Genomic DNA, 144,179 nt, shown 5'->3' on the forward strand with positions numbered 1-144,179 from the left:
AGTATGGTGCTGTGAGTGCTAGTGGCAAGGGGACAGCCCCCGCCAGGGAGAGACCCCTTGCTTTCGGCCGTGCTGCCTGCCCCCAGCGTGGGAGCCGAGCCTGTGTGCCCTGGGAGCCCATTGCTGCCTGGGCCTGGGGCTGCAAGGGGCTGGCTCCCCACCCAGGCATGCTTTTCAAAGCTGCTAATCTGCACGCTTTCCAGTAAAGAGGGCAAAACTCAGTGACTGTGTCAGTCAAAAAGCCAGAGATGGCTAAATAATTTTTACTGAAAGAGTATCCTTTTATTCCTCATCAAAATGTTTCGCAGCATTTCCCACTTCACTGATGTTTTCTGATGGGAGAAAGGTTGGGATGTGTTGTTTGGGGAGTGCTAAAACATGTAATTGAGGATGGTATGTATATATAATGTTCTAATTGACAAGAATTGAAATAAGATGCTGGTATTAAAGCAAAGGGTTGCAGCACTGTCAAGATGAAATATGGCAGTTCCAAATCAATACGCTCATTTCTTTTTTCCCCCTCACAGGAAATTTTGAATTTTTTGTCTTGCCAGGAGAGTGCTTTTTTTAATGCCAAAATGTTGCTTGGAACAGTAATTCATGCTCTTTAGCTCTTCCCTTTCCCTGGCGTTTAGCATCCTTAATTGTAACAAAAGGAAGTAATTAACCCTCTTCACTTGAGCATTGGGAACAAAGGAACGGCCATAAACTGGATCGTGGCTGAGCCTGACCAAATGAGCATTTTCATTTTGGCTAGGGCTAAAACCTGGGAGGGATGATGCAGACTCTTTGCTGTGAGCTAGCTAACACTCAGGAAAGAAACAGCACCAGCCGTCGTGACATAACAGGTCACTTCTCAGATAAAGACTGATGGAAAACTCAACTGAGCTGGTTTTGAATTCCGTAAGTAGCCCTGAGAGCCGGGCACCCCAGAGCCATAGGTTGCTTGTAATAGCAGAGAAGATCTCATTACCCACGCTGTCTGTGTGCACATTCTCTCTCTCCCCCAGATATAGATGTACTGTAACATGCACTCTTGTCTGTCTTATTCAATTAGGAGAAGGTCATAATGGCTTGCTTACTGTATTTAGAATATTTAAGTCAGTAGATGTAAATATATAGCATAGCAGAAAGTTAATGATTTCAGAGAGCACGCTTTATAAATGAACTCCTCAACCCATGAAGTGCCTATATTTTGGAAAATGCACTGTTGACACCCATTTTTTTCTGGATGCAGTTCTAATAGCAGCTTGGATATATCCACCAGGATAATGTTTCTTAGGTGTTTCCTTTTAGAATACAATCTATCCACAAGATATTATAAATGGCTTTAAATGTCAATTTGAAGTGTAACGTTCCTTTTGCTATCATTTAGACATAATATTTTCAAATTATGCACTTCCCATTTTTACTTAGGAAAGGTGAAGTACTCTCCTGTCCAGCATATGGAGTTGGCGGTCAACACAAATGTCAGTACCTCTGTGATAATTTGGTAACATTTTTAAGAGTTTGTTGCACAACATGCTGAAAACATTTGAAAATCTGGCCCAAGTTTGGCATGAAAACTTTGAAAAATTGCTGAGACTTTGGTGAGAATAAAAGGAATGATGAGTCTATTTTTTGACACATTAATTTTAGATCTTGCTGAGAATATTTGCTAACATGCCATAGCAAAGAACTGCAGCCTTTGTTGATGAACATACTGCAGCTTTTAAAACTTAAATATTGTGCCGTTAACTCATCTTTACTTTCCCCACTGAAGTTATAGTGGACCATTATGGAAATTGATAGCACCACCTATTGATGCTAGTAGAAAACCGCAGCTCATCATAATATTTTGCATAATTTCAAAAAGTGAGAAAAAATGTAAATATATAATCTCTGCTCTTTTAGTATTGCAACAGCCAATTGTACAAGTGGTCCGCTTCCATTATTCAGATAACTAGTAAATGTTGTTTAGAAACGCTATTCAACAAACTTCAGAGAAAGTTTCTGGCAACTTTGTTGAGAGCAGGTGTAAGCTCCTGTGTTTGTGCAAGACCTGTTCATTGTGTGGTGCATGAATAGATGGTCCAGTGGAAATGCTGGTAATGAGGCAACAGCAAATGCATCATGAAAATATAGGAAATCTAAATGGTTCATGGGAATATTTTCTTGCAAAAAGTGCTTTGGAAATATGCACTCCCTCTTGAGCAGTATGCAATTGCAGCAGCGCAAGCCCCAGCCCTGTCAGGGGCCACGTGTGACAGGCACTTGGATAGGTACAGGACCTGCTGAAATCAATTGGTCTCGTTGCAGGTGCAGATCACATTGCAAGACTAGGGCACTGGATGTCAGATTTATGGGCCTATTACTTTGAACCTCAATTTTGTATCCTTTTTCTGCTAGCCTTTAGCAAAACTATTTTAGTTGTTTCCCAAACCCCCTTTTCTTGTACAATATGAGAAGACTTGGTAAAAAATACCTCTTAGCATTTCAACAATTTTTAACCTTAATCTCACATAACACACATGATTTTAACTCCTTGCTGCCTGCTGCTGTATTTGGGGTGCTACAGCCCAAATCTGGGAGTGAGAAGAGAGAAATACAGGTGCTTACACATCACGTCTGGTACCGCTAGAGCCCTGTCAATAGTCAAAATACTTTGTGGAAGGATGGATCTGTGCTCACAATTGATTTCTTAAGGCCAAATCTCAATCTAATTTAGCTGTTCGTTATCTCACAAGATGTACCCCTTACGCTGCTTCTAACAGGCACAGCTGAGGGTGGTGGGTAGAAGGTAAGCTGATGCAGAGACTGTTTGTGCCCAAGATCTAGAGGAAACCTGTCTCCTCTGCCCCATCCTAACCATGGTCTTGTGCTGTATGTTTGGGTTAAGATCTAATTCATTGCTCTGTCCCTTATTTTAATTTTCAGGTATAGAGCTGCTTTTGGACAGTTTTCTGCAGTGTAGTTGACAAGCAGGTTTTTGTGTGTGTTGTTTACACAACATGAGCATTCCCCACAATGCTGATTTGCACCAAGTAGTACCTCAAGCTAATAAAATGTTAGTGAGATAACCTTGTTGGTAACTGAGACTAATCTTGCATTTTGCTTGACAAAATACATACCTGTGACATCTGACAGACCTTTACATTATCCTTGTTTGTCATTCAGATGAGATTTTCTTCTGTACTAAGCTCAAAATCTAAGCAGGTATGCTGTGGTTAATACTTGTTATTAATGGTGGTTAATAACCACCATTAATTGTGGTTAATACTTGTTATAATAGAATGTCCTGTTCTATTATATAAAGTCATGAAACATCTGATTTAATAGATGCTACTTTTTTGTAGCATGTTGTGCACAGTGTAGTTCCCTACAGCTTCTATGCACAGTATATTACCGTAAGCTTAAAGTTAAAAAAATGCATGAATTAAGTAATTCTAGGGCCTGAGACACCACCGAGTCAGGCTGACAATGGCATCCTGTTTCAGAAGATGCTTTGTCTTCTCCTCAGGGCTGTGCAAAATAATAAATATATCAAAAGAAAAGGCAAATGAAAACATCAGGAAAACAAGACCATCCCAAAAGCAAGGCACCTAAACTGGAGAAGTAGAACATTGGTTTTCTATCTTTTTATGGCCTTTTCATGTTTCCTTTTTCAGAAGCCAGGCCTAATATGAGATGATTTTTAAACTGATGTTATAATACTAACTCAGCAACATGTTTCAGCCCATCTGGCTTTGCCTAACAGAAGAGTGGAGTGGCAGGATGCCTGTGCTGACTTCTTCCCTTTATCTTTTGGTCTAGACTTTTTATTTTGTTATTATTATTAGATGTTGAGCAAGCCTGTCATGTGAAAGGCTGGATCATGAAGATATCCTGCCATCCACTGTCTGACAACTCACTCAAATTCTTGAAGAAAAATAAATATTTTATTTTCTTGCCTAGGTCTGGAAATGTTCATGAATACAAATAACAATGCAAATGGCACAGGGACAGTGGTATTAGGCATCGAAATGCCCATTGTGTATTTTTTAGAAATACATTTATTATGCTAGAAATGCATGATGACTGAGAGAGAGTCCCTGTTGGTCAATGGTAGCTACAGTTGATGGATACAGATTATTGAATTTTATTTTAATAACAGGTAGTGACAAAGTGGCTCAGTGCCTAACAATGCATACAAATATCTGCTATATAAACACATGCAAATATATTTTTGTAATAGTCAATAAAATCCTATTGCTTCTCATAGGTTACAAGAAGAAGCTGGTGTACAAATCCATATGCACATAAAAGTATATAAAATCAGGAGAACTGAGCAGATGCATCATTCAAAATGTGTTTCTTCACAAATTCAAGGTGGTCAGCATGTGCCAGTGCAGATCTCTGGGCCAGGCAAGTTGAGTGGGCGAATGCAATGGCTTATTGCAGACGTTGCACCTGGGGGTTTGCCACTGGCTGGGAAGGCAGTTTTAATTGTACCAAACCCCAGTGCCTCAGTGGGACGTTACCGTGATCATCGGCATTGACTTCTGCTGCCCTGCATCCTCATTGCTGCTGTGGCTGAGGACAGCCTGCTGGGTCTGTTTCTGGGGCCAGATCCTGCCAGCATGACCTGCTGTCTGCTCTGGTGCCTCTAGACTGTGCAGCTGCTCAGCACATCTGGCCAGGCATGTGCTACTTACCAGCCTAAGAGAAGAGAGGGTGCAGTTGCCAGAAATGCTTGCTAAGGGTAGCCTGTATGCTCAAATGCAATAAGCCATAGGGTCCTGGTAACAAAATGGCAAATTTTGACTGATTTTAGGCAACAGGAAACAGAACATAGCACTTCTGAAGGGCACTAGGGGAAGGAGTGAGCCCCCTGTGAAGCCACCCTGGGCTGCGTTACTGAGTCAGCATGTGGGGCTGGAGCTGTGCTGCTCACCAGCTCAGCCAAGGGGACTGGCAGGGGGGGTGTCTTTGCTGTCTCTAAAGTTTTCTGCAATCTCACTTTTCAAAACCAGCAGAACAGAAGTGAAGGGCTTGCGGGAGGAGGATTTGCAAGGTATGGAAACACCGTGCTGATGATTTGACAATAAATGTTCTGCAATTACAGCTTCTCCCGCTCCTCTGACCTTCTGGCCCTGCAGTGCTCATTACAAACAAGGTCTGAGCTGCTCTGAGTTTGAAGGACTGAGTTTGACTCAGTCTTTGTGCTCTGGTAAACTCCCACTGCCTTCAGGACAAGTTTGATTTAATATAAGGAATAAAATCCTTGGGGCTTGGCCTTAGGAGAGTAGTAAATGCAATCAGCTTCTTTGGTCTGACAGAATGAATAAACAGAGGCTCCAGGGCACTCCTCGGCATCAGCAGAGATGGCAGAGATTACGAGGGAAGATCTGGATCACATTACTGATTCCCAATTCATGGTAACCACTTCCAAAAGAGATGTGGACATCACCCTGGGCAGCCCAGCAAAGGGGTCCCCTCTATGCCTTGCAGTGGTTGAAAATCAAATGGAAGGTATCAGTTGGGAGAGTGAAATAACAGTGAGAATATTAGAATGATGTTATGATAAAAACCTTTCTTTGTGTTCAGTTCTCATTACTCTGACTCAAAAAGGAAATAGCAGGAATAACAGAGCTTGTATTGGGATGATGGAAATTTGTGGAGATGTAAAAAGACTTCTGTATGAAGAGAGAGTGAAAAGATTTGTACGATTTAATTTAGATGAAGACAAACAAGAAGGGACATGACAAAGGCACAGTGGATAACATGCTATTGAGAAATTAAATCCAGAACCACTTTGCCTCATCTCCTGACATCTGAATAAAAGCACAATCAATTAAATGGATAAAATGCACATTTCAGCCTAAAAAAGGAGATATTTGAACTCATCTTAAAAGGCTTACTGCAATGAGATGCAGTCCAAGCCAAGTAGCTGGTCAATCTTGAAAAAAGAGTTAGACATTTACATAGTCTTTTCTGAGTTATCTTAGATAAAGTGTACATGGCTTTAGGGGAACTAAGCTCTCAGGCTTCAGGGTCTAAGAAAACGAATAATCAAGAGGGTCCAGAAAATCATCTCTCCTATATACATTTATTCTATTTGCCTGTCATGGGCTTCTTGCATTTCCTCTAAAATCCCCGAAGCTTTGGTAGGAACCCCACTCTGCTGCCTTGGATGGACCATTATTTTGGCCTGGTGTGGCAGCTATGTTCTAAAAATTTGGCTTATGATGTAAATGGTCTTACTTTTCTGTGTTGCATAACCCAAACCAACTATACATGTGATATCTAAGTTTGATCCAAAGAGATACCAACAGAGTATTGCATTATTCCTGGTGAGCTGAGATTAGTTGTGCTGTCCCATCTCTATACCACCCCTGACCATACTTCACTGCAGGTTACTTTTCAGGAGAATAGCAGATCTCTGAAATTTGTAACTGCCTTGGGATTTGCACGAACAAATGCAAATGACAAGCAGGCTGGAGGAAGGGACACTCACCAAGTCCTTTCTGTTTTTAGTACCTTGTAACTCAAGAATTTATGTGGCCTGGCACTGTCCCTTGAGTGAACTGAAATGAATGGTTTAAGCTTGCATGTTCAATTTTGTAATTACTATAGGTTAAGAGCAGGTAGAAGTAATGCTGCTCAGCTAATGAGCAGTAACTAGTTTAGTCATGGAAATTCACTCTCCACGACTGTCTCTATACACCCACACTCTGTCTTACCAGGGCTTTGCATATGGGTAAAACTTAAACTAAATTAAGTAAGGGCGTGAAAGGAAATTTTTCTTTATAATGTCTTCCACTTAGTTGGCGCTAATACACACTACCTCTTCTTTCTTTCAGTATGAAGTAAGGCAATAGAATAGATCTGAATTTGATCACTTAGACATAACTGAAGTGAATAGCAAATTAATCTGGAGAGATTTTAGTTAAGATGATCAGGCTCTGAGGGATAAGTCTTTGGGAAAGAGCCAAAATATGAAGAAAGAGATGATTATATGTCACTCTGAAAGCTGCGCAAAAGAAGTATGCCCAGGTGCTTACTTGCTTCTTTTCCTTTTGCAGGGAGGAGTCAGGATTGCCTGCTAACTCATTTCAGGTGCAACTAGTGGGGTCTGTGCTAATTTAAGGGTAAGGAGCTTAAATGCTCCTCTTCCCCTTCTCTTCCCGTCTTCCCCTCCCGTCTTCCCCCTCCCTTCTCCTCTCCGAACAATTACAGATTGTGGTATCTCTCCCTGAACTTACTGTCTTATGGGTCACACAAATACCTGGTGAGCAGAGGGTTAGCACTTTACTGCCTGAACTGTGGTAAGCACTGAAGTTTATCTTTTCGCTTCTCTTTAGTTGAATTATATGAGCACTACTTCCCAGGAGCTGCACTGCATATTATGTGGTTACATGGTAAACGTGTTAGTTTTTTTTTTTTAAGTTACCTGTGGAGAAAAGAGCGACAAGGAAGGAATTCCTGAAAGGAGTTATCAATATAAAGAGAGATTTGTCAGAACTTACTGAAAAACATAATTTATTGTGTTGCAGTGCATGAAAGGGGGTAACTTTATTGAAATTGTATTAATGGGAATACAGATTTTTTTGTCCCTATGATAAAGAAGAGGACTGGTAGCCCCCCTGTGCTTGTAGGACAGCTCGGGCTGTGGGTGAGCTGGCAGCAGTCTCCAGGGCTCTGTGGAGCAGGGGATTTTGGCATCGCTGTGATTCAGAGGCTTGGCTTGGCTTTCCCCAGGCCTTCTGTTTAACAGATGACAGGTTTGCCCTTTATGTACTCCAGCTGCAGCGTCCTGAGTGAAAAACAAAATCCACAGCAATACCTGAAGTTTTTCAAGTGGACCTTCCCTTGTTTTTGCCCAAGATTCCCCGTGTGAATATGTCATTGCTTTGTGTGCTGCAGCTGGAGGGTCTTGGGGTCTCCATCAGGTTGCTTGAGACCATCTAATTGAATTCAACTGGGGTGATGCTCCAGACAATTTTCAAAAAAAGCCCAAACCTAATGTATTTGTTTTTCTTAAGCATTCGTTGCTTTTGTTTGGGACCACGTTCTCAGCAGGGTTGCAGATGAAGATCACATTTGGAAATGGCTTGGTGCTGGCTTTTTTGCAAGCTGGTGTTGCAGCTGAAGCTGGGACCTCCTGAAACTTGGATCCTACAACCGGCAGTATTTATTGCTGGTATTCTATGTCATAGAATCATTTAGGTTGGAAAAGACCTCTGAGATGATGAAGTCCAACTGTTAACCCAGGACTGCCAAGTCTACCACTAAACCACGTTGCTAAGCTCTGTGTCTATGCATTTTTTAAACACCTCCAAGGATGGTGATTCTACCACCTCCCTGAGCAGCCTGTTCCAATGCTTAGTCACCCTTTCAGTGAAGAAATTTTTCCTAATACCAATCTCAACCTCCCCTGGCATAACTTGAGGCTATTTCCTCTTGTCCTGTTGCTTGTTATCTGGGAGAAGAGACCAACCCCCACCTGCCTACAAGCTCCTTGCAGGTAGTTGTAGAGAGCAATAAGATGCTCCCTGAGTCTCTTTCTCTCCAGGTTAAACAACCCCAGTTCCCTCAGCTGCTCCATGTAGGACTTGTTTTCCAGACCCTTCACCAGCTTCATTGCCCTTCTTTGGATATGTCTGTAGTGAATTGGGAATGCGATGACAGAAATAAAGGCAATTGATAACAGTTTGGGCTTTTACGAATAAGGATGCTACATTAGAGTGGCAGTAGACTTGGTAAGTGTCAAGTCTTAGGCTGCACCTGCAATATTGCATGAAATCGTGGAAAAAGCGTAATTACAAACATATTGACAAACTGTTGAGAAGGTGAGAAGAGCAACAAAGCAATCAGAGCAGAAGGGGCCAAATGATGAGGAAAGATTAAAAAAAAAGCTAAGTGCCATATCTATGACGCTGCTAGAAGATGATTGATGGGAAACACAGGGAAGTTTGAAGGGAGCCTGAACTAAAAAAAAAAAAAAAGAGGAAAAAAAAAGAAGAGAGAATAGTTAGGACAGTACAGAAAGGTATAACTAAGAGTGATGGGGTGAAATTAAGCAAGAGAAAATTTAAGCTGAATCTTAGGAAAAAATCATTACTGAAATATATTAGGCTGCTGAGTGATTGTCCGTGGGGAGCAGTGCAAACTGCTGCTTGTAGATTGTTTAGTCTGGGCAAAATGTTTTCAGGCATGCAGCTGGGGAAGCTCCAGAAGCAGGAGACTGAAGTATACACCTTTATCAGTGGTTTCACTCTTTCATGTGTATTGTTTAAAGACATAATTTGCTTAAACCTAGAGCATCAAAGCGGCTTTGACCACTCAACCCTGTTGAAATCGGTGGCAATGAGATGTGTAAACACTAATAGCGATTTTGGTCTGAAGGGCTCAATCCCCGTTAGGAGTGAGGACCGGAACAGTAACGTGCCTTATACCTAAATGTTAGTGCACCACCACAGCCAGCCCTGAGCAGGCTGTAGGAGCCCCGCGCAGGATGCGGGGCATGCTGTTCTGTGATGTGCTGCTGCAATGGTACCCGCTGAGGCATCTCCACAGCTCAGTTGACTGGGCACCTAGTCCCAGTGGGGCTGACTTGCTTCCCAGCCTCTCCAGCCCTGGGGATGTGTGTCTTTTGCTTTGGATGCAGAATAACTTTCCAGGAAACAGCTGCTGCTGTTCTTGAGCCAGGCAGAAGGAAAACCTTCCTCCTCAGGTGTGCCTGAGCATGGTGGTGGTGTCCCCTCTTGTGACAGCTCGGCGTCCATTGTGCTTACTTGACATGTGAGAACCTGTCTCCCTAAAAATCTTTCTGGAGGAGGGCTTCAGAGTGACATCTTGTTCCCAGGAACGTTCCTAACTGAAGGAGGAGTTTTAATGCAGGAACTTTACACTCACTAGTAGAAACTCCTCAAGTTTGTAGAGAACTTAAATTTCTTGGGCTGGAGAGTGGCAAGAATAAACTCAAATAGTTTACAGGCCAGACACCCACTGGGAGCAGTGAAACCTGAGTCTCAATCCCTGCTTTGGTGTCTTCCTTGAGAAGTAATGCTACTGCCTCCTCACTTTCTATTTTGTGTGTGACTTACATCTTCTGGTTTTGCTGTGAGCTCAGGGTATAAACAGAGGAAAAACTTGTCTGTGGATCCCAATAAGCAATAGGCAGAGACAGACTATAGGCTTCCCAGCTGGTCAAGGTTGCAGGACCTGCCTGGAAACAGACTTTTTAGGGATATCTCAAAAATCAATGCTGAAAAATAGAAGGCATCAATGGATCTTGGGTGTGGGTGGCTTTGGAGATAGCTGGCGGCTTGATGGGGGTCTGAGGACGTCAACTTTCAATAAAGGTGTGTTAAGCAAGTACTTGAGTAAGAACACAAAATCACTGGGGTCTGAGTGGCCAGAAGTCCTGCTGGTGATGAGATGGTGTACTTCTTTCTCACGTGGGGCTTCTGCAGCACTTGCCTTGGATTTGTGAGGGGAAAAAAATAGAAAATAAGCCTTGAAGGAAACAAGCCTGATCATTTACCTCTCTTTCCTCTGTTAGTGATTTTGCTCCATAGTGCTTCCTACTGTTTTAGGGCTTGGGTTCTGTTTTACAACCATTTGAAATAGTTTTGAGGTATTTTTTTTCCTCTATTGCTGCCCTTTGCCTTTTATTCTATATATTCACTACTCCCTATCTAAAGAAATTCTGCCTAAATTCCTTGAGGGTCTGACCCTTCCCTTAGCTTTAGTTTATGCTCCTTTGTTCTTGTGTTTGACATAAACTCAAACAGCCTTGTAAAATCTTATTTCTGTTCCCTTCAGAATTGTGTATTCCTCTATGAAATATTTTCCCCACCCTCCTCTACCCTGCCTCTTCCTAGAAAAATGCTTCTATTTTAGTAACTATTGTGCAATTAATTGTTAGTTCTGGATTTCTTTTGTCACTTGCTCCATTACATACTATTGTTCTACACTGAGTTTTAGTTATAAAATAAGCTTTACTTATTTTTTGGATATTCAGCACTCCATCTTACTTCCTTTACTTTCTCCTAATTTTTCTCTTCAGCAGCGTGGTACAGGGCTCAACAAACCGTTGGCTGTTTACATCATGTTCTCTTTTCAGAAAGGTGTATTTTGATCTAGGTTTGCTGCTGCTTACAATGGCAGATATAGTCTCTCTTCCCTGAAAGCTTTGTGTGCTTAATTCATCAAAATGAGCTGAGTTACAAAACTCGTAAGTGGAAATGGAAAATTCACTTTTGTGAAGTCTATTTGACTATATGTTCCTTTTTGGCAAGTTGTAATTTTGAGCCTGTACACTAGACTAGTACAGAAAACCATCCTATTGCCTATAGTATGATACAAATTATTTTAAAACCAGATCTTTATTGTGAACAGTGCTAAATCGACACACTGTTGAATCCAGACAAACATGTTGCCACAGACAGCTTAAAATGAAGAGGAATTTGGCAAGAAGAAAGTTCGTTAAAGAAGGGAATGAAAATTCACAGTGAAACGTGCTTGCTAGTCATGCAGGGGGGCTGAAGGCTTCTGGAAACACAGGTCTCAAACAGCTCATGCTGCTTTTTAGAACACAGTTTTCCAGTTTCTTTTCCCTGGAGTGTGCCATTAGCTTCAGTCTTCCATTAACTTCCTTGGTAACTTCTTATAAGAACTCTCTAGAGATGCGCATGTCTCTGGAGGACCAAATATCAGCTTGATGAAATGGAACAAATGAGTGATTTTACTGGGAAGCAATTTTGCTGTTTGTGTTTTTTATTTTGACTTCAATCAGGGAATAGAAAATCTGCTATCTTAAGTTTTATGAAATATGGAATAGGTATTAATCTGAACACCTCATGTTTAGTTTACATGCTGCACTGGCCAGGAACTGAAAGAAACAAAATACAAGCTCTACCAGCTTTAGCATTTGTAATAGGTATTATTCGTGAGTGAGATGGGATCCTTTATTCTGCAGTTCTGACTGTGAACCTTACACGCTTCCTGGGGTTTGAGCTGTCTACAGAAGTTTCTCAAAATGAAATGCAGAATTCAACACAGGCTTTTTTCCCAGACATGGATATTTATAGGATTAAACTTCACAAATAACATAGCCCATATCTTAAATGATTCCTTCCCCTTATCCAAAGGAAGTACAACTGGAGAGAGAGCAAACCCACTTATCTTTCAAGTAGTATTATCCTTACTAATAATTATTAGTATTATTGTACAGCATTTCCTAGGAAACATTGTCCACTTAGATTCCTACAGTATTTAGTAATGAGTAAAAAAAAAAATACTTTTTTGTTACTGCTAAAATGTATCACAGCTTTTTGTATCTTGAACAAGCTTATGGTTCCTGTTGGTATTGCTCAAACATAGTTTTCTGAAAAGAATGATGCTTTATAGTGATTTGGCTTCAGGACAGCTTTGCTTGAGCCAGCTCTGTGGTAGTTCCCTTCATGCATTTCAGAGCAAAGCTGCATGCTCTGTTTTTAGTGTGGAAATGTGTGTGTGGAGTGGAAGAGTGCATGTTTGGTCTTTGTGGTCAGTGCAGGGAGTCTTGGTCCTCCAGCTAGCTGGTGTGGGAGCTGGTTTGTTTTATTGCTCAAGGCTGGGGCTCTCCCTGTGGCATTTCACGTGGAGCACACTCTGGTGCAACGCCTACCCCACAGAATTCACGGAGCCAGTCTCTCCAGCGCACCCCTGCCCCAAGCCACGCTCCTGTTCCCCTACAGCCAATGATCCCGTGTGCTTCCATGCAGTGAACACGGCAACGTGGTCACTTTTCGTGTGCTGTGATGCTCCTGCTCATCACCTGCTTCATTTGGGGCTGCTGGTTGGGAGTTGGTGGCACACCCCAAAACACACACATATATGTAAATATATACACATATATGTAAATATATACACATACATACAAAAACATACATATGTGTATACGCATATACACATACATATATTTAATTTCCTCTATAAGGTAGCCACACTACTCCTAGCAGAAGGGACCTGGCCCATTCAGAAGTGCTTAGGACCTCTAGGCACAGAGGTGGTGTGTGTCTGGATGGGACTGACACTCAGCCGGGGACAGTTTGCAGCAGTGTATTGTATTCTTTTTCGACATTTATTGTATGGCAGTTACCAACCACAACTCAGAAATACAGGTTATTTAAGAAGAGATTGTTCATCTTTTTCTTGAAATACTGACTCATCAAACTGATCCCCAGGTTTGGGTGAGATCCCAGCCAAGCCTCTCACTCACTCCAGATCCCAAGTTAAATGAAGCCAGATGGTTAAATACTGTTAAAGCCGTTTTGCTTCCAGACTTTTGTTTTTATGGTATGCTGTCATGTTATAAGGATACGTCAGGGAGTCAGGCAGCACAGGGCCTGACAAAGAAGCAGTGAAGGACTGTTCTGGGTGGAGAGAACAAAAGCTGGCACAGATTGTGTTCATACCCTCTATCAGTGAACTTGCCTCTTCTTTACCTGGGTTGTTTTACATCGCAGCACAAGAGAAAATGAACATGGCAATGATCAAAGATTTCCTTTAGCAAAGCCTTTCCAAACCAGTTGATTCCCAAATTGTTGGGCTGGGGATGATGGTGGTCTTATTCTGGAGCATAGGCCACTCTCCTCCCTTTACCTCTCAATGTTAGAAAAATGGATACAAGCAGACTTTACAATTAGTAGGATAAAAGGAAAACTAATAACGTTAGTAGTTAAGTGTAATATGTTGTATTTCATATGAAAGCAGCTTTCATGAGCAAGAAACTTTTTCTCCATATCCTACTTTTCATATATATATTTTTAAGAGAATCATTAGGCAAAAGATTTATTTATTTATTTATTTATTTATTCTTTCAGCTAGCCAGTACAGAGACAAAAAGTAGTTTGACATTCAGTAGAAACTGTTTGGTTTAGGAAGAAAAGGTAAAGTCCCCTGTCTCCAAACCCCTGTTTCCACATAAAATTGTCTATGTGTAAGCCATCCATGGAAGACAAGGAGATTTCTCTTTACAAAGATCAGGGAGATCATTTCTGTCACAGTGTAATTTTTTAGGAAAGAGTGTATTTATTCTCTTTCACTTCACATACACAAATCAGAAACATACTATCTAGGCTCAAACTGTGGAAAGTTTCCCATAAAGATAGTTGCAGTGATGAACAGACCAAGTTAGTAGGCTCTTGCTTTGCTATTTGAAAATCATCCAGTACACTGAGATTTCCAACAAAACTGATTACCTAAGCCATTATGAGTGTACATTACCAGCTTCATGCTGGATAACTGCAGCAAATATCCTCCTTTTGATGGGATGGCAGACATCTCCTTGCTGCATGGTACAAAACCTGCTGTTGCTTTTATTGTTTGATGAAAGTAAAATTTAGCCTTGGGGTAAGGAGTTAAAATGACCATAGGGACTGGCCACCAGCGTGCTATCAAAGTGGTACAGGAAAGATAGACTTAGCACGTGTTTCCAACATCCTCTAGCCTGTTTCAGCACTTTAAAGAAAACAGATGCAAATATGATGGCTTTCATATAGGGCTTTGCTTTTGTATTGCAGATGGAAATTGCGTTTTTATAGTGCATGCACCACATTAGTCCTCTGTGTTCCACAATAATAATTTTGGTCTTTATCACTGTGCAGCTATCACATAGTCTAGGCGCTTAGCTGAGCTCTTGCAGTAGCTTAACTTTTTTTATTGACAATCAGAAAACAAATCTTGGTGTCGTGGCAGGAGCTGATCTCAGTTTTGCAGTTTATTGGGCAATATTCAAGTTGTTTGTACAGCTCCATGGATATTCTGGATACTTTACAGACAAATATAAATCCAGTCTCTGCCCAAAGGAATTTACTCTCAAAATGCAAGGTGGCACAGGAGCAGAAAAGAAAGCAGAAGATGGCTGGGATGAGGACTGGGAGTAAATCATCAACTTGTAGAGCAACATTAGCGTCAGCATTGTGAATACCAAAGTCACCAAAAAAGCTGCTTTTTCTGTAGATGGTGTTTTTCTTTTCCCATTAAATATTCAGTTTTACAGTGATGTTAATGTGTAACCGCTATGAGACCATGTAGGTAGCAGTTGCTGGAGGTCTAAAGTCGCAGGTCAGTGTACTAATCACAGCGTGCCGCTCCAGCCAAACAGCCATGGGGTACCAAGCACAAGGCAGCAGCATTACCCTGAGCATACTGCTACCACATTGCTTCCACGCAGGAGCGCTCATTTTAGGATGCGATGCCAAGTCTTCCAGACGACACACTGTACAAAATAGTTTTCTCTTTGTCACTGAACAGTTTTAAGGACACAGTCTAGCACAGTAGGGCTATAGTCTTGTTTGTTCTTTGCAGACACTACATGGCTCTCTAAAAGCCTTAGAGATCATCACTCCCTCGTTACAGTAGCAGGTATGCACCTTGTAATCTTACTGTACTAATTGTTGAGAAAATGTGCTTGGTAGTCTACACTGGCAGAATCCCAATTGCCAAGGTAATTAATAGTGTTACAGACTTCAAGGCCATAATGCTCATCAGTTATTAATTAGCAATTCATTTTGCTGAATAAATAATACTTATGATTGATGATGGAACTTGTAATTGGGCACTAGCAGTGTTCCTCAAGGGAACAGCTTCTCTGCAAGTATTAACTATGACAGTAGCAGCTCAGAAACCCAAGATCATTTAAGAAAATCTACTCTAAACAACTGTGATACAATCAAGGCATTTACATTCAGTGTTGGAAAAGTAGAGCTTAAACATCAGAGTCTTGCCTATGGCAACCAAATGCTACTTTTTGTCTATTTTGCTTTGCTTGAAGCATTACCTCCTTATAAGGAAACATCCTATATAATTTTGTGGCATGCATTACATTGTCTTTATGAGCTTTCATATGCATTCTTCACAAATTCAGAAGATAGTATAATAAAGGAAGTACTTTCACAAGCACAATAACCAATTTAAAAGGAATTTGCTCAGCTTAAATCTATTTCAGATTAATAGATTGTGGAAAATCAATTTTATTTTATATTAGTTGGCACTGCCTTTTGGCATAAATAAAATTGAGCTTAGCTCTCCACCCCCAGAACGGAAGGAGAAGCTGGTAAATAAAGCAAATAAGCTGTTAGTTTTAACTGGGTAGTCAACAAAGACAAGTATGGGAGGTCAGCTGCTGACCAGATGCTGCCTTCAATTAATATTCCAACCCTAAAAGACATTTATCGTTCAGTTTAGAAGGCAGAGCAGCTGAGTCATAAAAGCAGCCCACAAAAGATATTTTAAAGCATTTATAATGGCTAAACTGCTTGAAATAAATTAGCCCTGAAAATAAACATATTTTGTAGAGTCTATGTAAACCAAATTTCTTCTCCCTCTAAATTGTCTGGACTAAGTGGGAGTTTGTGTTTGACAAGAGCATACATTTGCTTCATTACTAGATGTGGGTTATTTTTTTTTTCCTTTGAAAAGGGTTAATAAACTATAAGGTATCATTGCCAACTAAATGAGTTCTGCACTCTTCTAAGGGAGGAAGATGCTGCAGAAGGACAAGTAAAAAGAAACATAGAGACTGTGTTGTAATGCTAACAGGCAATTAACAAACTCATGGGTGTTAATTATCTTCATACTGTATCATGTTCAATTAGCTCAGCCCCTGCAACAAAGGCAACCATGAGCAATTGCTTTGATAGGCGTACAGTACTTCATTTGTAGTTAATCGGTTTAAGCCTTGCAGTTGCTAGGCTACACCAGTCTCCAGAGGTAAAAACCTGCACAGATGCACTATGTTTAAATGACTACAGAGAACTGTTTAAACTCAAACCATGTATAACTCTTTATTGATTTTTCACAGAAGATCTCAGCTCTGATGATAAGGTTTTGATATATTTTCCTGCTACAGCCAGTTCCTTGGAGTATTGCAGAAAAAAAATCTGTCAATATGCTTCTATTATGATCTCTTGATCTGTGGCTATAAAAACCTTTAGCTGCAGCCCTTATTATAAAATAATGGAAGAAGCAATATTTGATTTTTTCTTTTTTTTTTATCCCCCCACTCTGTAATACATTGAGATTTTTTTTTTCCTAGTGCCTTTAGAACTAAATTACAGTATGTTCCTTCTGTATTTCTGTGTTAGAATAATACAGAAGGAATTTCTAGCACTAATTAATTTGATTGACTCTCAGCAGGAAAGGATCAGCTGTAGCATCATGAACTTTAACAATAACTACCAACTGATGGGCAGTTCACATCAATAAGACCATCACTAGCCTCCCTCACCTGTCACCAGGCAGGGAATGAGCAATAACCACCCCCTGCAGATGCACTGCTTAGCACTTTCTGCCCGATTAGCAATTTATAATGGTGATCAAGAAACAGTCAGTGGCAAATCAAGACAACTGTCTGGCTGCCTGTTTAATTGGCCTTGTTTGCTTTTTGATAAATGGCTCGTGACTGCCATAGGCCTCCGTATTTTGACTTTTAATAGGCCACTGTGATTAGACTACCAACAGATACTAGGTCAAAACTGAGGGAAGGTGCAAAAAATGTTAATTAATATCAATAATAGGCAATTATTAGTTAGACAGAAGGACCTACTAGCTGCGTGCTCTAATGACTCAAAGCTAACTTGAAGGGAAACAGTGCCAAATTAGCATAAATGTGTATGCAGGCTGCATGGTGGATCCTAGCAAACATCTGTTATGTCAGTAATTCAAGCAGGATTCTTCCTTTTTGCATGATACTCACAAAATCATCAATTCTTTTTGGTCATTTCAAGACACTAATGATACCCTAGCAGTTTCTGATCTCACAGTTGGGCTTTGTCAGTCCTTTTTATCAAAAGCTAAATAGTAAAAGTTAATTTGGGTGTGGTTTTCAAGATTTTTAAGTAACTCGTGTATAAAGGTCACTAATATTGTACTTAGAGGAGCACATGCTGAGCGATCGCGTTGCTCCAACTACAAATAACTTTCTCCCCCTTTTGTCTCTTTTGGGGAAACAAACAAGCAAAGTGATGGGCACTGAGATATTTGGATGTCTACTGTTGCTGACATGCTCAATAGACATGATGTGATATGATGAAAGAGTCAAAATTATTACATATGGGGGTGAGACAAAGAAGTGAAGGAGCTTCTCTGACTCTCCAATGGGCCTACTTGTCTGTGTTGGGTTTCAGGATACTGGGAATGTGACCTTCATTGCAAACACAAAGCAGGGAAAGCACACACAAGCGAAATGGAAGTACTTAAAAGAATTTTAAATAAACTTTATATAGAAGCGGAATGGCCCTAGGCTTTAGGGGATACTTGATTCTTTTAAGCTTAAAACTCTTAAGTGAGCAGAACTCTTCTGATGATAGAGGTTAGACGAGGGTTGTTCAGAGTGCATTTCTTGTAAGTAGTTTTATCACACTGTTGGTATTAGTTATTGTCTCTTTTTAACTGTAATGGTCAGACAATCCTTTTTAGTAGAGATGGTGATAATATATGCTGTATGATACTGTCTGCCTGTGCTTTTCCCTCCCTCCTGCCCAAGCATCTGCATGTGTGTGATTAAGGAGTTAGTGAAAGTCAGGCTCTGATACACCTTTACTCTGGGTATTTCTAAGGCAACTGCAATTCCCACTAATGTTGGTGTGACATCAATGGGAATTCTATCACGGCTGAAGAAGACACATTGATGCAAAGAGTCGAGGCCTTGTTACCAAGCCCAGAAGAAACATATGTGACTGCTGGCTCAGGGAAGCGTTGCAAGTCTCTGTAGAGGCTCATCCTGATGGAGGTGCAAGAACAACCTCTTGTTAAGGGCCACATCATTGTATATCTCTCTGTATAATTCCTTTATCATTTCATATCTGTATATACCTCCTTTCCCAGGTGTAAAATCTGGTGTCACCGATCCCTGATTTGTCTAGTCAGTAACGTATGAAGAACCAAGATCAGGTTGATTGGCTGTCTACTTTGGACATGGTCTGGCTCTTGGAATCCGTACCACCAAATTTCTGCTGAAATGATCTGATATGTTACAACTGTTTGGAGCATGAAATGTTTGTGCAGAGCTTTTTTTTGGTATTTCAAAATTACTATATGATCTATATTCTAAAGTTAGGGGAAAAGGCAGGCTTTCAGTAGCTGAGAGCTCACTTCTGGTGACAAGATGAGAGGTGTGCTGTTTCAGATGTCTTAAAAACAGTATTTGGGAAAAAGAACGTGCTCCTGACACATCATCTTTTGTAGGATTCAGGTGTCTGACTGCTGAGAACCTGCAGCGCTGACTGACAGAGGAGGGAAAGAAATGTTTTGTGCTTAGCAATGCTTTATTTGTCAAGGGAAATTTTGCTGGAGCTGAACCCCTCTATTCAGAGAGAGGAAAATGCAGGGAGCCAGCAAGATCTGGGAGAAGACAAGTCACTGCTTGTAGGGTTGGACCAACAGCTATGTGTTACCCTGTGTAGGGTGTACCTTGGGTGAGGGCAGATGGTGCATGGAAAAAACAGCAGAATGGCAGGTCTGGAAGGGAAGGGAAAGCTGAGCAGTGGGTGGTGGCTGGTGCCCCTTTCCCCCTCCTTACCTGCTTGTCCAGCCCTCCCCAGCCAACTTGAGTGTCCCTTGTGGAAGCCACTCTTGGCTTCCAACAAATACAGATAGCAGGGAGCATAATGCTTATTTTCCTAATTTTTTCTCTTCTGACTGGCTTCTGTTGTTCACTAGCTCCCTTTTTAGGGTGTCACAGACCTTTCTGGTCTTGTAGTTTGGGAGGTGATGCCATGTGGGGCTGTCTTGACTTCTGCTTGGCAGCCTGATGTTTGCAGCCATGTCTGCTAAGGCTCACCTGGCCTCAAAAGGCATCATAGTAGGCGCAAGCACAAATTACCTCCTCTTGCTAGAACTGATTTTCAATATTACATTGTTTATTTGCAATAGGAAAATGCATAGGAGCCCCAGAGAAGTTTGTGGTATAATACTATGGTGAAATACCTGTTCCAAAGAGTTCAAGAGCTAAACAAACAAGGTGGCAAGATATGTTTCCAGTTTGTCACTGGAAGCAAAGCAAGGAGAGCCAGTGGCTTTGCAGGCTTTGTTCACTTTCCCATCTGAGTTCCAGTCCCAAGCCCTAGCTCCAGAACTGTGCTCCTAAATACATAAAAAAAATTCCTACAGTATTTTAAAAATACATGTACTTAAGTAATGCTGAATGGGCACATGTATCGCCTATAATCACAATGTTTCTTTATTATAACTAACATTTGCACAGACCTTTTTTTAAAATATTTACAGCAAATTGAGAATGAAAGCTGTGACTTTAAAGAATTCTCTCCCCATTTAGAATAATCTTCATTGTCTGTTTACATTGAGGAGTGGGAACAATGGGAATCATAAGAAAACATATCAGCTAAGTGTTCCAGGCAGTAATGGACACTTTTTATCCCATAAGGAAGATATTTTACTGCTTATCCATTCATTCAAGGATCACTCATGCAAAGAGAGAAGTACTTTGTACTTCCAGCTTCAGCTTAGAGTCATACATGTTACTCCTTAAATTTTGAAATTCTGTTTGGTGCAAAATGGAACCATCATGGAGGTACCCTGACAAATGATAATTTTCAGGCTTTAGAAGAGCTTGTTTTCCAAGCAGAAGTCTCTCTGTTAAGTTCCATAGATGAAAGGTAAATAATCAAAGATGCTAAGCCTACTACAGGGTAGTTACATCCTTCATATAATTTGTGATTTCTTTCAGCTGTGACTATCATGTTATTGCAAGTATTGCTGTTTAAACACAAAATTAGATGAATTTACTAAGTTTCGGCTGTTTTGGGCTAGGTTCTTCTACCTTAGTCATAATTTTTTAATATTCTTTTAAAAACAAAAAAACCTTCCATCATCTACAGCTGAATTTTAATTTTTTTTAATTTATTTTCTTTACATGGAGTATTTGAAGACATCTGATGACACACAGTAAAATATATTTTTTAACATCTATTTATTTAGAAAAAATGTGTCTTGAAAGAAATTTGTTTAAACTACTGGAATTCTGAGGTCTTAAGGGCGTCTAACTTCAGCTCAGCTGTTGTTTATTATCCATCTCTATTAAGCATTCTTGATATCTAGAGGTACGAACAGTAGTCTGGAGGAAGGAAATAAAACCACACCAGCAACCCCCTCCTGTAGTTTATGTACCCTGACTGACCTTTCTGTTTTCTCATTTATGTTGCATATTTTACTAACCTCATCAGGGAAAGAACTGTGGATATATATTAGCTTCACACAACATGGAAACATTACACCAAAAATCAGGCACAGTACAACACCTTTTGGTACATAAGGACTGTTGTTTGAAGAGCTGTGGGAAGTTTTAATTTCAGTAGAAAAATTTGGCCCAGCTGTTAGGTGTACTTTTTTTGTTTTCCAAATGTGAATTGTTTCCATTAATAGAAGTGGGTCACGCTGGCGCAGAGAAGTCTTTTTTGGTCTTCAGCCCTTCTAAAAGCTGAAGCACCAGAGCTTCAGTGGTTTTCTGCTCAATCTCATGTAAATTCTCTGGTAACAAAGTTTTTGAAAAGCCTAGGAAATGATTGTCTCCTCTGAAAAAGGAATTTGAGAGGTTTTCTCTAGTGTGAAACAGGAAAAATACTGAAACTTGGAAAAGCTTTGAAGTATGAGAAAAGTATTTACAGTCAAGTCTACTAATTATGCTGGAAATGGATGAGTGTATTATGTAGGTCAGAATTCCATCTTCCTATGAACTCTAAAGTATTGGCCATTATGATACCTGTGACAATGAATTTCTATGCCAAAGAGATGTTATTTGAAATTATTTAAGCCCAGACCAGAAACTTCACCCAATTGACTGAATGTAACAGACAAGCTAGAATAATCTCTGAAAGAACAGCTCTTGTCTGAAGGCAGCCAATAGGGAGATGAAGATGCTTTTCCTCCCTCAACTTTTTCCATATTAAATATGTTTTTCACTATATAAAGTAGTTCAATAGGAAAAAAATACAGTATGCTGTGTTTTTTCTTTTTAAGATTTATATATTCTTGCATTGTGGAGCACAAATGTCTGTAAAGCCCTTTCAGCCTCTCATGGAACAGAAGCTGTATGTGACACTGGAAATAATGACCATTTGTTATGGCATGACCTCCCCATATTAAAAGCTGGTTTGAAAGTGCTTTAGTTTTTATAAAACCACAATCTTATAATGAAATCCAGCTGTGTTTATATATTTTTTTTCTGGGGTGGGATGACACACATGTATCAAACACTTAAAATCCAACAGGTTTGATTCAGAAAGCTTAAGCTCCTTGCCACCAAATTTTCCTTCATGCATGGCTTTCAAAGATGAAGGTCTCTTCTTGAAAGCTGTAAGCCCCAGGAGGTTGGCCTATGCATATCCCCAGATTTACAAATAGGAATGCAAAGTGGGTTTGTCTGCTTTTGTTTATTTGAGCAACATCAGAAAAGCCCTTTATCTTTCCAAAATAATATTCCATGTATTTTTCATGGTCTCTTGAGCGAGATCTTAACTGTTACGTAAAGTGAGAATGTGTATTTATGCATGTGTATATTTAACACTATTATTAAAATAAATGTCAAATTATTTATGGATTTAATTTTTAAGTGATAAGACTTCCATTTTATTAGCCTTTTATTTTGAATCAATAGAGAATACTTTATCACAAGCTGTTATTTTGGAGCTATGAGTTGCGATTTTGACAAAAGATGTCTCTATCTCCCCTGTTTTGCGTGGCCTGTTCACCGGCAGCCTGTTACCCCATCTCCCTGATAAGATAATGGTATAAGTCTAGGCAACTACTTTTTGCACAAATTGTTTCTGGCAAGACAGCTGATTAAGAAAAAACCCCACAGAAATGTGTAGTATCGTCATTTGTATCTCAAAAAACATGTTCTAGAACAGAACCCAGGAAAAATAATTCTGATTTCCTAGACCCATAACAACAAATTCTACTTGTACTTTGCCTTGTGTTTAGCAGCTTTAGCATGGCAAACTTTTCAGGGCAGAGATTCTGTTACTCTTTTTGTGCTGTGCTGATGAAAACGTGTATCTTCTTCTATGCTTGCCTGATTCTTAAACATTACTGTTCTGACCATAAGTATTAGAAATTTGCTTTGTGGGTATAGATTCTGGTATATTAGGAGTACAGTATTGAAATTAAAACCTGAATCCAGCCACAGTGTCAGAAGATGAAATTAGGGTATGGTCCTGCTTGTTAGGACTAGAGATGGGTTGAATTAAAGCACTCTAAATTCAGAACAAAGATCTGTGCCTTTCTCATTTTTTTCATATTGGAGGCATCTGGTGAATTGATCTTGAAATTCAATTCAAATATCTCTTTGGGCATAGTGGGCTTCAAGAAAATTATCTTCATCTCAAATAGTGTTGAAAAAATCCTCGTATTCACAATTTGAAGTGCTCTTTCATAAGTTTTAGGTAATCTGTACATTTGTTACAGATAAACTACCAAATAGGAAAGTATTAGAAGGAGAATGTTCTCTTCATGTTAAGCAATAGTCTCCAGACTTTTTACTGGGTTTTACAGTTACATGCTGTGAAGAAAACACTTTTATGTGCTAGTAACATGAAAAAAAGAGTCCAGAAAAAGTTAAAAAAATTCGAAGTGGGAAGAAGAAAATGAATGACTTAGGAAATATTTGGAGCCAAGTAGCCCATTTTAGTCCTCCCCCCCCCCCCCCCAACAACGTGTTACCTTTGTATGATGTTTATATTGTCCCTATTTATCATTAATAATGAAAACAAAATTATAGGAACAAAATTAGTATTCCTGATACTTGGGGATTTATTTTTGACTAGATTAGCATAGAAACAATAGCTTTAGGAAGAGGTGGACTGATGGGATTGCACGGTCACCCTCAGACTGAGCCACGTGCTGCAGACTCAGATGTACAGGATGCATTTGGGAGGAAAGTAAAAATTCTGCTCTCATCTAAGCCCAAATCCTGTAAGACTCATTCAAAACAAAATCTTTCAAGTGTATCCATTTAATCTGTGAGACCAGATACAAGATTAATTTGAATATACTGCTAATCTATACATCTCCAGACACCGGAGTTTCCCATAGGGGCTGCCTGAAATGCTGCTTGACATGGTGATGCTCGCACAGCTAGTTGTCTGAAGAGACTTGGGCATCCGCACTCTGCATGTCTGCCTTGCCCAGAGGCTCAAGACTGCTTTAAATTTATTTTAGACTCAGAGTGCACAGCATGAGCACCTGGACATACTTTCAACTTATATCTTTGGACTGTCTGTAATCAGATAGAGCAGAAAGCCACCCTAGTGTCCTGACGTAGCTACTCTCTTCTGTTAGGTAGAAATCAAAATCATTGCTGTCAGAAGGAAAGATCTGTTATTGAATTTTCTGAAAATTTTCATCTTATCAACCAAAACTTTCAACTTCCTTAAGTAAATGTATAGCTAGTTAGGAAATTAGACTTCAAGGAAAGTAGTAAGACCTCTCCCTGAATGTGCAGTTTGATGGGATCAGGCTTAGAAGGATGGATGTATATTTGGATTGCCTGATGCCACTTGTATTCACATAACCCCCCCAAACCATTAAAAAATTGAATTGTACTACTTTCTGGCTTTCTGGGAGAAAAATACTCTGTTCTTGGCCAGCTCAAAACAGCCTTCTTCCCCTGTCATTTTCATATTTTATGTTCATGTTTCTACATTCCTCTAAAAATTCAGCTACATTTTTGGAACAGAATGATTATTTAATGTTTTTAGCAAAGATGATTTTTTTTCCCCTGGATGAAGTTCCGATGAATGATGCAAACAAATGCAGCAGCTTTTACCTAGCAGCTGGGTGAAGACTGCAGGTCTCTAAGCCAAAGTGAACTAAAATGACTAACTGCAACTCTACCACCTTAGGGAGGGAAAAAAAGCCAATGGCACTTTGCTTTGGAAAGTCTAAGATTAAAATAAACCAAGTAATTTCTCTTTGAACGCAGAGAACTCCAGGCTTAGCACTGAAGGGCAGCGAGGCCACCTTGTAATCCAGCCACTGCGCAGCTGGTCTCCAGGTCCTGCACATCATGAGAACAGACATGATCGACCTTACTTGTAGGCAAGTCATCTTTTGAGATTGCCTTGAGTGAAAGCCTTGTCACTAAGGACAAGTACCTCCCAAATATTATATATACCTGATGGTCTGTTTTTTTTTTTTTTTTTTAAATATATATCCATATATATATTCTTTCCCTTGAACTTGGTTAGGCATCTTTGGCTTCCCAGACTTTTAGATTGGAATGAGACTGCAATCGTTTGTACCTTACCACCCTTTTCCACTGTAAGTCATCTTTGTACTAAATAGAAATAGATAAACTGTATGTTAAGTATATCATAAAACCTGCTGGTACAACCATAATTTGTGCATCCAACCACAGACTGTGTTATAAATAATTGTTCTTTACTAGACTGTATTTTCAGCAGTCAGCCTGTAGCTATAGCTTTCCCTAGGAATTGTTCACCACATTAAAAATTACCACATGGTTAACTAATGTTCTGTTTAGCATTTTTGCAAAGAATAATTGACATAGATGCACAATCAATGCTGTCTATACTAACTTAAATTTAGCTGCTTCAGCTCTCATTAATGCAAAAAACTGCATGAAATGCTATATTCTGAGAGTGAAAAGTTTAATAAATGAAGCACAGTTCTGCTTTTGTCTTTTATGTTATGCAAAATAAGTGAGGATTTGTTCTTTGGGGTAGTGAGGTTTTTTTTGGAGGGGAGGTTCTGTTAAAGAAATCTTTGGATTGGCCAAATACATGAACAAATTTGCAGTGAATCTCCCAGGATATCTTTTTATTTAATACCACCGAGTTGTGAAATTTGAATTCTATTCCTTGATTTTAATGGTTAGTATATTTTAAAACTATAGAGGCTTAATTGTGACATATGAAAGTCCTTATTTAGGGTAGATTTTTAATTTGATTGCTGTCTGCCCTGCTGTGTAAATAGTCTCTTGGGTATGGATTTTAAGAGTGTGTGTTCTCCTTTACATTTCACTGTGTAACAATTCCTCTTTACCCATCCTCTGAGCAGGCCAAGAGCAGACAATAGATACATACTAATGGAGCTGTGTACTTGCCATCTGTAAGAGCAGCTGCTCTCCTGCATCTGTACAATATGTTGGAACTGAGAGCTTCACTAATCTGCATAATAAGGAGAAGGCTTATCCGACTCTAGCTAATAATCGCAAGCAATCGATGCACTTCATTCCCCCACTGTAGAACACAACAAAGTTTCAGTATGTTTACCTATTCTCCAGATATACAGAGGTCAAGCAAAAGAATGGACTGCTCATTCTGCCTCGAGCAAACAAAAAAATTTCCATTCTCCAGCATTTGTGAAATTGTTATTAACAAAACCCCATTATTGTATTCTTATTTTGCAATTCAAATAGAAAATTAGAAACCTTAAGAACAGAATTAAAGTATCAGTACATCCAATCAAGCACAGCTTTTAAACTGTCTGTAGTATTGAGCATTTTGGATTTATACTATAACCCCCTCTCTAACCCTGACCCCTATGAAAACATTAAATTCACTACCATGTGATTTCTCCACTCTATGTCCTACCGAATATAATCCAGATAGAGGAGTGATACTGATTAATTTATTTTGGTGCTAATTCATTACAAACACTTGTGGATTATTGTACAAATATCCCTCTCCTAACTTGTGCACATATAGGATGAATTTGAAATTCACAGACATTTTAGAATGGAAATTCAGTTCATGACTCCCATACAGGCAGAAATGGCTGTAATGCTATATTACACCGAGGAGCAACAGAATGAGAAAGAAAATAGGCTGAGAGCAAGTGATAAGCAATATTTATTTTCATTTCGTTTACGACACCAGGATGAGATGTATATCTCATCTCTACCAGCATCCTGCAGGCAGCAAGGCTGAGAGCAGAAAAACGATGAGAAAAATTCCACAAAGAAAATAGAAAAGTAAAATCTGAAGGTGAGGGAATAGCTGCAATCCTGTTACAAAAACATGAAAAAAATATAATTTTTTCTTGGATTTCTTGGGGACTGGTTGCAATTGTATGCTTTCTAATATTGACATAGATGAAATGCAAGAGACAATTCTGAAAGAAAACTGAGTGCACTACCATTTACAGTATTGAATTAACATGCAATCACTCTGTACCTAGTTTGTTTTCCTGGTGGCAGCAGGAGCTGTAGCATCAGCCCATGGAAGGCGGGCAAACAGGTTTTCCTTTCCTACCTCCCTGAGGAGGATCCTGATGTGTCTCACAGTGACTCCCTGAAACCTTTCTGTTATTTTAATGTATTTATAGAGCACAATGATAACAACTGGCTCAAGAACAGTGCCTACAGTAATCTATGAACTTGTTATGGCTAGTGAACTTATAGGCCACAAGCTAATTCTGAAATTCTTTCTGTGTACTATTGCAGAGCTAAACCCAAAGCAAACAGAACTTCCTGGATAACGTGTGTTTTGGTACAGTGCACACAAGGCAAACTGTTCCACTGTCTGCCGAGTGTGACCCTGAGCAATGTCTATTATAACAGACCCTGGACTGCGGTGTTACCAACGTTATATTATTTTCTACTCGCTGTTCAGAAAAATGCTTGACAAGTATCATGGTAAAGAAACATGCCTTTTTCTTATGTATCTTGTGAACTATGACTCATAGGAAATTATTTTTGAAGATCTTAATGGCAGAATCTCTAAGCATGGTGCCATCTGGCAAACCACTTGGAAAATTAAAAAATTGCATGCATGTGTGCTATACAAGCCTACCTATACCCAAGTAACATTTCTGCTCCCACACACTCAAATTTTTATGATCAGGCACAGCCATAGCTACGTTTAGAAGCTGCACTCAGTTTGCTCTAGACCTAACAAACCGTTTTTTTGGTGGGTGAAGGCCATGTGCCCTCAGAATGCAGGGTCCCCTGTGCATCAGAGCCCGCCTTCAGCAGCTTTGCTTCGTGTCCGTGCTTACCTCTCCCAGCGTAGGGAGGGATGCCCTTGTAGCAACACTTGCTATTTCTGTCAAGCAGGATTCATAAAGCTGCTTTGAAGCAGAAAATGCCGGGAGTTGGCAGCGATTATTTTACTTCTCATGATATCAGTGTGGTTTTCTCCCTTGTATGCCAGTAGCTGAAATCAGATAACTATCTCTGAATTTTAGTTTTCAGACTAAGAGGCTTATCTTGGAAATATAAACCAAATACACCCCAAATAAGCTAGAAGTCTTTATGTTGAAATCAATCTATTATTATTTTCAGTTGCCCTAAAATTCAGGGTTTAAACATGAATATCTGATAATACAGTGTTGGTGATTCTGGAGACCATACCTGTGAGAAGTTGTGTATTTGTGAGTGTGCAGGTGGTAGATCCGCCACCCCCCATCCTTTTTTCTTGTGTTAGTAAGGCTAAATAATGTGTGACAAAAAGGGGATTTTCTGAAAAGTGTTAATCAATATTCTGCCTCTGGTTTGGGAGCCCAGGCAGGCAGCCTCGGCATTCCCCATCTGTGTCTGCTGGGTGTGCAGTAGCTGCCAAAACAGATTTAAGGGAAATACACTGAATTATGTGATTTTTCCCAGATCTGGGTTTTTTTGATGTCCTGGACACATGGGAGGTACTTCAGTTTGTCCATCATATTACCATGCAATGTTGCCATTCATACTGCGAAGGAGCACTGTGGTTGATCTTTTTGTGTTTTGTGCTGTTTTCATACTCTGAGCTGTATAAGGTGGAAGCAAGCTTGGTAGAAAACAGACCTGGAAGACCTGGAGGTAGTGTCATGTACGCCCACCCACCTTTTCACTACAGTCAGCCAGCCTCTTTGCTCACATCACGCTTAAAAGGAAACTAGCAATAATGGAAGAAAATCAACAAAACCCAGTGACATCCCCAGATGTCCACCCTCCATTCAGCGACTGACAAATGTACGGCAGATGGTGCAAGTGCTCCCGGATGTATTTACAGATCAATGTAAAAGTACGTAAACAACCAGCAGCAAATGCAAGCCACCTACCTTACTGCTGGTGCCTTGGTGGAACTAGTGAGACTGGCCTGACTGGAAACACGGAGGAAGAGAAGGGAAATGGCAGATTCCTGCTTGTGCTTCTCACATCTTACAAGACCAAGCCCCTTCTGTTCCTAAGGAGAAATTCAGAGACAGTGAAGTGCATTAGTTAGTATTATTGCTACCTGCTTCTCTGCAGGTGCAGCGATCCTACCTCAGCTGAAGGTAGGATCTGACTTTTTCCACCCTTCATATGTATGGAAGTGTTGAGTGATGTGCAGTCTCACCAGACCCTGTGGGGCTGACTTGTGGAAATGACTGTTTGTTTTCTCTGCAACAAGTTCTCCACACTTTTCTAAAGATGAAATAAGACAGGGAAGGTATGTCTGGCTTTTTTATTTCCCCCTATAGCAGCAGCAGAGGTTTCACTGAAACTCTGGTGGCAGGGACCCTGCAAAGGCTGGCTGCCTGGGTAAAGGACCCAGCCCCTCTCACCACGTCTCATTAGGCTCTGTACTGGGCGGCAGGGCTTTGCTAAAGCAACGAAGGATTGCTGATTTATCAAAGCAAAGAGTTTTACAGGTTTCCTGGTAAAAGGCTAATCAAACAGGGGGAAAAAAATCGGTGAAACGTTTTCCAGTGGTATTATTTTAACAGCTGTAATTATGACATGCTCTGTAAACAAATGTGGGCACTGCATGTCTGCCACCTAAAGACCTCATAGTCTAAATAAAAGTGTTCCCCTTGAAGTTTCTAGGTAGGCACAAATAACTCCAGTATTCCCCAGCTTGCCGTAAAAGCAAAGCAGCCTCACTTGCTTGCCCCTCTGTTCCCGGCTGGGGTTTTGGTGCTGCAGTTAGTCCTGTCTCCTCCAGAAACAATCACACATAAACTTGTAAGTAATATACTTATTACTTGTGAGATGGTTCACATCTGTGAAACACTTCAGTAAGGGCTGTTAGAAACATTATTCTCTGGAAAATTTAGGTTAAAATTTTTGCCCAGTGAAGTCAATGACAACAACCTACTCAGACAAAAAAAATATGTCTAGATGTGGGAATGCTTTGAAGCCCCACAGTTACCAGCTAACCACCAGGAGCATTTTAGAAATAGTCTTCCCCAATAAGCAGTTATGCATTCAGCCATTTTTTCCATTTAGAAATATTTCTGTAGCTAGGTAAAACTGGAATATTGTACTTCCCAGTTCCTTGAATTTGAAACTGTTCCTGCAATTCCTTGGTGCTGGTGCAGGAAGAGATTACTGGACTACCTAACTTTAGCATCTGTATTTTAGTATCAATGCATTGATAAATTTCACCTACTATTGTAATACAGAGCTGAATATTTGTTCGACCTGAGAACTTTCCAGAGCTGCTTTCAAATTTCAACTAGGAGGTTTCCAGAGCTGGAGAAACCATTACTCCATGTAGGATTTTGATTCATTATCCTCAGTGTTAAAAATTAGCACCATTTGTCTGTTTTAAAATTGTTTGCCTTTAAGTTCCAATTCTTGTCTAGTTCTTAATAACACCAACGCAATAAATTCTGTATAGTTACAAAAATATTGATTTTCTACATGTTTTGAAGTAATGGATACTCTGAAGAATACAGCCATGCAGAAATGAACTGCTCTTGAGGCAAATTGACTCAGTGGAGTTTTTCACTCAGCTTTAGTGGGTCCAGGATTATACTCTTCTGCTCACAGGGATTAGGAGATTAAATCATTGTTGGATAGTTATGATTCTTCCTCTGAAGAATATGTTAGTTGGAAGACTCATTTTTTTATGAGTTTGCACATTTTATTTTTTGCCTTGCATGGAATAAAGGTTTAAACTCAGACTCTAGACCTGAAATCTATACAGATTGCACATGATAGTCAGGCAGTGGTAAACTTGAGAGTCTGACATGGGGGCAACAATATCCAAGGGAAAGAAGAGAGGGCAGTGACCAAACACTAAATCCGACTGTAGATTCAGTGACTGGAAGGCTCAAATGCCTTCTTTTTTCCGTGTATGGTCTTTTTTCCCTTATGCTTTCTCTGAAACAACTTGCGTCAACAACTGGACAATGAGTACTAAATGAAGCCACCACTTCTTGCAGTTCTTTGGTTTCAAAGTTTAAAGCACAATGTACCCTTTACCACAGAATATTTTGCTTCCAGCTCTGGTCTGTAATACACGCTTGATGCACGCAGTTTTGTTTTGTGTGTGTGTCTGAGTTGGCAAGTCATTATCTCTTGTGTATGTTTTAGCTGGGAAGACTGAAATGGATATGTACAGCAAAATTAGAGAAATGACACAATGATGCTGCTTTTGGAAGAAGGAGATCCTAATTTTTAATTTTGACTTTGCCACTAATTCTCTGTGGCCATATGCATCCAAAGACACTATTGCAACTCAAGAAATTATACCTAAAGTACTTAGCTAAGGCAGCAACTTTTACCCAAGGTCCTGGATGGAATGTGCAGCTTCTGTGGCACAGTGCCCTGTTCCTGGGAGGAGCCCTTGCTGGTGCAAGCAGCAGCCATATGTTTAACTACATTATAGCTACAGCCTTTGTGATCCTGGGTAACCAAATTTGTTGCTCTATTTCAATTTCTCTATTTGCCAAATGAGAATATTGACACTTTCATCATAGAAGTAGAATGGAGTTAAAAATTCAAGTGATACAGTGCTCTGAATTTACAAAGTACCAAACCAGGCCAAATATTATTAGTAGAAGCCAGCATTTGCAAAAAAGCCCAATTCTTACAAAGATTAAATTCATTTCCTGGAAATTTTATGTTTTTTATAAGGCCACAGAAGGGATCCTGTGAAAATGTGGATAGTGTTAAACCCCCTCTATTGGTTCAGTATGAATTACTTTCAAAAAGAGAAATTGATATGAGCCATATGATATCTCTATATATCCAGCTATCTGTATGTAATTTTCATTCTGTAATCCCTGTTTTATCTTTCTTTTGCCTTCCAATAAAAATCCAAAGCTATCCCAATTTCTGTTATCAACAGTATTGATATCTCCTATAGAGTACACGTCAGATTTAATCAAGTTTCTCTATGTTCAGACATGAAGATGCTCCTGACTGAACATCCAGGTCACATGCAGAGCAGTGAATGGTATTGAATGGGGAACAAAAGTTGATTTTTAGGGGAAAGAGTGATGTGCCCACAGGACACAACAGCCAGGGTGAGTTATTTTGCCCTGAGCTCCTGGTAACCCAATCTAGACTGCAACAGGTACTTGGAAGCCAGCTCAACTACTTTTACACAGTAATGGAGTAAATATGTCACCCATTACTGATCCTGTGCTGAAAAAGTAGCTTCAAATGTACTTCAGATGTCCTAACATCTTTTTTACAAAAACCTATTTACCTGGGCTGTGTATAAGAAAATAGGCTCTGTTTTTCAACACTGTACTTAAAATATTAGAAAGCAAACAAATACAATTGCATCTCTATCCAAATTAGTCTGCTACTGCCAGCATTAAATACCTAGTGAAAAGGCAACTCATATTTTTCAGTGTAGTTTGAAAGTAGCAGCTTTGAAAGACAGCTGCTTCTGTGCACCTTTAAAGTTATTTAGCTTTTCCTTAGCTGTGTGTTATGATTTATTCTGTTTGAAAAACATGCAGCAAGGGATTATATTTTCAGTTCTATGGTATTCAATGTGTGCTTACCCGCAGGAACATGGGCAAATTCTTGCATTGGTGCTACAGGAGGTTTGCACTCAAAAGACCTGGGAAAATTCTTGGTTTAAAAAATGTTAATAGCATTATTAAACAGCAACAAAAATCAGACCTTCTTGCTCTTGACTTGGAGCAAGGAAAAAGATAAAGAAGGTGAGAATGACTTAAAGATATTGAATAATTGGTAAAGTCAAGTTGGATTTTAAATGTATTGGGTCTTCTGCCTATAAATTTATGCAATGAACTATTTTTTCCTCTCATTGGCAGCTGAAATAAATGATGTCCCCCTTTTTAGTCTATGACATTGTAGTGATGCCGTTTCACACGTCTAAGTGGCAGCAGATTTTGCTTGAATAAGCCTATTAAAAAAATTCCTTGTTTTTGTTGTACCGATGTATGCTGTGTGTGACAGCACGGCAGGTGGCTGTATGGAGGTGAACTCTAATTAATTCAAATCCAAAAATGAGAGACCCAGATAACAAGCTCCACAATTAGCAAATTACATCAAGTGCATGCAAGTATCTATTAGCAAGCAGTTGCCTGGCCACCAGTGTCCTAGTGGTAAATCTAGCTAAGTCATGACTGTAGCAAGTGCTTCTCCAAGCAGTAAACCAAGAGGAGCTACCTGGGTGCTTTCCCATCGCTACCACCACCGCCCGGACAGGCTCGGCGAGCCTCTGCATCGCAGAGGGGCTACGTGCCAGCTGGGGCGGCAAGCCTGGGCTTTGTTCTGGGTTGCACTGAGCGGTGGTCCATGGATTTGTTGTGACCACCCATTTTATTAGGAAACAAAATAGCAAATAATAATAGGAAATAAAATGGGTGGTCGTCTTAACTCCTTGTTATCAGAGTGTCCTGAGCTGTACGACGTATTTATGAATAGTGCAGCCTTACACCTACTTTTAAAGGCTGTGCTGCGAGTATTTCACTGTGCTTTTCAAAGCAGCTATAAAATGTATGAAGGGCTTAGGGGGAAAAGATTCTGCTCCCACCATAAATCAAAAGTGAGCAGACAAAGGTCGAAATACCAAAAGCCACAAGAACATTAACACTTAGGATATAAAGATTTCCTAAGAAACTAATGCTTGCTCTTCCCCCAGATAAAGCAGACACCTTATCTTTGGGAGTTTACAAAATGGAGCCAAGCTATACAAGTAACCACTTAACTAAACCAAGGCCTGGATCTTTTAGCAGTCTGCAGTCATTAAAGCTCTCGGAAAGTCTCCCAGGAGCCAATATGCTTGCTTAAGTATATGCTGTAAAAGGTCCCTGAGATTTACAAGGAACCGCTCCATGCTAAGCTAGGCACCATCTGATAAACAAGCAATTTTAGCTTCAGGCTAAACGATGCTCTTTGAGGCTTTGATTTACAATGCTGCAGATGATATATTTGTAGTTCTAGGATAGGTTCTGCTGTGGACCTGCTGTGATTACTCATCCATGAACAAAGTTAGGGCTCAGATCTTCAACTAGGAGGTCAGAAAATTGTCAGTAGAGCAAGAAATGTTTGATAAGGTTTACTTAGATGCTAACCACATTTAAAAAAAATTAAATTAAGCAAACAGAGGTGAACAATTCTTAAGCTTGCTAGGGACCAAGCCTGTTTTTAGTTTTTTGGTAGCTTAATCTTGAATGTATTTTGAGTGAAAAAGATATGAAAGTAAGTCCCAAATTGACTTTCTGGACTAATTTTACTTTCATTAGACTATCTTTTGAAAAGAGGAATGCACTTAGCTTAGCATCTTGAAATAGAAAATACTAACTTAGGTTTTATGAAATTTCTCAATCCTGTTATACTTCTCCCCAACACCCAAAAAAACCAGCTTGGAAAGAAAAAAACCACAAGAGGAATCATATAAGCTTCAGAAATTTAGATTAAAAACCCAGAGAGCCTTAAGGGAAAGAAAGCAAGCGCAACCTAGCATTTCAGGAACATGTTGCTTTCATAATTTTTTCACTGATTCAAGACCTATGGGCCCAATCCTGTACACTGCTGAGTGCCTCCTGAAGAGTGGTAAGTAGTCCCAACTGCTATTCAAAGCAGAGATTTGTTAGATGATCCTGTAACTTTCCTCTCAGGAGTACACAATTCATGGATTTAAAACCCCTACAAATATTCAGATTCTTTCTTCTCCAGAAAAGAATGCAGATCAGATGTTGTTAACAGGAGATTAAACACAAAGGTTTTAGTTCAGGAAAAAAGTAATGTTAATTTATTACTTTTAAATAGATCTTATGTGTTTTGAAATGTTGAAAATATTTTCTGTAACACTAACTGTTGATCTTGCCTAATATATCACAGGAAAAGCCCAGCATATGTTTTTTGTTATCACAAAAGCTGTAGTCAACTTTTAAATTTATACTTATATTTTTGTTAATTTTTCTAGGTGGTTTTCAAAGGTAAAGCTTAGACTTTCAAAAACTGTGGATCTGAAGATTTTCAAAAGTGCTTTGCTTTTAAAGTGTAGTTTGCAAAAATGCTTTTAAATACAAAATCTCATTTCACTTTTAAACTTGTTTGCTCCTTTATATGCTTAGTCCATGAAGCCATCTGCTTTGGAAGTGTAGCATGCCCTGAATTCTCACCACCTTGGCTTCTTGCAAAGTTTAACTGAATTAATATTGAAGTTTATGAAATAATTATGATTTCTTAACACAAAGAGGGCATTTATCAGATAAGCATAGGTCTAAAAGCAAACAAAACATCTTGTTTTAGAAAACCTCTGGGACTCAGCAGCTGCAGAAGGGGATGTTGCTGGACGTACTGGTGCTTTCCTATCGTGGGGAAAATATATTACAAGATGTTTTTATTTTTAACAAATACTGTGCAAAGTGTGCATGTGGCAGTCGAGATACTCAGGTAATATAATCCTGCATTGTATTATATGACATCAATTAAATTCAGAGATGTGGCACTTATTTAAATATTAGTGAAGGATTATATGCAGTGTATGTGGAAATTGTTAAGAATTGCAATTGCAGTCACGTTAGTAGCAACAGCTGGGGTTAAGGCTCCAAAACTGTATTACAAACCCCTATCTTCACTCATTTTCTGCGACTCACTTTTTTTCAGATTCAAATTTAGAATACAGTGGTTTTGTTGAAATCTTTTAGTACAGTTAAATCTGGCCTATGAACTGAAGAACCAATGTGGTTTTTTTGAAAACCAGTGGGTGGATGCCACCCCTTAAATAAGAAGGCAATATCCTGACTTCTATCCTGTTCACAATCTAGATACAAGTAATTAAGCCCTGCATTTTCTGCAGCCATTGCATGTGATATAAACCAAATTCTATCAGGAGCCCGATAACGCAGATATTTTGTGGGAGGTTCTACTTCATAAATCTCCCTATTAAAGTTTTAACAGCTTCAAGAAAATGACTTTTAAGTGGAAAAAACTCAGATGCTATGCACTGGCCACCTTCCACAGGGTGTGTTTGTGTCACTGCTAGTGATGTGAATGGGACTTGCAGATTTGCAAGTGAATGGTGGATATATACACATCTGTTAGATATGTAATGTATGTGAAATGCAATACCAAGGTTCAATTAGCAATGTAAAAGGTCACTTAAAAGGAGCTTAACTTTTGAAACAGTACATAAGAGTGTTACTGGTGTTCTCCTGTGGTTTCAAGGCTTTATGTAAAATTAAATATGATTTCTTTAATTACAGAAATACTAGGATAAAAATAAACAACTTGTAAAACACAGCTTTTACTGTCACAGTTTTTTATCTATTCCTTTATTGAGGAAGACTGCATGGGAAGAGGTTTTCTAAGAGTATAGTAAGTTAGATGTGAGTTTCTGTGTTAAAAAGGTAAAACCGGTAAAGTCCTGCAAAGGCCTGCTGTCACATGGAGCAGGCCAGGTACGAGCAATTTAACAAAGGTTGCAGTAGGCTTTGTTAGACACTTTGCTGCTCAGCTGGGATTTTTCAACTACTTTAAAGCCAGGTGTGTCCCAGTCCCTCAGGTCAGGGACCAGTGATGCCAGCAAGGAAAGGTCACACCAGACTGACAGCAGCCACACTGGAGCAGATGAGGAAATGATGAGACACAGCCACTAACATCCCAGCTATGAGCACCCTCCACCTCAGTAGTCAGCTGTAGGTGAGAGCAGGTAAACACCCAAATTATCCTCTGCTGATCAGAGAAGCTCATAATAGCTTGTCCAAGCAATGATGGGAGGCAGAAGCCCTCTGCTCCTTGCTTGTCCCCTTGCTACTATAAGGCTACAGTGCTATGGGGTGGGTGGGTGAACCATAGCTTGGGCTCCATTGTCCAGTGATGGAGTGCAGGGTTAACTTGCTGACCTCTCTTCAGATGCCTGCCCTCTCCACAGGCTGCATGGACAGGGACCAGCAGAAATATCTTACTCTCCCTTTTAGTGTGGACCCATTAAAGCCATCATTGCTGCTGCCAGGCTGTTTATATTGGTTTTATCATCACTAAGAGCCTGTCCATCCAATATCAGAGTATTGGACTGGCAAACCAAGAGCATGCAGTTTCCCTTTGCTCTGTTCCTGGGGTTTTCTGACCCTTGGAGCTAGGTCTTTGTGATCCTCTGGCCTCATTTCAGCTGTCAAGGTCAGATGAATATGGAATCTGAATCCTCATGAATATCATTATGCCCCAGAATTTTCCCAAATTCTGCATCCTGGGACCTTTTCAGATCCTTTGCAAGGCTACTCATCTTGAAAAATAAAATAAATTGGTAAATCTCCATTCCAATTGCAGAAGATAGAATCTAGGCAGCTCACAAAAATGTGAAAATATGCAAAGTAAACAGATTGTTTCTGACAGTAACAACCCCGCGATTGCATAAAGCATCATCAAATTGCAACATGCACATATTAAGCTTTGAGAACAACTGAATTCACAGTGACACATTCTCAGCTCTTGAATTCATTATCACACCTGCTCAGCTTGGAGATTTGCAGTATTGTACCTTGTTCTCAAAGGTGGCCTCCAAAGGAGCGCTCTATTATCAAGGTAATCTCATTCGGGTTCAATTTTCTGAACTTCTTTGTGAGCTGTATGGAGAATTGTAGCAAGGGCAGGGCAAGAAGGTGCCTAATAGAGGTAAATATATGCAAACTCTTCTTTGGGTGCTGCCATCTGGAAAGGTGCCCATAGCAGGTCCATTGCTGCTGATGAAAGGAGATTGTGAAGGGGCAATGTGCTGGAGTGCCTTCGAATCATGCTATAACTCTGGTTGTAGAGACCCCAGCCGAGCTGATCTGCATGCACATTTCCCTCTGTGATTTGTAACAGCTGGCTTTATTTCGTAGAAGTTTCTAGGAAAAAAACAAAGCCAAACCTAAAAATCTAATCGATTGGGCAAATAATAATAAGTAATAGCCAGAATACAAGCTTTTTAAAACAAAAGAAATAAATACTTCTAAGCATAGTAGCTTGGCTGCCAGCCCGCCTGAAAACACACTTTCATCCAAGTACAAAGAAATACAGACTTCAGGAGAGTGCTACAATCTTGACCCTGGACAGTATGCTGGGGATTCTTTAAAATAACATGTTAGTGCATGTGCCTACGGACATTTTTAATAGTCTAATATATTTATATGCTGTAGAATTTTAAAGTGTTTTTAATTGCTATGACTTCTGTTAGTTCTACCAGATAGTCTACTGAAGTATTTTTCCACTTATTCTAACAAAACATATATGCACAGGCTTGTATTTGATGCTTGTCAATAGATGTCATTAATGTGTATATAAATGATTTTTTTATGGTTGTCTGTTCCAGAGGTAGTTATGGTTAGAATGTGAGAGTTCTCTTGTAATAGTGTTTATTCAGGGTCAGAATTAAGGTTATGCTGTGATCCAGTACATTCTTTATAAAGCAAATATGTACTGAAGCAGCATACAATTTATTGTGTATTTATATCCATTTCCTTGATTTTATGTAATTGATACTTGAAGATGAGACAGGTGATATATTTATGAAAAATACTTTAAGCTGTTAAAGGGTTTTCATTTTTGTTTGTTTGGGTTCACTCTGATGTATTTATTTACCCATTTCATTTCCTTATTTCTCATAGATGTGCTAAAGTACAGTTCTCCAATCAGAAAACTATTTCCTTTCATGAAAGGCTTCATGCTATTATAGTAAACGGCTGCAGTGTAGCCAAAGCCAATAACGGCTGGGAACCGACAGATATATTTCTGCAGTGCAAGACCTTTCAGGGTCTTGTAGAAGCAGTTGGGCAGAGAGAAGTCACCCCAGCCACCTCTCAGAGGGGGCCCTGGCGTGCAGCGCACTCCTGCGCTGCAGGAATGTGTGTGAGCAGTAAGGCGTCTGAAAGCAGTCATCTTCTGTCATTGAAACATACAGCTGATGGTTACACAGCTCCTGCTGCTTCTTCCACTCTTTCACACTCTTACATATATGGAAAGTAGCATACAAATTAAAAATCACAACAAATTAAAAAAAGAAAAAGGATTTAAAGATTTCTCGTTCTTACTGCAGAGAAGAATGTTGCAGTGCTACCGAGTTTCACATTTTCAGTGCAACTGTCTTGGTCAAAAATGTTTTTCTGCCCACAACAGGGATTGAAACTCCTGTTATATTGCAAAAGTACCTTTTCATAAAATAACGTTTTGGGTTGTGTTGTCCTAACCCTCTCTTTTTACACAAACCAGAATGGCTGGAGAATCTTGAAGACAAGGACTTTGGGGTCAGAAAACTTTCCTGGGAGCAAGCTATAACAAGGTGAGCTATCCAGACATTTTATTTCTGTTGTGGTCACAGAAAAGTTTGTCATGTGAGCAAAATGTCCCCTTTACTATCGAGTCTGTGGCAGCTTACTGGTTAGTTAGCAATCATTATGAATTCAGTATTGTAACCCAGAGATAATTCAGCAATGAGATAAGGGCTTTTTAAAATTGTGTTTAAAGGCAGAATGTCTTTGTTTAAAAGCACTTCAAGAGAGCAGCAAACTGTTCTTCTTAGCTAAAGTACATCACAGAGGAGAAGTTGCCAACCAGATGACTATCACTAATAACACAACAGTCTGTTTTTTAAAAAAATTATTTATTTATTTATTTATTTTATTGTGAAAGCAGATCAAACTATTATCAGTTTGGGGCAAAGACAGTTTTTCGTACCTGCTTTCTGTTCAGAATGCTAGTCCTGTTTTTTTGTTTTTTCTTTCTTTCTTTCTACAAACTATCTCTATTTTCAGTCATAAAAGGAGAGAAACAGTAGATGTACAGAAAATTTTCCCTTTAATTCCATGCTATAAGAAAACATGGTTGCCTCTACACCAGCCTGTGTCTGTTTCAAGATGTAAAATAGACTTGGACCATGTTAAGTAGGTCTGTATTTTGCATTTCATAGGGATAGTAGCACTATGTCAGACAAAGAAGAGCACTACTCTCTCTTCTTTCCTCTTCCCTCAGTATCACTCCATCCTACCAGTCCAGGGTGATAGCTGGAACACTTTAGCCAGATCTTTAACAAGGCTGGTCTTTATGCTTCAGGATTATAGGCAATACTAGGAATGCTAAACTACTGCAAGGTGCCCGCATGAAACTTCCAGCTACAGATTCAGCTTTGGAGAGAGAGAAGCTGTCCTCTGCTCCTGTGGTCTTCACTGCAGCTTAAAGGCTCTCAACAGCTCCTGGAAGAAAAGTCTCATGCACAGGTTTGCCTAGTTGTGACCAGGCTCATTAACGCACACATATATTGATCACCTCTTCTTACCATTAGCAATAGGCAAATAAAAAGATCCAGATGTATTTCAGTAAGTACCAAGAAGTATAACCAAATAATGTGTTCTCTTTTGTCACTAATTTTACATTATATATCACCAAGACTGTCTGTCAATAAATACATTTTACCCCAAATGTGCCCAATATCTGTGTATTGAGATACATTTCCAGACAAACTTGTAAGAAGACTGTTCTGATACCCACAGGCAAATGGGACTTGCATTTATTACAGCATTTCTATTCCTATTGGAATTAAGGAGGCTTTTTTTTGTTGTATTCAGTGGTCTCACAGGGTCTGCACTGAACTGTTTTAGTCTTTGGTTTAAATGATTATCAACAATAATTGCATTTCTAAAGCAATAACACTTCAGTAAAAAGGCTAAGACTTACTCAAAGAGGATGCAGCATGATACTAACTGTATTTCATGACTATTCTTTCTCACAGATATTTTTCTTTAAGCTTTGAGCCAATGCCGATCTTATATTACTACAGGTATGCTATAGTGTAACAAGGTTAAATTTCCCATTTAGCCCCCTTTAGCAGTACTTTAGAAGCAAATGTACACCTATACACCTTCATGCAAGCTTTGTTGTACGAGATGAGTCGCTCATCTCCACCAAACCATGGCATGCTAGGAGGGAAGGTTGCTGGTACAGCTCCTAGCGTGCTTGGTGCTAACCCAAGCCCTCAGCAGCTTGGGAGAGGCTGCAACCACCCCAGCTGAAGGCAGGAGAGCACCTGAGTGTGACATGGCAGTTGGAGCAGGTGTGTTGAGTTACCCTGATCAGGAGCCATGTAACGGGTGGGGAGGGAGCGGGGGGGTTGGTTTGTGCTGGCTTGGTGTTGCTCTGCATGTGGTGGGGTTGTGTGTCTGCTCTGGTTTCTAGGTATCTGCTTTTTTTAAGTCTTCTAATGTGATTCTTTGTTTGCAGGTTTGCTGTGGTGGTGGCCATGAGGGGTGCTTTGCTAAGGGCTTTTGTTTCAGTGTGGGGATTATGCTTTAGTCTCCTTTGGAGCTGCTGGAAGAAGAGCAGGAATCTGTGCTTTTTCCCTCAGAAGATGTCTCACTTTGTTTTCTGTCTTGAGCACCTTGTAATTGTTGCTTTGTAGTGTGGTTTTTAACATTTGTTGGGTAGGTTCTAAGGGTAGCATTGCTGGGCGATTGGCATCATCCAGCTATGCTGTGCCAGGGAGTGAAAAGCTTGCTGAATCAAACCAGTATTTCTGTTTTTCTCTGTGTAACCCTACCATGACTCTGTTAATATCATTGTAGAGATAAGACTAGCTCTCAAAGCATTGCTCATGTGCTAAAGAAATTAGGATAAGGTTAGACTGACAAAGCTCAATAAAGAAATCTTGATGCAACTGTGTGAAATAAGACTATTTCTGAGGAAACAAACACAGCTGTTCTAAATGATGGTCACTATAGAAGAAGCTCCACCTGTTTTCTTGCTAGTTTAAACTCACTTGTTTCTTTGGGTCCAACTCTAATTTACTTAGGACTGAAACCGTCCCTTTGTACCTATGTCTGTGTTGAACTATCTGCTGGCTCAGCAGTTCTGTGCTGATGCAGCGATGTCATATGCTGCAGACAAGGGAGGCTGCGGTTTGTGTTGATGAAGCTCAATGTGATTTTGAGCAGAGGTGAAGCCTGCTGGTGGCCATGGTTGCTTCCTCTGTCTTTGCTTCAAATTTATGTTGAATTATTTAGGCCGGTAACTGGCTGCCAGTTGTTACGATGGAGAGAATTCCCTGAGCAGATGAAGTCTAAGTTTTATCTCTTATTTCAAAGAAGGCAGCTCTTCTTAAACAGAGAGTGAAAGGCCTGTGCATCCTTTTTTTTTTTTGCTATTGCATACTGCTGTACTTTGAATATTTATTTATTTATTTTTTAAATACCCAGTAGACAGTCATGAAGAAGGAAAATGAGAGTGCCTCTGGGTGACATAAAACTCACGTCTGGTTACTAGGATAAAGGAACGTGGTGAGTAACATACCTTGAATTCTTCTACTTGGTATTTACTTAGACTTTCTGCAGTAAAGTATACAAAAATAAGTAAAATATATCTGCCAGTCATGAATGCATAATTAAAAATATACTATATCAAGGAAACTCTTCTGTTGTTTATTATTCAGTGAGTACAAATGTACTTTTAAAAAACAAAAGCAAAGTTAAAACTGCAGTCCTACAAAGGCATTTGATTTCATCAGTAAAAACAAATTGGCCCTTTCAAATGGGAAAAATCTTGAAGAAAATGGAGAAGGTAGCAGAAGGGAAAATATGAAGACAATAATGAGCTAGGTAGGAAAAGAAAGTGAACTGAATGGGAAAGGAGAAAGAAATAAACAGAAACAGCCATGAAAAGGACATTTATAGAGTAACCGCAGGAAGTCAAAACTTCAAAGAACAGATCAAAAAGTGGGACATAAGAAAGAAGATTTGTGGTCACTTTTCTGCTACTCCTGTCCAGGCACAGGGAGGTCTGCAGGTAGACTGCAAGCTGTGCACATGGCGGGGTGGCCTGACTGTCCCATCCCTTGTTTCTGTCCCTCTCCTCTGAGTGTTCTTGTATGTCTCGTACTGACCTCTCCAGCTACTCCTGATGCTTCTTTCACACTGGTATGAATATCTGCAGAAGGGAGCAATCTGGTGTAGTGGCAGCAACTGGCAAGGCAGACTTTCACCCTGCCTCTGGCTCAGAAGTTGTAAAGAGTGAATAAAAATAAAAAAGAAAATGAAAGCCAGAGGTGTCTTAACTGTTGCTATAAACAATTACTGAATTACAATAAGTTTGCAAAGGTCTGAATTTTTCCCACAGTAAACTCAGATGGTAGAAGTGAAAAGCTGTGGCTGGGCTCTGCTCTCGCTGAGGTGGACTAAAGCTGGGTTTTGGAAAGGCTTTCTGAACACCCTCTGCACTGCTTGACTGGTGGGAATGGGTTCTACTTGGGGTTTGTGATTTCCTTTTTTCTTAACATTGAAGTTGCAGAGTTGTGCAATGGGTATCTAAAGCATAAATTCTCTTCTTCCTGATTGATGCATGTTAGAGTGGAGATAGGGAAACAATAAAAGGCAATATTTATAGAACACCTAGGGAAATCAGATGAATTTCTACTGAGGTAATGGACTTTGTGCAAGGCTGAGTGCAGCCTTATATTTTGACCTTCATTCTTATGTTATAACCCTGCTACATTTTCAGGAGCGTCAAATTATTTGCTTATGGAAAAGTTGTGTGTGTGTGTTTTTTTTGAAGTGACTAGAAACCAAGTAAATACATGGTTCCTCATTTGAAATGGGAAAATGTTTAGCACTGCTTTGGAATATATATATTTTTTTTTTTTTTGAGGGCGGAATGAGGTGAGGTGGAGCAGAGAGGATTTAATTGTCACTTTCAGAACATTTTTTGTTAGGTTTTCCAGGGGTTTGACTATACCGGCAGTACTCTGTTCACCTTACAGTAGGAATGCAGATTGTACTATTTGAAAAAGTGAAAAGCATATCCCTTTTTTGGTTTTTAGTAATAATTACTCTATATTGACTATTCAATATGAATTCAGTAGAGTATGTGATGCAATTTTAATAGTAGAAGCTCTGCTAAGGTATTTGCTCTAATGAATAATCTCAGAAGAGACTCAACTGATGTGAGTAAATGGGTGTGAGCCTTGGACTCTGTAATAGAGGGGAGGGAGAGTCAAAAGAAACAGAGTCAGCTCCTCAATGTGAACCTGAATGATGCACAGCTTCAAAATGGAAGCGATCTCAGTTCCCCATTTTTTGTTTTTCTTGAAAAGATTTATCAACAAGAGATACCTCAAACTCTGCACTCCTTTCCCACTAATTCTACCCCTGACAAAGTCAGGGGAAGTTTTGGTATCAGTTACAAAACTTCAAAATTGACTTGTAGGTCCTCATTTCCAGTAGATTATCTACCACTTTCTGGTGGATTTACGGTGATGTTGCCTGAAGCCTTTTAGATGTTTATGTATATGGTTTATTTTTGCGTCCAAAGTGTTTTGCTGTATTAAGGAATGACATAGGGAAGCTATAGAGGGAATATAGGGAATCTTTCATGGATCAGGAGGAGGTGTAGTGTTGGCTGGAACTTTGCAGAGAAGGGGCTCAAGCTGGACACCCGAGTCCCATGTGTCTCACAGCTGGATACCTGTCATACAGTCAGGATGTAACAGAAGTTGTTATGCTTTCAGCTTGGGTCCTGCTGGAAACTGGGAGTCAGTTCTGTAGCTAATTCTCATGTGACTGATGTTAAGGATAATAATTTCTAATGCTCAGCTGAGGTTAATGCTCCAAACCACTTCTGATTTCAAGAAGCTGGGACAGCAGGTATCACCTTGAGGATATTGATCAAGTAAAGGAGGAACTTATTTTCAGGTATTTGATGTGAAACTATATTAATTTAAAGAAGCCAGCAGACTTCTAGGTTTTCTCAAGTACTGAAGCACTAGTAGACATCAATTTCTACTTTGTAGTTGAACATCCAGGGAAACACTGAGAACGTGTAGTGGAAATTGGTGTGTTTAGCTTTTAGGTGATGGCTGAAACTTTTTTGTCACAGAGCAGAAGAGTCTTGGAGATTAAGAATGCATGACTTGGGTCAAGATTTAAATAGACAATTTTCTTTGCAGCGTTGTTTAGAACTATTTTTCAGTTTTAGATGTGTTTTTAGCAGCTACAGGCCAGTCACGTGTGAGGTTTCAACATATTTTAGTGAGCTGTAATGTAATATATAATCAGTCAGATTAATGGCTTGATTAAATTAGGAAAAATGTGTATACATTGCACTTTAAACTATTTTAAAATAGCGGTGTGCAGTAATGAACCAGGCTAGTCTCTTATATTACCTGCCTTATTAGAGTAATAATGTGCAGTTCTCGTTCTGCAGTATGGTTACAAACACTTTTTGGCATGTAAATTCACTCATGTTCTGCATGTTTCTATTGATTTTTACAAAAAAGAATTGGTTTATTTGACCTACCTTACTTTGATTTTTTTTTTCCAAGAAAATCAATATAATAAAGTAATGCTTTCCTGCTATCCTTTTCTTCACTAAGCTCTTTTCAGAACAGTCAGAAAATGTCTTCCCTTCAATTATTTCAGGCTTGTTTGCATTAAATCCTTTCAAAGGCACCCACGTAAATGTGCTACTTTAATAAGGATGTCTCCCTGTGATATAAGCTAAATAAAATTTTACATTTAAGGTGAGTAAGAACCAGTTACGGAGAAAACTATTCGATATATGTTCCATCCTAATTTCTTTTTCCATGCAAAACCTGCTTCAGCTCTAAAGTAGGATAGGAGTTTGATGATACAGTATGCATAATTCATGCTTTTGGCCTTCTGTCTGCCCTTCTTTTTCTGGAATCCTACATATTTAGATTAGGTAAAATTATTCTTGCCTCCCATCAATACAGTTTGTTTTCAAGCAATATAATGCAACATATAACATAGAATACTTATGCAGAACCAAGAATAGCACTTTGCCCTGACAGATCCTGACTTCAGCATTACCTCTGAGTTCTGTACATTTAGGAAGATTAGAGTATCAGGACATTGTGAACGGAATTTCTATTTGGCATTGTAGTAATTAATCTCATTTTTAAAGATGTTTAGAAGACTTAATATAGCTATTCTAGAAGTTTTGCAAAGATAGTTTTGATTAAAGTTGAATTTAGCTGTTGTTCATTACTGATTAAAAATAACCTGCTGGCTCTGTGGCTGAGAGATGGTTTGCACGGCCAAAAGCCTTTTTCTGCTGCTGAGCAGGAGCCTTGCTCATGCTGATACACACGTGCTCTGTCTGGAGGATCAGACTGAGGTTACTGTGCTGTAATGTGGGCAAAGGAAGAAGACAGTCTCCCACCTGTGACAGCCATTTGGCTGCCCTTGAGGGCCCTTACAGCTGGGCAGAGAGAGGCAACTGGAGCCTCTCTTTGTGGAACAAGATGTTTTCTCCCACAAAGTGTATAGGTCTCATTTGGGAAGTTCAGCTCTGTAACAATCCAGGTATGATCTAGTAATGACCTTCCAGAAAGAACGGGATGCTTTGCACCACCCTGGTAATGCTAGGCAGTATTTCTGTTTGGATTCAGTCGCAGCGATGAAACTACCAGTGTCTACACCACACAGTGTGTCAAACGCTGTTTTGACACTCATTGTATGGGGTCTCATCCAGGGTCCATTGTATGTGGTTTGGGTCACCTATTACCATTACTTTGAAATCTTCATGAGTGTATTTTTGAGATTTCCCCACCACCAAGTATCATTTTAAATCTCATAATCCTTCAAGGCAGTAGTTTAGACCAATGTGCCTCTGAGCTACTGAAAGTTGAGCAAGTCAGATATGATTTGCCAAATGAAAACTGGCAAAACTTGGGATTACCAAATGTTTGCAAAACAGTGTGCTTGTTTCTCATACTCTTTCAGCGCTCTGGAGTCATAGTGAACAAAAAAACCTATGGGTCGAATTTTGTCAGATGTTACCATCCAATTCAAACGCAGTCGTACGAGATGCAACCATACTAAAGAAGAGTAGTTGAATTTGATTGAAAATAAATGTTTACTGTTAAAATACTTTTATGGCTCTGACATCAAAAGAATATTATTGCTTCCATAATAAAAGATTAAGAGACCAAGGTAAACAATAGACTCTTGGTTTTGTGAATTTAAATGCTGACCTTAATTTTAGATTCAGCTGGTAATAATGCTGTTCAAACTTTTCAATACATCTACAACTCGAGCTTTTTGAGAAAAATTACTATTGTGGTTTCAATTTTTTTAATAAGATTTTTGAAGTAAGCTCTTCAGAATTATTCACAAAGGGAAATAATTCATTAAATGTTAATAACCTTCCTTATTTCAATTACTTAACAGTATTTTTCCAGTGGAATTTTTTGATATTAACTGAATTATTTGATTAGCCTAGTTGTGTGTGTGTGTGTGTCTTTTTTTTTGTTTGTTTTTTTGTGGAAAGAACATTGCAGAACCCCTAAATTGATCCCATTATAGCTTTGAAATGGCAGAATTGAATAGAATTGCTACGTACTGTTGCTGGTCTGGAATTTAAAACATGGAAATAAAGTCCTCATAGTCAAATGAAAAACTAATTAATTTGAGTTTCTTTAAGTTGGTCTTTTGAATCTTTCAGGTTTTTTTTGGGTCAGTATTTTCAGTCTTCAACAAAAAAAAGTTCTAAGTTAAGAATAATAGCACCAACTACATGAAATTGATCACAGAACTTTTACATACAGAAGCCTTAAGGAGAAACACTGGACTACTTGTACAATCGAATGTTTGAAGCCGAGTTTTAGAGGGAATAATTCACATTCTTCCCATTGTTTGCTGTGGGGTGGGTTGCTGCTGGCTGTACTGCCTGACCGCAATGTCTGCGTAAGGCACCGGGCCGAGCTTTGCAGCTGGGAATGAGTTTGTGTGCAGATACACCTGCACGGTGGAAGCAGGTGTTCTTCCAAATATTTCATCGTTTGCCCCCTGTTCAAACTTATGCTTATAGAAAGAAAATTAAAATCGGGGTGTATTCCTACACTTCTGAAATAAAACAAAACTTCCTTCCCTTGCCCAGGTACTGTAGCTGCTGTGAGTTTCAGATGCTGCAGCCTGGGGCTGGAAAATGGCTGTGCAGGGACTTTCTGCTCTTAAATGTAGAATTTCCCTTCATCCCTCTGAAAATATTTGCTGAAAGACAGGAATTGGTCCCTGAAGGTTAATTCACAGTCACAGACAATACAAGCCCATCTTTCCCAAACAGTTTTTATTTACCCATACTATTACTTGGAAAGAGTAATACTGTGAATGCCACTTCCCCCAAAGGTCCGCTGCTTTGGTACGGATCCAAAGTCTATGAATTTGTGTCAGAAATTCCTACGCGTGAGTGCTGTTTGTTGTTTTGGCTGCAGTTACTTAACTCTCCCAGAAAGTGTAATGATTATTTAGCACTGGAACTGCATCAGCTGTTCTGATGTGTTATGCATTGCAGCTATCTATTTTAGCTGCAAGGTCCAAATTCCTGGTGTTACCCTCTGTTATGTAGCCCTTGACTACTAAGGCTGCATCAGCCCTTGACTACTACTGCTTTTGTAGTGACTCTTTTTTTGTCTGGAACCCATGCTTGCCTGTGACAACATGTCCCCTACTTGACTCTGTACCACCTTGCAACTGTCTGATAGTAGTAATGACCTCTACACAGGCCTTTAAGGTGCTGTGCCCAGTGTCTGTGTAAAAGGCTCGGTTCCTGGCTATATCACCGCTTCCAGGAGCAGGTTTGTGGTCGTGAACTCTGAATTCCTCAAACTGGATGGTGTCTCTCCTGCTCACATGCCCGATAGCTCAAGCCCTGTTTCCTTGCATCCAGTGCATTTTTCTAATGAATGCTTTTTCCCTCTGTGATAGAAATCCAATAGGCAGGGAGAAGCTTGAGCATATAAAATACGCTGTTCATACAGCTCTTCTCAAAGATGCTGCCTTCATCATAGGTGTCTGTAGTAAATACAGCCGGAGTAGCACTGAGAAGGTGCAAAATGCGATAGGTGAGTAAATTGTGGTGAGCACACACTGTAAAGCTTCTAATAAGCACAATTCCTGGCTGTTATCATAGTGTGAATATTAAAAATCTAGATTTTTTTCACATGGATTTGTGTGTTCAAAAATATCTTCGTAATTGAGTTTCACCTCCAGCGTTATACCTCTAATCAGAAAGCAAGATAGGCTCATCAGGTGAGGTTTGGGAAGAGAAATGTTAGGTTTGGTGTGAGAGAAATTAAGAGGCTGTGTGAATGGAGTAAGAATTTGCTTTGTTAAATATGTAAGAAGCTTATTCCACTCAGCAGGAGGGGAATGGGGAGAGAGCTGGGGCAGTGTATATGTGTGCAGGTGTGCCTCTGCAATGCAAGTTAACATTTACATTTATGATTGCCCTTACTTTGGAAAAGGTTTTGTGTAACCATCCCAAATGGCACGTTCGAATGCCACAGCAATGCAGAAAAAGGCATCAACAATACTCTAATCAAACCAAATATTTTTAAGAAATAAAAATATTAAAAGTGTCCTTTGTCTATAGCAGCTTGAGCTTTTAAATATACCACCCACCTGTGACGCTGGGATCTGCCTTCACTGACCGATAAGTGTCTGATGTGGCAGACTTCAGTGGTTTACCAGACAGTGAAAGTAATTGTGTGAATGGCACTGAGGTGCTTAGTGCAAACTCTTGCATGTGAAACAGCTCATATAATTTTAAAATTCTGTGCTTCATTTGAAAATCCACTTGTAACTCAGCTCTTGTTTTTGATGTAGCTGTACCGTAAAGATAACCTTGCTTATATCCACAGAATTTCCATTTAAACCTGTTTATTAATTCATTATAGATTTGTGTTCACTCTGACTTCAGACAGTCCTGCTCTACACCTTGTACCACTGTTATGTGGCTGTTCTAATGAAAAATTCAGTAGAATCTGTTCGGAACATTTCAGGATGACTTTTGCTTGAGATCCTGGACCTATTGTAGGCTTTAGGTTTTTGGACTAGTGCTATTCCTGTAACTGTAGAACTGAGCTTGAAAATACCCAACACAATGCAAGCAATGTAAAAATACTTTCTCTAAGCAGTTTGGATGGTCAAAATCGAATGGATGTTTGAAGAAGCTTAATGTCAAAATGCTTTCTGAATCTTTTGCATTGTCCCTCCTCTTCATTTCCCTTTGTCTTTCTGCTCTTCTCTACTTTTCTCAAGTTGTTCTCCTTTTCTGGGTGCTGTTTGTGAAGCTGCAGCCAAGGAAGCTGCTGATCCCTGCAGTGGAGGCAGGCTCTGCAACTTGGCCTTCCTGCACTGAGGTACCTTCCCTCAGTTTCTGCCAGCTTGTGGAACTTGTCCTTCAGCAAACTTCAATTTAACTACTTTCTTTAATACTACTTTTATAACTTCAGTCCTAAAGCTGTGACTGAAACTGCATCCTATGTATTGTTGCTTTAATGATTTATTTATTTTTTTTTAAAGTTTCAAATCTGTGTGATGCACACACAAAGTGTGTCTGTGAGGCTTACTGGGAGCTTCAAATGCAGGATGATTATTACTGAACCAAATATAATTTAAAATTTTAAAATAATTGGATTTGAAATCAGAAACTGGTGTAACTGTCCACTTAGGATCTTCGAGTATATACCTTTGCCTGAATCTCACTGCATTGGCTGCTTAGGCAGGTTTTCAAAAGCCTTTCTCCTTGCTTCCCCTGCATATGTATGTTCCTGGGCCACCTCTATCCTTCCATGCCTTTTGTGTGTGGGTGGTGGTGTCCTTCCAGTTACCTGCCTTGGATGGTGTGTGAGGCAGCAGCTAGGCAGTGGCAGCACCTGGACACTTTCTAAGGGTGCATCTTGTGTTAAGGGGTGGTTGTCCATCAGAGAGCAGTTTTCTGGGTCCTACTTAATACTTTGCGCTGGGTCCCCTGTGTTCTCACTGTGACGTGGAACTAAGCGTAGTGTCATAGCTTGGGTGAAGGGAGAAGCATTGCATCCAGCTGCTGGAGTTGCTGTAGGTGGAGTGAGCAGAAACCTGGCTGCTTCTGGAGTCAGTCTGGGATATAAACTGTGCTCAGCTGGTGGACTTCATTGGTGACTCTGTGTTGACTCTGTTGTGCAGCTTGCAAGGACTTTTATTTCCCTTCAAGTGTTTTATTCTGCACTTCTTCAGTTCAGCGGCATGTCTCTTTACATAGAAATCACTGTCATAATTTATGACATGTGCTTGCTGAATTTAGTACTTTGTAAAGGCAATAATCCTAAGTATGAATAAAAATTCAGCACTCCAGGCAGTAATAGAAGCAATTCTTATATTCCTAATACACTGTAGCATTTTTAAAGGTTAAAAAAATTTTGTTTTCAGTTTGCCTGTAAATGGCTTCTGAATGATAGTCTTCAGCTGATTGCTTCTTTGACATCCAAATGACATCCTGTGTTGCACATTCATAATTTAAGATATGAAATGTGTTGGAAAGAAAAGAATGGAAATTGGGTTTGGAGTTAAATGTATAGCTCTTAAGACAAAATTAGCAAGGAATAATGCATGCATTCCTAGTCTTTATATTTACTTAGTACATACACAGGCTAGGAATGAATATATTACATCATGATGTATATGTTCTCATACATAAAATAGAAACCATAAATATTTGTCAGTCACTTCCTACGTAGAGTGCCTATTCTAAACCATTGGGAATGTTGCATGAAAAAAGTATTCAATTTAACCTTAAAGACCAAGACCATCTTTGATTTAAATGAGAGTGGTGGAGATGGCCCTTGATGAATTTGAAAAACAAATTCCTCAGTTATGCCTGTCATCTTTGCTTATGTAAAATCCTGTTTGCAAACTCTGTTACAAATTTTTGCTGGCTTAGCAATTTTTGTTAGTGATATGTTTTAAATACAATTTGTGCTAGGACTTCTGTTGGTATAGATGGAGTTAATGGAGTACATACCTTTTTGTTTAAATCTCTTTCACAGAACAAACTCCCTCATGAACTGAGTTTCGAAAAAAGGCACTGTGGTACAACATAAGCTTTTGCAAAACTCGGAGGGTTTTGCAAATACATGGTATTATCCTACACCATACCCCTCAGCTGTAGACCAAGCTTTTGAAATCCATGCCGTTCAGTGAAGGTTTATTGGATCATGGATCCCTAGGAGCAGCTCAGCTGGTACACAACAGCAGGCGCTGACTTTGGTGGCAGTTGCATGAGACAAAAATAAATCACTGTGCCTTACCTCTGCTGCCACGGATCTTCCAGTTCCATTCCCTTTCCTTTCTTGCAGCCTTTTGCTGGCATGGGTATTGCTTACTTGGCAACAGCTCTAGCAGCACTGAGCTACCACGTAAGCTGGTGGGCGCTGAAGCCTGCAGAGGTGGTAGGAGTTGGAATGGAAGGAGCTGGGCAGTCACAGGGTTGTGCTGGGGAGGGAGTGGGGCCACCTGGGCAGGAGCGGAAGCTGTTTCCCTCCTTGCTTTTTGTGCCAAGGAGCTCTCAGCTCAGCTGTCTTGGAGATTGCGGAGTAGCTGGGGCATTTGATGGTATCTGAAGAACTGGTTGAAGTATTTATTCCTTCTTTCGTTTTGCTCCCCATCCCCGCTTGCCTAGAGCTGCACATTACCTGTTTATGAAGTGACTAGAAAATTTGTACATTCATGCAAAATTTGGCTTTCAGATTTGCACATCTTTATATAGCTACAACAATTTGTGTATTTTAATGCTTCTGTATGATCGATGAAAGGACTTGGTTTTATATTCTTGGCATCCATTTTTTTCTACAAAGTGTTACTATTAAATCCTTCTTGTCTGATCAGTTGTTGTTCTCTATTCCTGCATGTGAGGGTTCAAGTGACTGAAGTGACTGTGGTTTAACAGCCCTTTTTATCTTTTTACTTTCAGTAGTTTAGCCACAGGTTCCTTTAGAGCGATCTGTGAGCTCCAGGGGTGATAAAGAGAGCAAAAATCTTTTCTTGGAGATGTGTTTGCTTTTCTTGATCTACTTTGTCTTTTTGCCTATAGTCTTTTGTCTGTAGTTATTAATTATAGTCAGGGCAACATTTTCAATGATTAATTGACTACTATTTAAAACAATAAGGCTGCTTAATAAGCAAAACACAGTAAAAACTTCTATTTTTGTGAGACCTTCTCTGGTAAGAATGCTACTATACACACTAGCAATTTTGGTGCTATAAAATGAGGGAAAAAACCATTTCTCATAGATATGTGCTGTTTAGACTAATAAACCACTTTAAAGAGGTCTCCACTCCAGTCTCAACACATTTCTTGCTTTAACTCTTGATTAAACCCTAAACTTATTGGCCGAATAAAAAAGGAAGGGGAAAAAAACATTAATGGAGTTGGACTTGCTAGTGCTGGCAGGAGGAGGCATGAATTACAGCTTTTTGTGACAACTAGCTTCAAGACCCTAGGAAGGAATGATAAAGTTCAGGTGAAAGGATGATGTAATCAAGCCAAGTCCCTTCTTTATTTTGCTGTGGGACTGAGTTCAAACTACTAAATTAATGTGCAACCCCCAGTGGTGGTCTATCTCCAAGCTGCAGCGTGCTCCAGTCACTTTTTGGATACTGTTGAGTTCCACTGCCTGTGCAAGAGATTAACCATATTCTCACAATATCTTATACAAATTTTTGACTTCTCAGGTGTCTAAATATACCATCAAGATACTGTCAATGTTTTCAAGATATACTGCAAAGGCTTTGAAAACCCATGAGATGATGGGTAAAGTTAAATGGACTGAAAGTGGTGCTTACTTAAGCCAAGTCCTGGCCAGGTGAACCGAGGCAGCGTATCAGCGTTTCCATGCCACAGCCTCCTTCCTGCCACCTCCTTTTGCCTGCATGCTTTCCCTGTGTGCAAGGCCAACAGCATAAATGTCTTCTGCTAGCTGAAGGGAGACTTCTGCATTGTCTGAAGGATTGTCACGGCTCCCACTCTTGCCAAAAGTAAGCTAGACAACTCTCTCAAATACAGCAATGAAGAAAAATCAGAAATATACCCTATTATGATTATTGCAGTCACTTTGTTTGAATGTAAGAAAGCAAAAAACCTGCAGCTGGTCAAGTTCAGTGGTGTTTCACTGAACCACCCTAATTCTACTGGTTTACTGGGGAGCTGTGAAAATACAACAAGCATTTATGCCCTCTTCCCCTGGCAGGAGAAAACTTTTGTAGAGGATTAAAATAAATGATAAGTTGTACCACCAGGCAATAATTCCCCTCCCAGGATTGTCCTTGGCATCATTTATGTCTAGTTCCTGAAACTAATCAAGGTGTAGGGAACAACAAAAAGTATACTCACAGCTGCATCTTTAGCTTTGTCTGTGAACTTTCAGGTTGTCTGTAATATATTGTAGATGACACTGCTTATCAATAAAATTGACTTAAGCATCTTAAATCAAACCCACAATTAGACTAAAATTGGCATTGCTAATATATGTTAGTAATAGGATGCAAACCTCATTTTGTGAAACAATAATGATTTGTACTAGTTTACAAATTAAACTTTTAGAGTGTTATAATTGGCCTACTAATGTACCATTGTTAATGCCTAAAGCAAGCCAAGTTGATCTATTGTTAGGCAATAAAGCTCTTGGAAACAAATGGTGACAATAAATCAGAGTTTTGTAAGCTTTTTTTAGTTAAAGGCAGAGGATAGATCCTTAGAAAGGGATCTGAGGGAATATCACTTAAAGTGCTTTGTAGATATGATTTAGAGGATGGCAGTGTCAAGCCTTCTGCTGAGCATAGCAAAAAGAGATGACCTGTCTAGAATTTTTTAAAAATCTGTATTTTGCAGGAAACTTATGTTTAGCAAAAGCAGTATGCAAATTGTGAACTCCATAAAAAGTAAACATTTTAACTGATGCTGTATGGTGATTACCACCTAGGGGAAGGGGAGTAAATGTATTAGATGTATTACCTATTTAATTATAACAAAAAGGTTTTCCTTGTGTATTTTTTTAGATGTTCAGCATAAAATTGCTACCAGTTTTAGCACTTAATATTGTTACTCCCCAAAGTGCCCATGTCTGACATCAAGAAGGTCTTTGATCTAAAAGTGATTGCAGGGCTATTAACTTTTAGCCTATGTGAATGACTTTCTCGGGTTCAAACAAAAAAAAATATTTTGCTCTAGCAAGGCAGTTGTGAAGGGTGGCTGCTGAGGGCTGGGCACTGGGCTGCTTGGACAGACCTGGTGAGAGAAAAGCTGTGGGCAGAAATGTGTCTATGCTAGAGCAAAAAAATGAGGAATGGCTTTGTGTGTGTTATTCATTATGTGAATTTGGCAGTTTTTAAATGGGCAAGTGTGCTGCTGCTGTTCTCTTTCACTGTTTTCAAAGGAAAAAGAATTTGTGTTCAGTATCTGTGAATAAGCAGGATATTACTGAGATTCCCTTCCCTCTGTTACTCCTCTAAAGGCAAGCAATCCTGCAAAGCTTGTTTCCCAAAAATTAATTATTGGAGCAAAAAGGGATCAAGCACTGAGTTTTGAAGTGGAGGAAAAATCCTACAGTTATGAAGATCTGTCTGTATTTTAAAGTATGAACTCTACAAGTCTGTTATATCAGTTTGAAGCATTTTCATTTTTCAGGTTCTCTGACAAAAACCCCACCTATTTCATTTTCCAAAAAATGGTGGTCATCTTTAATATTATTGTATTTTCTTTGTAATAATCAGATGTGACATAAAAACCATCGGTGTTATTCAGACCAGTAGTTTGAACATTACATCTATATTCTTCCAGAATATTTATTTTATTTTAATATCTTCGAAGTGTTTGCAAGCGGCAGTATTCCACTGTAGCATACTCAATGACACCTCTCACGTTCACCAAAACAATCCTCAGCAAAATGAGAAGTCCTGATAAAAATAATTTTCACTTTTTAAGCTTCTTATATTCAAGGCTATGTAAGAATTACTTATCGAAAAAGATAAGTGAATCATCTGGTTAGATGTATTTTTTGTGGACAATGCCAAATGTTTAGTATCAAAAATATTAATTCTCACTTTCAGCTGATCAAACGCTGCCATATAAGAGGAATAAACTTTGAATGCAATCCCTCAACATTATTTTTGTTAATAATGTACTCTTGTTATATAATTACACTTACCTCTACTATAACTTTGGTGTTCTATATTCATGTTATACTTTTCAGTGCAGGGTGTCACCCCCCCCCTCCCCCTCTCCAGTGAATTAATGCCAGCTTTTTGGTTTTTCTGCATCCTATCATAGCTAACCAGATGATATGCCTGTGTAGTGAAACTCAGCTGGGAGATGAGTTATGATTTTATTGAAGGAAATAGGGTTTCTTTTTGCAATTTAAATTGCCCCCTGAATGCTAGCAAAACATCTTCCAAACTTTTTTTTCCTAACCTTGAAGGTAAATTACTATGGAGGTGAAAATTTTAAGAAATGCTGTTCATTCCTAATAAAGAAGTTACAAAACATGAGACAGATCTAGTAAAGGAGAAATGCTTAAGAAATGGGAAAGCTCATACAGAGGCTGTGAAACACTTGGTGTTACTTGGGAGTCATGAAAGATGCTTATGGTCTAGGTGCCATTCCAGAGAATACTGTGAAAACAGTTTCTGTTCTGTATTGGCAACTTGCTGTATTTCTTATCTGACTTTTTTGTTTTGTTACAGATTGCAGGCTTCTGGTTAATCACCCAGAATTTCTAGTCACAATACTCTGATGTCAGATAGCTGCATTGGGATGATAAAATTGTCATAAACCTATATTGGGACAGGAACACATGAACTATCATTGCGGGTCTCACCAGTGGTCCATTACATCCACTAGTCTCTCTCACAACAGTCTTTACCACCGCTTTTAGAATGCTATAAAATAAAAAGCCCTAAGTAGAAATGGATGAAGACCGCTTGTAATTAAGCCTAAAAATACTATTTTGCTGTTCTTGGAAAGTCTTTTATATGTTTATTATGAATTTTACTAAAGCACTGCTAATGTGTGCTCAAATAGAAAAATTGGAAGTTCTCTTCTGCCTTGATCAGAGCTGGACTTGTGCAAGGCAGTAGTGAGACTGTTCTGCAAGGATTTTAGTTTTAAAATACAATTCTGTCCCAAAGCCAGAAAATACCAATGCTTTCCATCAGTATATCAAGAGCATCCTCAATCTAGAGCCTTGGAGGATTCCCTTTCCTATTGTGCAGTCTTCATAGTTGTTTCTTAATCATATTCAGCTGCCATGAAGAACCACGCGTTGGACTGCTCAACCACTTCTGCTTTTCCTTTGACTTTGAAATTGGGACAGAAAATTCCTGTGTAGTGTGAAGTACTGAACTCTGTGACCTTACAGGGTTGGCCTAATCCTGCCGTGAAATAAGGGGCAGGAAGGATATATGTAGTTTGGGCAGCCAGTAGCAATTACAGCCAGGCAAAATCAACTTCAACAATAAATCAGAAGGAAACAACTTTCTCATGAATGTGTCATGGGACTTGCAGAGAATTTGCTGGTGTATCTCTAAGTTAGAATGCTAATACATGCAGTGTGTTTATCAGCTTTGAGGCAGATAAATGATGGTAGAAAAGTGATGTGAGTACTTGGAGAGGGAGTTGGCATATGCTAATTTCATTGTGTGTGTGTGTTTTTTTTTTTTTTAATCCCCTTATTAAAATTCAGTGGGGCTCAGAAGTGTGAGGGAAGATTTGTACATTTAATACTAAATTTATTCCACAAGTTAATGACATTTCAGACTTCTCGGAGGAAAAAAAGAGGTTGGGAATGAGGGGAGGAGGAGCAATCAGCAGGTTGCATCTGTTTGAAGCGACAGCTCAGAGGATTTACAAATGTAGCTGCTATGACTATATTGCTTGAGTCACAATAAAAAGTAATAGAAGTGAAGGCGCGGAGAGACAGTGACTGAAGTTGATAGTACAGTAGCAATACATCTAAACTTACAAAGGATTCTGGAAATTCAGGAGCTGCAGAAAAAGGAAATCGGGGAAAATAAGCGAGAGAAACCCAAAAAATGGATTTAAGAATGTCCCAAGCAGCTTAGCACATCAGGTGTGCATTCTAGGGGAGGGTACTTACCAAAATAACAGTATTTTGGTATATAGCATGTGGCTTTGTATTGTGAAGTGTATTTTTCACCTTGTGTAAGGGGGATCGGCTGGGAGTATTGGTACTAGTATGAGAGATTGATACTTGTACCTAACTACTGAAGCTATATGTTTCCATATAGAAAGGCAGTACGCACAGGCTGGAGAAGTCTTAAGCACCGGATTGTTTAAGTCTAAGTCCAACAAATGATGCATGCGGGAGGCTTGAGGAGTGTTCCTCTTTACTGTGGTCTCCCTCAGCAGTGTGAGTTATTGTAACCAGCCACAGGCATCCCAGTAATTCATTGGGAATGACTGTGAGTAATGGCAGTGGATATATTTCGAATAGGTGGCCCTGGCAACTCCTGTGTTGTGACTGTTCACCTTTGGGAGTCTGCTGACAGAATGGGTAGAGTCCACACAAGAAACGTAGAATAAGCTGGAGACACCCCTGGTGCCAGTCTCTTGAAGACATGCTGGATCAAATGGGCTATGGTAAAGGTGCTTGGATGATGAAAACCAGGACACAGCCTTTGAAGGAATGCAGTAGAAAGGGATGTGTCATTTTTTTGACCTTTCATTAGTCCAGCCTGGAAGTTCTGTGAGTTTCATCACCACCAGCCTGGAAAACAGTAGCTCTGAGGGAGAATATACAAACTCTATAATTGCCTTAAGCTCATTGAAGGGAACTAAAACAAAAAATTCAAATAGCTTATGTGCAATAGTAGACAAAGTGAGTAGAAAGATGCTAGGTTTTAGATAGCAAACTAAAATGACCTTGTTAGTATAGCTGCTTTTCAAAAGCTAAGGATGTTGCAGTTGTTAGACATGTCCCCCCTAAGTGAGATGAAATCAGACTGCTATAGTAAAGGCAAAGGGAAGGAAAATAGTATCAATCAATGGCAAGGCCTTTATTCTGAGCTGGATAAATTAGTGTTATTTATAGAAGAAATATGATCAGAAGAGTCTTCAAAATAATTGTGTGCTGGAAAAAGCAGTCTGAATTTCTTATATATTTCTTTATACTTAATTTCTACCTTCTTTTTCTCAATTTGAATGAAAATACAAAATCAAGGATCTGAGAAAATGTTGCAGTTAAAATGCGGGACTGTTGTTCAGTACTTCTCATCATTCATTTGTAGAACACAGTCTGTAGCTAGCAAGTATAGACTAGCAAGGAGAAACCTTTTAAGCCTTACTGCAGAACACATCTCTTCAGTTTACTGTTAGCTGCTGCACCTTTTTATTGCCACTACTATCTTTTTCTTTTTACATATGTACAGTATGCTAGTATATGTTGGAGTGTCCTGAAGAAAACCTAAGGGATGAATTCTACCTTTGATGCACTGCTAATACCTGGTCAATAAGAGCTTTAAGAGTTCTATTTTAAAATAAAAGACATTGCCTTAGAAATCAACGTGCTACAGTTAGAATTTTTAATAAATCCTGCAAAATTTCATAATAAAAATATCACTGGTCTGTTCTTGGCTTATCCACTATGATAAACATAGGATTCAATGAAAGTAGGGATGGTGTGAAAATATTAATGACGGCCAAGTTTGGCACCTTCATCTGATCTGTTTTCCTGTGTGTCATTGTAGAATTGCTTCTGACAAAAGAAAAAAGTCTTCCAAAGGTATATGTGTAGATTAGTACTGGCTTATACGTAAGCTGAAGCATTCAAGGCATGGTTAACTACAGCTGTGTGTGCTGCAGCTCTGCGCAGAGTGCTTGATCATGCTCCTGTGCTGCTGATGGAAGTGTTGCTGTAGAGTTAGATTTTGACTGGAGCTGGACATGCAGGGAGGTATTGTGCAGCCTGTGAAAGTGTTAATTAGCCTGATAGCCTATATGTAGCAACTGGCTACCTAATACACTCAAGTTGTTTAAAATTTCAACAACAATAACAAAAAAGTAATGAAATACTAAGCTACTGTGTATCCACAAACCTTGCATGGCAGTTCCAACCTCTTAGAGGGGGAACGCAAGTGGAGATGCCCTCTGCAGAGGGAGAGGTGCCTGCGAGATCTGAGCAAACACTGTCATTGTTTCCGCAAGTACTCACCTGCTGAAATGCATTAACTTTTAATTTTAGTAATGGAAAATGGGAAGCCTTGTTCGGATACAGATTGTCAGTCTCAGTCTGCACTAGGACAATGCATTTTGTCATAGAAATAGGAGTGCATTTATACTGTCCTAATTTAATTCACTGGCATATAAATAATTTTGTATTAGTCTGACTAAAACTTTCCTGCTGTGGATGGATACACTGTAGGCCAGGAAAGCCAAATCATCTAAAGTGATTTTTGCAAGTGAAAGAGACAAAACATGGAAAATCACCAGTTGTTGTGCCCTCTGCTTATTTGCACCTTTCAATACCTAGATGCTAAAAATGGCTTTAAGCTAATATTATCTCCAGGGAGAAACTATTGTTGCTTTTACATGTTTCTATGGGTTTCCCTCTGAAATGCTTTCTTGCCGCTATTTTGTTTGCAAAATTATTTTACTAGGTTTGTAGTAACCTCTTTTTAGCCTGTGCATTTTCATGTATTGTAGTTTTTCTTACCTTTCTACCTCTTTGCATCTGCTGCTGGTGAATGCTGCATCCTACATACAGTTCCATTGCTGCTCTGCTGTGTGTTTCTGTGGGTACCTCTTAGTCTCTTTTGTAGCCCTTTTTTCTTCCACCTCCCAAAAGCCATGCAGTATGTATGCAGAGAAGTACTTCAGCCAGATTTATTTATGAATTTGCTAGAAGCAGGTATTTATGGCTATTCTCTCTTTATTCTTTCACGCAGCTGATGGCTGTTGCTGTCTTGGTTTAGAGCCACAGGAGTAAATGAGTCCTTGAGTGAATAACTACATGTCACCCTGAATAGAGCAACCCTCATGTACTTCATCTGCAAAAAATTCAGAAAACTGGAAACTGCATAATAGCAACCAGCAGGATAGCTGAGCCAGTTCAAGACTTTGGCACCAGAAGGCTTCTGTAGCCATCTTTGATGTATCCAAGTCTGTCTCTTCTGTTTCATTCCCAAATGTATTTGCCTCATAAAAAATGCAGAGATAAAATGACATAAACGTGTACAGAAAATATCACCTAGCAAAATCAACAGAGGGGGAAAACAGTGTGTTGAAAAGAGAATTCTACCACAACCAAAGACGACTCTAAAAATAAAAAGATACAGTAGTAATAGAACTAGAGTTTGATTGTCTGCTTAATTTAGAGTCTTTGTGAAGTGTTGCTGAGTAGAAGTTCAGGAACTACCTAAGCAGGAAGGAGACAGAGTACACAGTTATGCTGTGGCACACTGAGCTGCCCCTCTGTATTTCAGTAACAGGCATTTGTCTTTTGATGCCAGTTTTAAGTATGTTTAAAATTGCCCCTCCAAAAAGGCAAATATGAAAGCTCAAACCCAAATAAGCTTCAAAACGCATTGTTCAGAAACAAGATCTGGTTTCTACCACAAATGGTAAAACTGGTATAAGGTATCTCTTAAAGAATTTGCCTCTATTTTCTTCCTCTGCACTTCTGCTTCAGTAGAAAGGAGGCTGCTTACACAATGGCTGACACTGCATGGATACCTTCTTGCCTATTCCTGTAGTCATTCAGTGTTCATCATAGGGTTTTTATTTATAAAGCAGCTTGATGTGTTTTGTGATGATATTCCTGTACACTTCAAAGAAAAGCATTTGGCAAATAAACACTAGCAACCTTTTTAAAAATATCCTGTAATTTTTTAATTTTATTTTTATTTTTTAATTGATTTTTATTGCCATGATCCTAAAAGTAACATGACAAAAAGGAAACCAGATTTCAGCCAGAGCTGCATGGCGGTAGAAGCTTAGGTAATGGTACAAAGTGAAATACAGGAGTTGTTATGCCCATTCTTGCTGTGGATTTATTTTTTCCTTGCCTCCTTCAAGTGCTTGGGAAAATTCTACAAACAAGTTTTCAGCACCAGACTCTTTACTCTAAATTTTTGATTCGATATAACCAGATAGCTCAAATATTGAACTGTTTACAAGCTTTTATTTTCTTTGTCCACCTATAACAATTACTCTACTACAAAACTTGCATTTAAATGGGGCTTCACAGATATGACGTAAAAGGCCAGAGCAGGGAGGAAAGCAGTGGCTGCTTGGGCCTCTCTGCTCACAGCTCCAGAGAGGGTTGGAGGTCTGTGGAGTCATAAGTGGGAATAGAAGCATCTTCTCAGACTGGACACAAAATTAATTGGGTGGGCAGGAATAGAGAAAAGGAGGGAATTGTCTTGCTACCTCAGCATCTCCTCACAGCTGGAGGAGGAGTATGGCTTGGTCAGGATGGTTGCCTGTGGTGCTGGTGGGGGATGGAGACCTTTCTTCAGCGTGGATTGTTTCAGCTTTCCTAAGCCAAGAGTCACACTGTCTATCTCTTTCCAGCTTGTTTCTCTCCTCCCATAAACTTTGCTTTGTTTAAAGGCAATAGTTTAATCTGTCACTTGTAAGTGTGAAATACTGCATTTTGCGCCTTATGTATTGTGTAATCCAATCCTACAGTTCCTGGCAGCATATGGAAGTATAAAAAAAGTATTTTCAGAAAAGTAGCTCTGGTTATGAAAAAATGCAACAAAAATGATGTTTCATTTATGGTAGTGTAACGTTTTGCTGCAAATTTCATATGAATGATTGAGTGACATGAAAAAGCAGAGCTTTAGTCACCAGCATAAACCCATTTTTGAGCATCAGATGGGTTAATGCGAGGGAGAGCTCTTATCTCCCTCCCCATTAGGGATACTCTACAAAGCTGAGGGCTTGCATCAAGCATGGCATGCTGTGAAGGATGTGGGGAAGGTTTTTCAAACGCTTTGGGCTGTGAGCAGATGAGGATACTCAGAGCACTTCAGTGTCACTGTCCTCAAGGGCATCTTCGAGAGGTGTTTTGGGGAAAGAGTAGGTAGGTGGAAGACTATAAGCAGAAGGGAAGTATTTGGGGAGCCTTGCCCCTGAGAATTGCTGGAGGTGGGTGAGGGAAAGGGATTTGAATACCTTCCTGAGATGGGAGATGAAGAAATGCAGCAGGAGAAGTGAGGTAAACCCACAGAGTCTGGGTCTGAGGAGGCTGTTTTGCCAGAGTGAATGTCTGTTTAATTTCTGAGGCATTTAGGAGACAGCTGATCAGAACTGCCTGAGTTAAGAGATAAGGAAAAGAGTGACAGCAGTTTCAACATCCACTCCTGACTGTGACCATTGCCATTTCAGAAATGCCCGAGACTATTAAAACTGGATCTATTGATTTTACATATTTTTTTCATGTATTTTGAGCTGCCTTCTTTAGCATGTCTACGATGTAAGAAGTGCAATTGCCATTTGCTATATATCAGGCTGAACTAGTTCTATATGGAGAAATAACTTGCATAGCTGCTGGAGTGTTGAATCCAGACAGGTCTATGATAGTCCTTCTACTTGCAAATCAGTTCTAGGTGTCTGAGAATATATCATCTCAAAAAACAATCCCAAAAAGGAAAGTAAAACTTTCAATAGTTTAAACACGTTTCAAATATTTAAGAAAAAAAGAGAAAAAAGAAAGAAAAAACTAAACAACCAAACACTTCCCCCCCCTGCTTTTTTGGGAAGTAAACGCTGCCAGGAAAAAAATGGCAGATACATATTTGGCAAAAAAGTATTTTTTTTTTCTCTCCTATGTCTCATGATGAAGTATGAATAAAAACAGTACTTACAGTCTAGGCCAGTTCTGCTTTAACATTTCTACTTATTTTTCACTCTGTTTTGTTTTCTTTAAAAAAATTAAATTCCTTCAATATGAAAATATATTGAATTAAAACGATACAGCATTTTAGGATTCTGCAAACTGGATGATAACCTATGATCTTTTTCTTTAGCTCTAATTTGCAGAGTAACTGTCTTTTTCCACAATAAGGATTAAATGCTCCCTTAGGAAAGTTTCTTTGCTCTTAGACAATGCTTGCAGCCTCTGATCCCCCTGAGGAGCACAGGCTGAAAGGGGGAAAAACCTGCTTGTATTAACTACATTTCTAACCTTTCTAAACATAACCAACTAAAAAAATTATATTGGGCACTTTTTTTTTGATCAAACTGGGATGGGCATCAGAATGATTCAATCTTCAGGATCACTGTAATGTAAAATTCTACAGATAACTTAATGTTCTGTCAGTGGTATATGACTTCTGGACCTGATTGTGGTTTTTAATGTTGCTTCCAAATACTATTGTGTTGGCTGTTTTCTTAATTTTTCAGTATTGAATACAGCAAGCCAAAACACCTTTCATTTTCCAAGAAGTCAAGAGTATGGGTGCGTGCGAATTGGTGACAACCAGACCTGGCTTCAAGATGTGGAGTTTGATCCAGGTTATGCATACTTATTCTATTTGGGAACATTCAGACTTTTGAAATAAGTTGTATCCATCTAAAAAAATGATTTATAAATTAGTCTGAAATTGGAGTATTCTTTACTGGCGAATCTTATGTTGATCCTTTTCTAATAGCTCCATCACATTCTATGATTCTATGACATGAAAATATTATCTCTGAGACCTTGCACAAAAAGGTGTTTGCCTGCAGTTCTGTTTGTAAAGGATCGGTCCACACTGAGTACTAGACTTGTAGCTGTTGTGTCCTCCTATGACTAAATTTGACTGAAGATGCTTTTTTTCTTATGTTTCTAACATTCTTGCTTTTGTACTCTGTATGGAGTCTCTGCACTTCCCATGGTACACAACAACCTTGGGAAATTTGAGCAATATAATACAGAAGAAAAAACTTTTGGTTCATTTGTTGCTGGTTTTAGCTCCTGTCTTATTGATCCCTGACTCATCAGGGAGAAGATAGTAATTTGTTTCAGATAGGTGAGATGGCTGTCTACATGAACAATATGATTTATGACTGACTGTCACAATAGACAGTAAGGCAAAAGACAAACTTTAAGTTACTCTTAATTTGCTGGGTCCTGGTGACTGTAGTTGACTAGCATGTGCTGTTTTTAAGTCGTGTCCACTTACACACACCTATCTTTTTCCATCGCCACAACACTGACTGTGGAAGGCTAGTGTCATGAGACACCAGGACTCTGACTTGGTGGAAATCAGCTTAAACTCTGTTGTTATTGTTATCAGCTGCGTTACTAAATTAAGTAGATCTAACTTGATACACATTTCTCTAGCCTTAGTGTTCCTCTCTATTAAAAAAAATTAAACCTGGGTTTACTTAACCTTTTTGCCTCTCCTTTTCTTCCAAAACTGTAAAGGAAATAGTTTCATTTCTTTGTGTTTGCATGTGCTTGTGTGAGATGAGAGGGGTGGAAACCTTATTGCATGAAAGTCTTATCGGTAAGAACAGCTTATCCTTTTACTGCCAAAGAGTTAAGCTGAACTTTTCCCTTAGCTCTTGCAGCAGTGAGTTCCACAGCTTTAAGAAATCTTAGGGAAACTGTCTTTCTGTACTCCAGAGACTCTTGTTTGACAGACTTTTGAGACTTCAGTGGTAGTCAGATGTTTGAGGACTGTTTATGGTCCTGGAGGGAAAGAGCCAAGACAGACCTTGGGATGTGGATCACTGGTTTTATTGATGCATCAAGCACAGGTCATGTCTGCAGCCTCTAAAAATTACTGCTCAGCTAGGGAGGATTCAAACCCTTTGAAATGTGCAAGCTTGGTCCTCTCAAACCCAACATTTTGGTAGCCCTGATAACCCGGAAACAGCTGTAGTGTTGGGGAGCGATAATGTTCCTGTCTATGATGACTGAGGCAGGACTATCTGTAAATGTTATTCCACTGGGCTTCACTGCCAAAAGCCATTTTGGCAGCGGCGGCAGGGATCGGTCCTCAAAGTGAGGCAGAAGTGAGACAAGCAGATGTAACTGCTGATAAGGAAGAAAATAAGCCAACATTGTGTTTGCTTCTTGCACTGTTACGTACACACAAATATGCCTTCAGAAGAAGTTGTAGCTAGGTTACAAAACATGAGTACCGATTTCAGTTTCGTGAGCTGCTGTTGCATATCTTAGAGGTGATTAATTGGAATGTACTTGTCCATATGAGGATTTGTTAACTCTTCTGTTCACTCTGCTACAAAACCGATGTTAGTAGAGGTGAAAGACTGCAGATCCTTCTCACCGTTAATTTCCTCTTTTGTTTGTCTGCTAAACTGAAGATGTGTTGGTAATCGCTGCTGGTGTGTGTCCTGGGGCAAAGGTATATGGCTGGTCAGGGAAGGAAAAGAAAAACGTACTGGGCCAGGTTGCTGTTAGGCTGACGTATCTGTGTTTCCTTGCTCTGGAAACGCTGAACACGTCTGACTCCAAAAGGGAAAAATGAGGCCAAAAAAGGCTATTCTTAGTGCATTCTCCTGCCATGAAAAAAAAAAAAAAGGGGAGAAAAATGGGAGGGGGGGTGAGCAATGAAATAAGATTTCTCATGTGAATATGTGAATATTGTTTCAATATTTAAAATATCAGTAGTGTTATACTCATAGGAACCTACCAATCTAGAAGTACTGCAAACTAATTTTATTCTAGTTCTTAATGTTGTGTTGTTAATGATACTTTAACAAATACCTCATTCTTACGTGATATTTTTTCTAGAAATATGATTCCTTGTTTTAAGATTTACATTTCAAATGGTATTCTATCGATAAACCCTGTGATATTTTACAATTCAATGATACCAATACGTTTTATTTTCAATGTTTTTATTCCCCTATTTTAGTAAGTCGAGAGGTGGAAAATCCCCACATCTGTACTTACAGTGTACATCATTGTTTCACCTCTGATGCAAAAAAATCCCAAACCCTACTCAGGAGAACTGATTTATATGTTCTAGAATGATATTTTTCACTCTAAAACATAAAGGTTAATTTCAAAAGGCACAATTTTTGAACATGTTTTTCCTTTCAGATTTTCTGTTACAGAGGTTTTTTTTCTATGACTTCAAAATATGCACACACACACATACCCCTCCCACCCGCTTCTTAATCCAGAAAACTGTCCCTGTGTGATCTGGAATATATTTTGTCTGTTGGTATTGCTCATACATATGAGAGAGTGGGCTTAGTGATTCAATCTGCTCTTTGAAAAAAGGTCCCAGCAATTACAGGTCAGTAAGTTCATCTTTCCAGTTGCCTTCAAGTGTTGTAGTTTTAAGTGCTTGTTTGAAGGTAAGAACTATATTCCCTCACTGCATGAACAGTATCATACTGTGAGATTTACAAGCAAGCAGCTTAATACCTTCCCCAGTATTGTCTTCGAGGTATTTCACTTCCTTTATTTTCTGTCTTTAGTAAATAAGGCTCCAAGTTGCAAATCTGAGTGCTTAAAATTAGGCTTTTAGATCTGTACTCAGGCTTTTAAATAGCAGCGTCCAGATTCTCAGATGTAGAACTGGGTTGATTTTGGAAGCCTAAAGAGGGTATTAGAAGAACAAGTTTAAGCAGCTAGCTTTGGCATTTTTTTAACCTCAATTTTATGGTTTGTACTGAGGTATTTTCTTTTGATAATGGGGAGATATGCGGTCCTCCTCATACAGCAGCAAACTCTAAACTGCTTACATCTAAAGAATTGTAGTCCTAATGCTTTTCCATGACCACTGAGTACAGTTGTCAGATGATAAATCACCCTTAATTTATTTTACATCTTAAAGTTATTCCATGCTTGAGTGTCAAAACTGGGTAAACTGCTCTATGTGAAATTAATTCTTTAGCTTTTTAATTCTGAAGTTTGAATGATTCAAATATGAAATATATATATAAAAATACGGTTTTCACCTTGTTAAACTGCTGTTTCACTTCTCTCCCAAGATCACATTACTTAAAACCCCATGACCAGTTTTTCTGTGCTACCCCCCTGTTTCACTGCTTGTGCAGTCCCAGAGATGCTCGGCAGAAAGCGTCTGTGTAGTGGCAGACCTTAACAGCCAGGTTAGATGGTGCTCCTGCAGCCACAGTGCAGGGATGCGTGTGCAGAGGCAATATAAGGCGTCCCACGATTAATTTCACTCTTGCAGACAAAGGCTCAAGCTAGACAACTGTAAGACTACTCAAAAATAACTGTTTTGGAGCAGATAATTGGAACCAGCCCTGTATATCTATAACCACCCACACTAAGTGGTCCTGTATTGCTGCTCCCTGCCAATGTGCTCTCCAAAGGTAAATTTATGGTTGTGTTTGTCCATGCTGTGGCTGGGTCAAAATAATATGCTTCCTTTATAAGCAAGCAGAACATTCTTTCTTTAAGGAAGATTTCCAAAAGAATAATATGGAGAAATCTGTGTAGCCACTGCACTTAGATATAATTGCAAACAGGTGTCTTTAATAATGGGTCACTGCTTCATTTAGTCAGGTTAAACCCCAGTTTGCCATGCCAAAGTGAGGTTGGCTCATTGCACAAGGGAGAAGACTCTTGCCAGCCTATTACAGTTCCAAAGCTTAAGTTGTAAAAGCCCTTAATGTTTATCCCATGTAAATTACCACTGTTGTTATTTTATAGCCAAATCAGGATATGTGAGTAAAAATAATCATACTTTCACAGACTGCTTTTGAATGAGTCCAGTGTATATTAGAAATATTTAAATAACATCTAGTGTTACTAATATATTTAGTTTATTTGTCTTCATGCTTAACCTGTTTCTCATGGTAAGAAGGCTCATGCAACTACTGCGTCTGTGTGCTCCTGTCACTCCTTCAGTTAGTGAGGAATGGTGCTTCTCAGACAAATGAACAGCTTTTGTATCTGTTGGACAGCTTTATCAGGCTCATTTCTGCTGGTTTTGCAGTGAGTCACAGGCTATAGGACAGATGAACCTGGCAGAGCTCTGAACCCCATAAGGCACCAAAGTTGGTCAGAAATAAATGATTTGGAAACCGGACTAGATAGGTTCCACCGTTCACTGGACTGCTGCTTGTAGTTTAGGAAATGGAGGATTGCAGCAGTCGGGCTGCCTTGGTTGGGCTCAAAGTTTCAGTTCCAGAGCTGAAGGGGAAACTGGGCTTTCTGCCTCTGTTCTGTTCTCTCTCATCTGCTTAGCATTGTCCGTAATGCCTCATAATTAAGCTGCTTTAGACAAAAACCTGTTTAAAAGTACTTTCTTTTTCTATAGATTGATATTAATGGAAGAAGAAGTTTGGAATTCTTTAAGCATATTGACCCCTTCAAATAAAGGAGTGATTCAGTTGATATCTTCTACCTGAAATTCCAAGAGGTTCTTATCAATCTCCCTCACCAGAAGCCATTAAGGCAATTAAGAAGCCTCAGGGTAAGCTGGGGGAAGGTCTTTGCACAGAGAGATAATTGCTCAAAAGTTAGGAGACTGGCAAGGGTGAGTGCTTGGTCACTGCAGCAGATGGGGTTGACGGTGGTCCCAGAGGTTATGTGTGGTTTATAAACATGTATATAAATGGGCTTGAAAAGAGGGAGAGCAGTGAGGTGACTAAGTTTGCTGTTGAGACACAATTATTCAAGGTAGTGAGAATGAAGGCAGACTGTGAAGAATTACACAAGGATCTGAAGAGACTGTGTGACTGGGCAATAAAATAGTAGATGAAATTCAGTGTAGATAAATGTGAAGTGATGCATGTGGGGAAAAACAATCCTAGCTTCACATATAAAATGATTGGCTCTGAGCTGTCTGTTGCCACTCAGGAGTGAGACCTTGGGTTATGATGGATAGTTCCATGAAAACATCAGCCCATGCTCAACAGCAGGCTAAAAAGCAAATCAAATTTTAGGAATTATGAGGAAAGGACCAGAGAACAAAACAGATAACACCATTATGCTGCCATATAAATCTGACTTGCTCATCTCAATGAGGGTGCATTAGGATGGGGAAGATTCAGAAAAGGGAAAGGAGGATGTATGCAAAGGGCTGAGTAGGCTGGGACTCTTGTCTGGGGAAAAGTCAGCCGAGGGTGATGACGACAGTGATTGACAAAACTGTGAATGGGTGAAGTGGGATGGATCTTTTATTGTTTCTTTCATAACAAGAGTTAAGGGCCATTGAATAAAGCCTATAGAAAACCTGTTCTGAACAGGGAGATGCATCTTTTCCAGAAGTGAACAAGGCACCTTGCCAAAGGTGTGCAGAAGGTCTTGGGGAGACTGGACAAATAGTTGGATGAAATGCCTGGTCAAGGATTGCTAGATGCAAAAGCCACAAGTTTAAGTAATCTCCTGAAAAAGTGTGGGGGACTGGAAGAGCTTTATGTTAGAAATACTATGTATGTTTTCCTGTACTTTCCTCCGTGTCCGCTTTTGGTCTCTGTTTCAGACCGATGAGTGGATTTAAGGACAATCAGGGTCTGCAGACAGGTTATTTGAGCCCTGTCAGAAATCTACGAAGAGTATGCATGCAATTCATACATCAGTTGCATACCACTAGGACTTCGATCTCTGCTTGTCCAGTACTGAGTGCAAAGATTATTACAGAAAAAGGAGTCTGACTTCGCTAACACAGCAAGCCAATTGTTCTGGTTTTACATACAATGATCATGTTAATGTGTCAGAGAAATGCTTATAGTGCAAATTCAAATGTGATTGATGCTGGAATCTCTAAGTACATGTTAGTAGTAGGAAATGTATACCTAGTGAATTTTAGTAGCATTCAAGGACATCAAATAGCTTTTCGAGTTATGCATGAAGGTATTCACAGGTGGGAATCAAAGATTCTGGTTAAAGCCTCCTCCAAATATATAGAGTTATAAAGTTTGGGGGAAAAAATACATCCTTTTTCTTTCTATGTTTAAACTTTTTCTAAAGCCAGCTTTCTATCTGCATTTACTGCATATGAGTGCATATAAGCATTCATTTCACTATATAGTTATTCAATTAGAGAAATTAAGTATTGCTCAATCAATTCCAATAAATGGAATACTATGTCAGAATTGTGGATCAGGTACTATTTTTTTTTTTCTTACCTGTGTCCCAAAAGTATACTGATTTACTTGAGCAGTGCTGCTTGGGCCTGAAGAGAAATCTGTTACAAATGAGGACAACAAAATAGTGTAATGCATATGGCAAATACGACAATGTGAACTCTAGGAAGATAGAGATGGAGCAAAGGGAATGTGCACAATAGGTAAGTGTATAAAGCCTGTGAAATAGTAACTGAGTAAAGAGTCTTCCTGAGTTCTTCCCTTAGTTTTCAGAATATTACACCTTTAATGTCTTTCATTCCCCAAATCAGAATGTTTCTGCTGAATAAAACAGACAGATAAATACTGAATTCCGTATTTCTCTTGAGGTGGTTTATGTCAAAATTATGAAAGAGAAAACCATGCTGCTCACCTCAGGTGTGGGGGGTGGATGTTAGATGTGCATGGGGAGAGGAAAGGGCTGAGCCTGAGGCGAAAATAGTCCAATTGATTGCTAAAAGCCTTTAAAAATAAACTGCTAGTTACTACTGTAGTAGGTCCCATCTGTTTTAACAAGGCATAAGTTGACATTTGAAGGAAAACATAACTGAATAAATGTCAACCAATGCACTGAAGTAGTCTTGAGGACTGTAGTTGATTTAAAAGGCATGAGTTTGATGGAAAGATAAGGAAGGGCTTTGGTTCTGCAGCCTCTCTAGGGACCCCTTCTTCTTACTTTCCCCCCCCATGCTGAATTACAGTTTTGCTTGTTAAAAGCTGTGACCGTTGCCTGGAGAGGATAGGTACTTGTTAGCAAATATGATTACAAGAATAAGCAGACATTCCTACTTGGGATGAGATAGACAAGTTCCTCCTATCGTTGTAGTGATGGAAAAGCTTAAACCTGCAGTGGAATGCCCTGCCTAAACTTAATAATACACCTGTCTCCATGTGCAGTATACCTGTGGCATGTTCTCTTTGCAAACCAGTTGATAACAGAATAGGTAGTGTTCCACCTAGCACGCTATGCTCTCTCTGGACAATACTGACCACCCATGTAATGTCTCTCTTGCTCTGAACTGTTGGTGCAGATGGTTGCCTTCAGTGACAGCATGGCTTGTAACTTGCAGATGAGTACCACAAAGAACTAAAGCTGTGACAAATATGCAAAAGACCTGTGTTGCACTATGAATGATGATTAGTAAATTCGAAAAAATTGTGTATGTATTAAATTATTTTCTCATCTGCTAAGACTGAGGAGAGGACAGCTTTCAGGAATGACTTAAATCTTCCAATCATCTTGTAGACCAACCGAGCAAGAAGTTACTGAGTTACTCCCAGACTTTGTTATTACCCATATCTATCCCAACAGGAGGTGTTCCTGATCTGCCTTCTAGGGGAAAAAAAAAAAAATAATCCAACTTCCACAAGGCCGGGAGAGCATAAGTTTTTCTTTGTGTATGAGTAAACAAATTTTTTCTGCTCTTCTGTACTTATTCCTTGATTAACATTTTATTTCTGTCTTCAAAGAAAACTGCAAAGTGAGGGAACCCCAAACAGTGAGGACAGAAGAACTAGAATATTAGGCATACTATTCATATATTATGGAGAATTTTCCTTTAGCACAAGGAAATACTGACTGTTTATTTCAAAAAGGCAGAAAAATCAAACACAAAATACCATAAGTATATGTATTACAGGGGAAGCAGATGAAGTATTTTCAGCTTGGAGTGTTCGTTTATCATGTTATGTCCAGAATGCTGCATTATACAGCTAGAAGTATTATGACCTATTTAAATATTCTTCTAGAATATTGGCTTATACATACAGTTTAGTAATATCTTGAAATGCATTAAGAATGTGCATCTATTTTTCTAAAATACCTTGTTAGTACAACGCAATGTTGCAGTGCTAGCTATTGTGTTCAAGCAGCTGGAGCATCTCCCTTATGAGGAGAGGCTGAGAGAGCTGGACCTGTTTAGCCTGAAGAAGGCTAAGAGGGGATCTTATCAATGTCCACAAATATCTTAAGAGTGAGTGCCAAGAGAATGGGGCCAGGCTTTTTTCAGTAGGGTCCAGTGACAGGACAAGGGGCAATGGGCACAAACTGCAATGCAGGAAGTTCCAACTGAATGTGGGGAAGAACTTCTTTTTTTTTGAGGGTCCGGAGCACTGGAACAGGCTGCCTGGAGAGGCGGTGGAGTCTCCTGCTCTGGAGACATTCAAAACCTGCCTGGATGTGAGACTCTGCAACCTGCTGTAGGTGAACCTGCTTTAACAGGGGGTTGGACTAGATGATCTCCAGAGGTCCCTTCCAACCCTGACCATTCTTTGACTCTGTGAACAGATGATGGTTTCTCTTGATAGCTGATCGACCTAGGTCTAGAAAATGTAGAGACTAGCCTGCTCTAACACCATTTTATTATTACTATGCCTATAAAAGGCTTGTTAAAATACTCTTGTTACAGCAGTCCCTGACAGCGTATGCATAGTTTCTGTTCTTATTTTGATTTTTGCAACCCTCCACAACAGAAATTTGAAAACAGTAGCAAGTAGTAGTATAAAGTCAGTACAAGTGCCATTCATATGGCATAGTGGTACTGCTTAGTGTATGCCTATGAAGGAAAATTTCATGTAAAATGTTTTTTTTTCTTCTCAAAAAAGAAAACTTGATGTTAGCATTAACCAGAAAAGCTGTTCTGTGCGAGCGTGGCTGCAGCAGCAGCTGGGCACATATCTTTGCAATTCTTTAGGCAGTTGTTGACTTCTTCAAAAAGCCTACCAAACACTTTCGTATGACATCTGCTGTCCCCTACTACTCATCTTGTTTTGAACATAGACTATTAACATTGGGAGGGAAAAACCCACAGGTTTCTATCTGTAGAAATTATTTTGTATGTTTTTCTATTTTTACATCTACAACTAGTGCTGACTTTGTAGAATGCCAACATAAACTTCTTGACGCTATCCTATATTTTGTTTGATTGCTTGCATTGGATGATATGACTGGGATAATGAGCTCATGTGATTATGTGGGTCTAACTTTTAATGTGCTGATCAGCCACACTGGCACGGCTACAGTGCATTTTCCTTTTCAGGAATGTTTGGTGCTTTTGGCCAGCTATTAGAAGTATTGCAGATTTTTAATCTTTTTATATCAAGCTGTAAAACAGTAAACTTGCTGCTGTTGCCTTCTAGCCTAATCTGCTGTACAGGCTGGGGCATTTCTGCAAGTCTGAACACCTCTATTAACCTGTTTATTAAGTCATAGTGCTTGTTACTGTAGGGATAGTAGCATCTCTGTGGATGCTTTCATCTAACATTTCTGTTCTTGGTTCTTGAGACTGTCATTGGTTTGTTTTCTGTTGTGTGGCTGAAGAAATGGAATCTTTCTTACTTTTACGGAGGTTAGTCTTAAATACCTAGCACACTTTGTGAATGCTTCATGTCTTGGTTTCCTGCTTTGTACTATTTTTTTTTTTTCCGAATCAAGGATAAGAAATACCAGGATCAGTAAAGAAAGGTGATAAATTATTTGAGTATCTATAGGGGGAAAGAATTGGCAGCTGTACAAAGGGATCTGTTGCCTGCTTTAGCACTTTCCAGTAGACATACCTGATAGGTGTTGAACCATTGTAAGCAGCTGATGGAGGCTTTTTAGCTAGAGCTGTGGAAGGCAACTAAGGGTGACAAGATTTGCACAGAGTTTCTAGGCAGGCTAAGCCTGCACCTGATTTCAGGACCTCAGAGTGCTGCATCCTCGGAGCTATACAGTCATGCTGATGCTGGTCTGGGGTCAAAGATAGTGCTTCTGTGTTGTTCTGCATTGTTTTATATGGATATGCCTGCCCAGTGGTCTTTCTATATGTGGTCCTAGGATGACAGGTTTTTCAATGTAAGCTGATGTCACAATGGAATTATCACTGAGATACCAAACAGTTGTGAGGTGGCTTTTTTTGCTACTACAGTTCATGAGGATAAATTACCAGAAGTTTCCCTTCCTTTTGCTACCTTTCCACTTTCCATTAGAAAAACATGCAATGTTCACCAAGTCAGAATCTGGACCAGCTTAACTGGAAATATGGTAGACTTGCTATCAGACAAGAAGTGTCAGATCAAGATTAAATATCAGTCTGAATATTGATTTTTAGTTCAATCAGAATTTAGTTGTTGTTCCCACCTGATGGTCCCTGACTGCCTTTTCTCAGAGCCAGAAGGCTGTAACCAGCATTAACAGAAAGAACTCTGAGGTACCAATGCTTCCTGAGCAGTCTATGGCACTGTATTATAGCTGGTGATTTGAGTTTGTGACTTAAATTGTTTTGATACAAAATTAATCCTATTCAGGTTTCGAAATTTTCATTCTGAAGTTTGGAAATGTTGCATGGCTCTGTATAAAGCAAGAAGAAAAAGAAGAAAGAAAACTACAAAATTGAAAGAATAAATGTGATTAATATTTCTTTATTTTTGTAATTAGGACCATTACAGTAATAGGGTTTTTTTTCTTTTTTCAAACTTCCCAGGGAAAAAAAGTAATAGTTTGCCTGGGCTCTGCCTTCTGTTATCACTGTATTTCACTGTACAACTCGTGCAACAGCACTTTAATTTCTCTTTTTTTGTTCTACCTGCTGAACAAGGACAACATGGATACGTTCACCCTCTTGACCCCTTGATGAGATATTTCTAAAATGTGGAGGGTGTTGTCAGGTAGCCCTTTAGGGGCTGAGTTTCAGAGTTAAATCTCTGAAATATTAAGTTCATACTTATCCTTGTAGAAAGGCATCTCCAAATGAAATAAAATATTAGATATCGCTGTACAGACCCAACACTATTCTGCATGTTTGCCGTGCTGCATCATCTTGTTGCAGACCACGTGACAAAAGTCACAGTTCACATTCAAGGTACTTGCAATCTCTGTAAAAAGTAAAGTTTCCTTGTGTTCTATAGATGATTCTTTTGAGCAATACGTGCTTAGTAACAGGTGTGAAGGGTTTTAGTTTTTTTAGCCACTTCTGTGCTCACAAAACTCGTGACACTCCTACTCCAGCTACTGTCTCAGGAAAGTTAAGAAACAAAATAATGTTTTCCCAGAGCTATTGTACATCCCTGTAGGAATAAAACCAAAGTTATGACAGTTATCCTCTATTGAAGGAGCCTGAATGATCCATCTGAAAGTGAGATATTAATGTGTCACCTCTCTTCCTTACCGTACTTTTCTCTCCTGCAGTCCCTTAAACGTGGAACAAGTAGCATAAAATAAATTCTTGTTCAAACGAAATACTTCAGCAACTGGGAGTGGGATTGGGAGGGCTCTTAGTGGCATAGCTTCAGTATTTTAAGAAAAGGTAACTAGAGACCCACCGTTTTCTGCCTCTAGGAATTAGAAAATATCTCCTCTTTCAGTTTAGTTCTGGTTTACTTTCTTCATACACAGCTTGATGAATAAGGTAAAAGAATCTTACTTAGAAAATGGATTCATGAAACTGCCAATATTTTATGAAGTATGAATCCAAATTTTGGCCTGGTCTGTCACTTGAGTATTGCTAAATATTATAGACATATAGTATAGAAGATGCCTGAGAACTTACTGATGCTGACCCATTAGGAGATATAATGTGAGGCCCATGTGTGCATGGAGAGACCCTCTCTGATTAATAGTCCTGCTGCGAGCATGACATACCGGTGCTGCTATGTAACTTTTTCTGGATGCTAGACACTTAGGTTTAATGATATTTGCCACTTCAACAGGAGGAAAAAGATTAGGATAATGTTAAATTGCTTTTTTCTTTGTGTGCGCTGTAGAAAGGGAAACAAAACATTAATTCAGTGGGTTTTGTCTTTTGTATGTGCCTGTGAAGCGAGAGTTCTGGCTTTAGCCCATTAGTCTGCATGTGGGCAGATCTGCTGACCCAGCTGTGCCCCATCTGGGGAGGGGCTGCCTCTGTGCTATGTGGGGATAAACCCTTTGTATACAGCCTCTGGACAATCACGGCACCTCTTTCCATCAGAAGACCCTTCCCATAAGTTTAGAAAACACTCCCCAAAAACCCGAGAACCAGGCAAACTCAGAACTCAAAATCAGGCAACCGAGTTGAAGGGCTTCTCATCTCTTAATGTGAACCATATCGCTATCCGTTATTGCTTCTACAGCCCGAGGCCTCGGAAAAGACAGTTTTGAAAATGATACCTTTACACCCCAAAAGACAGCGTTTTCACATCGCTCCGCACAATGACGCAGTGCTGGACTGCGGAACCAGCCCAGTGCCTTGACTGCCACCTACTGCCGGCTGCGCCCGCGCCCGGCCGGGTAACGGCTCCGGCAAACGGCAGCGAAAACCTGTTCGTGCCGTTTGGAACGAGACGGAGGCTACAGCTGGATTTACAAATATTAAATGTTGCTAGTGGTTTACAATCTATAAATTTCCCGCGTAAGAGATGCTGAAGAGCTTGCGAGATGTGTTTAGCATACAGAGCCGGTAAAAAGTTGGAGAAGCTCTGCATTTGAATTTCAAAACCTACACAGTTAAACAAAGGAAAACACTTGATTTAGAAGGCTCTTGGACTTTAAATGGCAAATATAGGTTTTCATCATTTTTTAGCACCTAGCAGTTTTCTAGCGGGGGCCGTTGGTTGACTCTTCTTTCAGCCAAGCGTTAATCCCAGGTTAAGGGAAAATTGAGGAGCTATCTACCAAAAGCCTTCTGTGTTCTGCTTCATGGAAGGCCCCATCCTGCGTCGCACAGAACTGCCTGCTCTCGCAGTGGCTCTCGGGGGGGGGCCTGGCACTGCTCACCGTTGGGGTCTCGTGGGTCTTGAAATCCTGGTAGTGAGGCAGCACAGTTCAGACCCGCTTCATGGCAGTGAACTGGGGGGATGGGGAGCAACATGACAGGACAGGGACACAGACATACCTCCAACAAAAAAGCCCCTAACTTTTAAACAGCTATAATCTACAGCCTTATACCATTGCTTTATGGACTATCCAGAGCTGTTGCTGTCACTTGGTCCCTATTGTCTTATGCCCTACACATAATTATAAGAGATACTGCCCAAAAAGCACTGGGAGCCTGCACATTATGTGACATAAATGACAAACATGAGGAGCAAACTGTATTGCTGTATTAGTCTTTACTAATGAGAACAGAATAAGAGGTGAAATGAAGATTCTTCACAAGAAATGTAAACGTGGTCACCATCAACAATGTATAGGGGAGCTTTTTCTCTAATAGTTTTGCTGGTAGTAAGCACAGTTACCCTCAGGGTTTTGTTTACATTGATTTTCACACTTTAAGTGCCAATGTTGGGGGATGGATTTAATTCCTATGAAAGCCTTTCACTCTGCCCAGAAAAAAACAAGAGCTCACACTCCCTGTGTTTACAATGCTGGTGGAAAGCAAAGGGATGCTAAGATACTTCTCACAAAGTTCAATCAGAGCTCTACAGGCTGTTCCAGGAGAAAAGAAAAAACTATTTAATTCTTTGGGAAGCATTAACCATTAGGACCCCACCCATAGAGACAAAACAGTAGTGTTATTGCATGGCAAATATCACCCAATTGAATAACAGAAAAATAATTCCTATGATTTAGATGACCAGTCAAATTATGCAAATAATGAATAACAATCAGCTGTGTGGAGTGAGCCACTTATATATTATTCTGAACTTAAAATTCCTTGAAATAGATTTCTCACAGAGAATTTCAAAGATCGAGCACCTTTCTAATAATTATGATCCATGTGTGGGTTTTTCAGGTACCAAAAAGAACCAAAAAACTGCAAATAATTTAGTTCAATGGGTAATTCAACCAGCTGTACCTGTAACTTTGGGAAAGCATTATCTTCTGTTTGTTTGTCTGGAGCTCTTTTGGAGGTAAATATTATTTTAGAGATTAAGAGGAGATGCTTTTTGATGTGGTAACATCAATTTGCCCATTTGAAAATAATAAAAAAACTTTCTCCTCTGAGAGGGTGAATAAGAAAACTTGGTGACCTTTAAAATTTAATTTGGATAAATAATGCTTACAGAAGCTTAACTGCCCTACTAAATTTTAAAGATAGTGTGAGACACGTATGAAGCAAATATTTTACCCTTCTAGCTGTACTTTTAAGAAAATAATATACAACTATAAGAAACATCCATAGTGTACACAAATGCAAATATACCATTAACTGGTTAAAGGTATTTTTTAGCTTATAAAATTCAAGCATAAGTGAATAAAATCCAGCTGACCAAATGTTATTGAATGATTTTTGCCAGTATTGAGCTATTGATTGTTTTACTGTACCCAAAGCTGTGCTAGACCCCTCACAGCCCAGATAAATGAAAGCCGGCAAAGAGCCGGTCACTTAATTTCACATAAGACAAAACAGCGGGGTTGATGATCTAAAGGATTAGAAAAGGTGGTAATAATAAATCCTTAGGATTATTCAGCAAAGTCAGTCCACAGAGTTATTGAATGGCTATTTTTGGGCAAAAATAATAATAAAAAAAATGTTGTGGCTGAGTTCCTCCCTGGGACATGGCAGAGGGGTGGCTTTTAAAGGGCATTTTGTAGCTTGCCAAGCCCATTCAAGAGGGCAATGTGTGCTTAGACACAGTGTATCTCTGAACAAGAGCTTTGTCAGCAGGGAGGCTTGGAGGATTTGGTCCTTCTCCATTGTGTGAGCCACCATTGTTGTAAAAAGTTATTGGATCAAATTTGGGGCTGGCTGTATTACTTGAGAGTGAATTATAGATTTAATCCCAAACCAGTGCCAATGAATCCTTTGAATCTGAATTGCCAAGAGGTAGTATAATGGCAAAACTGACACATACTTGATAGCTGTAACCTTATTTACATTGGCTCTGACAGAACTCATCACATTATAAAGCAGTATTAATAACATGTTAATTGAACTACTAAATGTCATCAACCATTAAAACTATCAGTTGCTGCTGCAGCCCACTAACACAATGTTTACCGAGACCTAAAGGAAAACATGGTTTTGCTTAAAATATTGGTAAAGAAGCTGAAAAAATAAAATTAACTTGACCTTTTGATAGATGTCTGTTTATTGATTTAAATTCACAGTTTTGTGAACAATGTTGAAGGGGTCTGTTAGAATAGAAGCATGTATAATAACACGAGCTAAACAATTTTTATTTCTTTGTGTGTGTCATTATGGAGAGATTGAAGCAAGCTTCACCTAAGTGTAGTGATGCAAAAAAAATAATAGTACCCAGTCTGGATGTGAAAAAGCAGAGGAAAACAAGAGCTTCATATTAAAGTGCCTTCTAGGTAGCTGACATGACGCATCTAGTCAGACGTAAATAATGACAGACGGAAACTATCATGAGGTCTGTGAAGCATCAACATGCTGCCATCATTTTCTTTCTAACCTTGCCTTGCTAGCAGCTCTCAGACTTACAGGCTGAGAGATCATTTAAAAAGCAAATCCTAATGATGCTGCCCACTGTAACAACAGCCAGTGAGATTGGCATCAATTTAGCTCAGTTTGGGAACTCAGGCTAGCAGCCATTGCTGGCTCCTGACACCCCAAACGGGTGCCGTCCCTCCCTCCCTGGCTCCCCGCGGCTCCCCATGCATCTCGCTTAAAATGATCCACCTGTATGGGCAAGGGGGAGAGCAGCCACTGCTCCTTCACCTGCCTCTTGGCAAATAAGCCCTTCAATTATTTCCTTTATTGGATTTGGTTTATTTGGATGCAGGATGCCTGGAATATGTTTTTCATTGTATAAATTTTATTTATGCTACGTGTGCATGGGAAAAGAGAGGTAGTAATATGTTGATGTCCCTGTAGCTTCAGCTGAGCAGTGTTATGGTTCAGATAAACACATCTGTACATGGCTGCCATAATCAATGTGGAATGGCAGAACAATTTTGCAGATGCAACTCAGGGAAAAAAAAAGCGCAAAACAAAAACCCTCACAACAGTTATCTGTCTTGTCCAGCCCAGTAGGCACTATTCATCAAAACAACCTACAATAAAACATTTGCACATTTTATTTAAGCTGGTGACGTCCTTGCAAACCACTGGGAAACAAAGCTGATGTGCAATAATGTAATGGCATTATCACTTTGCAAATCAGCACGTGGCTTTGCTTGGGTGCTAGCAGGGCATAAGGGCTCAGAAAGACAGATGACAACATGAAAAAACAGTAGACTAGACTGCTTGTTTTTGATTGCAAACATTATTTTGATATACAACAATGAATTTCATCCTGTTTGGTAAGCCTGACCTCAGGCTGTATAACTGTATTTCCATTGTTTGTATGTAAATTAAAACATGACAAAAAATCCTTCCCAACCCTCCCCATCAGAAGGCTATTTACGCTTCACAGATCTTTCCAGTACTTTAAGCACAACTAAGCAGCTACCTCAGGTAAAGAAGATGCTATTTTTCCAAGGAGGCATTTAAAAAGATTTCCCCACACGCACTTCTGAATGTTCTAAATACTAATGCAGAATTTGTGGCTCTCAAAGTAAATAGATGGCACTTAATTATGCTGGTGATGTCAGGTATTGTATAGGTTGATTTCCCAAGGCGTAAGTGAAAAATGTACTATTTGGTCTTAAATTTAGACTTAATAAATAGCTAATTTAGGATCTTGTTCTATATGCAAGGATATAATCACAAGGCATTCATTTTTAAAAGGTTTCATTTATTCTTGTGAGCTTAATTATTGCAAGGAAACTATGAGCAATTTGTTTTTTTACCAGTGCCTGATTTCTGAGAATGGTTATTAAATATTAAATGGATGCATAATTCAGGCAATTAAGAAAGTAATCACACAAAGTAATGTAATGGAAGTTAATTATTACTGCATAAGCAAATAGTTCATTAATGCTAGTAGTTGCTATGGCTGCATTCTTAATACATGCAGAACTGAAGCATGAATCCTCTGTGTATTCGGAGGTACCAGAAGTATGGTACTGTAGAAAGAGTGCTCCTAATGAAAGGCACAGGCAAATAAGGTTATATTGACCCCTGACTTGTCTGAATGCTGTAGGATCATCATTACTTAAGAGAGTTTTATCAAAACCATGGTTGCTTTAGATGCTTATAATCTCTTCTGTTTGTTATATAGACCATGGCTTAAATCAAGGAAGAACTTGGGGAATTCAGCTTTTATTTAAAAATAAATAAATAAATCACCAATCCTGTTTCCCCTGTTAAAATCCTATCCAGTGGTGCTCCTCTCATTAAAAGGCTATAAAATCATTGTATGTAACTTAAAAGGATTGTACGATTTTTAGTACAAAAGCATAATAGCTGACAGCCTCCCTTGTTAGATTTTGTTCTTCAGTGACGAGAGCAAAATCTGACATTTTTTTACTAACATTATTTCCCTAAAGCATAGCGCTTCATAAAGACTATTTTAAGCCAAGAGACACTCACACAGCTATATTCCACCCAGTAGGTTGTGGTGCGGTAGTATTAACCATAGCGCTATACGGTTCAGCCAGGGATGAGAGGATCTGTGACTGAGGGACAAACGGTGCAAAATAGTAACAAGGTTCTCATTGCAGCCTTGAAAGGGGAGAAGACAGGACAGTAGATTCCTTCATTTTGTGGCTTTGGAGACGAACAGAATGTCACTTGTCCATTTTAGGCTATATGTTATCATTTTAAAAAGGGAGGAAAAAACAAGATGGCAATTACCATGCGGAACAAACCCTGCAGGTCGTCATATGCCTACTTCTGCCTACTGCTGGTTCTCCCTTGCTCCTCGCTCAAAATACAGCCATATTAAGTAAAACCAGGTGGATTTTGTCATTATCTGTGCACTGGGGTTAACCAAAAAGTGGGATTGGACTAATTGGTATAAAGACTGCTCTGAACTGCCTGGGATGTCTGTAGCCCCAAAGGACCATTTGACAACTGAGGACACTGATGTTCACAATTTTTAGTCATTTACTCTCCTCATTTTAGTGCATTCCACAAAGACACTGTAAGGAAAGGAGGATGTAGGAGCTAGATGTTGCTAGCTTAGCGCTTGCTGAATTTTCTGGAGAAATCTTCAAGTGGTTACTTTATGTTCCCGAGGTATCTAGGGCTTGAGCAGGCCAGGGAACTTGGGGGCAGGGGGAGACAGCATCATGGTGTCAGCTCAGCATCGTGCTCTGGTCTTCCCAAGGAAGGCATATCAGCTAGAATACTGATATGATGAATCTGGAAATAAAACTCTTGTAAACCCCTGTGACTGTCTAGGAGAGAAAAGAGGTTACACCTCCAGACTGAAAATGCACTCATGCACACACACACGCACAATGATATTTCCTAATTTATTTTTAGGACCACTCATTCCATGAAAGCATTCGTTATTTTGAAATTTTTAATGCTGTTTCGGAATGAAAACAAATGTCGAAATATAGGAAATTCCTGTGGGACAGAAATTGTGTTTTTACCAGCTCTAATAACAACAACGCAACAGCATGAGCAGTCAATCAAACAGGAATTGAGCCAGCACAACCCCAGGAAAGTTCCTTTCATCCCTTCTTTATTTGAGAAGCAAACCCTTGGTCTTTTTGCAAGCCCTATTAAACGTACAGCTTTTGCAGAATGTCTGGGAAGGCATGGGATTCGGCTGCTCGGGGCTGAGTGTGAGGGAACAAGTACCAGACTCTCCCAGGCCCCACAAACAACACCTTGCAAATGGCCATCTGAAGCTTTCCACGTTGAGTGTGTCTCTTGGCAGTGGCAGTGTCACACAGGAGGGTGGTGAGCCCCTCGGCTCAGGTGGCTGCAGACCTTCTGTGGTGCTTATGGCTCATAGCTGGGTCCTCTAAAGTCTGTCTCTGTGTCACCCACACCAGTTTTGGAGCCCTGCTGTCACACGCTCTTGACAACATGCTTTCTTTAGTGTGTAAACTGCTGTGCCTGGTGCAGCTTTGCACCCATGCTGGTTTCGAGGTGCAGCCCTGTGCAGAGGAAAACACAACCATCCAGAGAAAAACAGATAGTAAAGGTGGCTTCTTCTGGATAACTAAGCTGCCATCCAAAAGGATGCCTAGTTCAATTCAGGCAGAAAAAAGGCAAACTTGAATAACATATACGTTACTGAATCCATAATTCCTTCAGCCTAGCACCCAATGTGGTATAATTGAATTATGTTTCTTGAACAGGGTAGAATATGGACAGAAAAGTGTCATGAGGCTATAAAAAAGGCATTGCACCTTACGCAGTTCCTCATAGGTCAATGAATACTAGGGTAACTTTGGTATTTTACCCTAGAAACTGTTTAAGCAGAAATGATCAACCATTATTGCCTGCTTTGCTGCCCTTCCCGCTCTCTAGGTGAAAGCAAGGACTGCGTGCTTAATGATCAGTGTGATAGTGAGACTGGACAGGTCTGATATGACTTGTATGAATAGTGGAATATCTGTTACCCAGAAAACTGTTAACTGGCACAACCTGTTGTGCTAGAAATGTCTTTTGCTGGTCTGCAGCCAGACCTCACCACCTACCTGTTCCCGGTGCCATATGGCAGATGGGGCTGGGATAGGCAAGCAGGACATCGGCACCCACAGTTTTCCAGTGGGTGCCTGCTGGGTAGTTCTGTCCATCAGTACCTGAACTGCATCTGGGTACTGTGTTGTTTTTGTCTTTTTGGTGGGATTCTTGATCCAGTGTGTACATTTTTTGGTGACTGTGTTAGAAGTTTTGATAACTGTGTATTGACAACAGTTCTAGTTCTCATATGGACTGCTTATCTGTATTTTTGGCAAATGAATGTGTGCTAGGTGTACTTGAAGGTTTTCCTTTAAATGAAGACTTGCTTATTGTATACAGAGGGATATGCTCTAATAATACCTAACAATGATTTTGTTTTTTTATTCAAATGACACCACTAAGAAAGTAAATATTTTTAGAAATGAGCACACAAATGGCAAAGGTCAGATTAAAGCTATGATCCTCTAAAATGAAAGAACTCCTTTAAAAATTATTAGTTCTGAATATAACATTTACTAATGTAATCTTCTCAATTCTGTGCTCTTGGTATACTATATTTTTCCAATCAAATAGTTGTAATTTATTTCAGAAACAAATTTTAAGTCTCATTTGTTGTGTCATGTATTGCAGAAATAATCCTTAGAACTTTCATTTAACAGCAATAAACATTGGTTTTCTCTTTTTTTAAACTGGTCTTTTTGTGAAGAAAAATAGTCAAGCAAAACTAATTTCAAATGTTGATTTTTATTTTAAACCATATTGTTGTAGTTTTAAGTTCAGGTTTAATAGGAATAACTGGTGGATGCTTTGTTTTTGCTTAATGGGGCAAAAATGACCTGTGTGAAAACAGCCCAGTAGGCTAGGGCACCTACCTGGGTTCATAATCCTACTTCTCTGGTTGGGGATACACTCTAATAAAATACTGGAAATGCCTGATTATTTTTCTTTAACTATAGAAATTAAAAATACAAAGAAAAAAATAACTTCAAAATTGTACCTCTTTATCAATATCCAGGCTCAAACAAAACATGACAAATCTAAATTCTTTGGCAGTTGCTCACTGTGTGGACAACTCCCAGCTGACTTCCTACCTATACAGAAAATGAATGCCCCTTATTCTGCTTCCAGACATCGTTTCATGTGGCATCAAAGATTTACACCCTTGCTGCATCCAGGAGGCAGAATCTTCACAGGAAGTAATTTAGGCATTTTTTAATTGACTAGCTCTAATAAGTTTTGCTGGGGTGGCTTATTTTGGCTAATTTCTCCTTATTTCTCTAATAGTCCTGTTGATTGAACTCAGTATAGTCATATAATAAAGGTTTCAATAACCAGGTCAACATGCAGTATTCATGCATTCTTGCAAAGCTCCTCTACATCCGTCATGCAGCATAATAAAGGTTGAACACCACAGCCTTACCCTATTTTTCGTTTTCCTTATACATATGAACACACTTTTTCAAATTGTGCCACACTGTTTTTCATAGATTCTGCGAGGCTGTCATGAAACACAACAAAAAATAGTGTACATCTAATTGTATGGACTCTAACAGAGGTAATAAGGAAAAGCTAAGGTTTCAAATACTTGTTCAAGTTTTGGTTAAGGAAAATTATTTCCTTTTCTCTTTGGTCTTTGGCACATAAGCATCAACGTAACAAATGCTCAGTTGTAGGCTGCCTGTATAAGCATGGTGATGTTTTCTGTTACTGGTTGTTACAATGTTGGTTCATACTACGTTTTTTCTCATCTTGACAGGATTCCCCGTAGATATTCAGAATATCTAAAGAGCTACCACTTAAGTCTTAACAGAGAATGTAATGAACTTTAAATGGAAGTTCATTGTGGAATCAGAAATTTGCACAAAAGTTGAAAAAAAAGTGTGTATTTGTGATGATTCAGAATAATTTCCTTATTCTGTATAGAGGCTTTGGTTTTTGAAATACAGCAGTTCTTCATCAAAGTGTAACTCCATGCTCCTTCGGTCTTTTTCTTAACTCTTTGCTTATTTTGTGTTGCATTGGATGTGTAATGATTGTCAGAAACCATTTTTGTCTGCTGTTCTTGGTCTCTTCTTTACTTTTCACTGAGTTTTGCTTGAACATCTTAAACAAGTCAGTCATCTGCTTCACTTCTTGTACATATTATCCCTGCTCACTTGGTACAGAGAATTGTCCCACTCTTGAGAAAACATGAAGGGAGAAGGTGTGAGCCTTAGTCAAGGAGCATATAAGCTAGTCTTAAGGCACATAGGTTGTGCAGGTGCTGGCCCCTAGTCAGCTCCTGGTTTACTGGATGTCACTTGGCAGCCAAAGGCCCATCATCTGTGTACAGGGACTAACTTGAGTGACAGTGCTGTCAAAGGACACCATGTGTGAGCAGGATAGAGGTGGTATTGCATAGTGGTGCTCTAGGAGAGGAAGAGGAGAGGAAGGCTGAGTGTTATCCCTCACCAGGTCTGCCACAGATAAGGCAGGCTGTGTTCCTCCTCCTTCATCCCCACCACCTGCTTTTGCTGTTGGCAGCTGCTACTGCACCACAACCTTCCTCTTGAAACATGTGCTGTGGGAGCCTGAACATCATGTGACCTCATTAATGACATAATTATCTCTGCTTTAACGTACATTAATGTTTCATCTAGTCAATGGAATTACAAGTGGGAGTTTGAAGGAACAGAAAAATGAAGCTGTACAAACAAAAGGTACTAAACAGAGAAAAATGCCAAAGATTGGTGAAGTTGAATGCAAGTAGGTAGGTTACTTGTAGGTTTCTGGTGGGGTTGTAGTGGTGTGTTTGCTTTTGTATAGTGGGAAGAAATTCATGGCTATAGAAATTTGGATGAAGTTAATCTCACATCTGAATTAGCTTTATAAGCATTACTTTAAGTTCATGCTTAAAAATTGGTTAATGGGATGATAGGAGTAGATCTCTGCTAGATAATTATAATCTCACTTCCTCATATCTCTATTCCAAATACAGTCTGAGATGCCTTGATAGTATCCTGTGGATAGACAAAGAATGATCAAAATAATTAAGATTAATTTTTTGTTTTTATTTATTGTTTACTACAAAAAATTTACTGTGTGCTGTGTAACAAATACAGAAAATGAAGGCAGCTCCAATACGAAAACGCTTAGTTTGAAAAGCAGAAATGAAGAAGACAGGGTACCAGTTGAAAACTAGAGGATAGCCTATTTATTTATTTAGTCAGTTATTTTTAAATAGTAGGTTTCCATTTTCAGTTTCTCCCATGAAAGACCCACAGCAGAAGCTTTGCTATGCCTTGGAAACTGCTGGGCTTCTCAGGGCAGCTTGGCTCCTTGTGGGACCAGATATCTGCAGAGTTGCCTTGATCTATGATACTCAGCAGCAACAGTTAATTTTGGGTGGAGAGACAAAAAGATGATGCTGACCTTCAAGCAGGAAAAAGCTTCACCCTACAGCTACCTAACTGTACACCACCTCAGTGAAGGGATTTTGGCATGTTGATGTGAGCCTTTGCAGTGTACAATTTACTTTGAACTTGTGTGGACCCATGCTGATTCCTAACTGGTAACTTAAAGCTGTCCTGTCAAGGGAATGCTCTCATGTTATGGTAGTTCAGTATCATGCTAGTACTTCATGTTTATGCACAGCTTGCCTGGACTAATCTTAGTGGTGGAACATCTTGAAAATCACTTCAGGACTTTTACTTGCATAAGCCAGTCAGTTAACAGCTCTTGGAGTCCAAAAGGTGGTTTATCTGTTGTGTAGACAGCACTGTAAGTTTCCATAGAAATTGTTTGCTAGATCCAGAACTCATTAATGAACTCTTAACAGTTCATCTTGGAGTTTGCCCCTGAACTGAGATGCTGATGGGTTGCCAAGACTTGTTTAGCAAAAAGCTCCTAGGGAAATTCTCAGGAGTATGAGGTCTGCACACAGTGACTCCCTCTCTTTGTCACAGTAAAAATATAAAAGCTATTTCATGGCATCTAATGTTAGAATCTGTTACTAAAATAAAATAAAGCAGTACAGGATTTTTTCCACTCAGCAACTCCAACTCTCTTTTCTGCAATCACTTCCTTTCCCAGAGCAGTTCAACTTTATAGCTATGGCACCTAGCAGCCACGAAATTACTCTAGGATATTTCATACAAAGGAAAATTGTTGCTAGGCATTAATATTTTTATTAATCTAAATAAGCAGTTGCTGTAAACCCAAGTTATTTGTCATTCTTTCTAAATGAAAAACTGAAGTTGAGTTACAGCTTCCTATTTTAAGTAGGAAATCGTTTGGCAACTGCTTTAAAAAAAACCTTTTATGTAAACTAGAAAAATGGCTGTGGTTTGGTTTATTTTTTTGGTCAGGAGACAGGAATCCTTCATTTTAGGTACAATGCCATTACTCTAGCTAAGTTTTGAGCCTGCTAAATTGCATTAAGAACATATATTGCCAGTTAAGACAACCTCTAAAATTTGGATAAGCTTTGGAGAAGTATTAAATATTTATGCTTTAAACTTCTAAAATTTTTCTTTCCTTTATGTCAGGCTATATTCTTTCATCCAGTCTTATTAGTATGCTACATAGCATCACACACTTTGTTGGTACTTGCCAATTATAACACATGGAAAATAAAAATATATTTGTATTTTTTATTTAGGAGTTTTTACAGTTTATGTATTACATGTAATTAAGTTGGTATTACTGCAATTCATACAATATAATGGAATATTTCCTTCCTCAGTGTAATACAAAAGAACTTCATTGCTTGAATTAGGAAGGCAGATTAAGGGAAGACAGGAATGCTTTGGTTTTCACTACGCATCTTTTAAGCCATACTGGAGCAAATGATGTTTCCAAGATAATATTAAGATAGACTTGTGAATGCGTTATGTTTATCCCTGATTAATAATGTTTGAAGACTGAGCTGATAAGGTCATCCAGAAATCATGTACTGTGATTTCTCTGGTACAGGGAGTCAAAGGAGTAAAGTTATTGAGCAAAAAAACTTGGCAAAAAAAAAGATTTTTTTGTTTTGTTTTATTCAACTAATTAACACTTCATTTTCAGGAATTCAAAGTTGCATGTACAGAGCTAAATTTTCTTCCTGGCCTCAGCTTGCAGATCATAAATGAGATCATTTGCTTGGCATATCAACATGGGCATTTTAGTTTACTTCACATATGATGTGTGGACATGACTGATTGGTATACCAAACTATGGTTATTTAATGTATTTATGTCCAGTCCCAGGCCTTCAGAAATGCTGCTATTTCTCCTTGCAAGAGCATCCTGCCTGACTTATAATTATTGCTTGTATTTCAATAGTCTCACTGAACAGAGGAAAAGAGTGAAAGGATGTTTTTCCTCTCTGGACAGCAAGTCTCAAGCCAAGCAGGACATACACGATTTTTTTAGTCTTTCACATTTTTAGATAATACAATTACTAAAATATTCAGGAGTGAACGAATCCACATGTTCTGGATCACCCTTAAGGCTATTTTGTAGATAAAGATAAGCAAAGGACAGCTAAAGGCATGGAGGAAGCAGCAGAAAAGCAAGGCTTAAAAATATCTTGACATGAGCTGGCTGAAGATCTTGGATAAATCTTGCAGATGAAAAACACAGATGTCAGTTAAGAGTCTGAACAGCTAATAACATTGGTGAGAGTAGGAAATTAAATGCAAGATTAAAAGTAGTGGTGGATCGTCTACAGAGCCACGAACAAGCAAAGGTAGTCCCTGCTATGTGCCAGCAGAGATGTTACTCTTCAGTAATGTGTGGTCTTTTCTGAAGAGGTGTGAAGGGGTGGGATTTAAATTTTTGTCTCAAAAGCAAACACTGGTCTTGGCTCAAGTACTAGTGATGTCTTTGCCTACCTTGACCCTAATCCTGAGCTCAGTGAAAGCAAAGGAAGATGATTCTGATTGACTTAGGTCACTTTGGGTCAGATCTGCTGCAAAGTACTTGGTAAGAACCAGGTACCATTGCTGCGGTCTTTCCTACAGCCATTCCAACATGCAAATTAATTCAAAAACTCCATAACCAGTGTGAAATTACTTGTACGTTGCTATTGCTACTTAAGGATAATTACTAATCCCTGCAAAGACAATAAGTGTGAAAGTCTCTGCAGATGCTGTCTGGGGCATTCCTGGGCAGGAGAGAGTGCTTGGCGCCATTTTTATAGTTATGCCTATTAAGATTTAATAGATGGAAAGTTTCATTAGTGAACTGTGTTGCAATTAACTTGAAGGAGGTTCCAGCCTACTGTATGCAGTCCTTCCTCCGAGAAAGTTGTTTACATTTCCTTTTGGTAATAATTTATTGGCTTTTCAGCACTTGAATGTTAATGAATAGCAAGGGCCAAAATTTAACAAAAAAACCCACCAACAAAACATAACATGACTTTCTCATTACTCTAACAGAATATTGGGCCAGTTGTATAACTTTTTATTCCTCAGTGACCATACCGGTTGCTGAAAGTCAAGACTGAGTTGACCCAAGGGCAAGGGATAACACAGAAATGCAAATTTAAAGGAATAGTTTTCTCCTTGGTAACATCTGTAACAAGGATTAGTGGGGTAGTGACTTGTTTATTTGTTTGCATTTTTGCCAGTCCACCCTGAGGCCAGATCCTCCATGCTTCACACAACTTTTTCACTGCAATATAGATTAGGATTTAGGCCTTCTTGGTTTTGTGGGTGATCTGCCATGAGAGAAGAGGCACACAATTCCTGCTGTAGACTGATTTTAGTGCATTTACTGGGGAATTGCTCTGTCCTTTTCTTGGAAGTGGAAAATGTGGTCGCATGAAGCTGATTGATGTTCATAGTAACTGAAGATCACATTTCCTGAACTTTCTGGGTCTACTTGAAAAAAGCTTATCAGAGCAAGCAGTGATTGAGACCAGCCCTGCTAAGCCCACCTCCTGCCAGTTCTGCTGCAGCAGACAGCCCTTGCTGCCCTCAGGAGCCATGAGCTAGTGTTGGTGAGATGTTGGAGGATGTTTTCCCCCTTTGAGAGGCTCCCAGCATGCTTTTGCTGACACTCGTAACCATGAAGTGAAGGCAAACTACCCGGAAAAATTGTTTTCCTTGATTCAGAGTCGACTTCCCCAAAATTCTGTTGAAAACTTTGGCCAAAAAAAATATAAATAATTAATAGACCTATCTGAACATCCCTTAGAAGTCAGGTTTGTGCTTGCACTGGTAAAGACAATTGCTTCTGTGCAGTGTAAATATTCATGCAATGCCAGCAAAATCAGGAAACAGAGATCATGCACTTGACTATGAGGTTGTGGTGACCTGAATGAATTCTGTGTGATGGCAGTTCAGAGCACCATAAGTGGAGGTGGTTCTGGTTTTCTCTGTACAGACATTCCTTCTCTAAGCAAGACAGTGCAGAGCTGACAAACTGACATTAACAGGGAATGGAAGGTTTTTGCATTTCTTTGTTAATCGGGAAATCTGTGCGTGATGACCAATGTGTGGTGTGTGACTTGTTCTTGGCCTGGCATCATAATTACAAAATGAATGAACAGAAATAAGGAAGGCATTATACTATTTTATGCTAAATTAACCTATCTGTAGAGTACTAAATATCTATCTCTGGAGAGGCATCATAAAACTTAAATATTTTCACTGCAACAGTGGTATTATAAGTGTTTCATGTTTTATTGCAAAGATGTAAAATTACTAACCAAGATGTAAAAAAAACTGGAAGAAAATAGGAAAATGGGAACCATTCAAACAAAATGTCATTCTGTTGTTTAACTGAAATTTCAATTACTGTTCCATTTAGCAGTCATCAAAGATCTCTTTTTGTTCTTTTTTCTTTTTTCTTTTAACATACTCTTGTGAGGGGGCAATGGCAGATTCATCAAAGCTTAAATACTCTGTAGGAGCACAGGGACCTGTCTGAACTCTCCTGTGGGTGAGGTTTGCGGGGCTGAGGGTAGAAAGTGTTATCAGAGTGGACACAGGCAGGCTTGGTGAATGACCCCTGTGTGCACACTCAGCTGGACCATGCAGGCTTAGGTCAGGGTTGTAATGTGAAATTGCTGTTTCTGCCACAGCAAATTCCAGACAAGTGGTTTTTTTCTGAACGAGCCCTTCTGTCTGCAATGCTAGATAATCAGTTTTCTATTAAAGATTTAGGGACCAGAGAACAGAGGGGTCCAGGGACTGATTAATGAGAAGTGGATGAGGAGAGTTAGGGATGGGTACAAGTGCCCCTCACATATCAGTTTATTGCCCCATCAGTCTGGTGGGAGATTCTTTCTCTTCCCCCTTTTCCTTCTCTCATGATGCTGTGAATACTCTGAAAGTTCTTAGTTTCTTGGGAAAAAGAATGGGAGAGAATCTGAAAGCTAAGTAAATAAATAAATTAATTGCCTGCCTTGCTTCACATACGATTGAAGTTGTGAAAGCTAACGGGGAAGTATTGGACATATACAGCTAATCCTTTACCATGTATTTTGATGGATTTAGAGTGGGAAATAAAAGGATGAGATATTACACAGAGGAAGTGGATGCATACATGAGAGACAGGGCAAGGTGCACCTTGTTTAGAAAAACAAGGTGTGCTGGCTGCATTGCCTCCATGTTAACAGCCTGACATCTGCAAATGTGCACACATGTCCATACACGCTGCAGTCGTGGCTTAACAATGAGGAAGACATTAGCTTTTTCTTAATTCTGGATCTTCCTACTTCATTTAAAAAGTGTGATATTATTAGCTAACACTAAAAAAATTAGAATCTGACTAAGTTGAAATCCAGTGTAAGGAAAGCAGCAGACTAGTCAGTGTGATCCGGATGAAAAGAAAGACCTTTTCCATAACATTCTCAAATACAAGCGATAGATCTGGAGCTACCCCATGGCAAGAGTTAAGGTGGTGCTCTCACTCTTGTGTGTTTTGTCACCAAATGTGTTTGAGTCAATTTGGTTAGGGCTGCAGTTCAATGAGATAGCAGCGCATTAACCCACAACACAGGACAACATTCCAGCCTTCTCTGTCTCCCTCACCCCCAACCAAATTATTCGTTGTATTTGAGTGCTGTAATGCTAGAAAGAATACTTCCAAATGGCTGAAAAGGAATGTCATACAACCTTTATTAGTTTGTCACTACAGCAGAGACGCCTCCAACTCGCTTTGATTTAGTGACATAACTTGTGGTTAAAAGCTTTAGGCAAGGCCACACACATGCAAACAGCGACTGGTGATTTGGATAATTAGCAGGAATGGCAGAGCCCTGTCTCTTTACAAGAAAGGTAGCAATGATATGCAATTAAAAATGAGCTGTAAAAGGTAAAATCGTGTAGCTATATGCAATGCAATAGGCCAGGTTGAGTAAAGCAACATAACAACTACCAAAAAAAAAAAAGAGTGGAGAATGAAAGGAGAATGCTCTATTTTTGAGTGTTGTTTTCAGTGAAATTATTTCTAAAGGTGGAATGGGAGAGATTCTTTGGCTCCCCTATAGACAGGTGTAGCTACATTGCAACAACAGGTGTCCTGATGCTTGTAGGATCCGTTTTCTGAAAATATTTATAAGATGTTAAAGGTGTCTGAATGGAGCACCAGTATGAAAAAATTAACCAGAAAAGTGCGAGGTGCCATTAATGTTTTATCTTACAATTATTTTTTCCCTACTTCTTGGTTCTTGCTGACTTCTGAAGTGCTTGGCCCTGCCACCTGTTTTCTTTGCATTAGGAAGGTTTCAGATTGGCCCTAGCATTATTCGTTTTGACAAATTTGGGCTATATTCTCTATGTCTATCTACTCCTTATTTGCCTTCTGGAACTGAATTTCTGACACTGGACCATTTCCTTGGCAATAGTCAGCCGGTTATTCAGTGTCAGAGAAAACATGAGGGTAGTTATCAAGTATTTCTAATAAATCAGAATGACTTCACAGTATTCTGAGTACTGCATATTTATAGTACAGCTTTACATCTGTAAATCTGGAATGAGGTAGGCTATGCTACATGCTAGGTATATACATAGGTATACATGCTAGCACCACCTGATCTCTCTATCAGATGATACAATACAGAGGTCTTGGCCACTGAGGTCATTAAAGATCTGCAAACATGCCTCACAAAAGAATTAACTCCACTCTTCTGGAAAAGTAAAGTTTATGTATTTCTGGAATAATTACATTTTGCTGCAGTAAGTTCTTGCTCCAGATTCTGTTATATCTCATCTCTGTCAATGGGTATGCACTATTGACTATAGCATCAAATGCAAAATGGTTTATGCTTTAAAGGTATCTCTATTTCAATAGCTGGTGAATAATTCAAAAATTAATATATAGGTCCTGTATCTCAAAATACAGACTAGCCCATCTTTTTTTAGTATATAAAGGCATACTTGTGTTCATAGTCATGTTTTTGACCGCTTTATATATAGAACATTAGCATTATACAGTATGCTTTCTAGATTGGTCAGTTTTGTACCACTTTAAACACTAATTAGTCAAATACCATTATACAGCTAGAATTTCTGTCTGATTTTTTAAATATTCTGAGTAGCCAACAGGTGTTAATGTGACACCTTCCTTTACAGAAAAGTAAAGCAGAGAGGTTTTTTTCTCTATCAGAGGGCTGGTTTTATCTTCTTCTTTCTTTGTATCTTGAGGCCTCTAGTGGAAACATGTACATCGCAGGATTGGCACCACTCAGCTAGGTGTGAAGGAAGCCTTTTACTTTTATACAGTGATGTGTAGCTCTTAACTTTTGAAGCTCTTATTTATCTGAGCAATTGCTCTCTGAGCAGTAATAAACAGCTCGTATGGTTCAGAACTGAAGACGAAAGAGCCTTGGGACAGTGTCAGGATGAAATCCACACAGTGACTCTGGGTTAATACTTCCTTAATGGCCATGCATTTGTTAAAAACCCCCAAAATAATCCCCCAAAACAACAAAACACCCCCCTCCCCCACAACATGTCTTCAGATGATTCTGCAGATAATCAAAAGTGTGCAAGTATGCACTGAGAGTGGCTCTTTTTCCTTCTCAGCTGATCAGGGTTAAGGTCAGGGATTGGTCAGGAGATGTTTGTATAAAGTTAACAGTTATATTGTGTAAATGATCTTAATGAGTGTTAAAATAAGTTTAAAAAGAAAGGAGGAGTAACAAGATATCTAAGAAAATATCTAGTTTGTTTCCAGTAATCTTAAAAAATGTCTGATGAGGGAACACTCCTGAGTGATGTTTCAGTTCCTAATATAAAGGTATAAAAATGGTAAATATTTTTTAAACCTGGAGGTTTACTACCTTCTCCTATATCAGCCTCCCACTATTTATTATGTATTGTATATGTGTACAATATACAGTGAAGCTGTGGTTAAAAACTCTGAGACTGCCGACAGGCCTACATCTGTCATGGAACAAATGTTTGGCTCTGTTGTAATACAGAAGTTTTGGTCAAGAGAAGGAATGAGAATATGTTGTGGATGCATTTGTTATGGAGCTTCTTTTTGAGGGAAACATTTCCATGGAAGTGAGGATTGATGTGTCTCAATCTTAATTGGAAAAGAGATTGTGATTAACTGTGTACTGAGAAACAAGGGATCCAAATGGTTCAGAAATTTTAGAAAGTTTTGGCACAGAGTTGGTCAGAAATAGTATGTGACTTCTAGTTTTGGCCTTCTCAGCTCTCTGGAACCACTGACTGAATCTTGCAGGGCAGATTAAAATTGCAGACTGCAGCAAGCCTGTTAAATAGTGTAATTGCAAAAAAAATCAGACTGTGCTCACACATCTGAAATCTTTCACTTTGATTGAAAATCTTGCCCAACGGTTTACATGTTGTGCAAGCTCCGAGCAAATACTGCAACTTTTTGATTGTAATGTTGCTCATAAAATGGTATCGCTTGGTGCAGCAACAGGGCTGTGGTTCCAGGCACCGCTTCCTGGTTTTCAAGATGGCCACTGAGGTCGGCGGCACAGAGTGGGAGAGGCCTCCCTGTAGTCCTTTCTGTATTTGGCACAAAGTGTGTTCGAGCATTTGTGTTTGAGGGCATTGCATGACACTTAGGATAAAGGGATCCTGTTCCATGACTCAAACGCTCTGGCATCACTGCTATAAAAAAACCAGTTAACAAAAAATCTTGGTGTATGAGCCTGGAATAATTTGGTGAATCAGCAGTTTGGGTTTTTTAAAATAAATTAATCCCTTAAAACAAAACCAAGAACCTCCCTCTGTTTTAGATTCTTTCTGATGATTATTTTTAATGAATGGGCAAATATTTTAGGTGAGAGTTGATGTGAGAGTGAATCTAAACTTGCAGCCAGAAAGCTCTGTGTATTTTTCCATAATTCTGTGGGTGCATCTAGGCTCTTTTCTTTCAGAAAGAGCACAGCTGTGATCTGTGTCAAGGAACAAGTGATGCTCCGAGATTGCAGTGATTAGTAGATTTGCATCTTCAGTTGAAAGGAAATTCTAGCTAATCAATGGACTCAACTACACTTGTTTCTATTTAAATAAGCAAGTCTAAAAGCCTTCTCTGCACCTCTGTTTATTTAAGTTGGCTTTGTCTCTTTGATCTCATGTTAACATACCTTAATGACAGGTAATGATTGATAATGGTGTATTGTAAAGTTCAGGTAATAAATAGTGTTTTACTCATAATAATGCTGAATAATGTACTTTTTATGACCCACCTTGATGGAAAATTTCCTTGTCAGCTCTGCCAAATTGTCCAAACAAAACCACCCATTACTTAAAGAAATATGTGTCTAACCTAGACGTATTAATTAGGGTCATGACTGAGCTACACAAAGGAATATAGTAACACTTCAGTTATCTTTAACTATGATCTTTGGACAGCAGTCCTAATGTTAAACTGAAGTTTAATGGAAAGCTATTGTTTACATTATCCTTTTGTAGCTCACAGACATATGTTGGAATTCATCCATAGCGGCTGGGCGATGGGAAAAGCAGCATCTCCCTGAAGATCTTTAAAGGTCATAAGCAATATTAATTTGAACACCAGCAATCACAAAATCGAGCAAGCCTGCATGAAAAAGGAGGAAAAGAGGTTTCTGGGGTTTTACCCAGTCAGAAACTGTAGTCAGTAAATATCACATTCCACTGAGTTGAGGGTTAAAAAGGAGCTTAGTTTTTAGCTGTCAACATCCTGGAATACCGTATGTCTGAGTGCTGTGCCAAGCTCTCCATGAGCACTGGCACTCTCACTATCTCTCATCTGCATCGAAGTCTCAGGGATTTTTACTGATAATGTAGCGAGGCTCTAGAAGTAGCAGTGTAGACTTTAAAATAGAAGTCCAACTTCAAAAAACTTTGAATAATGAATCACACAAAATTATAAAGAACAATAAAAACCTAGTTCTGTGAAAACACAAGCTTCCAAGGGTAGACCATCCTATAGGATCAAGTAATTTTCTAATGAATGGCTTCCTTGATGCTGTGTTCGGGTCCCTTAAAATAAAAAATATTCACTTTGGTAAGTATTGTACAAGCAAGTGTGAGATACTGCTGATGTAAGAGCATTTGTATTCTCTCCCACTGCCCCCACGCAGCAGAGCATTCCTCGGGTATCGGAAACACAGCAGCTTCGGTGCAAGACTGAGTGTGTCAGCATGCTTGGAATGAAATGAAAAAGCACCTACCTGTCCCTTTCCTACTTCTGTTGTTTCTTTTCAGTATTAAAAGTGTATAAGATGTTATGCCAAAAGGGATTTGTCCTTTTTATCTAGGAAGAGGAATGCTTTTGCTATTTGCATTTCTGAATTGCTTAGCTGCCCAAGCATGCTTTATGTGTGCTGCTTGAAATGTGTCATCGGATCACGTGGCCACTGTTCTCCAGCTGATGTTGGACTTTCTCCAACAAATATGGATTATGTTAAAGTGGGTTCTGAATTGACGAGGATATGTTAATAACTCCCAGATGGGCATCTTTGTGCGGAGAAATACAAGCAGTCTATGGCAGGAGCTAGTGTTTGGCAGGTCCATCATTCCGTCATTAAAGGCCACATTATTACTTACAACTCCACTTGCATGACAATTGCTTGCATAAACTCAGTCTTCCAATAACAAATACACACAATTTGCTTTTAGATATATTTTCCTCTTGCAAGGAATTTTTTTTTATGCCAGCCCATACTTCCTCCAGTTTAAAATATGGATTTTTGTAATTAAATAATAAGATTAAATAAACACTTAGGGTTCCACAAATGCACACCAAAGGTCACTTTTTCAGATGTGTGCTACTTACACCTTCATAGTGCAGCCAGTATTATTCAATGTTGTGTTTATCTAAATGGCACTTGTAGTTACAATTGGGTATGCAATTTTTTTTAGAAGTAGTTTATTTCGTGCTCTGAAGGGGTTGTAGTCTTTCTATGAACCATTAAAAATAATGTTGCTTTCCACTTACTTGCATGGATGGATGAAGTTGTTATGACTAGATAAACAAGTATATAAGCAGTATGTGCAAGTGTGAATTATATGATAAATGTATTTGCTATGCATTTTGACCACTGCACTTGTCCTTTATGTGTTAACCCATTTCACCAAAATATTCCAAAGCTCCGTCCATCCAGCAGGCATTTACAAAGTGTGACTGGCTGAAAAATGTTCTTTCCTTCCCTTATCCATCCAACTTCTTTCCCCAGTCCTACCCTTCCTAAGTATCCAGTCATGAATTCGAAAACAAATGCAAAAGCCATGCCAGGGTTTTTGGGGTATAAAAAAATGAAAAATTATTAATAGAATACACCTTTCTGCTAGCTAGAAGTGGAGCAATGACTTTGAATTCTGGGAATGGGAAACCTTGAGGTTTCCAGTTCTTGTTCTTAGCTTTAGTCCTAAAGCCATGTCTACAGAAGTTGATTCCTACAAAGCATGACCTCTGGTAACAATCTGTAGAGTAGTTAGTGGATAAGATAACATCAATAATACAGGCAATAAAAAAATTTAAAAACCAGACTTCAAAAAATAATGGGGTTTTTTGCAAAATACTTACTGACTCTACCACAAGTATTTTTATCAATTATCTGGATCATTCCACTCGAAGGTAAGTGACCTCTATACCCTATGTTAATGTATTCTCACAAATACATCTCTCTGTTTTCTCATGCACACATACTTAAACCTAAATTTGGACTCGCATATCAATGATAATGATTACTTTATTGTTCTTAATAATAAAAAGGGTAAAGTATACATTTTGAAATAACATAATTGAGTCAGCTGTTGAGAATTTCTATTTTGCAGCACATTCTGGGGAATACTGCTGTGTTGGGGCAGTATTTTCTGGTGATAAATCAAAACATCAATACCACCAAGCGTTTGGATCTGACCCAAGTGGCAAAGATATCATGAGGGCTCCACGTATTTTTGTACTTCTCTAGTCTCTTTCTGCATGTTATGATATTATTACTCTCAAACTGGCACTTAATTTTCTTGGCTCTTAAAATGAGTATTGTAAGAGTAGTTGAATGTAATATGTGGTATTTTAATATTGTGACTCTTAATGCTACATAAAACCTTTGTTTCCTACAGGTTTATTGAGCTGGTATATTAGATTTCCTGCTGCATGAGCAAGAAGATTATGGTGGCTTACGTCTAAGTGTACTTTTGGGAGGCATTTTGTATTTTCTCTATAAATAGTCTTTCTAAAACACAATTGTGAAACTATTAATGTTTATATCGCATTATACATCTCTCTAAGTTTACTGTGCTGAGTATACAGTGTGGTAGCAAGAGGAAATCTTTTTGTCTAAGAAACATGTTCAGAATTGTTATTGTTAAAAGGCTACTAAAAGGCAAGTTTTTTTAATATTTATCTTCTTATCTGTAGGGTGTTTTTGGCTTATTACACTGAGTCATCCCTGTTTTCAGCAATAGTAAAATTACATCTCTTAAGGAGTTAAGCACTTCAATAGAACTTGCAAATATGAAGCTTTCAGCAGAAATGTGGGTATTCTGACTATTCCTTTTATGTTGGAAACATGTGAAATGAATCAATTGCAATTGCAAGTTCTTCACAGATAAAATTTAGACTCTGGGATGACAGTGTGTGCATAGCAAAACTTGTATTTTATACTGAAGAAACATTTTTTTGCCTTAAGCAAAAAAAATGCGTTTATTATGGACTTTAAAGACACAAACCCTGGAAAGATCCTTCATCCTAAGACAAATGGAAAATGTATGTGGGGGGAGGGATGTAGAGGTAGTTCATACTTGTATTATTTTACTGACTTGCATTCTGTTTTGAGAATAATTTAATGAGCAATTTCTTCACGATTTATAAGAAAATGCCACAGACCTAACTCCGCAAGGCCCCTTGGAGCCGTTTATTCATCTGTATATGAATAGCCAGTTTCATTATTTTTGAAAACGTAACAGGAGTGAAACAAATGGTTAGTGTCGCCCATCCAGCGAAATGAAAGATCATTGTCTCTGAGCAGTGACCATTAGGTGGACTGGCTCCAGCTCTGAGTCCTCCTTGGGTTCAGCTGTAGCATGACGTGTGGGTAGTCTGCAATTTGCTGGGGGCATCGTTAGCTTGCTCTGCCTGCGGGGCAGGATTGCAGCCAGGCTGGGAGCAGCTGCCTGCCTGCCAAGCTGCCTGGGCACGTGGGGGTCCCTCTGCAGCACCCTTGCCTTCACCCACCCTGCGCTGGTGCCGAAGCCCCTGGTGACACGGAGAAGGTATTAGGTCAGATGAGTTACATTAAGTGGCAAGTGATAAATTCAAGATGACAATTCAAAACAGCAGTGTTTCTTCTGGTAATTAATTCCAGTGGTGCCTGAGGCAGTGCTTAGCTTCCACAACCAGTGTGGCCAATGCTGAGCAGCTAATGAGAAAACATTACAGCAAGGATTAGGGGCCAGTACATTCTGGCAGGATGAGGTCACTATGATTAGAAAATATTAATGCAGGCTTAATGTGATAAACTGACTGTGACAAAGAAACTTTAGTCTATCCATGAGTGGTTAAAATGCAAAAATCCTTTTTACTTATTTATTATTATTTTTTCCCCTGCCTTGAACAGCTTTTACACTCAGCCTATATAGTCCGGTGGCACCAAGCATTGCTTCGGTGCTGTCATATGCAAACCATGTCAAGGCTAGTTAGCTGTTGCAGCTGGACACGAATTCTTTCTTCTCTTTCATTTGTTTTAATTACTTTTGTCAGGTAACAACAAACACTCAGCTTAGAGGAAGGAGCTTTATGGTTGTTACCTATGAGCAGAAAGAATGATGAGAAGGAAACGCTCCTGCACTCAGCATCGTGCTGCCTTTGGTCAGCAGCAATGATGGGATTGCGTGGTATTGTCTAGCGAAAGATAAGTGCGTTCTAAAACCTTGACAGTCTCAGATATGGGGAAAGGTGATGCCAGAACAGTTTTACGGTCACAGCCCTGCTGCTGCAGCATGGGTTTGAGGAGTTAGTTGTGAAGAAAAATCCGTACCGAGTGGCACTCTAAAAAAACGTTTCTGTGAGCATTTCCCTGGCTGTTACGTTATTCCCCATAGCTGCAGGATTCTTGTTATTTGTAAACTACAGGTGCTGTGCACTATCCTAACAGAAGCCTGTGGGCTGTAATATGCTTACCAAGTACTTTTACCAATAGAGTTGAAACAGAGTTCTGCTAATTATGGAGTGAGACTTATTTCCTAACCGTTTCCTATTAATTGCAAGGGTATGGATGAGATGGACTGCATATTATGGTACTTACATTTTGTTGTTGTCTAAAGCCTAACACTTTCACACTTTTGCTTTTTCTCTTGTTACCATATTTATGTAACAAACACATTTCAACTGAAAGCATTATAAATATTTCTGTATAAATGCTTCTATAGAGCAGGTAAAAACAGAGTTTAATCACAACAGCAGGGCTTCAACTAGTCCCAAATCTCAAATAATACAATTAATTGGCAAGCTTGTAACCAAATCCTTATGCTGTCTTAGAATATATTGATCTATCAGGGATGTTCTTACCCCGTTTCTTACTACAGTGCATACCTTTATCTTTTAAAGAAAAAAATAATCAAAATTTTTCTTATCTCAGCAAGCCATAATTATGCATAGTCTTCTTTATTTCACCCACCTAACTCTTATCTTAGAAAGACTCCAGAACACTTATAGAAAAAAACATAAATTCCATAATTTTTTTTCTCTCATTTGATTATTTTTGTACAGTATAGTGAAAATATATGGTCTCCAATACAAAACTTGGAATGGGTATTTGAGGTCTACAGTTACAGACAGAAGACATTAAAAATAACTGTATTAAATACATTGACCCTTTCAGTAATTGCACGGGCTTGCAATGACGCTAATATTATTTTTCTGAACATTGAAAGCATCATCAAGGGTAATATGCTGTAATCTGATAAGTGATATTTGTTTCCATGGTACTAAAATATTTTTGAGCATACTCCTTTTTCTGTTTATATAATAAACTTGTCGCTTTAGTCAGGTTTTATTCATTTGTTCCTGTAGTTACACAGTGGACAATTATTTTGTCGTCTTTTTCAGGCAAAAGAAGATATATCCCATAGCTTAACCCCTGTAACACAGGGTCTTAGAATCTCTGTTAATTAAAAGATGAATTGGAAACTATAGGTAGAATATATGCAACAATTTTACTCGGTCCCTATTGCTGTTAATTTTTAAAGTTTAAACTCCATTTAGGCAAAACACTTTATGTGCAAATTGAACTCTAAGCAGGATGATTAAAACCCAGGTTTAGAACTCTTAAAGTCCTAGAGAGACTTTGGAATTTCTGTAGATTCCTAGAACGTCATCAGTCAGTGGTGAAATAAGGAGTTAGGTAATTATCTGTATTTCAGAGGAGAAAATGTATATTCATGGAAGGCACAGGAGAGTGCTTCTTGACTGTACGGGTTTGAACTCATCTCAGAGCTTGCCCTAGGAAGGGGTACTTAACATGTGCAGAATTGTGTTCAGGTGAATAAAGGCATGTTCATCAGGTCAGTAGGCAAGATGTGAGTAGTACTAATTGCTAATCATGTATAACCCATGCTAAATCAATTTGTTTGCTCATCGGAATTTTTTGGGCATAATAAAAAGTGAACAGACAGAAGACGTCTTTGCATAGGTTTTCTATCTGCAAAAGTCAACTGCTGCAAGAGCTTTCGCTTTCATGGAAGGCACATTTGGTCATCTCCTATAGGAGGGAATGCTGCTGTGTGTCGTACATGGTAATCCAAACTGGGGAGAGGATTGTCTACTGATACCATAGCAAAAGTGTTTTGTGATAAAGGTAGCTTTTACTTGGCATGTTTTCCTCTACAATTTGGTAATTAGTGAACAGATAGCTATGTTTTGCTACTGTTTAAATTATAAACCATCTGGGAAAGGTACTATAAGGAATGGTTCTGTTGGTTTGAAGAGGTTGATGTTCTCTGCTCTAAATAGGAAATTAAGTTCCAGGTGGTATATTTAATGAAGGTTATTTCATGGTACATTGGAGTGACTGGAAAACAAACTCTAAGTTTTCGAGAAATTTTTGAAGTATTTTAACTGAAAGCTGTTCTAAAATGTTTCATTAATACAGGTATCAAATAACATCTCAGTATAACTTCGCACTTTAAGTATGAACTGTTAGGTAGACATTAAATGTAATAAAGAGTAAAACTTGAAAAACGGTTTTCAGTGTGGATATGGGATATGACTCCACACTGGAGGATGGCCAATGAGTCTGGATGTTAATTTTTATATAATAAACCATAGTATGGTTTAAATACAGGCTTTGCATTTAATCCTGACTACCGAATTTCACAGCATCAGAAGAAATTTTTTATTTCAAAAGTTTAGCCAGGGTTTTGAACAGTTGGGGTTTATGTTTTCAGAACAAACCCACAGAGACTTTATAAATAGATTCTTCTTCAGATCCTGATGCCAAACCTGTGTGACTGGTAGAAGAGACAGATGTTTGGAATTTTTTTTTGCTTTGTTCTTGCTATAGTTTATACTCGCTAATACCTGCATTTGTGTATTCTTCTGTACCCGAGTACCTGAAGCTATTTAGTGCAGTGAATGTGGGGCCAGCTGAACATATAAACATTGAGAGATGACAGGGGTTTGCTGCAGTTGGAAACCAGGGAATATATAATTGCATCATTGTCTCTCGTTCTGCTCCCACATGTAACTTGCTTAAATGTCATTTCATGCTGCAGGCTTTCACTCTTTCCCTTTCCTGTAAACCTTATTCAACCTGCACTCAGCCATCATGATAGCAGTGCCTGGGCCCGGAGTGCACCGGTGTCCCGCGGGATTCGTATTCAGGCATCACCGATCGTTGACCTGGCTATTGTTGTTTGTGATACTTACTGGTATACTTTTGCAATCAATACAACATCAGCCCGCTTAGCTCCTGGGAATGGAAACCCGAAACAGTGCACTTAATCTTGAAGCCAGCTCCTGCTCCCTGCTCTGCTGCTAAACTGGGTAGTTGGCCTACTTGATGCAGCATTATTGCTGCAGAGGTCAGATGTGAGCCGGCTTGGCAAGCACTGATGAATGGCTGTTTGTGATGAAGCACCTCTTCCGTCCAATAAGAGACATTTAATAATGATGGACCATAACTGCACACACAAAAAACCTTGTAGCTTGTTTGTGAGCTTACACAGTGTAAGCTGGAGAAGGCAACGTGTGTGTTTGGAGCAAGACTTTGGGGAAAAAAAATTAATGAGGAAAGTGAGGTCTTATTAAAAGTTAAAGAAACATTCCCATTTGTTACAAATTGCAGCAGTTGCTGCAGATACATTTTTTCTGCCATATACATGCATATTTTCCTGCCATTCTGCTTGCAATGGTTCCTCTTTTCCTTGCATGTAAAAAAATCACTTTGCATATTGAAAAAGATAAGAAATAATCATAAAGGCTAGCCAATTAAAATTAACACAAATTGAAAAAAAAACCCTACTGGAATTTATTTTATTTGAATTGTATGCTCTGCTGCCAAATACTATGTTTTGCTGGAAATTGGCGATACAGGCTGAGAGTGGGTACTTAAGCAAATCTTGCAAAAATTAAGCTTCTCCTCTCTAGAAAAGATATAAATCCTTGCGAATGAAATGAACTGCAGAAAAGCTCACCTTAATGCTGGAGGCAGCTTTCCACAAGGTTTGTAACTCGGAAAGAAAAAATTGAAGTAACCAAACAATCACTTCTGGATTCATCTAGGGTGTTACCCAATGCCTTTGTTCGATAGGTTTTCTACATCTCCACTGTCTTACAGATGTTGGCTGCAATATCCAAACAAAAACGAAAGAACTGCTCACCCCTGCGACGTCTGGCACTAGCTAACTACTAAATCTACAGGCCAACAAGACCTCTGTAATAGCCTCTATTGCTCTGTTCTGCAGCAGATTCAAAGGCAGCAGATGACGGTATTTATGGACCCAGGTATTCATAATCATGGAATGACTTCTTACAGATGTAAACCACCCCTGGAAATCTGTAGAGGAACACCTATGTATTGTGTTTTAAGATACATTAACCAGCCCTGGGTAAGCAGCTGTTGTAAAGTCTGTAGTGGGGAGGAGATGAAAGCTGGTAGAGTAACTCCAACACCCTTAGTTTTCAAAACCTCCTCTTAGCCTGTGGACAAACATTATTCTCAGCGGAAGAAAAAAAAAAAAAAGCATTCTATCTTAGCAATTCCAGTCCTTCAAGTTAAAGCTTTACAGTCAAAAAGATGCTTTTTCACTTCTGGTATTACACATGTTTGAAAACTCTTCTGTAGGAGGGAAGAGTTTTGCTCCAAACGTTTGTGTATTTCCTATTTCAGTCCAGTAACTGGATGAGTTGCTAAGCAAGTCCCAGCACTCTTTCTAAAAATAGGTTCAGTGCTCAGATTATTAAAATAATATTTGCATGATGTTCCCGGTTTTCTGGCAGTGTTTGATTGCTTTGTGGTATTTACTACTGTTTTCCCCAAAACGTTTCATTTCCCTTTCTTTTCCTCATCCCTATCACATGGTGTTGAGATTCTCGCTGGACCATTACAATATTATAGGAATAGCTGCATTTATACAAATATGGATTTATGGAAGGGTAAGGTCTGGAAGGCAGAGTTGGCTGATGAGAATTGAAACTACCCAAATAAGGCTCATTGGCTTTAAGTGACTGTAGGCCACATTATTCCTGGTCGTGACTGGACTTGAAGTTGTGAGTTTCTGGCATGAATTCCTGGAGCGTGGCTTACTGTCATAGCAATTGCGCTGACGCCTCTGGTGCTGGGTTGTTTGGTTTTGCTGTGTTGCGTGTTGGAGTTCCGTATGGGTTTTGCAAAAGAAACCCTGTTTTGTATATACGTGTAGCTCCAGACTACTGCTTTTGATTTTCGTGAAAAGCAGTTAGCTGCAGCGTGGGATTTTTGACTCACACTGGTTCCATTTTCTTGTACAAAGGCAATGCAGGCTGAGAGGTTAACTAGGTTGTTAGGTCACTTGATCCAGGCTCAGCGGCATGAGTTCTACTTCTGTAAATTGGTAGAATAAACTGATGTGATTTTACAGGTATGAGAGTCAGAAAAATGAGTTTGGACCAGGAAATGAGTCACTTAAGAGCAATAATATGGAGGAAGGTGCTGTTTTGGCAGCCCCTTGTAGTGTCTTATTCCTTGGTCCTCCCACTGCAGCACTACCCCTCACTCAGCATAGTTACTGAGATGTTTGAAAATTATCTCCTACAAAAAATTAATACACTGTTGTAAGAAAAACCCCATCCTGCTGTGTGTGTATGATCTTGCAAAGAACGCATTTCTTTTCTCACTAAAATACATTTTCCTTGGTTATAACCCAGGCAGGAGGCAAAAGCATGAGGCCATTATGTGTATCTGTGAATGGCCCAAGAGCCACTGAAGAGCTGATGCTCGGCTTTGTACTCAGGTCCCTCCCACCTCATTGTGCCTGTGGTGTCCTGCAACAATGGCTGCAGGTTTGAGACATGTTGTTGTTACTGAAGAGCTCTAAATCGCGCTCAGAGAGCTAGAACACCAGCCTGTGTGGGAGAGGGTAGAGCGTGTGTTGCAACTTGTAAAAGAAGTGGAAGGGTGTAATGATTAAGGATGCAGGAAGCTGACATGGTCCTTAGGATGAATCAAGGAGACCCAACTGGAGTGAAATGAAGTATTACAAAAATTTACCTAAGCATAAGGTCTATTAGGTTAGGGAACAATTGTAGAAGAGAAATAATGAAAGCCCTGTTTCTTGAGATTTTTAAAACTGAACAGGTAAAAACTCCAGAAAATATACTGTAGATAGCATAATATAGTGACAGGACAGACTTACTCTAATAGGCCTATTTAATTTCTAATACCTATAAGTCACTTAAGCTATTTATGCTTAATTTTACATACTTATGACTACAGGGTATAATCACCCAAATTGTAATAAAATCCTTATAAGAGATTAAAAAACCCCACTCTGTCTCATTTTGCTTCAAATGAGCTAACCTGCCTCAGAGATAAGGGACAGTCTCCCTGCTAGGGCAATTTTGGGGTCACCAGTGATGCATTTAAGTAATATCAAGTATAGACTCAATTATAATCCTGTATTTTGTTTGTCTGGCAGTGAAAACCAGAAAGTAGATGATTCTGAGTGCTGTAAAACTATGAACTATCATATGTACTCCAGTGCACTATCCCATTTGGCTCTTAACTGATGTGGGGATGATTCCCTGGCTTTGCCTTGGTTTTGGGCTGGTAGCCCTAGCCACAGGTTGTCTTGCGCTGTGCTTTTCTTGTCTTGTTCCTGTGAGTGCAGGGCAGTGACCAGGGGCTGCTCACTTCAGCTCCCTTGGCGGGGAGGAGCGTGCAAAGCGCCCGCAACGTGCCTAAGCGCTTCCCTGCCAGGCAAGGGAGGGAGAAGGGGCAGAGAGGGCTGCGGGCCCATCTCCCCAGGCGTGATGGGGACTGCTGTAGGAGCACCCACTGCAGAGTAGTATCGGGAACAGGGTATACACGTATACTTAGTTTTCCATTCAACTCTTAACATACCTGTTCTGTTCTGCGACTGTTTCCCCCCGATATTGTATTACTGCTTTGGTTTCAGTATGGGTAAAACTGACTCAGACTTCACTATTTTGTCTGCCCTTTATCTTAACACAACCATTACAAACTCCTATTTGGAGTTATATTTACAGCTATTTGCAGGGAACTATTCTTATGCTTTACCGATTCCTTTTTTCATCGACGCCTGGCTCTGAGATTTAGTACCCATCTTGGTTTTGGGTTTTTGTGTTCTGAACTTCCTATGAGCAAAAATGTACTGTTAACAATTCATACAGCAACAGCTCCTCTGAGTTTGTGCTAAGAACTGTTTTGGTGTTTGTAACTGTCACGTAGCATATTTTTCATTTCCATCGGGCCAATCATACCGATGCACAGGATGTATCCTGTGAATGATTACTGAATTCAGCACTAAAACACCTGAATGTGACAGGAAGAAAGAAATTTGAGCACAATAAAATTCAGTTGGTTAATCACATTTTTATTAAATGGAAAATGATATGAAATTACTTATTTTACAAAAGAATAAACTATTGCCTATTAATGGGTTAAAAATAAACAGAAGCCTTCATATAAAAAAGGCAAAAGAAAGAGAGAGAAATGGTAATGACGGTTTTGAAGTATCCAGTACCTGTTGTGACAGGAATAACAAATTAATTGGGACTATAACAGATTCTTTGTAAAGGTGAAGTAAACACACTTGACTGTATATTTTTCACCATCAGTTAAGTCTCAATTGGTTCTAAAAATAAACAGAAGACATTGAACAGTTTTAATGGATTTTGACACCTAGGTATTATGCTGTCACTCCAGTATAAATGAATCATAACTTTAGACTGCGCCAAGGAATTACTACACATTTGGAGAAAATTTATGGTGCACCAGGCTTTGAATCATGATGTGATATCAAAACTAAAGTCACAAGAGGAAAAAAGTCTGGCATAAATTATTATTTACCCAAGCCACGCTTACCCATGTGAATGCAACAGGTATGGTTTGCAGGGTTAGTTAGAAATGCCACTGTAATTTCTAGGTGTTAACACCTCTCAGAGTGGCTGTTCTGGCAGAGCTCCCAGGGAGCTTCATCCAAGGGGGAGCTGAGCACAAATGCTGGACAAACCACTGCAGCTGCCAGATGTTTGCTGCTTCTCAGGATTTGACCTAATTAAGAGTTTGCCAGCAAAAAGACTCAAAGAAAGAATTTCAGCATTTGACCTTACAGTTATATTAGGTTTAAATATATTTATTTATTTGTTTTTATATATAACACAGAACTTGTAAATGATGAAGTTCTTACGCTGGGCTCAAAGACACCTTAAATTGTCCACAAAGTGAGGAACATCCACTAAGCGATTAGTCGCTGGGCTCCAGGCTGGCTGCCTGATTTGCTCTGCACCACCTTATACATAGGTAAGCCCTAAAATATATTATACAGACATGCATACAATATTTGCTGAGTCTTTCTCTTGAAATTTTTTTGAAAACATGATAGTCTGTGCAGTGACTTAGACTATGATAGCATGCTTTTAACACTTTTAAGGAACACAGGTATAAACAGGCATTCCTCATTCGTTCTATACTACATTCCTTAGTAGGCTGAGTTGTGTTCAATGCACAACTGTGTAGTAGTGATTTTTTAAAATCCTTATAAAAACTATCCTGTTTTTAAAAATGGCTGCATTCAAAGCACAGGTAGGTGGTTGTAAATATTCAATTTACAGTACCTTTACAGCTTCCTTTACAGTTCCTCTTGGTTTTGAAGATCTTCTGACTTTGACTTTTCTAGCATTTTGCCTTAAAACTTAACTGTTTTTTCAGAGATGATTATAAAATACTACAAAGAGGAGATCTGATTTTTAAGTCTCTATTAACCAAAAAGGAACAATTCCAAAGAAGAGTATAAGCAGACAGAGAGAAGAGGTTTTATCTAGGAGTCCACAGTGTATTGGTTTATAAAGCTTTTTCACATCCTGGCCGTAGTGCTTTACAAATGTGGATTGATTCATTGTTTTTGACCGGCTGGAAGGCTAATCATCCTTTTAATGGCTTTGGTACTCTTCCCTTTGAGCAGTGGTATGGTGCTGAACTTTCTGCTGATGGCCTTAAGGCTCGAGGCCAAATCCTCATGCGATACCATACCAATGCTCTGTTCTTCATTGAACCAAGCCTGCTGGTGCTGCCTGCCTGACTTCATCCTGTGCATGGAGGTTTGTTTTCCACCCTCTGTCCAGCTGTTGCCCCTGCAGGGTCCTGGTGCCACAGAGGACGCAGGCATCCATTGCCTTGCTCCACAGCAGTTTTCCTGTGGAGCCAAAAAACTTCCCAGATCCGTCACGTGCCTGTAGCTGTAAAAAGTGTCCTCTCTCATCTGCAGCTACCACTGCTTCTTGCTGCAGCTATTAATCTTGTAGAAGAGACCAGTCTGATGTTTGAAAGCAACATTCTATCATCTTTTATTAACCAGGTTAGTGCTGAATGTCTGTCACCAGGAGAAGAGTTATGCAAACGACACGGGGGTTTTGCCCCACTGCTGAACTGGGGAAGAGGAAATGGGGAAGGAAGAGATGTCTGGGTTTGTTCCTTGGAAAACAGAACGAGGAAGAAGCATCCAATATTTTAAAAAAGTCTAAGTTTTATGGGGTTTTTTTTGCTTCAGTTTAAGACAGTTTGATGCCAGTTATTTTTTCTTACTTTGCCTAATGTAATTTTGGAAGTAATTTTTTAAATGGGAAGGGCCCCTTCCCTCTCCCCATGGGCAGCGTAAGGAGGCAGCCTGATCCATGCTGTGGGGGAACCCGGGTCCCGTGCACAGGGACGGCATGGCACCTTTGGTGGTGGTGTGCCCCAAACTCACTGCAGCATGCTTCGTGCACTAACCCTGCCAAATCTCTCTTAAAATGAATACTGACAGTTAATTACTGTGTCACCTTTTTCCCAGTAGTCACTAACACCCTGGCGTGCTCTTCAGGAGGGGTAAGAATGTTGTCCATAATACATTCCTCCGTGAGGGTCTGGACAGTTTATGTGCCCATCATGGTCTAGTGGATAGTTTTGAAATGTGCATCAGGTATAATAATTTGGAGAATAAAATCAGAGAACTGGATATTATGATATCCAGCTTTTTGCCCCCAAACCTGCTGCCACAGCTTTGCCAAGCAGTGGTAGCTGCACACAACTCTCCTTTAGGATTTTCAAAGGTGGAAAGTCTAAGCTACTCAGAAATATGCACAAGTATCTGAAATGTCCAGTAACCCAAACTGGGTCATATATGGGGGAAGTTACATCCTGCCATGAGCACTGAGCCTCCTCCTCCCTGGTGGCAGCTGGTGGGCAAAAAGCACGTGGAGAAAAATATGGAAAGGACGTTTACTGTGTGCATACCAGGTTTGAATGCTTCCTCAGCCTGCTAAAGGGAATTTTCCTGGGCAGGCAAAGTAGTGGGAGGCATACACTGAGCATGCTGAAGTGGGGTGTTGGCAGGAGTGCTGTAACGTTCCCCAGTTTACCTGGTGCCAGCAGTGTCCAGCTTGAAGGCGATGCTGTATAACAGGTGTTGGCATCCAAAGATTTTAACTTGGTTTGTGAGCATAAGTACTGGCACCTGAGAAACTTCACGCAGATTAATTTTTACCGCTCGTCCAAGCATCACGAAACGAAGAGGTGAAAGATATACAACGTATCATGATATATTTCCCCATTTGCTTGTCTCTAATATGTTCAAATGGCAGTTTTAATACTGAAAAACGTTCGCTTTGAGATTATAATACTTACATTCTCACCTAATTGCCTCTTAATTCATCTGAAATTATGCTAATTATAATAATGTTTTATTAATAATATTAGTGTAAAAAAGATTTTAAAGTTATTTCCCTGTAAAGAACCCCAAAGCATTCTCACAGTACAATTACTTTGAAGATACTCATTCTAGGTCTTTTTCACTTTATGTTTATTTGTAGTGTGGCAGTGTTTCTTTTTGCATAGAGTACATTACTTAAGGATTATCAATTAATTCTGCATGAATATCCTTAGTTTTATAGGCAAATTGTTCTGGTAATAGAGATACACTGTTAAGATATCTATCTTATAGACTTTTTCTTTAAGGGGACTACTCTAAAATTTTTATTCTTGTGTTCTACAAACTCTAAGGTATTTTGTTTTCATAAATTATGAAAGGAAAATGTCACAAGCTATCACTGTTTCTGTGCTCTGCCTTTGCTGACAGCTGTATGATGCTCATTCAGTGCAGCAGATTGGGAGCTGAAAGTTTCATCAATAAATATGACTCTGATGGCTTCATGTCAACGGTCAAGGTAATGGCCTTTTATTATCCTGGAAACACACTTCCACAAGGCGCATGTATATTTTTTTTCTTAAACTCTTCTGAGGAAATAATTTTTTACTTTTACTCACAATTTGAGTCATTGTCCTTTCTAAGTGACATATAAGGCATTTTAATGAAAAGGGAATTACATAATTATTTTTATTCCTTTATTACTGCATGCTAAAGAACAAAGAAATGAACTAAGATATAATACTGAATTGTCATATCATAAACTTTTTGGGATGACTGTAGAAGTATTTTAGAGTATTTCAAAATCTATAAAAACAAAGGGGGAAATTGCAACGAACCTCTGAAAAAATACAAAGTGCAGTGCTGAGAGGTCTGCAGTATTAAAAAGCATAGAACAGCTTTATTCTGCAGTAATTGGATGTGACATGGTTTTGTGTTTTGTTGAAATTTTTATTATTATGGTTAAAAATCTTAATTTTTTCATAGAATTTTTCCAGTCCATTGTACTACTAAAGAATTATTGTAACCAATATAGATATTGCCAGCAATATTATGTATCTATGCGAGAAAGAAATGAGCATTATAATATTTCAAGCTTTCAGTGCTTGTGTTTTATTTTTGTTTTACATATTAAATACTTGCTAATATTTAAAATGTTTTTGCAAGCTTTGACTTTTCTTAGAGCTTTTAAAAGTGTTCTGTTAAATGTATTTATCATTAATTAAATTAGGTTTCATTAACAACCCCAGATGATAGGTTTCTTTATTGGATTAGTTAGGTGATACTCAGTACTTGGCTCGCAAGTACTTCCTTAATAAAAATCTAGGGAAAAAAGATACCTACCCCTACAAAAATATTTCTTATTCAATGGATGTATTATCATTTTATAGAAGAATTTCAACATAAATTCATAAGGTTTTTTTAAACTATCTAGCTGGTTTTAATGTGTATATGATCTCAAGGTAGTATCTAAGCTGCACAAATTTCCCTTTAAAATACATATTCCACCACATGCAGAAACCCAGCAAATTTCAATGAATTCCATTTATATGGAAGAACTAACAGCTGCCAGTAGATTAAAATGTTAGTGACACTATGGGGAGGTACAGCTTTGGCCCCGCTGCTGTGAAGAATGTGGCCCTTTTCCATATTAAAGCTGTGTTCCAGTTTGGGATTCCTTTTTTTTTTTTTTAACTTTTCTGCACGGACTTTTTAGCTTCTGTCTGTGTTAAAGCATTTGTTAGACTTGCTTTGACAGAAACAATATTAAAATCAAGCTGGAATTCTTTCCAAGCTTTCAAGGAAAAAAATATCTGTACAATATTCATGAAAACCAACTACCTTTTATCACATGTCTCAGCCTTATATGGCAGCACGGTAGTTCCTCTGATATAGCTTGCATCTGGTGTGTCCTGCCCTTTTCTAAAATAATATTTTAAATCATGGTACCCAACCAGTGCTGAGAAAATAAGAAATCCCAAATGCTCTAGGTGTTAGGTGTGGTCTCACTGTTCCTGTTGAAGACTTGACCACCAAGCCCTCCTGGCATGGGGAAAGCTCTTCTTGCAGAGGTCCTGGGAGCTCCAGCGAAGCTGGTGGATCATCTTGCATCTGCCCAAGTAATGCAATGTAGCTCTCTGGCAGCGGCACTACACGTGAACTGCTATCCTCTGTGAAGAATTTGAAAACACTAACTAAAAGTCGTGTGATGAGCCAAATCCTTTCCCTGGTTGCTTAAGGAAATTGATGGGGATGAATGAAGTGGGGAAGAGGACCAGAACTGGGACTTTGCAGCAGAGACTTGCCCTCATTTCAGCAATGCAGGTTTCCTTCTCCTCTGCCAGTGGTAGAACTGAGGACTTAAAATTCCAAGCCTTGCATGCTAGCTGGCTTCAAAAAAGTAGAGAGATGAAACAGATAAAGCAACATTTTACCGAAAGTTCATTCATCAAAAAGCTGCATATTTTGAAAAGGGTAAAAGTACTACTAGACTCATCAGGGATAAGTAAAGGCTATATACTATAGATTATTTTAATCCCCTTGCTAGATATAAAAGGGATAATTACATATTTGTGGTTGAAGCCATGTGGTGGAAAAATCAATACAACTTTTTTGTATGACACTTCATTAGTGTGAAAAATTTTAAAAGCTGAAAAGAACTGCCTTGCAATTAAATGCTTCTGCTACTTCAGATTCAGTAATGGGTTTGTATTATTATCTAGTTTATTTGAAATAGTGGTTGCACTATAGCAGTAATTGGAAAACATTGATTATGCACTTGTATATAGAAAACCTGGCAAATCATTACAGGGCATAGCAACAGTTAGTTAGCCTTACTAATGAAGCACTAATTGCTGTAAGTAGGTTAACATGTTAGTGAAACTACAGGGAGATAGAGCTTTGAAATTTTTTATCTCTTCAGTGTTATGTATTTTTTTTTAAAATCTCATTTTGCAAACACAAACCACAAGACACTTTTGATGCTATATTTGGAATAATTTCAGAGATTTGTTTTTGTGTGGTTTTTCTTTTTTTTATTTGGATATAATGTCTGGTACATTTAAGTCATATTTATGTTACTCCTATCAACATGGTGACTTTAATGTATGTAAATGGCTAACCAGAGTGAAAGGCTGGTTGTCTCGATTGATTTCCTTATTCTAATGCAATTATGTAATCCATGCTATATGCCTCTTGAACAATCTTTTTTTTTTTTAAATTAGATTGTCCTATATTTGAAGAGGCAGTAACTAAACTGCTATAATATGACCATTAGGGATACAATTTTTTTCAAAAAATCTTCACTTTATGAAAATCTGAGGGCCCCAGTCTCTCTAGTGAAATGTATTAGAATTGGGAATAGTAATAAATAGATTATTTTATTAATTATAACTATTGACTAAGGAAGACATATTACAGTTTCTTCAATTGATTACTCTGTATCAGCACATTTTGTAAGCTTTTGAATCAGAAGTTACTTAAACTTCATTGCTGTAAGCAGTTAAGCAGTATCTGCTTAAAAACATATCCTTAATGCTGAATTGTTCCATTTGAGATATATATGACCACAGTATCTGGCTGAATAGCATCTTACCTAACACAAAGAAAAATTTAAAATTTTGTTGTGAGAAGTTGTCACTTTTCTTCAGAACACAAACCAGAAGTTAGATTTAAATGGAATTTGCATATTTAGCCAATAAATTAATGCAAATTCGAATGTAAAACCACAAAAAGTTTTGGTAACAATTCGTGACATTGGAGCGATGGCCTTTCTAAAAGATTGCCGTAAAATATATAAATCCTGGAATGCTTGACAAATAAGTAGATGTCTGAATGTAGGAGAGCTAGCTGAGCTGCCAGTATTTTGCAGACAGACTTGTGTATACTGGAGGCACAGTTGAGGATATATTTATATGGGTAAGTACCTTTGCAGGCAAGTTGGGTGGCTGTGTCTGTTTTGGGGCAGTTGTCTGCTGGTGAGGCTGATGCAACTTCCCAAGGTGTAAACCTGTCACCAGGGAAGAGGTTGCAAATCTTTGCAATGTTTTTGCACCCTTTGCTCTGGAAGGGGCACTTCCTCAGCACTGACAAATGCATTTGAACTGGAGAGAGCTACTGTGAGACTGTGGGCAGAAGCAACTGGTTTTGAGAGAGGCTGAACAAAATCAAAGTGTGAAGGTGTGGCCTGGTGGTCAACAGGAGGGATGAAATCCTGACCCACCCTGAAAGCCAGGGTGCTTACTGGACCTCCTCACAACACTGCTTTCCAGGCAATGGTTGCGTGGCAGCTCTCCTGCATGGCGTGGTGGTCTCTGACCATGAAGCAGGTGAGCTGATGATGGCCCCACTGCCCTTCCATTGATCTGCCCCAGACGCTTCCTTGGGAAGGCGATTGCAGTGTTCGGCTGCATGTGGCAGTTGCAGAAGCCTCTGCAGCATCTCCCCTGCTGCCTCCCTCCTGCCATATGGTGCAGCAGCTCCATTGCATTTTGATACTGCTTGGCTGCAGAAGTGCAGGGCCAGGATTTCCTTGTTTAAATAGGTGTTAAATTCTCTTTCAGATTCACAGGAATAAAGCATGACCCCCTAAGAAGTTGCATAATGACCTTGACTTATAGAACATCTTGGAACAATTCTTACATTGAAAAGTAAATGAATAACAACACATAAAGTTTACCAACCAAGTGTTAGAAAATGCCAGTTGTGATTCTTACCACATTCCAATTTTTTAAAAATAAGCGTGTGTGTTTTTTCAAAAGATTTTAAAAGGGAGGAGGGATATTTTAAAGGGAAAACTGCTTCCAGTTGAGAGCTAGCCTCAACTAGTTCTGCTTTGACTCAGCTTACTTAACAATATTATACCCCTCTGTTCATAATAATGAGCTGTTTTGTGCAAAGCAGCTCATTATTATGAATGTAAGGGCATGTTTGGACTAGTAAAGCAAATCATAAAAATTGCTGCCCATGTCACGTTTTTTCTTTGTCAATAAAAGATTTTCCTCGGGGTCAGAAACAATTACTGACCAGAGAAAAAAATCTCAGGTCCTATTTGGAAATTTTACCCTATGATTCTGGAAGTAGGGAAGTGAAGTTATGAAACTAAAAGTATGTGTGGTGAACATTATCTGCAAGGTCTTTTATGTTAAGGAAATCATGACATCTGCCAATCTTTCAAATTCCAAAGGGTAAAGAATGAGGTCTGTTAGGCTGTCATTGAACATGACAGGCTTAATGTAAAGTTTATAACAGAAAAAGGGCAATCTTATTGTGGTTTATACAGTTTTATGTTGCTTGTTCAGTAGAAAAGCTCATTTTTTTTATCTAATTTATAGCATTTGAAATACCAAACAGATTTTTTACATATCTCCTGAGCTCACAGCTCTTCTTGACTACCCCTTAGTCGTTCCTTTAGGGAGCAGTCTTAAATCCTTCCAATTTAGCCTCTATGTGAGACCAGACAATTGTTTTACTTGAGCATATCCTTCAGTTGTTATAGAGCTGTTTCTAACTCCAAACATTTTAGTTTAATTACTGCTTAGAATATTTGCTATATTTTTATCTAGGTTGCCTCTCACTTGAGCCCATTGGGCTGAAGAAAGAATTACTCCCCATGCTGTTCTGTAGCCCTTCTTGTTCAGATCTGTAATTGGCCCTGTGTTTTTGACTTTTTGCTAATAAGCAGCTTACTTGCTCTCCCACTAGACTCAACCCACCACTTTTGTTTCATGAATTTTACAAAGGATTTTAATAGATGCTTTAGGCTATGCAAAATGTTATATGAAGGAAAGCATTAATGCTCTAGCCTTGACACAAAGGATGTGTGAATGGCTGCTTATCATTACCGTCAGGTATCAGAATTTTCATTAGGAGTTCTGGAGGACAAAAGGGGAAAAAATGTAGCTATATGAAAGAATATTAACCTATACTGTGTAACCAACCGCAATTGCTTAGCATTTTACATTAACTCTCCTCAGACACAGGCTCTCATTATTTTTACACATACATAATAACTGCTTATTATAGCGGTACAGTTCACACTGATATATTGTAGATAAGGTTGTGTCAGCACTTCCATTATAAACCCTATTTTCAGAGGTTTAAAAGGCAGCTGTAAAAATTTACTCCAGACAGAAGATTGGTTTTCTAGGTTTCTGCCTCAAGCAATCTTTTTTAAACCAATTAAAAACAATTGGCTGTTTTTTAACTTAGAGAAGTAAACAAAACAAATTAAGAGGTTTAAAGCACTTTTTGCACTTCTGTAACTCACAAACCTTTATTAAAAAAGAGAAAAAGAAATTCAGAAAGCAGTCTGTTAATGTTATGCTTGCTGGTAGTGTTCTGCAAAAGAAATATGCACCGGGCAGTACAACAGAGAGTTATAAACCAAGATACCACAACCTAAAATTATTAACTACTGAGTGGAGTAGATGTTTCTTGACAAAAACATAATTTTTTTTAAAAAAAGTCTTTTTTAGCTCTAGATTATAAACCTGGACCATGCTGTCACCAAACTCATGCCTAATTTTTCTGAAGTTCTTGTTCCTCCAGGGACTGAAGAGAATTAATTTCATGTTTAGGCTTCTCCTTGGGCTCTCTGGAAAACCACAGTGTGATTTTTGCAGTCACATACGTAGCAGCAGCAAACCCAGGCACTGTGGTGCTGGGGTTCTCTCCTCAAAGCTTTCCAAGCCCCTCTGGGCAAAATAGTGGCTAAAAGAACTTCTGGAAATGGGGTGAGAGCCTTCCCCTTCCCACTTGTCACCAAGTCTGGCACTGCCACCTTTGCAGAGATGATGGAGATTAACTCCCTTCCCTGCTTTGCATTATGTGGTTACCTGCAGAGGCAGCCCTGAGGGTGAAGGGCTCAGTGGGGAGAGGCTTACGCCATTCAGGTGAATTATGGCTTTAGTCAGTATGTGGCACCGTGGCACTTATCACCAACAGTGTCATGAGTACACACAGCCCCTCACGCTGGAGAGCTGCCAAAAATTGCCTGAAAGTTCCTGAGTGGAGGAGTGACGTGTCTCAAGTTGGGTTTGAAGGTTTCTCGTGTGTAAGACACATATGGAAGGGGAAGGTGTGGCCATTACTTGCAGAGCTCGTCCCTGAGTTAGTTAATTCTGTGAATGGTGTCCAGGTGCCGTGCATGGCGGGTAGAAGAGCGCTGCTGGATTTTGCTCTGTAACTGTACCTGGCAGTGAGAGAGAAAAATAACAGCACACCCATGGTTATGGAGGTTACTTGGGAGGTACCCAAATTAGTCAGCTTGATGTCCCAACGTTTCAGCCCATCTGTTCAAACAGGGGTTTACCCACTACTGTGAATTGTGCCTTGCTATCTACTGGGTAATATTATGCATTAATTTCTGTAAATGGATTTAGGTATGACATTTCTGACAGTTGCTCAGCTGAATTGGATTAATAATGCATTTTTACAACTCTCTTTTCACTTAAACCTATTACAGTGCAATGTTTTGAGAGAGCATCTAGATTTAAAAGAAATATTTTAAATATACTTAAATAATGTTGGCTCATTGTGGTAGACATCAGCAAAAGAAAAAAATCCCCGTGCATGCTCTTGAAGCCTTGTCACTAATTTGGTGGTACTTGCTATCCTTCCTCTTAACTGATTTCACATGGCCATGCCACATTCCAGAAACTTGGCTGGGAAGTGCCAGTGCTGTATTTTTTACCATTAGACCAAAGGGCCAAATCCTGAAGTTGTTCCTAGGTATTGGTCAATTTGCAGTATGGCAAGGTCTCCTTCGCTGAACCAAGGAAAGTGTCTGGAACTCAGGAATAAGTATAAAGGCAACTGGAACAACGGCAAGCTTTAGAAATTAAAGTATTTCAATTATGTGTTTTGAGGTGGCAGTTCATACAAATCAGAAAAACGTGTGGGACAAACACAGTGAAACCTTGTGTTTGCTTGCTTAACTCTTTTTGTTGCAATGTAGTGGTAACAGCCCAGAAATCAGTCTGCTAATGAAAATAGCTTAGCAAGATATTGAACTTCTGACACTATCGACTTCCCTTAGTTGCCCTCCTTGCAAATAGACTGCCATCAAGCTCCACATCGATAATTATCTGTATCCTAGTAGTTACCACAGTACCTGTGTACAGAGCAATGCCGACACCGAAGATTCTTGTCGCAGGGTATGTTTGCATGATCTGTTCCCATACTGCGGCAGCTGCTTCAGGCTGCCTTGCACCGAGGCTGTCGCACAGGCGCGCGCCTGGAGGCACCGGCCTCTGGATGACTCAGCTTCTGGTTCTAGGCAGAAAACCATTGCTGCCTGCCTTTCTGAACAGCAAGGTCAGATGAGGTAGGGAGTATCCATAATCACATCTGTCTACCTTGCAAGGCAATAGCTACACAAGGATGAAATGTAATAAGAAGGAAAACACTGAAAAGAATAGTGAAAAGGTAGCAAGGTTCATGCACCATAATGTAGTTTCTATCTAAAGAAAAATTCAAATTTAGTTCTAAATTTGAGACAGTCTTGTTTATGGAGGAGCTAATAGTATCTCTGTAAAGCTCATTAGGTATAAGCCATCTTATGGTTTAAATTTGCATTTTACAAATAAAAGAAGCTATTTGTGCTTGCAAGCTTATAGAAGAACTGCAAATTGAAAACTGAGACAAAGGGTCATTCAGGGTTTGTCTGGACCGAAGAATTCTTATTGTCTTCCAGTTCTCTGATCTTTCCTGAAAAAGCTGTTTGTTATGCATTTATTTAGCAGCAATGAAGATACAATATATCTTACAAATTTTACAGGGCGATACACCCAGGTATACCGAAACTCAAAGAACTCAAAAGGAGTGTGCTGGCGGGAAGCAGTGGGAGGCTGTGCAGCTGAGCACGCGCACGGGTGACTACGGAAAATGCAGTTGGGCAGAGCCAGCTGGCAAATCCACGACTGCTGTGTGTACGGCATGGAGCAAAGTGGTTTGGAGCTACCAGTGGGGCAGGAAGGGATGAAATCCATCTCTCCAAACTTCACAAGCCAGTCCCTCAGGTTTCTGTGAGGGGTGTGTTATGCCCTTACACGTTTCCTCAAATAACCAACATATTGCAAATTACTTGCCACGTGTTGGATTTTAATGCAACAGCCGCACTTGTTACTAAATGGAAAGATAAGACCATTACATGTTCTCACCTACATGGAACTGTTTGCACAAGAATTTCATATGAGTTAAAAATATTGTGTCCAGGCTTATATGATAGTTTGCAATAATCTTGAAACAAATAACTGAATTTAAAAAACATTGTTGAAGATTTGGATTTTTTTTTTCTACAGAAAAATTTAAATTTTAAATATAGGCAGGAGAGGTATGAGTACAAATTTTTGCCAACTTTCCATGTGTGCTATCTTATGGGATGGTTCTCAGTAAAGTGTTCTTCACTTCCCTGAAAACTTATGAAGGCATTAATCAAAACAGATATTTTTCTTTATAATCCAAGCAGGGAGGGCAAAACTAGTCTTTGACTCAGTCTTAGCTGGCTGAGACCAACTACAGGCAGAATATAGATGATTTACTCCAATTAGCCATGGTTAGAATGGCTACAGGACGTCGTGTCCCTTGGGAGGTGTAACAGCAAGAGAATGAAGTCAAGCAGTTCAGTTTCAAGTGTGTCCCTCAAAGTGAAGACACAGCCAAAGAGTGTGAGTGTGTTTTGGATCCTGAAGAATATATATACCTATTTTTTTCTGCTTAGTCCTAGTTTATGTTCAAAATATAAGACAAACGTATCAACTGTGGAATATGAAATACAAGGCAGGTTCTATAAAGTGTTGGTATAATACGCACCACTTCAATAGTTGCAAACTATTCACAGAATTGCATAGTCTGTAACCTTCTGAGAGCAGAACTCGAGAAACATTGAAAGAGCAGAGTGGAGAGTCATTTAAAATATGTGGAGGTATATATATAACCCCCCCCAGCACCTTTGACTAAAGGTAGATATCAGTTACTAAAACCCCTCAAACACAGAGGTGTGATTAAAAAAATAACGCCATTAACTCAGAGACCAGAGAAAAATTATAAATCATCAGAGTTCTGCAACATACGTTTGATGGTGTGTGTCTGCAAAAGAGAAGCCCAGGCTGAAAAAGGAAGCGAAGACAAGAATAAAACTTTCCCAGGTGGCTACAACATTTATTATTTAACTTCAACAGATGGATCCACCTTAAGAAAGGTCCAAGGAGCGAGATGGAAACCAAATACAGTCAAAGGAAGTTGGGGATGTGGGTGTCAGGTTGTCAGTAATCTGACAGCTGTGGTAACTACCCTCTAATCCAGCGGCTCCAGCCACGCTCTCGGCTGACACTGCAAGGACTGACTGACAGCTGAAGAGCGGGCACTTTTTACAGGCAAAAGTGACATCCAGTCTATTAAGGCTGACAAGCACAAAGCAGAGATTTGCCCTGAATGGTTTGGTACTGAAGCCTAGTAAAGGGGTTATTTGAAAGGTCTTAGAGAAAGTGTCAGACTCAAGCTCAGATGATAACAATATTGTAATGATAGCACTGGACAATGAAGTGCTATGATTGCCCATACAGGCCAGGAAGATTGCATGTGGATATTGAGCTCCAGAAACCAGTTTACAGCAGCGGATTCTCAAAAGCAAACATGCAACAGTTCTAAGACCACTCTTTGCCAGCATCTTAAAGATATTTTTTCCAGTGTGTAATATCTACTCGTGCCTTTTTTACTTTTGCTCTGGTGTCTGAGGGAAAAAAAAAAATAGCAGTAGGAGCAATTACGGCAGACCTGCACAGAAGATAGAAATGATGAAACAGTGTTTCTGTGGCTTGCAGGTTAAAACAAGACCTGCAAACTAATGTCCTTGGTGTTGAAAATACACAGTAATAATGGAAATGGCTATATTTTAGTCCAAACGTTAAGTTTAAATTCAGAAATAATGGAGAAATACTGCAATATGAAGCCATACATAGGTATGCTGGAGAAAATGGGGCTAATAAGTAAGTACAAAAAGATTCAGCCTTGTGTACTAGCTAAGCAGCTGACTGGTATTGTAAGGCTCCAGAAGGTGTTTCAAACAGGAGATCCTTCATTATAGCAGGATCTGTATCTGCTGTTGAGTAGCATTAAAAGGAAACCTGTTGCTTTTTCAGCAGAGCTCTTAAATTTCTGTTTGCTTTGTTTTTCTTTGTTTTCATATTAGAAAATAGCATTTAATCAAAAATGATGAAGTGAGTTGGTTTTGGTCATTTTTTGGTTTTTTTTTTGACACAGAACCTTAATTCTGTAGGCAGCCACGTTCTAGTCCACACTCTCCCTGGTACTATTTTTCAGATCCCTCATCTAGTACCTATAGCCTATGTTTTAGTTTGGCTTTCCAAGCAGGAGCAGCACCATTTGACAGTTAAGCCACTCTTAACTACAAACGTATCTTCTACTGATTCTTAGAAAAGAGCATTAAAAATCTGTATAATTGTTTTCTCAATATCAGTGTGATCCTGTGGTTAGTTTATTTTTTCTCCAGATACTTTCAGGAAGTTGTCCCTTCTTTCCATTAGATTACTTTAGCTAGCTCTAATCTACTAACTGTATCTAGTCTAATGGAGATAAGGCTCAGCTTTATGCCTTTTCTGTTTATGACTGCATTTTCTGGGGAATAAAAGTTTACAAACCACGATTAACCAGATCAGGTTTAAAAGCATCTCAGAGTCTAACTGCCAAGAAACAAGAATGGCCGAACCATAGTCACTGCCTGGAGAATGACGTGTTTACAGGAAAAAGTTTCTAAAACCTGCATGTGGTTTGATTGCCAGTGGGTGAACAGTCAAGGCTGGGGTAATTTCCATCCACTGCTACTGGTTTTCAAATTGTTGCCTTGAAGTAGTACTGTGTGCTAAGATGAAGTATTTTAGTAGCAATGCAACCACTTCTGTTATTCAGAATACCAAAGAACTAACACAGCACGTGTCTAGTTGGCACAGTTTTGTGTTTGTGTATAGAACCCATATTTGGGACTTGAAAAATAAGAGAACCACCAAGAAAAAGATCACATCGGACAGGGACAGATCATAAGAAGTGGCAAAATTTTGGCACTGAAGCTAAAGGTACCTTCCTCTGTGCGGCTCAACTTAAAACAGTTTACCGAGGGTGCAGACAGTACACCTGAAGCTGCATCCAGCCACATCTTTATCCAGCTTGAGCTTCTCTGGAATAGGTGTGATGATACACCGTGCCATGCTGTGCAGTGAGATTTCCTACCAGATGACTAGAAAAAATGCAAAAATACCAGAGCCTAGCCTAGTGTGACAGCTAGAAACTAGAATGTCCTTCCTTTACAGCTGCTATTGTTTGCTGGACTTATATTAAAGGTGTCTTACTGCCTTGTTTCTCGGTGAATAGGATTTTTGGTTTGTTTGCGTTTAGTATTTTGTGTTACACTGAGAAGGTATGCCTGAAAACTTGCTCAGAGAAATAGCAGTCTAACCTCCAATTGTTTCCCTTTTTACTTTTTCTCACTTTTTTCTTCTTTTCCCATTAACCTTGGAATGACACTTTGTGACTTTGTAGCACGCACTATCAGGATCTTGGTTAAATTTTGAAGCAATTAAGATACCATAGGGTGCAGGAGCCAAGCCTCTACCTGGTGGAAGCTTTTTTGTTTGACGATGGAGGCATAATTTCAGGCTTTGCTCCAGCATGTGGGAACACTGGTGCCAGTACCTGAGTGTAGGAGTGAGTATGGCTTTTGGCTGAGAAACCAAGGCAGAGCCGATGTGATCTTGTCCAGTCGTGCCCCCCCAGCGTGCTGTGGACCACACAGCCAGGTGTGTTCCGTAGGCTTCCTTAATAAGATACATAGATCTTGGATGGGCTTTGGACTTCAGCGTGAACTGACAGCATTGTGACTTTGCTGAAGTCCTTTATGGTATGGAATTTCTAAAAAAGCTCTGCTCTGAGATGTGAAAATAGTTGTTTTCGTTCCTGTATGTATTCTGGATTTCTTGAACATTTAGGTGACAGAGTCCAATTGTTTGAGCTGGTAAGACCAAGGAGTAGAATTGAGTCTCTGAGCGAATGTATTCTGTGTGAATGTTGAAACTTGCTGTTTTTGAAAACAGCCCTAACAGTCAACAGAAAATAAGTGAGAAGTATATTAATACCTTAAATGTAATTACTTATCCTATAAAATATTTGGCATACTTCCACATGTTTGTTCAACTTTGTTAATACATATGTACACTGTATTTTGCAGTTTGGTTATTTGTTTTGGGGTGGTTGGGTTGTTTGTTTTCTTTTTTATTTGTTTGGGTTTTGTTTTGTTGGTTGGTTTTTTTTTTTTGTTTTTTTTTTTTTTTTTGGTAAGCCAGGATTTGCCTTTATTTCCTTGCTAAAATTCTCTTTTTTCAATGTATTGGGAGAAAATCACATGTACTTCTGGGAAAATATTTCTTTGGTTTGTTTAGTGTTTTGTTTGAACAACAATTTAATGCTATTTTTTTCAGTAGGCTAGATTTTATTAAGGGCAACCAAACCCACTTGCAGGTTTTATATTTCTAGAAACAGAACACGAATATATAACTTTTGGCAAGAGTTCAGTAGAAAGAATTACCTGAAACTTGATGCCAATGTATTCACGTATTTGCTGTTCTAAACTAAAAACCTGCTCACTTACTGTATAGTAGCCATCTGTCATTTATAAAATGACACATCCAATTTAAAACCACTAGGAAACAAAATGTTTAATCAAAATTTTAGGAATACTTGCTAGCCATGAATCTTGAAGGCCTAACTACTTTGCTATTACAGTGCAATTTGTCTGGCAAGTGGTGTGGTCCATAGCAGAGGACGTACAAGGGCAAGACAACATCACCTTGGGCAGGTTATTGTATTTGTCCGCTGCCCCAATTTTCCAGTCTGTGCAATGGGAAATAGAGATATTTTCCCATTTATAGGAAAGGTATTGGAAAGAGGGTTCAAGTGGGTTACTTAACATCTCAGACTTCCACGAAGGTTTTACTATATGTACCTGCCAAAGGTGTTAGGAAATACTTAACGTGAAACTTTATTTTATGGTGGAATTATGTGACATGGTGGCATCTGCTAAGGCAGGAAGTTTTAGTTGTGTGCTGCTACGACATAACTACAAGGTATGAGCACAGAGCACTGAAATACAAGTTTAGTAATGAAAATCTTCACAAAAGTTTTATACAGAGGCTGGCTTCTCCTGTATCATCAAACTCGGTCCCTTTGTACATTAAATTTCACTAGATTTTTTAGTCATATACCATGCTTGGTTTGTATTAGTTAGTAATACTATCGCCATAAGTTCCTAAGTTATAGAGTTACCCTGCATAAATATATACAAAGAACCCCCCTGCCCCGAGGAGCTGGGCTTAAATAGATGAGACAGATGGAGATGTGAAACGATTCACCCAGGCTCACCACAGAAACAGGAGGTCAGTCACAGATGAAGGTCTTCCAACTCCAGGTGGATCCAAGGAATTAGGTTGCCTGGGCTCCTCCTTGGAGTGACACTTTCCTTCATTGTCCTGTGTTCTTTCTCTTCTCCAAATAGAAAATCCAATGTACTATGGATATAAAGTTTTAAATATGAGTTTATATTGGGAAAATAGAAATGCCTGATGATAAAAACCAGAAGCTGGCTGCAGTATATCCTGGGTGTGTTTCAGAAGATGGAGCTTCGGTGATCTATTTAAATCATGCATACAGCCAAGGAAAATGTAAATCTTTATTAGCATCTTTGTTTTATTGTACTTTAGCATTTACTGTTAACAGTTGGTTTTTAAATATGGTAAGTGAATCCATTTTCCATACAGTAGTTGTGGAAAGCCTTGCTCATTTAAAAGGAAAAAAAAAAGAACAATCTCTGAAGACCTGAAAAGAGAAAAATTGGATACTAAATGTTCAATCAGTCTGAGGTATTTTGTAAATCAGACCACTTTTATTTGGATATACTATTGTTTAACAGCCACTTTAAATTGGGACCAGCATCCTGATTCTGGACAGCATGGCTTTTATTGGAAGTCCCTGCCACTTTTTAACATCTTTAATACATTTTAAAAATAGAACTGTAAAAACCAGTAACCAGACTTCAAAGCAAAGACGTGTTGTGCCAGAATTACAAAGCTGGTGCCGATTTTCACTGGTTGTAAAGCCTTGGGAGCTCCCTGCGGTCTGTCCCATGGTGACAAACACCAGGAGCGCAGGCAGCTGGCACGGGAGCGCCCAGGAGAGAGGGCACCCTTGGCACCAGGGCGGTGGGCAGCTCGCACCCCTCTCCCCCAGCCTCAATTAGCTGCTTGTGCTGCGGGGCCCCAGCTGCGTGTCCTGGCCTTCAGGAGGGGACTGGGGTATTGGGGCATGGAAAAGCAGCATGTTAATGGCACATTAGGATGGCAAGGGTCTTTCAGTTGGTTTGGGTGGCCCTCAGCAGTGCATTGCCTGGGGGAAACTGAGGCCACCTGTATAGACTGCTCTGCATAAGAACTTTTCTCTAAGAGTGTGTTCTGCACCAACCATTTAAAAAGAAGTAGGCCTATAAAAGGTTTTTAACACCTTGGTATATTATTCCAGGAGTAGGTGGGTAGAGCAGTCTGTACCAGTGATACAACAATTACCTGTATGACAATGCTGGGGCAAATATCCAAGGGGGGGAAAAGAAAACACTTCCTTTTCTTTTTCTTCTATCTCTGCTTAGTATGTGATGCTTTCCATGTGCTAAGGTGAGGAGAGAGGCTCTGCTGGGTTAAACTGGCAGTGCTCAACAGGAGCTCCACCAAGCTGAGCTGAAGACTGCCCTGGAGTTGGTGTCACTTAAACCTGCATTGGTGGAGGATTAGACCCAGATGTTTCTTCAGCAAGCACCGGCAGAGTGACTATAGCACTTCAGCTGCATACTTCTCCACTTGACTTGCAGGCAGGTTCTTTATAAAGTACCATAATTTATCAATGGCCTTGCTTATGTGCTATCATTGCTTACAACCCTCTCCCAGGAAATTAACCACAGCAGTGTGTGTCCCTGTGTGGGGACCTTCCACAGTAGCTTTCTGCAGCGTGTATTTCAGAACTGCTGGTGCTATTGTGTAGGAAGGTATTGTTGCAACGGAGCTTGAGAAATCAATTTGAGATGAGCAGGCTACAACAACTGGTTTATTGCCACCTTCAAATAGGCAAAGATGTGAATGGGATCTCTCCAGTGACATATCTGCAGAGAACATTCACCTGGGAATAGGCTAATTGCACACTTGATGCCACTGCATGCCCACCTATGCATAACTAAAATGATCACCTATCTGGCAACTGCACTGAATTTTAAAAATACAGTGATATAGAGCTTCAGGGCCTGACACATATCTGCTTAACACTGAAGATTTATTTATTAAAGATAAAGCTTTATCAAAGTTTTAGAAAATTAGAACCCAGAGGTGTGTTTAGTGGAAGTGCATCTGGTGGAATGTGAATTAATGATCATGTTAGGATTATCTCTGGCGATAGCTTTGGCATGGGCTCTTTCTGATTTTACCATTAAAGGGAATTACGACCTTTGTTATGTATTAGAATCTTATTTTTAAATCCATAGGTGTTTGTGGGCATCTCTGCAGAAAAAAATTCCTGTGGGTAAGTGTTTCCGGACATAACTGAGTTATTTGATATTTACATGTGACCATCATTACGGTTTCAGATCCTCTTACAAAATTTAAATAAGGTGTATGAATAGCCTACAGAGAACTCTTATAGGTCTTTTTTTCCTTTTGTTGCCTTGTCCAAAGGAAGTGAGGACTGGTTACAGTTGAATTTCTTCTTATTTTTTATTTCCCAGCAGTGCTGTATTCGTCTAAGATTTCTCCATTTTACCAGATTTAGACTTTGGTTAACTCTAATGCTGCTACTGTAATTCTGGAGAGCAGGTTACCAGCAGTGCCCAAGAGAGCTGGTCTCCTCCAGAAATGCTGTGTAATGTCCTCTGCACAGAAAGAGGATCCAGCTTTCCCCACATGAGGGGGATTCGTTACTGATGGTGCTGGCCACACACGCAGCCGCTGTCCCTTCCAGCTTGCAGGCTGTTAGAGCAGAGTACTGCTGCCACACACAGTGTATCTAAACCTTGGCTGGGGTTAAGCAGTCTTGGAAGAGATTGCTGACTCCACACTTGGCAAAGGAGCTCTTTTGGGGAGGAGGGTGAAACTCAGCAGGTCCTCTGCTAGTTTTCTTCACTCCCACATTGAATTACTACAGTGTTCCCTATATGGGACTGCTCTGGAAAGTGCTGTTGAACCTCCGGCTGATACAAGCCATCACTGCCTGCCTGCTAAGCAGCTTTTCATACCTGAATCGAGATGGAGTCCATCAAACGAGGCATCCAGTGGGGAGCAAAGCCCCCATCACTATGTGTCCACATGTAAGAGCAAGGGGCATGTTGTGCAGGGCTCGGTGCAAGCTGGTGGCCATAGGCTGGGGAGGAATCTCCCCGCAGCAGAAGGCTCTGTCACTGGAGACAGGGTGGCAGCCCTTGCCACTGCCAGCTGTGCCAGCGTGGGCAGCTGCGGTACCAGGCGAGGAGACCCTACCTGAGCGGTGAAGCAAGGCAATCAATCTGCTTTGTGGGAGTTTAGTTGCCATCCTGGGCATAAAGAGCTTGTTGTTTAATCAGGACATGTATAAAGAATAATAAAAATAATGAGAAAGGGGAGATAGGGAATCGTATTTGATAGTTTTGGGTTTCTCTGTTTTTTAGTAACAAATGCTGGGTTTTTTCTTTCCTAAGTTCCTTACAACCCCACTTTACTTAGCTATTGGATTTCTTGCAGGTGTCACAGCATGGGTACAGAATCAGAAATGTAGTGATGACCTCAAGAGAGTGCCTAATCTGACCTTTTTGCTTGGAGGCTAAATCAAGAAGCTTGATTGTCTGGCTTGCCCTTCACAGGGATATTAGTGCTTAGATCCTACTTCCTGGGCTGCCTTACACACCTGTGGATATGCACATTAAGACTCTCTATCAGTTACAAGCAGAGTGTAAAGAGCAGCTGGCTGAGCAAGGCAGTGTGGAAAGGTCTCTCAGGTTGTTTTGTTCATTGGCATCTATTAATAAGTTAGGGCCAAACCCTCTAGTTTGAGGAAGAGGCCAGCAGAGAATTTTAGAGCTGTAGACAAATATCTAAAAGGATTTGGCTCATTAAGCATTAGCAACAAATTGCATCAGAATGCCTGAATATAACTTAAAAACCAATAAAGTGTAAGTTAAATAGAAAGCTTTTCTTTCACTCAGAGGATAAATAAGAATTTTCTTATCACTTGCTAAAGATCTGCAAGCAGGAGCTTTAATGGAGTTCAGGAAAGGTATATGAATAGATGTATATAACTATTACTTGGGCAGCCATTTAATCTCTGGAAGGATTCACTGGCTTAACAAATTGAGGAGAGAAATTACTATTTTTCCTGGGTGATCTTAACTTTTTTTCCTCAGTGCCCCCCTGACTCTACTACCTGCATTTCTATTTTGTGAAGAAAACGGTTAAGAAGCAAGCAATAGGCTTGAGACCATTCCAGCCAGTAAGTATGCAGACTTGAAGTGGAACTAGGAATGATGGGTCTCAGTCTATTCAGTTTATTGCCTCTGCCTTTTCTTCCTATGACACTCCATACTGTAAACTTAAATTATTACTGTATGGCAGGATTTTTACTCATCTTCATTAAACTGAGGGAGGTGTTTACCTTCTGCTCTGACCAGCGTCAGAGGAAATACCCATTTGAGGAAGAAATAGAGTATCTGTATCTGTCTGTGAATTGCGACGATGCTATCAATACCTTGAAGTGACTTATTCTTTTACATCTATTATCTGATATCAGGATGCTTCTTGCCTAGAAGCCTTGGAGATGCCCTTCTGAGCTGAAGTTCTAGAATGGTTCAACATCATGCAAATTATAAACCAGTAAGTTTGTGTAAGATATAAATGCTTGAACACTTTTACAGCTCTTTTTTTGACAAGTTTGGGGATAAAAGAAAGGGGGTGGAGCGGGGTGCAAAAAAAGAGAGCACCTCCAAACATACTGCTGTGCTGTAGTTAATGGAGTCCTGCAACTGCATTACAATGTTTGCTTTATATAGAGGGCATGCTCTACATTTGTTTTACTTCGTTCAGCCTTCTTTTTTGTTATTCTCAGAATAAGAAGGTACTACGGGTTGCATCAGTAAGTACTACTTATATATACATTGGATTTAATAATATATGAAGATAATCCTTCTGGCTTTAACATGCAGTCTTAGAGTTTGATACAATTTTGACTATATAACAGAATATTGCCAGTATAAACTCGGTCAAAAGTCTGAGTCTTGGAATTAATACAAAAGTTATGCTCCCTCTACAGACAGGCATATGAATAAATAAGAATGATTTATCTCAGCATCTTGTTTTCTTTTTTTATTAAGAGTTACAGCCCTCTACATAATACTTTGTTTCAGCAATATTTTCTGGAATGTTGCCCAGCACTGTTTGTTCTTACAGTAGGTAGAAATTAAGAGAATATCAAGGTGCCAAAACTAAATAGTACTGATTATTCTCTTTCCAGTGATATAATCCTTCCAAACCCAGACTTTAAATTCTTCTTATCCTTAGCCTGTTGGGCTGTCTAAACCTGGTGTCTCTTTTATTTGTCAAAAATTAACCTGAGGTTACTAAAAAACCATTTTCTCTCATTTAACTATTAAACTGTGAGAAACCCCTGACTTATGGAAACTTTGCATTTCCATGGTGAGACCCTGACTTAAAGGAGAAAGTATTTTCATTGTGTTTGGGAGGCTCAGGTTTGATGAAGTCCCTTACATAGCACATGAACTTGGGAATGATCCTGGGTCCAGTTTTAAGATACCAGTGTTCCTCTGTGAAAAGTCAATGAATGTCCTGAGCACACAAATCTGTTTGGCTGCTGTGGCCTAAATACAATTAAAAATCAACAATGATGGTGAACTGTTCAAAACTGCAGCCTCCTGTGCAAGGATCCTACACAAAGGCCTTCATGAAAATACTTTGCAAACTGGACAACAAGAAATGCAGCGTGAGCTGTGTCTGACAGCAGGGTCCAGCCCAGCCTGTGCAGGTACAGGTGGCTCCATGCTGCTTTTGTTAAGTTGCCCTTGATACTGTTGAAAATTGTATTCAAGCACTGTGTACAGCAGCCAAGAACTCAGCAACGGTGAAGCAGTTTTTAAATTTGTCACAAGAAAATTAAAGCAGAAGCAATATTAATAATAGCATTGTTATTCCTTTGTGGTGGTATTTATCCCCACAGTTAATCTCCCATTTTACTATCTGATGTTCATGCCAGTGAGAAGAGGTAGTCTTTATCTAGCATAGTTTACAGTCCAAACTGGCAAGGGTTGATAAAGGAAAGGCTTATCCTTATGCCCTTCGTTCTCATATTTTCTCCTTTGTCTGCTTACTTTAGAAATTTCTTCAGGCTGACGGCCATGCCTTGCTGGTTTGGCAAAGCATGACACAACTGATTAACAAAAATACCCAAAACTGAGACCTGGTACAGACTAATGACAGGATACAGTCTCTATTAGGGTTTACCCTAAGGGGGAAAAAAAGGAAATAAATCAGTGAGGAAAAATAAAAGGTTAACAAAGGGTTAAAATGGGAAGATTTTTTAATAGAGTATCCTAAATCATGGAGTGGCAACTTTCTAGTTTCTGCTTGGGTCTGCGTTTTCTTCTGAAATTTTAGAGGGAAGAATACTTCACACTAACTGCTGTTGTCAATGTGAAAAAACTCCAATTTTTGCATTTGTTTTGGAGCCTCCTTGGTAAATTTTCTTGAAATCAGCAAGGTTTGCGCAGGTCACTAATCTCAGATAATTAGTTCTGGAGTTAAGCCAGCTAAAGGGAAGCTCATCTTTCTTCTAAAGCAAGGGAACAGTGCAGTGTGACAAGGGAGGGAGAGGGCTGGTGATTTGTGCTGTAATGCTTGTTTCTGAGAATCACATTTCGGATGTGTTATGTGAGAAAAGAATCCAAGTCAGAACTTGGCATGGAAGGAAAGAGCATATTGGGTCTTGCCACTACAATGGGCTACTGATACTGTCCGTAAATTTTGCACGGGGTGGAATAAATGGGTAAGAGAAAACTAGGGTACAAGTCTGAGAAAAACATGGGAAATCTTTCATTTCAATTTAACTGCATCCGAAATTCAGATACTTAAGTGTATTATAAGCAGAATTAAGAAACAATTTTTTTAAAAAAGCAGCAATACTTTATTTCCCAAGATCTGGGTAGCAGCAACAGCCTGTATGGAATGGCTCCCACGCTTCTTCCACTCCTGCTCTCGCCTGCAAGTCGTTCTGGCAGATGCAGGTAAAGACGAGTCAAATATTCCTCCAGATTTTTCTCAGCAGAAATAGATTCTAAGTATGTGCAAAGGACTGAAGAAAAAGAACGGTTCTGCCTGTCTTTACTGTTGTCTTTTGTTACAAAACAGGACACACTTTTAATCAGGTGGCAAAAGTGGTGGTGTCGCAGATCAAAGGGCATCATCTACTCAGCACAGAGGGGAAAAGGAGGCAGCAGCAGAGCAGCTGTCAAAGGGTAAAAATATGAACTCTTAGATCTAAACCAAAAAGATATTTGCCTGAGTGAGGTCCTGAGGGCTGGGCCCTTTGGGATATGCACGCTGATGAATGCTTTCTTTTATACTTGGTTGCAGAGCAAGCCCAATGTTTGTGCTACAGCTGTAATGTGACTTATGGTGGGTGTACGCCAGGGGTCTTTCTTTTTTCTTTTTTTCTTTTTTCCCCAAAAGAGTGTGTGATTTTTAGCACCTAAGTTCGTTTTGATTCTTTTCAGAACTACTGTACACCCTTAAATGCAGTTGATTTTGGATTAATTTGCATGTATTAAGGGTGTAAAAAATCTCTTGGGAGTCTCCAGGTAGATTGCTAGAAAGGGGATTTCCAGAACAAGAAGGATTTTTCTGAAAACACTGCCCAGGGTGTTGAACAACTGCTGAGAGAATATCTGTGTTTTTTGCAGTAGAAGCTCCACAGAAAACTGATTCACAAATGAAATTGTCATCAGATGCTTGTACAGATGTCAATTAAAAAGTTTAGAATGTGCATCAGATACAGTGGAACAAGAAAAAGTCTTCTATTGCTGAACCAGGAAAGTCTGTTGTTAGTGACAAACTTTAGCGATAGACCCATATGACAGGTCTAGCTCAAATTTGTTTATCTTCTTTTTGTATGATGGGTGGTGCATTTCAACTAATGGAGGTGTTTTGTTAACATCAGTGATGATATAGCATATGCTGTAACAATCATATTTTTTCTGTCGTGGATCATTTACTTCTGTTAATTAATATCTTGGCAGAAAATGCAGTGCGGCGGAGCGTCTGTCACCCGAGGACCCTTGCGGGGTTCTGTTATTTCCCATGAAAACCTAAAAAAGAAGCTACAGGGAACAATGGATTCTGGTAGAAAGTAATAAAGGGCTACTTACTAGAGTAAGCAGATGAAGCAGCATTTAATGCATCTTTGCTGTAGATTTTAGATCCTCTGTTCCATTGAAGCACAGCTGGCATGTGCTGGACTTTAAATCACTGTTTTCTTATTGCAGAAGAGTGGCTTATAACTATACACTGAATCAGACAATCATGGTTTTCTCAATTCCAGTCTTTCTGGTTTGTGGTAACAATCATTCCTTGGTAGCCTGATGGTGACCCTGGGATAATCACCTTTGTTAATTACTTTGGGGAGCAAATGTGGGATCAGATCATTTGTGAGTGATTAGTGAGTCTGGAAATACGAGGCTGGTAACTTTGTACATGTGTGCAAATACACTCGTGTAAGTGGACTTTTTGCTCTTTTGCTCCTCTCTATCACCTGTTAAAATATTTGACATTGCTGTAGTAAAAAGTGTGACTTTAAGGTCAGCCATGGGTGTTGAGAATATGTAGTCAGTCATACATACAAGTAGTTGTACTTGCAAAGTTGTAGCATCAAGTTGTTGTGAAGACTATTTGAAAAGATGAAATCAGACTCATTAAAAATCTAGGTCTGCATCTCAAACCACCATATGGGTATCGCTGTAGCCTGCTCAGTAGCTCACAACATATATTTGACCCTATTTGAGACTCATTGAATTAGAGAGCCGCTTTCAATTGTTTGTAAGTACTAATGGATCTGAATTTTACAGACTGTCTCATGTGTGAGTGGATGCAGGATGCACTTCCAGAGTGTCTGCCAATGCAGAGCCATATGCTATTTTTAACATTCTTGATTATTGTGTGGTTAATGTATCAGCAGTACTTCTGCTGCATTAATAAACAACATTTATTTCTGTGTGATTTGTATCAATTTGGGTCTGAATACAAAAATATGCAAGTTTAAAATTCAATTTTTACCACTCTATTTCAAAGTAAAATATTTAATAGAAAGTCAACAATTAGGCATGGCAGTAGGCATATTTAGTTTCAAATACGGGACAATTGATGTCATTAAAAGTTACAAATGCTCTTTGCATATAATTAGCCTTGTGCTCAGGCCCTAATATTTCAAAGATTTGGATACATGTTAAATCAATGGAAATATTCATATATGAAAAGTTAAGCAAATGCATAAATGTCTTTGCAGGATTGGGAAGTAATTAAGTGGAACATTAGAAAATACCATTATGATCTTACCTAATCTAAAAGGGTGCAGTATTAATGCTTGCTATTTTGGTTGGTTGTACAAGTACCACTTTCACAAACACTTCTATATATGAGAACATGGGTATTTTCAAGAAAAGTATTCAGAGGCTGGTTGAATAGATTTTACATTTTTGGCTTTCAGTATTGAAATGTGATGTTAACGCATTAATTTCCATCTAAGTGAACAGCAGCAGTATGCTGTTATTTCAGTGTGTGTAAGCTTGGTGGCAGATTTTTTCATCAGTGGCCAGGAACCATTTTCTTGTTACTACATAGAATTAAAAATGTATTAAAAAAAGAAGCAGCTCTGCTTGCTATATAGAGACAGTTTGTAATGTTACCACTGTTAAGATAGTGGAATTTATTCTGAAGAGCAGGGAATTAAATGCTCTGCAAAGGACGTCTGGGGAAGATGGCCAAAGTTACCCAGTCAAGAACCGTGGCGTACTCAGGACAGCCACGCTACTCTACTGATTGAGTGTGCCACATTTTTTACCCCATTTGTCAGCTGTTCCTATGCGATTTTTTTCACCTATTTAAAATTTATGAATAACATTTATTCCCATTTTGAATAGCGTATGATCTTTGGCTAGATAGTACTATATAAATGCAATCTTGTTATCTTCTGCGTAAGAAGGTAATAATAAGATTTCCTTTAAAAACTTATTGGCTGACTTCTTAAACAGGCACTTTGAGGATGCAACCACTTGTGCCTGGTAAGTCTAAAAGTTAGCCATTGAAAAAGCCTTTTCCTGAAAAAGGGTAGCTTTTCGGTTTTAGCAGTGCCCGAGCAGTTGGCTTATGTCTTCTGTTTTGGTTTGGTTTTACAAAAATAGGTGGTGCTGTGTTCTGCTAATTCTGATTCAAAGGGATCTGGCTGAAGTCATGGCCTGGTAATTGAAATACCTATGCATTATTCTGTGATACCGTGATTAACAGTATAAGCACAGTTGTCTTTCTGCTATTAACTGGGTATATAAACTTGCATTTATACAATTAAAAAGAGGATGAAATTTTTGTAAGTGTTCTGTATTCAAAATATGGCCAGGTGATCGTCACAGATATTACTCCTAATATCTAGGACTGTTGCTGTACGACATGTTTACGGTTGTTGAAATGAGCCATTAGTTTAAAAAATGTTCCCTTTGTATCTGCATATCTGCTACTGACAACATAATTATGTTTAAATCAACATTTTGTTGATAAAACACAACGTTCAAGACGTATTTAAGTTGTCCTGTGCTGCATCCTCCTGAAAGAAACATTATTCCGGACAGAGCAGTGTGACTCTTCTCAGGAAGTTTCCCCCTAAATCTCAGAAGTAAATACTTCCTTCCATTTCCCATTCCACCAGCACTGTTCCATGACATCTGGTAGTGAGCCCCAGCTTATTAGATGCTGAGCAGAACCAGGATTTTTCTGAAAGATTGCCTGTTAGACAAACAAAACATTTTCCCTGAGAGATGCCAGTGTTATGGAAGTGGTTACAATTCATTCTATTACTCAACGTTAAATTTTTTTTCAGTATCAACATGCTTCATTTCAATAACATATCTAACTAAAAAAGGTATTGTTTTATTTTCTGACTTACTTCAAGTAATCACTTTTATCTCAACTAAATTTCAAATTAAAAATGAAAAACTAAATTTCAAAGGATCAGTATCTGAAAAAAGATTTTAAAATTTGAAGTTTTTCAGAAGTGTCAATATGACTGAAATAACTAGAATAAAAGTTTTCAACTAATGTGAATTTAATTTTCCAAATCTGAAAACCATAAACAAGATGCAAAAGAACCACTCTCCAGCTGCCACTTGTACTCAGTAGCTGTATTTAACATTTCTGTAAATACTGATTTGAGAATGCTCAGCAGGTTAAAGAAGCTAGAACCAAAGAACAAATCCTACAGGGGGCTGAGAACCTAGATTTAGTATTTTGATACCTTTAATGCCTATTTGCACTGATGGGAATATACCCTAAATTGATCAGGGTTTGTGTTATTGACAAAACAGCTTTTTCCATCAGAAAATGACAGGTCATCAAAACAAATTTTGTTGTTGTTTTTAATAGCAGTTTTCCACTTTGATTAAATGTTGTCAAAAGGATTTTGTATGTGTCAGATGGGATATTTCTTTAGAGCAAGAGGAATTAACAACATTATGAATAAGATGCCCATTTAGGAGGTTAGAAAGAAAGCAATTCATATCTTGCTGGACTCTGCTTTGGGTTTCATTTTAATGTTGAATAGAGATTAGCTTCAAAACCTCAACATTTTTCACAAAACACAATTGTTTTCCAGCCCTCTCTAGGTTTGAGGGCTCTGAGTTAGTGCAAAAAGGTATTCTCAAGCTTATAAGACAGGAGTGGATGTGTTTATTGATGCCCTTGAGAATAACATTGTGTAGCAAGGATTGGTAAAGTGAATAATCAAAAAGTAGAAACATTTGAATGCATATACTAAATTCTGTGTATGTATCCTAAGACTGAGTTATGGCTTTGACTGTAAGTATTGCAAATGAACTAATTTTAAATGAAATTTAAACTTGATTGAATCTCAGCATGAAGATGCCAACATTCAAATAGAATCATTAGCTGACCTGAATTCTTTGATAAAATTTACTAGCATGCACAGGCAGAGGATTTATCCTGGGTGATGTTCACGTCATTAACAGGAACTACCACTGGTAACACACGTAACGTCAGCCCACAAAAAAAAAGAATAAAAGACTACTTTAAGCACCGCAGTTATTTAAAGAAAAAGAAAAAGCAAATACTCTATCATGTTAAAATAATTTTTTTTTCTTCACTTATCACCTTACAACCGACGCAACAGCCAGAAGGCAACACAATGGAAGTTTTTGTTGAGCAGAATATGCTTGCTTCAAGAAGCGAGTGTGCCAATAGAGGCACACATCAAGTGAAGTTAACATACTGGGTGAATTATGTGTCCCATCACACCAATGACTGCAGAGCCATAAAACCACCCTAAGTGTTCTAGTTACAATCAATTACATCATGCTTTAATCACATTTTAATGATGTATTAACCAAGATTTCAACAGCAATTAGTTTAATAGGTGTTTGCTTTTTTAAACTATTTTAACTGTGGCTATATCCAGTAAGATTAAAAAAAAAAATAAAGCATTGATTGTGACCTCTTTCTTCTCCAGCAATTTTGTGTGATGGAACTGAAGAGAGAGATTTTTCAGTTACTAAGCATTCATGACTCTTTAGTAATAAAATGTTTGACTTCACTGCATGATTATATACTGTGAGAATTTTCTCATCTAGAAAGATTCTACAAAGCTACACTAGAAATAGTTAATGCATTTCCCGTCCTTCAGAGCAGAAAGTATTACACTGCCTATTGATATCTGGGCAAAGATAAAAGAGAAACACAAAGTGAAATTATTAATCATAGTAATTTTTAATAGAAGGGTTTAGAAAACTTCTGTGGCTGCCTGTAAAATCCCCATTGATACATATTTTCCATATAAAAAACTGACAAACGTGTTTGGGAATCCAGCTCCCTTTAAAGCACTCCTAAGAATATTAACAGATAAAGAAAAGAGATTTCACAGCAAAACCCACATAAAAACTCATATTAGGAATGATACCAAACTTAAAGAATGTTGTAAAATGAGCATGGAAAAATGTACAAAATGAATTCATGCCCATTTACATGCTTTCAGTCAGGCTACCAGATAACAAAGCCTCTGTCTTTGTGTTAACACTGCAGATTAGGTCAAGTTTTTACCCCTCTGAGCTCTTTTCCTGTAAATGACGGGTTTTGATGTGAAACAAGCAACATGTCAAAGCAAGTTGAAAGATGTAGGCATTTTATGCCATGTCACAATGACAGGCCGGTGAATATTTGGGCCATTAGGGGCTTATTAGTGAATAAATGACCAGATGGTTCAGTGATGCACAGAGATGGACAGAACTGGATGCTACTAATCAGCACTGTCTGTACTTGATGTCAAATCACATGACACAGTAACCCATGGATACCGAATAAAAGTTACCATTAGCAAGTCAATTTGATATCTGTGTGGTGTAAACAGACTTATAACTGCACTTCAGAGCTGCCTGTTGTTAAGAAGAAATAATGGTAGAGTATTTAAATAAACACACTCTACTCTTATCAAGTTATGATAAATATAAATAGAATTTCAGCTCCCAGACCTCTTTTTTATTCTGAAGAGACTGTGGAAGGACATTTACATATTAGACTATCTCCACAGACAAAAAGGCTAGGCTGGAAATGCTGTAAAAAAGAAGCAGGAGACACTTTCTTCGAACACCATGGTTAGCAACATCAAGTGATGCTTTGTTTGTGAATTTGTCACAGGAATGCAGACTTTGAGAATAGGACCTGTTTTCTGGAGGGAGGTTGTTTGTGTTTCCGTATATTCATGCTTTGATTTTTTTTACTGATGTTGATATATGTTTGCTTGGCACTACCTTATATTTTTCCCATGGGTTTTTGAAAATTTATTTTGACAAACCCTTGTTAGCAAGTCATTTTCAAAGGATTGCATCAGGGTTAGGAGCATTGGGTGTTTGGTAAAGGGCCAGATCCTGATCCAGGAGCTGATCCTGAGCCGCTATTGTAGAATAAGCAGTGCCAGTCTGAACGGAGGGAGCGGGAGCCAAGGCTGGGGAGAGGGGAGGCTTCACCATTGCACTAAATCTCTGTGACTTAAAGGAAGTTTTGCCTTGAATCTGTTGGAAGTACATTTGCAGACTGTAGAGGTTCAGGGTGTATTCTCATCTCCAAGCCTGTTGTAAACACACCAGTAAGGTATTTTCTTTAGGCACAAGTATATGCGTATCTGAGGCATGCTTTACTTCTCTCTTATGGTTCTATATAACAAATGAGAACAAATGCAATGTTATGACCGATGACTTTCATGATGTACACATGTGATTTACAATTTATTTTTGAAATGCTGGAGAAAATTTGCTATTATTTTTCAATCTGAAGAATCAGATGTAAATGTGTGTTCTCTTTTCTATAAGGGTGGTGATATACAAATTTTATGTAGTGGCTTAATAACATCATATTTGGTGGCTCTAGCCATGTTTAACCATCAGTTCCCCTTGATCCTGATCTTATCTCTCTTGCACCTCCTTTGTGGAAAGAATATGGAAAGAGTTTTATGGTATGAGTGGTCATGGAAACTGAATTTTGTTGTTCCTGTGCTTAAATAAGGAATCATGTAAAAATTAGGCAAGTTCAATAAGAGAAGTGCTACTAGGTGAGCAGTCAAAAATATGCTTGTATTCTGAACAAACCTGGATTGGCAAGAAATGTGGAAGGGATTAAAATAGTGGCATATATTGCCTGTTTTAAAATCCCTGTTGTACCATGAATGTATTTTTATACAGAAGATACAAAGATATTAAAATAGTATATATTAATTAGAGAGGGTTGCTCTTTGGAACATAATGCCACGCTGCTTATATGTAATTGTTGCAATGCTGTATTAGCCAGAATACTAAAATTTTTAACTGCATCTGATCCAGTGATCATCTGAAGATGCCCTGAGAAAAAGTAAAGGGAAACAGGATACACATAAAAGGATCTGTTGGCTGGAACTCTAAGTCTTATGATGTTATGGAGGCTGAAAATCAAAATGGGTTAGAGAAGTTTGTGGGAAAGAAGACACCAGCAGTTATTAATAACAGTGGTTTGGGTTCATCCTCCAGCTCAGGAAACTGTCAGTTGCTGGAGGTTGGGAAGGACTGCCATGTCAAAGGTGTTTTTAGGTTGGATTTGTTCCTTTAACTTTTACCTACACATTCTCCAGTGATCATTTCTTTATATATATTTATATGTATATTCCATTATCCACTGATGTAACTTTAAAATTTCTCTAAGTTTGGAGGAAAAACTACTTTATAGCTTATCCATTTGCCATTCTTATTGATGCTAGACCTTGAAATGAGACATACCAGCAAGCTTTGACAGAAGTCTGAAAAACACAGTGGTTTACCCAAAAGGTTCAGCTGGCCATCTCTGAAACCTCAGACTGAATTTCAGCCTGAACTAATATTTGAGTGGATGTGGGATAGTTTCACTGATTTGAGTAGAGGTCATTGCAATCTTTGGTAGTTTCAGCACAGACTGAATTAGAGTTTATGCTCTCTCTTAATAATAATAAAGTTGTTGAATTGTCTGGTTCATAGAGAGTCTACAAAGAGCTAAAGAGAAGTGTCATATAAATTCATGAGAATGCTTCTTTAGCAAAGTTCTTTTATTTCAAATGTAAATCTGATGCACAGGGGTTACTGCTCAGCTCTTGCTGTAGTGGTTTTCCCATTCCTGTTGTGACAGACTGCTTTCTACTGATGGTTTTCTCTGGGTTTGCATAGTCAGTTGGTTATAAAATGGCAGTCCAGTATAACTCTCTGCAGATGTCATGACATTCAGAGGGTAGTTTTTCTAAAAATAAGGTTGTTGTCATCATGTTTTCTATTGATGACAATGTTACTGCAAAAGAAATGCAACTTTCTTAGAGCAGTAATACCTTACAGAAATTTCTCATTTTTGGAAATGTTGGGTTTGGGTGGAAAGAATTTTTAAAATTAAATTCCGTGGGGAAACTTTCTATATTTACATATGTAATATTTGCATATCAGTAATAAATAATTTTGAGAAAAGAGGTAAAATAGTTGTCACTTATGGTATCTGTCATGCCAGGTAATGGTTGCTCAGTGGAAATGGTCAAAAGCTCTTGGCCAAAACTGGGAGAAATACAGCAAATACCTGGGTGTTTGCAACCTCACAGCAAAATGTAGATATCTGACAAACTTATTGTACAAAGGGATTAATGCATGCAAACATGACTGATATTTTCCCCTCTAACTTTCAGGTTGAAGGTGCACACTGGTACCTTATTTCTGACTAGAGACTGTTCAGAGTCATCAGAATCTCTGGAAGACACTTTTCCCTCTCCTGCTTTGTGGTGCCAGCTTTCCACCTGGCCTGTACAGTTCAGATGGAGACTTTCTCTGTGGCTTGCTGGACACTGGTGAGGATGCCGTGGTGGCACGGAGGACACAAGGTGTGTAAGAGCCCAGATTTCGCCAGGTCTTTGGGTGAAGACCGCCTTGCTGTTCTTCAGGTTTCTTAACTCACACATAAATCAGTCCAAAGTAAAATGGATCAAGTAGCATATTGTTGTGGTGTAACCCCAGCCAGCAACTAAGTACCATGGAGCCACTCACTTACTTTCCCCCTGGTCCTGGTGGGATGGGGAGGAGAACCAGTAAAAAGTAAAATCTGTAGGTTGAGATAAGAGCAGTTTAATAATTGAAACAAAGTAAAAATACTATTACTAATAACAACAAAAATAATTGTAATGAAGAGAAGAAGGGGAGAGAGAGGAATAAAATCCAAAGGAAAAAAACCAAAACAAGTGATGCACAATGGAGCTGCTGACCGATGCCCAGCCAGTCCGAGAGCAGTGATCAGCCGGCCTTGGCCCACCCCTCCCAGTTTACATGCTGAGCATGATGCTCCACGGTGCGGAATATCCCTTTGGCTAGTTCAGGTGAGCTGCCCTGGCTCTGCTCCCTCCCAGCTCCCTGTGCACCTGCTCGCTGGCAGAGCACGGGGAAATGAAAGTCCTTGACTTAGAGCAAGCACTACTTAGCAGCAACTAAAACATCAGTGTGTTACCAACATCATTCTCATACTAAATCCAAAACACAGCACTGCTCCAGCTACTAGGAAGAAAATTAACTCTATCCCAGCCAAAACCAGGACACATGTAATTTTAAAAATCAAAAACTTGAAAACATAGTTTGTAAATGTTTATGAAAGGTGGAGGTGATGACGAAAAAAGAAAACTATGTGTAGATCTGCTTAAACTAAGATTACACCTAATGGGTTGTGCTTGTCTCTGTGAGATCTGGACCACCTGCTGCATGGACGTAGATGAAATTCAGCTCCATATAGTTTTCTGTAAAGCTTTTTTGCTCAGTGGTGGCTGTCCCAAAGGAACTGGTCTGTGAGCAGTTTGGCTGGGGTGGATGTGAATTCCAGTAGCCTTCTGGCTGCTGAGAAGAGGCAGAAGAGGAGAGGCTATTGAAAGCACACTTCCCAGGGGTTCAGCAGCAACGAAGGGAGCCTAAAGGCCCCCCAAAATAGGAAAGCCCCCCCCCAAAGCAGTTAGCTGAAAAATTTAGTGAATCTTTCATAATCTCTAATTAGTCAATGGCCTAAGATTAGACACATATTTTGGAGGCCAAATCTATGAAGTACTAACAGCTTTAGAAAAAGATTACAAAGAATGTCTTAAGTAATTGTTAAAT

The sequence above is a fragment of the Falco peregrinus genome, chromosome 8 (genome assembly GCF_023634155.1).
Source record: "Falco peregrinus isolate bFalPer1 chromosome 8, bFalPer1.pri, whole genome shotgun sequence".
NCBI lineage: Eukaryota > Metazoa > Chordata > Aves > Falconiformes > Falconidae > Falco > Falco peregrinus.